General features: G+C 40.1%; 1 protein-coding gene, 1 long non-coding RNA gene, 2 other non-coding genes and 1 pseudogene across 9 annotated transcripts; 4 read left to right on the forward strand and 1 right to left on the reverse strand.

Moving 5' to 3' along the window:
* Positions 1 to 45927: 45927 nt before the first annotated feature.
* Positions 45928 to 53672, forward strand: LOC102180927 (annotated as a pseudogene).
* Positions 53673 to 73330: 19658 nt separating this feature from the next.
* ZCCHC13 (zinc finger CCHC-type containing 13) lies at positions 73331 to 74166 on the reverse strand. Its single transcript, XM_005700621.2, has one exon. It carries the CDS (start codon positions 74009 to 74011, stop codon positions 73502 to 73504), a length of 510 nt encoding a protein of 169 aa, XP_005700678.1. The 5' UTR covers positions 74012 to 74166; the 3' UTR covers positions 73331 to 73501.
* A 3273-nt stretch (positions 74167 to 77439) lies between these two features.
* LOC102191314 lies at positions 77440 to 121660 on the forward strand. Of its 6 annotated transcripts, none has more exons than XR_001917555.1 (6): positions 77440 to 77802; positions 88283 to 88422; positions 88867 to 89565; positions 101370 to 101384; positions 103719 to 103801; positions 121624 to 121660. It is a non-coding gene; the product is annotated as an uncharacterized LOC102191314 (long non-coding RNA). The 6 variants fall into 6 exon arrangements; XR_311244.3 differs by lacking the exon at positions 101370 to 101384 and having other exon boundaries at positions 77442 to 77802; positions 88867 to 89029; positions 89446 to 89565; XR_001917552.1 differs by lacking the exon at positions 101370 to 101384 and having other exon boundaries at positions 88839 to 89565.
* On the forward strand, positions 83123 to 83233 carry MIR374A (microRNA 374a). The gene has a single exon (NR_129725.1). It is a non-coding gene; the product is annotated as a microRNA 374a (primary transcript).
* Positions 83302 to 83407, forward strand: MIR545 (microRNA 545). Its single transcript, NR_129782.1, has one exon. It is a non-coding gene; the product is annotated as a microRNA 545 (primary transcript).
* Positions 121661 to 124403: the final 2743 nt, after the last annotated feature.

The following is a 124403-nucleotide window of genomic DNA, read 5'->3' on the forward strand; positions in this document are numbered from 1 at the left end:
ATGACAGTTAGAGAAGAAAAAGAAAGAAAGGGAATCCAAATTGGAAAAGAATAAGTAAAATTATCACTCTTTGCAGATGGCATGATACTATACATAGAAAATCCTAAAGATGTTACTGGAAAGCTACTAGAGCTCATCAATGAATCTAGTAAAGTTGCAGGATACAAAATTAATTCACAGAAATCTTTTGCATTTCTATACACTAACAACAAAAGATCAGAAAGAGAAATTAAGGAAACAATCTCATTTACCATCACATCAAAAAGAATAAAATACCTAGGAATAAACCTACCTCAGGAGGGAAGAGACTTGTATTTCAAAAACTATAAGATACTGATGAAAGATATCAAAGGTGGCACAAAAAGTTGGAGAGATATTCCATGTTCTTGAGTTGAAAGAATCAATATTGATAAAATGACTATACCATAAAAGGCCATCTGCAGATGCAATGCAATTTCCATCAAATTATCGTGGCATTTTTCACAGAACTAAAAAAAAGTTAATTTACATGTAAACACAAAAGACCCTGAAACGCTAAAGCAGTTCTGAGAAAGAAAATCTGAGCTGGAGCAATCAGACTCCCTGATTTCAAGCTATAGTACAAAGTGACAATCTTCAAAACAGTCTGGTACTGACATAAAAACAAAAATACAGATTAGCAGAACATGATAGAAAGCCTTCACATTGATCAATCAATCTATGACAAAGGAGGCAAAAATATACAATGGAGAAAAGACAGTCTCTTCAATGAACTGTGCTAGGAAAACTGGACAGCAGCATATACAAGAATGAAATTATAACATTCTATAACACCATACACAAAAATAAACTCAAAATTGATTAAAGACCTAAATGTGAGACCAACTACCATAAAACTCTAAGAAGAAAACATAGGCAGAACACTTTTTGACATAAATCACTGCAGTATCTTTTTGGATCTTCCTCCTAGAGTAATAAAAGTAAAAACAAAAGTAAACAAATGGGACTCAATTAAACTTAAAGGTTTTGGCACAGCAAAGGCAACCACAAACAAAGCCAAAAGTCAACCCAGAGAATGGGAGAAAATATTTGCAAATGAAGGGAGAGACAAGGGATTAATCTCCAAAATATAAAAACAGCTCATGTGGCTCAATATCGAAAAACAAACAATCCAATCAAGAAATGGGCAGAAGATGTAAACAGACATTTTCCCAAAGAAAACATATAGAATATAGTGTGGGGGAGTGGAAAGTAAAAATTAATGAGTATAAGATAGGTTACAAGGGTGTATTCTACAATACAGGAAATACAGCCAATATAGTACAATAAATAAATGGAGTGTAATCTTTCAGTTCAGTTCAGTCGCTCAGTCGTGTCCAACTCTTTGCAACCTCATGAATTGCAGCACGCCAGGCCTCCCTGTCCATCACCAACTCCCGGAGTTCAGTGAGGCCATCCAGCCATCTCATCCTCTGTCGTCCCCTTCTCCTCCTGCCCCCAACTCCTCCCAGCATCAGAGTCTTTTCCAATGAGTCAACTCTTCACATGAGGTGGCCAAAGTACTGGAGTTTCAGCTTTAGCATCATTCCTTCCAAAGAACACCCAGGGCTGATCTCCTTCAGAATGGACTGGTTGGATCTCCTTGCAGTCCAAGGGACTCTCAAGAGTCTTCTCCAACAGCAAAGTTCAAAAGCATCAATTCTTTGGCACTTAGCTTTCTTCACCGTCCAACTCTCACATCCATACATGACCACTGGAAAAACCATAACCTTGACTAGATGGACCTTTGTTGGCAAGGTAATGTCTCTGCTTTTCAATATGCTATCTAGGTTGGTCATAACTTTTCTTCCACGGAGTGAGTGTCTTTTATTTATTTATTTTGTTTTTGTTTTCTTTTTTAAATATAAATTTATTTATTTTAATTGGAGGTTAATTACTTTACAATATTGTATTGGTTTTGCCATACATCAACATGAATCCGCCATAGGTATACATGTGTTCCCCATCCTGAACCCCCCTCCCTCCTCCCTCCCCATACCATCCCTCTGGGTCATCCCAGTGCATGGCTGCAGTCACCATCTGCAGTGATTTTGGAGCCTAAAAAGAAAAAATCTGACACTGTTTCCACTGTTTCCTCATCTATTTCCCATGAAGTGATGGGACCAGATGCCATGCTCTTCGTTTTCTGAATGTTGAGCTTTAAGCCAATTTTTTCACTCTCCTTTTTCACTTTCATCAAGAGGCTTTCTAGTTCCTCTTCACTTTCTGCCATAAGGGTGGTGTTATCTGCATATCTGAGGTTATTGACATTTCTCCCGGCAATCTTGATTCCAGCTTGTGCTTCTTCCAGCCCAGCATTTCTCATGATATGCTCTGCATATAAGTGTAATCTTTAAACATTGTATAAAAATTTTAAAAATAAATTTTAAAAGTTATTGTTCAACATTCTTAGCAATACAGTGTAATGTCAGATTTTATATTTATTCAAATAAAATAAATGAGATATCTCTAAAAATATTCCAAAAAGACATACAGGTTGTCAAAAAGCACATAAACTAGATATTCAACTTTTTTAATTTTATAGAAATGCAAATCAAAACTACAGTGAGTCAGAATGGCCATCATCAAAGAGTCTACTGTTTAAGCTGGCTTCAAACTCAACATTCAAAAAACAAAGATCATGGCATCGGGTCCCATCACTCCATGGTAAATAGATGGGGAAACAATGGAAACAGTGAGAGACTTTATTTTCTTGGGCTCCAAAGTCACTGCAGATGGTGACTGCAGCCATGAAATTAAAAGATGCTTGCACCTTGGAAGAAAAGTAATGACCAACCTAGGCAGCATATTAAAAAGGAGAGATGTTACTTTGCTGACAAAGGCCCATCTAGTAAAAGCTATGGTTTTTCCAGTAGTCATGTATGGATGTGAGAATTGGACTGTAAAGAAAGCTGAGCACCAAAGAATTGAAGCTTTTGAACTGTGGTATTGGAGAAGACTCTTGAGAGTCCCTTAGACTGCAAGGAGATCCAACCAGTCAATCCTAAAGGAAATCAATCTTGAATATTGGAAGGACTGATGCTGAAGCTGAAGCTAAAATACTTTGGCCACCTTGTGCAAAGAACTGACTCATTGGAAAAAACCCTGATGCTGGGAAAACCTGAAGGCAGGAGGAGAAGGGGGGAAAAGGATGAGATGGTTGGATGGCATCACCATCTCAATGGACATGAGTTTGAGAAAGCTCTGTGAATTGGTGACAGACAGGAAAGACTGGCGTGCTGCAGTCCCTGGGGTCACAAAGAGTCAGATACGACTGAGTGACTGAACTGAACTGAAACAGTCTACAAATAATAAATGCTGGAGAGGATGTGGAGAAAAGAGAACCCTCCTACATTGTTGGCAGGAATGTAAATTGGTGCAGCCATTGTGGAGAACAGTATGGAAGTTCCTTCAAAACTGAAAGTAGAACTATCATATGATCCAGCAATTTTATTCCTGGGCAGATATCCAGAGAAATCCATACTTCAAAAAGATACATGCACCCCGATGTCCACTGCAGCATTATTTACAATTGCCAAGACATTGGAAGCAACCTAAATGTCCATCAACAGAAGAATGGATAAATATGATACAGTTCATATATACAGTGGAATATTACTCAGCCATAAAAACAAATGAAATAAATGTTATTTGCAGCAGCATGGATGGACCTAAGAGAAATAAGTCAGAGAAAGACAAATATCATATCATATAACTTACATGTGGAATCTTCAAAAATTATATAAATGAACTCATTTATATACTCATTTACAAAATAGAAACAGACTCACAGACTTAGAAAACAAACTTATAGTTACCAAAGGGAAAAGTGAGTGGGAAGAGTAAATTAAGAGTTTGGGTTTAACATATATACACTACTGTACATAAAATAATCAACTAAGGATCTACTATATAGTGCAGGGAATTGTATCAAAATTCTATAATAACCTATATGGGAAAAGAATTTCTAAAAGAATGGATATATGCATACATATAAGTGAATCAGTTTACTGCACACCTGAACCAAACACAACATTGTAAAACAACTATACTCAAATATAGAATAATAACTAAATTAAAAAAGAAAACCACAACACTCTAAACAAAATGAAATAAAAATTGGATGTGTAAAATTTGTGTTTGGTATGGCAGGCTTTTGAGCTTATGGTCCAAGACTGCTGTGAAGAAGTAAACATAGGGGCCATCTTTAGTTTATTTATGTAACAGTTGTGACAATCCTGTTTCTGTTATAAACTTTATTTCCTGGTTGATATCAATGGCATACCTCTTCAGGAGGATTCTTTCAGCATTTGGTCACATGCACTAGTGTAATGATTCCAGAGAAACAGCAAACCTTTTAAGTTTTGGATTTGATTGTGAGTTTTTTTCCATTATATCAGATAAGGAACTCTGTTTATAAATCTTCCAAAAATAAGTTAAAGGAAGAAAGAAATATCATACCTGCCAGAGGAAGTTGACCTTATTTTTAATAAATCCCAAGGAGAAGATCTGGGCCACTGTAAGTTGATTTCTTGAAATTATTTAGTCAAAGAATTCTTTAGAGTGTAGTTCATTTGTTCCTCTTGTCCAGAAGACTAAGTATGATAAAGGGAAAGGGAAAGTCACTCAGTCGTGTCTGACTCTTTGCAAACCCATGTACTACTATACAATCCATGGAATTCTCCAGGCCAGAATACTGTAGTGGGTAGCCTTTCTCTTCTCCAAGGGATCTTCCCAACCCAAGGATCAAACCTAGGTCTCTTGCATTGCAGGCGGATTCTTTACCAGCTGAGCCACTAAGGAGTATAGTAAATTACTGGCTAAGATTTTATAGAGCTCCTAAATTATGATAGAAATGAAATTACTTTCTCTATCAGATTCCAGATATTCAGGAATTCCAATGGTTAAGATGATATAATTCGTAAGTTCTTGAAACACTAAACATCTGCTTTAGCTGCTAGGAACACTTCTGGCAATACAGGCATCATACCAAACATTACTGATAAATCTCTCCTACCTTCTGAAGGTGTGAGTTCTATGCTATTGACTAAATGTTTTCTCCCAAAATTTCTATGTTGAAACTTAATTACCAATGTGATTGTATTTGGAAGTAGGGTTTTTGGGAGGTAATTATGTCATGAAGGTGAAAACAACATGAATGAGATTAGTGCCCTTATTAAAGAGACTCCATAGAGCTCTCTCACCTCATGCCACATGAGGATTCAGCAAGAAGAAAGCTGTTTATGAAGCAAGAAGTGGACCGTCACCTGACATAGCATCTGCCAGCACCTTGATCTTGGACTTCCTAGCCTTCTGACCTATGAGAAATAAGTTTCTGTTGTTTATAAGCCACCCAGTCTGCAGAATATTCTGTTATAGCAGCCCAAATGGATTAGGACACTCTATATAAAGTCTATTTGCCACCAGATCCCAGGTAACCATGTACTCAGTAGACTTCTTTGCCTTACCTTAGGTGTTTTCTGTAAATAATTTTCCTGACAAGCAGCACACCTTTGTATTATTTCTTGAATTATATGATCCTTTTTCCAAATGTGGTAGGATTCCAAGGTTTTCAGTATATTCCTTTTGTTTGTGGCATGAAAAATCCATCTAAGCATATAACAAGTGAGATACAAAAATACTGCTATAGCATGAGTCTCATATTCATATGATATTCTTCATAGCTCCCCTTGGTTTCCAATTTTCTAAATCTTACGGAGTTGTATATTTCTGAAATTGTGAATAAGAGTTCCTGGATAGAAGTAATGAGGCTTCAATCTGCCCAGTTAAAACCTAAGTAACACTTTCTAAGTCTTGGTGTGTAAATTAATTTCCTTTAGATATGTCATCTTGTTGTCTGATATGAGTTCTACAATGAATTTCAGAAATCTGCTGAAGAAGCTGGGGTGACCCTAATAAATCAGCAATTATGTTTCTAGTGTGATACTTTGCCGGGAGCCAGTGTGAGGAATCCCGCCCGTGACAAGGTCATGAGGAAGGAAGCTGACATACGCAAGGCGTGCTCAGACTTCAGGGACCCCTCTGGAAATTCCTAAGCATGTACCCCAACAAAAATCTGCCGGCTTTTGTGCTCTGCTTTTCCACTCTTCTGACATTTTCTGGAAAAAGTCAATTCAGGGCTTTAGTCTTCTGCATTTGAAAGAGTGTTTCAATCCAAAAAACCCTCTGATGGCTTTCTAGCCTGCCTGCAGGACTCGTACAGCTGCGCATGTGATTGTTTGAGGCCTCCTGACCGCAGGAGGCACAGGAAGCTTAAAACATCCTAGGAATGCAGGAGCTTCCGAGGAGTCAAAATCTTTAGAATAGGACTGATTAAAAGTTTCATTTTTTGGGTCAATGCTTGCTGCCAAATTTTCATATCCTTTATTTTTAGATATAGTTGGTATATAGAAAAACAAGTAGTAGACCTGGTATTAGCAACATTAGATCTTCGAGTTAAGTACCTTCTTTGTTATATCCCACTGCACCTTTGTTCTATAGAGATGTAACTTTAAATGCTTTAAGGAGATGCAGATTAAAGAAAAACACTTCAGGGGAAACAAAATTAACATTCATTAAGGAAGAGAGCCAAAAAGTGTTAACAAGCCTCTTGGCCAGAAGATAATGTAAATCACCTGAGACCTTTTGTATACAATATGATATGCGGAAAGAATCTGGGTTGCGAACGCTACATAATTTTGTGTTACCCATTGATCTCCGTGTTTTATAAAAAGTATAAAAGGCCTTCTGAACAATAAAGGAGGGGGGCCAGTTTCTCGGACCAGTTTCTCGAACTAGTCTCTCGGCCTGGTTTCTTGGGACTCTGGCTCCCCCCATGTCTCTCTCTCTCTCCTCTTCTCTCCCCTTCCCTCTCTCTGCTCTTTACTTTAACTTCAGGCTGAATCTCCATCTGGGGCGCGGAGGCTCGCCAGGTCTACTTACTTGCCCCGGCTGTTAAGACCCGCACGAAAGGGAGCTTAAGGCGAGGCACCCTTAGATATTCAAGTGGGCGCCGGTGGCCCAACGTAGATGGTGCAAATTCCTTGTCTGGAATTTTATTGGCCTTCCGCGTAAACCAAGCTATTCAGCCCTCTTTCTCCACTTAATCTTCTTATTACACTATAGTTTCTTAATCTAATCTCACATTAATAAACAAACAAGTCTTTCCACGCCAACGCCGTCCACCCTTCGAATTCCCTGGATCCACCGGGGCTGGACCCCGGCAATACTTCAGTCACCACAGCTGTGAGAAATTTCCTTCTATTCCTTCACATTTGTTCCATAGCATGACAGACACCAAATGCATATTTACTTTCAGTATAGATATTCACTTTAAGATTGATGGCTACTTTACAAGTTTGTATAACAGCTAAGAGTTCTACTTCTTGTGCTGATTTTAGAGGATAAGCCTCTAAAACCTCTTGAGGATTGATTACTGTATATGATGCTTTTCTATTTCTCTGTGAGTCTCTCACTCAAACTTCATCAGTGAACAATATTCAATCAAGATTAGGAAGAGGAATATTAGATAAATCAAGTAGTTTGAATATCTTTTCTAACTGTGAAGGAATCATGTTCACCTATTTGGTCAGGATTTTGCAATAGAGTAGCTGGTTTCAAAAGGTTACACCTTCCTAGAATAACATTAGGATTAGACAATAAGACTTGCTCATACCTAGTCCAGTGGCACAGTAACAATGTTGTATCTCTTTTTTAGTTTTTTTTAAATTATTTAATTTATTTTAATTGGAAGCCATTCATCAATATAAATTAGCCACTGGTATACATGTGTCCCCCCATCCTGAACCCCCCTCCCACATCCTTCCAGACAATGTTATATCTTATGAATTTATAAAATGGCAGTAACAGCATGAGGTGCATATAAGTAAATTAAATATTCCAGAGTCAAAGCCTGAGCCTTTTCAATTAGAATGCCAATGGCTGCTAAGGTTTATAAACATCCTGGCATTTCCAGAACAAAAGAATCCAACAACATATAAAAGTAAGCAATTAGCCTATGATGGAGCTTAACTTTTAAGAAAGTGCACTACTAGTAGCTCCCTTATCATTATAGAAAAGGTGGAATATTTTGTCAAAGTTAGAAACTCTAAATACCACTGGGTTACTCTAAGGGTTTAAAAGCCTTCTCTAGCTTGTTTGGACTACAGTAAAGATTCTGGTGATGCATCATGTGATATCTCAATATCTGGTTAATATTTTCAGAAAAGGTAGAGATACATTGTCTGTAATACCCAACCAACTCCCAACACTGGTGTTTTTTTTTTTTTTTTCATGGTAGATTATTTCATTTATAAATAGGCTGACTTTGGGCTGTTGTCTGTTGACTAATATCAAACGTCCCAAATATCTGACTTCAATTTGACGGTACTGAAAGGTTGTTGCTGAACCACAAAAAGATGCCAGGATTCTTGACCTCTGGAGGAGAAGAATTCAATCCAGGGCCAGAGACAAGGCTTGATTGCTCAGAGCTTTGTGTAACAAAGTTTTATTAAAGTATCAAGGAGATAGAGAAAGCTTCTGACATAGGCATCAGAAGCAGGCAGAAAGAGTACCCTCTTGCTAGTGTTAGCCATGCAGTTATATACTCTTTAATTATTTATTCAGTTCAGTCACTCAGTCCTGTCCGACTCTTTGTGACCCCAAGGAGTGCAGCATGCCAGGACTCCCTGTCCATCACCAACTCCCGGAGTTCATCCAAACTCATGTGCATAGAGTCAGTGATGCCATCCAGCCATCTCATCCTCTGTTGTCCCTTTCTCCTCCTGCCCACAATTCCTCCCAAAATCAGGGTCTTTTCTAATAAGTCAACTCTTCGCATGAGGTGGCCAAAGTACTGGAGTTTCAGCCTCAGCATCAGTCCTTCCAATGAACACCCAGGACTGGTCTCATTTAGGATGCACTGGTTGGATCTCCTTGCAGTCCAAGGGACTCTCAAGAGTCTTCTCCAACACCACAGTTCAAAAGCATCAATTCTTCAGCACTCAGCTTTCTTCACAGTCCAACTCTCACATCCACACATGACTACTGGAAAAACCAAAGCCTTGACTAGATGGACCTTTGTTGGCAAAGTAATGTCTCTGCTTTTCAATATGCTATCTAGGGTAGTCATAACTTTCCTTCCAAGGAGTAAGCGTCTTTTAATTTCATAGCTGCAATCACCAGCTGCAGTGATTTTGGAGCCCTCCAAAATAAAGTCTGACACGGTTTCCACCATTTCCCCATCTATTTCCCATGAAGTGGGGGGCCAGATGCCATGATCTTAGTATTCGGAATGTTGAGCTTTAAGCCAACTTTTTCACTCTCCTCTTTCACTTTCATCAAGAGGCTTTTTAATTCCTCTTCACTTTCTGCCATAAGGGTGGTGTCATCTGCATATCTGAGGTTATTGATATTTCTCCCAGCAATCTTGATTCCAGCTTGTGCTTCTTCCAGCCCAGCGTTTCTCATGATATACTCTGCATATAAGTTAAATGAGCAGGGTGACAGAGAATCAAAAGAATGTCTGGAGGTTGTAAAGACCTCACTAGACCTACTCCCATAATTTATACCTTAAGATAACAGGATTAGCCAGAAGATTTTTTCCAGAGACTGTCCTCAAGCAGGATACATTACTGTTATATAATCCTAAGGAATGTAAAGGGACAAAAAAGTTTGTCCTTTTCTTCCTCCTTGAGAATTCCAGATCCCTCTCTCCTTGAGGACCCCTGGACTTCCTATCAATCTGCCTAGGAATTGACTCTTTCAGTACTACAATTTAGCTAGGAAGGTTTTATGTTCTTCAGCAGCTAAAAATATTAAGAAAGCCAACCTATATTCTTTATACATATGTGAAGTCTTTGTGTGTGTGTGTGTGTGTGTGTTAGTCTCTCAGTCATGTCCAAATTTTTCCTATCCCATGGACTAGGGCCCACTAGTCTCCTCTGTCCATGGAATTCTTCAGACAAGAATACTGGAATGGGTTGCCATTTCCTTCTCCAGAAAGTCTTAACAATTATCAATAAATCATTCTCATATTAAACTAGCATGGGCCACCGCAATGAATATTTAAGTTCATTTATAAATGTCTAGAGAATATAATAAGCAAATCTGAGACATTCATTGCCACAAATATTAAAAGCCTCAATAGGTAAACACAAAGAACCATGATTCCTCAACTAAAGATGAGAAGAGAAATCTGAATACAAGTCTATTACAGAAAAATATTTAGCTGGTGCAGTACAAACGTTAAGATAGTAGCATGGATGTATATAAGAGATAACAAAGAAATGACTAACTTCTTGTACAAATCTATAAATTGAAATTTTCATGTCAAATTTTCCTTCTTCTTTAAGGTACATAGCAAATGTCCCCATTTTAAAATTATGTCCTATCTTTCTAGTTATCTAATTGCAGTTTCTATTTCTTGTATTTGAGCTAGAGAGAAAGGCTGTTGTGACCATGCCATGGTTTTCATTTGTTGTAAGCTTTAACATTAATATTAATCCCTTTTTTTATTATTGTATCATTTGTTCCTAAGATTTTAAAATCCTAATTCCTAAAGATGAATCTGTTTCCTATAATTCTGAGTACTTTTCCAGCGTTAGGCGAAACTGTCTCTCTCTCTCCTATCCTTTGTTTCAGAAGGACATATTTACCAAAGTCTCCATCCAGAGTAAAGAATATGGTAGCCCTTAGTTTACAGACCATGTCCCCTCCCATCAGATTAACAGGCACAACAGGAGACAAGAGAAAGGCCTGTTCCTCTAACAGATGACTTAGTTGCACAGGAAACGGAGGAGAAAAAGAGGAAAAAATTTGTGTGGAGACACTCGCAACTTGCATATTTGTATGGGTAAAGGAAAAATTTAAAAGATCATTAGAAAATACAGAATATGTGCCTCCAGTATCCATAAGAACAGTTAGGGAAAGATTAAAGTAGGGAAAAGAAATATACATAAGTTTCTCCCATTCTCAGCTCCAAAGTTTCCCCCAGTATGCCAATTTTGCTCATTAGTTTGCACTACTTGCCAGTTATTTCCTGTGTGATTTGTTGGGGGTAATATCTTTGAGGCAATTGTAAAGCTTCAGAGCTGGTTTCTACTCCTTACATATTCTTCAGTCTCTTCAGGCATTCATTTTTCTGATGTCCTGTCTTCTTATAACTTTATTGACCTTATAACCTTATTGACTTTACATTAGGGGACTCCCTCTTATGAATGAGCGACTTCAGATAAGAGTCTCTTCCCTTTATGAATAATTAAAACTGAAAAGCTAACACTGAGGTCTTAATTTTTTTCTTTGTCTTCTGTATCTTTCTCCATATTTTCCCAAAACTGAATGCTGCCAATATCTTAGAAACTGTCCTTGCCATCCATCTACTTTTTCTCTGACTTGTGCTTGATTGCTAGGCAAAAAGGCTGCCACAAAAGTAAAGAGGACCAAGGGCTTTTTTTAACCTTCCCCTGGATCCATCCTTGTAAATTTAGATAATGCTCAATAAATTACTGGTGAAAATCAGTGAAGATTTATCCAGTTTCTTGAGTGCAGCACTATATTTCCTTCCAGTTCACCTTCTGCAGAAAAGCTTCAAGGATTGCCAACATTAATCCCTTATATTAAGTTTCGAAGGTATGAAGAGTAGCCCAAGTTGCTGGAGGAAGCAAACAAGATTTCCTGAGGCATGGTAGTCCTTGATAACAGGAGTTATTATTTGGTCCCTGTTATGAGTTATATTATGCCCTCCAAAAAGATATGTTGAAATCCTAACCCCAAGTAACCTGTGAATGTGACCTTATTTGGAATTGGGATCTTTGCAAATGTCAACAAGCAAAAGGCAAGATCTAATGCAATGCAACCGGTGTCCTTTTAAGAAGATGAAAGCAGTGTGTGATGACAGAGACACACAGGGAGAATGCCATGTGAGGACAGGAGCAGAAATTAAAATGATGTGGCTGCAATCCAAGAGTACCAAGGATTGACAGTCACCAGCAGAAGCTAGGAAGAGACAACGAAGGATTCTCTTCAGTCTCAGAGAGAGTATGACACTGCCAACACCTTTATTTCAGATTTCTAGCCTCCAGAACTGTGAAAGAATACATTTCTATTGCTTTAGGCCACCCAATTTGTGGTACTTTGTTATGGTATTCCTAGGAAACTTAACAGGTCCATTATGCTCATTACTTTAGTTGAGCAAGTCAGTCAATATCAATAGTTTATGCAGCAGCCTGTGTACACCCCATGCATAGTGCTGTGGATTGCAAACACTCCATGGAGCACCTCAGAAAAAAATCACAGATCTTCCTGGGCCACTGGAAAAGAGCTCTTAAAATAGTAATATCATCTGGTAAAAGGACATATGGACTCATCATTTCTAGTTTTCCTAGTAGTCCTGGATAACTTATAAGAAGCATTTGAGTCTTTGGAGCTCCAAAAGAGTAGGATTTATTTTCTTCATGTTGAGGTTAAAAAATTGAGAGTAATTAGCATTCAATTGGAGAAGGCAATGGCACCCCACTCCAGTACTCTCGCCTGGAAAATCCCATGGATGGAGGAGCCTGGTGGGCTGCAGTCCATGGGGTCACTAAGAGTCGGACACAACTGAGCGACTTCACTTTGAGTTTTCACTTTCATGCATTGGAGAAGGAAATGGCAACCCACTCCAGTGTTCTTGCCTGGAGAATCCCAGGGACGGGGGAGCCTGGTGGGCTGCCATCTATGAGGTATCACAGAGTCGGACACGACTGAAGCAACTTAGCAGCAGCAGCAGCAGCATTCAATTAAAATTAATCAATTTTTTGGATTTATTTTAAGAAATAGAGAGCTTTGGAAGGCATTCTAGAGTCCATTCTCATTTTGTCACTTTAGTAGCCTTGAGTCAGGAGGTAGATGGGCTCCAAGCTGAACAGTTAAAATTTGTTCCTGTGGACAGATACTCCAAGATGAAGAGGAGGAGAAGCTAAGCCCTGCCCAGATAACAGATCACATATTTCTCATTGTCCAGGTCAAGGAGACCTCCCTGACTACACATTTGCAGAATGGCTCCTTGAAGGTCATAAAGGGAATGATGTCAATCTACACATAGGCCTCTTTACTAAAATCCATCTTGGCTAAGAGATGTGCATGCACATGTGGGAGGGCCCTGAGATAAACCAAATATTGACTCAGAACCAAGCAAAGCAAGATGATTGACCAAAGGAAACCTGGAAGAAATGCCCCATATAAATTATTCAAACTACTATAGGGGCATGACTGCCTCTCTGAACCCACCTGTGTGTCTATCCACACATATCCTTTCCCTCCTAACAAACACTTTGTTTGTTTCACTACTTTTCATCTCCAAATGGAAATTCATTTCTATACAGCTGATAGGCCAGGGCCTTGTCACTGGCTACTGGTCCATGGTGGTCTAGTGGTTAGTTCAGCATTCTCACTGCTGGGACCTAACTTCAGTCTCTGGCCAGGAACCAAAATCTTGCTTCAAGCAACTTAAGGCCAAGGCCACCTGAGTCAGCCTAACTGCTTTTTAAATTTTTTTCTTGCAAGTTACCAGGGCAACCATTTACCAATTCAACATCTTCATTCTAAAGCACAGTTTCTCATTCAAATTCTTAATGACTCCTTGTTTTTTTTCTTTAATCATTTTTGCTTCCCTAACTATGTTTTATATGTTTGGTTTTCTGAGAATCTCAGAGGTGAAATTGAGACTTAGGCAGCCCATATCAGGATATTGAATAGAGTTGGCAATTCTTCCCCTTCCAAAGAGAAGTCATCTCAGGATCTCAGAGCCGCTAGAAACCATCCATCCAAAAGGCCATTACCTATCTTCTCTCAAGTCTTGGACTGAAGTAAGGAAAAGTAAAAGGAAACAGAAGGAGCAGAAAGGGCACAAGTAGGGAAGAACTGTGAACTTGGAGATAGAATTTTCCATTTATTAATCTCTTCCTCCAATGTATTAATTAACTGTTTATGGCTACCTAACTCATTCTTGTCTTTACTTCTTGAGAAATATTCATCTCAGAGATATCAATAATCCATTTGGTTGGGTCAGGTTTTTCTAAAAATTCCTATGAAAGTGAAAGCATTAGTCGCTCAGACATGTCCGACTCTTTGTGACCCCATGGACTAACCCACTAGGCTTCACTTTCCATGGGATTCTCCAGGTAAGAATACTGGGGTGGGTTGCCATTCCCTTCTTCAGGGGATCTTCTCAATCCAGGGATCAAACCCAGGTCTCCTGCCTTGCAGGATAATTCTTTATCGTCTGAGCCACCAGGGAAGCCCAAAAATCCCTTTAAGTACACCAATTTGTCTACATCAAAAGAGTCTTCCTCTGGCCATTGAAATATAGAGTTTCAATAAGTATCCCCATCCCAGACATGACAGAGTGAAATCAATCTTTTAAGAGAAAGACTTGCCAGCAACATTTTGGGCTTCCCATATTTTTCTATCTTTGAAGCAAATAGATTCTTAGAACCTGTATTTTCTAGTTTGCTCAGCAGTAACTCAAATTTTACTGAGGGGTTTGGCATTTCCCCCAGGAACCCAAACCCATAGAACCAAAATAATTAAAGGGAGAATTAGCAGAGTCTTATGTGATCAAAAAATGGCCACAAATCCTCTGACAAATTCATCCAGAAGAATGTCTCGTTCATCGCAGCACTGTTTATAATAGCCAGGACATGGAAACAACCTAGATGTCCATCAGCAGATGAATGGATAAGAAAGCTGTGGTACATATACACAGTGGAGTATTACTCAGCCATTAAAAAGAATTCATTTGAATCAGTTCTGATGAGATGGATGAAACTGGAGCCAATTATACAGAGTGAAGTAAGCCAGAAAGAAAAACACCAATACAGTATACTAACACATATATATGGAATTTAGGAAGATGGCAATGACGACCCTGTATGCAAGACAGGAAAAAAGACACAGATGTGTATAACGGACTTTTGGACTCAGAGGGAGAGGGAGAGGGTGGGATGATTTGGGAGAATGGGAATTCTAACATGTATACTGTCATGTAAGAATTGAATCGCCAGTCCATGTCTGACGTAGGGTGCAGCATGCTTGGGGCTGGTGCATGGGGATGACCCAGAGAGATGTTGTGGGGAGGGAGGTGGGAGGGGGGTTCATGTTTGGGAACGTATGTAAGAATTAAAGATTTTTAAATTTAAAAAAAAAAAAAAAAGAAGAATGTCTCACTCAAGGCATCTTAGCCTTATTGCTAAATTATTAGCAGGAGAATAAAGAAAGCAAGATATAAATGTATCTTGCATAAATATAAATATATATCTTATATAAATATAAATAAAGAAAGCAATAACCTCAGATATGCAGATGACACCATCCTAATGGCAGAAAGTGAAGAACAACAAAAGAGCCTCTTGATAAAAGTGAAAGAGAAGAGTGAAAATATGAGCTTAAAGCTCAACATTCAGAAAATGAAGATCATGGCATCCAGTCCCATCACTTCATGGCAAATAGATGGAGAAACAGTGGAAATAGTGGCAGACTTTATTTTGGGGGGGCTCCAAAATCACTGTAGATGGTGACTGCAGCTATGAAATTAAAAGATGCTTACTCCTTGGAAGAAAAGTTATGACCAACCTAGATAGCATATTGAAAAGCAGAGACATTACTTTGCCAACAAAAGTCCATCTAGTCAAGGCTATGGTTTTTCCAGTGGTCATGTATGGATATGAGAGTTGGACTGTGAAGAAAGCTGAGCGCTGAAGAATTGATGCTTTTGAACTGTGGTGTTGGAGAAGACTCTTGAGAGTCCCTTGAACTGCAAGGAGATCCAACCAGTCCATCCTAAAGGAAATCAGTCTTGAATGTTCATTGGAAGGCTTGATGTTGAAGGTGAAACTCCAATACTTTGGCCACCTGATGCAAAGAGCTGACTCATTTGAAAAGACCCTAATGCTGGGAAAGATTGAAGGCGGGAGAAGGGGATGACTAGTTCCCATGGTTGTCCCTGACAGTATATCTTATACATATAATTCATCACATCCATCAATATTCTTCCATAAGGTTAAATTCAGTTTTTCTCCCTCCAAAAAACATGATTTTTAAAATGGTTGCATGATACTCTATCACAGGGCTATGCCATAATTTATTTTAACACTATTTTCCTCTTGTTGGAACTTCTTATGACTGCAAATATTTTTCCATTATAAACAATGTCATGACAAATATCCTTATGCATAAAACATGATACACATTTCTAATATTTCCTTTAGGCTACCCAGAAGTGGATGCTCACGAGGATGAATACTTTTAAACTTTAGTACATATTCATACAGCACTTTTGAGGAAAACAATGCTAATTTATACTCCCATGGGCAGTGAATGAGAGAACATGTCAAAGGTATACACAGCCTCGTGTTGCTGAAAAGGAAAATACTGGTAGTCTTGATAGGAGAGAATGAAAGAATGAGATCCTGACGATTAAAGCTAATGCATCTGGAAATGTTTGGCATATAATATGAAATTATCTGTTTTCAATATGACAATTGGACATGGGCAATTTATCAGTAATAATTAAATATAGAATGCCTGAAAGAAAGAGAGTTAGGCAATCACATGACATAGGCCCATATGACTAAGTCAAGTTGACAGATATCCGGTAGTAACTGAGGTTGCCAGAGGTGATTTGGTGAGTTGGCTTTTATTTTTGTGGTTTAAAAATTGTCTCTAAATTTTAAATTTTTAATAAAAACATTTAAGTAATACATGCTAAATTTTAAATTTTTAATAAAAACATTTAAGTAACACATGTTAATGGTATAAAATTCAAAAGGCACAAAAAGGTACATCATGAGAAATAAGTATTCTATGCCTTTCCTTTCAGTGAGCCAATTCTCCTTCCATGGTTACCAGTTTCTTTATCTTCTCAATGACATCCTGAGAATTTACAAAACTAAATTTCTTTTTTATATACTTTGGTCCTTCCACACAAAAAGTACCAAATGATACATATAGTTCTGTACCTTGCTTCTTTTTATTCATCAATTTAGCTTGGATATCATGACATATGAATACATAAACAGCTTGTTGATATGTGAAAGCATATATTGATTATTTAGCATACATTTGTGGAATACCTACTAGATGTCAGGTCTATTCTATACACTGAGATAGGACAATAAATGAAACACAGAGAAATCTCAACCCTAATGGATCTTATGTCATCATATGGAGAAACAGAAAAACAAAAATTATAAATAAAACATATATTATGTGATGCAAAGTGTTATAGAGAAAAAGAAAATGTTTGTTCAGCACTAACTGAATATGCCCTTGATCACTGGGAGGCACCTACATGGGGAGGTTGTCTGCTAGTCAGGTTGAACTAGCAAAACTCAGGCAGGCTCAAGCCTAGGGAGCAGCCATGCTCAGGAAGCAGGAGCTGAGGCCAGAAGACATTCTGGATCAGAGCACAGATACTGAGCAGGGAGAAAACACAGGGCTCTCTTCCTCTGACCAGAGCCAGCTCTTCCCAAAACAGAAACCCTACCAGAGGGAGGAAATGCCTGCATCCTGACTGATGAAGTCCTGGGAAAGGAGGTCTTTACAGTAAGTATAACAGTGGGAGAAGCCTGGACCCTGGGACAGGAATTGGATCCAGGACCTCCTTATAAATATGTCCATCCTAGTAGCTTCTTCTTTAAGGAGGCTAAAGACCAGGCTGAGGGTGGGGAATCAGAAAGCACCAAGTCATGGTGAGGCCCCAGCCATTCTGTCCCTTGAGTAGTGGCAAGAGTAAGAGGTAGGCCTTATGGAAGAGAGAGGCCACAGGTCCCTGCAGCAAAGCAGATTGGGATAATACCCTTGGCCCCTGCAGGAAAGAGCCACAGGAAGACAGACTTGGGCCATGTCGGGCAAAACACTTTCTAAGGGTAAGCTACAGAAAGGGACGTTGCAGGAAGAAGTAGCTCCCTGTCATTTGGGGGTTATTACCTAAGCAGAGGGCAGTGTGTTGAGGGGCCTCTGTCATTCACCAGGAGGTAGGACCCCAGGACTGTTGGGGGCCCATGGACCCTAAAATGCTCCGATACCCCATCTTTGGAAGACAAACCTTGCCCAATCCCATCTGGCCTGGTCAGGTGGCTCAGAAACACCCCAAGGACTGCAGGCCTTTTCTGGGGTTTCAAAAAGGAACAGTATTAGCATTCATTAGTGCTCTAATTGGCATTTAATTGCCAGTTTCACTCTGGTTTTTTGGTCTTTATAATGAATACCTGATGCATAGCCTGCCCCCAGCTGCCCCACCCTCGACCTTCTCCCTAGAGCTCAGCTCCCAGCTGCACCTCACCAGTCCCTTCACCTGCACTTACATCCAGCAACAAAGGTTGGAGGCAGGGATGAGCTTCCCCAGGGCATCTGCATTGCACCTTCTCTCCCTCCCTTTCCAGTGAGCTCAGAAAATTGGTTTTAATCCACCAGGCTTCAGTTGCTTAGCAACGGAAGAGCCTGCTCCTAGCAACCAGGAGCCACAAAGTTGCTGCAGAGAAAAGGGGCAGTCTGGGCCCTGCGCCTGCTCAGCTCCTGACTGCTGCCTCCCTGATGTCTTTCTCAATGAGTATAGCCAGCCTTCTCAGATGCTGGGTCTTGAAAGGCTGATCTCCCGGGCAGCTGCCTGACCTCACCCCCCATCCCACCTGCCTAGAGCTTCTCTGAATCCCACCTTCCAGGCCAGCAGGAAGTAGCTCATGATCACAGCAAGGTGGCTCTAGGAAAGGCCCTCCCTCTGTCTCTCAGAGGGCGCTGGTATGTTGGTTCTTCCAGTCTGGCCTGGTGGGTGGAAGTAAAGAGGGCCAGGCTCCTTTCGCCCCACCCTAGGTGAGAGCAATTCCTGCCCAGGAATTGGGGGTGGGGAGTGCATTGTAATCCCAGCCCATCTGAGCCTGAAGAGAGGCAGGGTTCCATACTCAGGGCTTCTAAAGATCAGGAAATTGAGGCTCAGAGATGGGCTCAGGCCCACACAGCCTTCCAGTGAGAGGTGGGTCTGAATCAACATCAGGACACAGGGCTCCCCAACACAGTCAGCGTCCATGAGACTGCCAGGCCACCGTGCAGCACCAGAGGCTTCTGCCTTCTCTCCCCAAAGGACAGAGTGGACAGATTTCTCCACCCCAAAGAGGAAGCCTCCTGCCCTCCTGCCTTCTGGAATGGCCCCAACAGAGGGTGCTCACCAGTGCAGAATTTCCATTTGACGAGCTGCTTTCCCAGGATTGTTTTTAACTCAATAAGAGTTCAGGAACATCCCCAGAGGAGGCCTGTGTGAAATTTCTGACTCTGAGTGGGTGCTAACTGGTATCTTACTTAATCATAGACCTCCCTAATCTTTGCAGGAGGTGCACATGTGCACCCACCCCACCCCCATCCTGCTTCTGTGGAGCCTCAAGCTCTGATGATAAGGCTGCCCCCAGGAATAAACCATGGAAAGTGGGAGCTGTGGGAAACCAGCATCCAACAAGAGATCCTGCCCCCATCTCTACCCCTGGGCCAGGCTGCTAGGCAGGGACAAGCTTTCCTCTGGGCAACTTCTTTCTACTTTCCCCCACTCCTTGCTTCTCTCCCTCCCTTTCCCTTTTCTCCCTCCCAAGAAAAGGGTTCCTGGCTTCCATCGCCTGGCAACCAAACTGGGCTGCCACAGGCTGAGAGGAGCAGCACAGATGCTGCCTAATGAGGGGGCTGAAGTGAGGGGGTGAAATCAGTCTCTAGTCATATGTCACTGTTGCTCGCAAAACAGATACCAGGCTTTTCTTAACTTTGTGATTATTGTTCCCTATAATGAAAACCCTTCCAATGGCAGGCAGCTAAGCCACATTTGGGTAAACATCTCCTTGATCCACCCTTTTCTATTTCATATTAAAAGCTTTTTGTGGTGGAAAATTTCAAGCCTATATACAAGTAGAATAGCATAATGAACCTCCTGTGGACATCACCCAGCATCAATAATTAGCAACCCCTGGCCAGATATCATATCATTGAATCTGCATTTCAGTATGTAGCTTTGAAACATGAGAACTCTCTTTTAACAGAACTACAATGTCATTACAACACCTAAAGTAATTAATAATTCCATAATGTCATCAAATATCCAGGCAGTGTTCAAAGTTCAAACACCTCATCAATGTCATGAGGTGTTGACTGTTGGTTTTTTTTCACAGTTTACTTGAGTCAAGGTCTAAAAAAGGACACATAGAAATCTAGAGGTTCCTCTTTGTGAATATTTTGGGGGAGGAAAACCTTTTCTTCTACTCTCTTAGGTTTAGCACCTAAGCCCTGTGAATGAAAACTGGTAAAAGACAGTCTGACAGGAGGAAAAAGAAAACCCAGAGTTTATTTACATGTGCAACTTCCATATACACAGAAGAACTCAGAGATGACAACTCAAAGGTATGGTTGGAATTTGGGGTTTACATGCCAACTTACTAGATGAAATGGGGGAGAAAGGTCCTTGCCAGGAATATAAATGGATTTTTGGAAACATACGTGGATATTCAGGAAAACAAACACTTGATAGGAGAGGCTATAATGTTTGTTTATATAGGTGTGAGTGATCTTTCTTTTTCAGGGCCGCAAAGTTACTCAGAGAAAATATTTGGGGTAGACTTTATTCTACCTTCCAGAAGTGGATCACGAGAAGAAATTTTTGGCAGCTTCATTTCCTAGAAGTTGCTGCTTTTAGTCAGATAAAGGAAGCTCCAAAAAGGCTTTTTACCCTGTTGTTTATCAAATCACAAATATCTTCAGCTAAAATAATCTTTATACCAACTCTGGGTCCCAAGTGTGTCCGAACAGTATGCTGAAATCACAAGGAAGTGAAATTACCCTGCAAACCACTAACTCCGGGCTCTTCCCAGGAGGCCTCCTGTGAGCTCTGCCTTGAGTTATGTGAGGCATTATTAATTCCCAAATCTTGAGATTCAAAGTGATGAAATGAAGAGCTCAAGGTCACCCAGCTACTGAGGCACTAGGCCAGCCTGGTAACTCACATCAGGAGCCTAAACTCCTAACAACCACGCCCTGCCACTCCACCTGTCCTGCCTCCAGACGTAGGGAAGGCCTCCACACTGCGCCCACCTCCTAGTCTCGGTCCTACCCAGAATGTGTCAAAGACTGACACATTCCCAACTCCTCTGACCACCCTGGCCTATTTCTCTCTGTTCCCAGGTATCTGCCCTTGGGTGCATGTACCTCAGTTTCTCCCTCAACCAGAAGCACGCCAAGTACATGGATGTAGGTTCTGGATATATGTGACCTGCCCCAGCTGAGCCTCACCCACAGTCATTTGGAAGGTGCTCCCCAAAGAGCAGCTGACTGACTGACTGCCTGCCTGAGTGAAGGGCCTTCTGGAGGGTGAATGGGCTGGATGTACAGGCGAGGCTTTGAGGAGAAATCCTGGATCCCAGACTGGAGCAGCCATCAGATACACTCCACAGTGACAGGGGGTCTCTTTTGCCTGCAGAGAAGGAAAGGGATTGTCTAGGGAGCAGCCTGGACTTGGGCATCATGAAGACAGAAGCCTCCGGCCTCACTCCTCCCTCTCATAGGTCATTTACCCTCGAGACCTCAGGAAGTCTTCATGTGTGCAGAGAATACACTCCAGAGAATCGCCTGGGCTGCCCTGCAGTTGAAGGAAGACTCTCAGTCTGGAGTCATGAAATTGACTCTTGCCAGAGAGCCCTGGTCACAGGTCTGGGTCTCTGCTCTGTCGCTACGCTGCTTCATGACCCTGGGCGGGCTCCTTCCTCCCTGGGGCTCTCAGCTTCCTCATCTATACAATGAGGGGGCTGTACCCGTCCATCTCCAGGGGCCCATTAGCTTCCATGTTTCTGTGATCTCCAGGAAAGGGAGACCCACAACATTCCTCAGTAAGTGATTGCTGGTTTTAATTATGTTTACAGTCAAGAGGGTCTTCCTGCCTGTGTCCTACTGTCTCTGAACCTCATTTGTCTGGCCGAGGCCTGGATCGAGCTAAGCTTCTTGATTGACCCAGAAGCACCTGGGCAGTGACAGCCATTTCCATCACAACTCAGTCTCAATGGTAGGAGAGTGAGCTCTAGAACCCTCAAGGCCCTGCTTCAATCCCCAAGGTATTCAGGAAGCAGCAGTGTTCAGACATCATGGAGATGAGTAATTGTGGCACCAAGTGGCTCCTTGCCCTTAATGTAGCTCAACATCCTCACTTTCCACATAAGGAAACAGGGACTTGTCCAAGGCCACACAGAGCAGGGACAGGGAGGAGCTTGGGGTCAGAAGGAGCTGGGGACCTCCTCAGGAGGGATTTTTCCTGGGCAGGGTGGCTGATGGTGAAGTGGAGAGCCAGACCCCTAAGGAGCAGAGTTGTGGCATGAACTAAAACCAGTTTATGAAACCAGTGGGAATCCAGCAGAGCCCACCTCAGGGGTTCAGGGACCACCCGGTGCTGCAGGCCCTTTCCTGGCTGTCTGTGCCCATTTCTGGAACAGTCAATTCTGGTTGATTGGGAAGGTAGCCTTGGGGAGGCTTGGTCGCCTCTCTTCAGGCCAGGCAGACATGGTCAAGGCTGCAGATGACCCTCTGGAACATTTTGTCATGTCAGTGATAACCGGGCAACTTCTGGGGCTTGGAGAAGAGGTGAGGCTCCCCTTCAGCAGACCAGGGGTTCTCAAAGTAGTGGGCTGGGACCCCCAAGCTCACTGTTGAGTCTTCAGTGTCTCTTCTGAGCAGAAGTTGCATATTAGCGGGGTGCCCTTCCCCTTGCTGGCTTTTGTGATGCCAAGTGTGGGTTGCAAGGCCTCCAAGAATGGCAATAGTTCAACTGTTGTGAAAAAAGTTTCCTTCCCACTCCCCCACCCCTTACCCCTTGCAGAGGGCTGAGATATTTCCTTCTTCAAACCTGTGTTTGTGATTTAGCTTCCATCGACCTTGACAATTGACATAATGGGTAGGAAACAAGGCTGCCCCTTTTCTCCATCCCTGCTGCTCTTCTCCTATGTATGTGGGAGTGTGTGTGTGTGTGGGGTTGGGGGGGAAGTGACACAGGAAGGAAGAAGGGGTAAGTATGGGAAAATGTCCTGTGGATTCTTTACTGGACACACAGAGATGATTAACTTTCAGGGAAAAAAAAAATAAGAAAACAATTAATTTTACCTGCCTAGTCATCCCTGCTGTTTGATTTCCGAGTCTTCTGGTTTCCAGGCTGTTTCATAAGTACTGAGGTATTGAGAAGCTGTATGTGTTCTGGAAACAAGAGGAAGGGCGCTCTGGTCCCTGGGGCCCCCTCCCACAGACTCTGTCCGTATGATCTGTCTTTGCTACTGACCCTGGTGTGGGGCCTGTGTCCATGAAAAACAGTGATCCCTGTGGGCCTTCAGTCCTTTGGGGGGCCACACCTCCCCTTTGGCCCCCATGCCATGCCCCATCCCTGTCAGACTTTGGAATAAGAGGAAGCATAGGTGTGGTGGCATCTAGCCCTTTATTTCTCAGAGCTGCGACTGAGACCCAGGGAACACAGGGCAGTTGCTGTTTGTATAGTGATCAGAAAGCTGAAAGTCTCTATTTTACTTAGTTATTAGTAATTTAAACCAGTGCTTTAAATTTTAAATATTCTGAAGTAAAATGCACAATCCTGATGATTCTGAAAAGAACAATTATAAACATCAGTATATCAATATAAACATCAAAACATCGATATAATTCTGAGCCTGTACTTTATTTATTCTATTTCACAGATAGACAAATTTTAGAGTCATTTGCTCAGTGTCCCCCAGTGATCATCTGCACAATGAAACTCTTTTCTTAGTAATACCTAACCTTTGTAAATAGAATAACTGGATGTCATAATTTATATATATTGTCCCATTCTTCTTATTGAAATTAAAATTTCATATGAAAATTGGCATGGTATGGATGAGATCTGAGATCCAGAGAACACAGGTAGCTCCTAATGAATTTAATGATAAGCTTAGATGTTTTTGAATAAGACAACATAATGCCAATTTTCCATCTATATACGTATATAGATGTACATATATATATGCATTTATCTTTTTTTAAGGCCCTAAAAGAGGCCTCTTTGAAGAAACGATCTTTGAGAAATCACTTAAAGCATGTGCAGGAATATGCTGTGTGATTATCTAGGGGAAAATATTCAGGTAGGAGGAATAATAAGTCTCTGAGATATATTTGAAAAATAGCAAGAAGACTGGTGTGCTTGTAATGAGGATGAGGTTGTTCGAATGTTGGGAGAATGATAGCAAAGAGTTGGAGTGAGAGAGTCAGGTTATATACAGCCTTGCCAGCTGTGATAAAAAACTTTGGCTTTTATTCAGTGAGGCTTTTGGCTTTTTTATCATTACATGATCAGGATACAAGCAAAATTACATTTAGTCATTAAGTGAATCACTGTGGTAATTGTGCCAAGAATGGGTTGTTTGCAGGCAAGATCAAAGTAATAAGACCACTCAGAATGTTATTATCATGAGAGTCTTATTGACATTCCCCTGCCATTAAACTTGGTGACTTAAATTGCCTGATAATTTAACCCTCTTCATTTGTATTGCCATCAAAGGCAGTATTGGAACTTGGATTAGGCTCCAAGCTATGTGGTCTTGCCCTACATAGCCTTTCACTGACATTGCCAATAAGGTGAGAAAAAATGATGGAATAGGCAACATTGAAGACTGGCTCTGGTGGTTTACAAATAACACGCACACCCAAAAAAAGAAGATAAATTTCAACAAAATACGTATAAAAAATAATGATGATTTCTATTACTGTTTGCTGAGAGATATTGGACTTGCTGATCAGTAACCATTTCTGGAGAACTACAATGGATAAATGATAATGTTAAAGGCTTTAAGAATTCATCTTTAGGAATTTGGACATCCTGGTCAAGAACAAAAAGGATTCTTTGACACCTCACTTCTCACAATTTAAATTTGGAAATGGGAAAGAGAAAAGAATAAAAGTTATACATAGATTTTGACTAATGTTGGGATTAGTGTATATTTTTTGCTTATAGAAAGAAAGAAGAATTTCTCTGTTGATAGTGACCAAGACTCTCTGATCAAATTTTAGTCAGGCTCTTCTGAGCATTCTTCACAACTAGGCCTTGAACTTTTCAAAGATGGACTTTTGTGTCCATCTTTGCATTACTGATTTTTAGCAAAAATCCTGCTAAGATGGATTAGCAAGGATTTCACCTCGGATTTCACACCAAGGATTTCACACCAAAGGAAACATTCAATATCTGATCACCCTCAATATCAGATTAAATTCTTCATCCCTCACTCTTGGCATCTGTTCACCCTGGCCTGCCTTCAGCAAGAATCCTATCAAGTCAGAATCCCCCCTCACCTCCGATGTTTCCTCTCAGTAATTTTCTACCCACTGACCCCTACCTTGGTCCTTGGCTATAAATCTCTACTTGTCCTTGCTTTATTCAGACTTAAGCCCAATCTCTCCCTCCTGGTACAAACCCCAGTGCAGTAGTCCCTTGAAAAAATCGTCATTACTATTCCTTAGTAAAGTGTCAGAACAATTTTTCTTTAATTGCAATAGGGAGAATGTTCATTTCTGTGGAAGAATGTTTCAAAGAAATGGAAGAGGGCCTAAATTTATGGAGACAGATAAAGAAGGGTGCTATGGAGGAAACGTGAATAGCAAATTTTATTTAACTTGTGAAGAAAAATGGAGGAGAATATATGAGGAAAGGTTGGCCCTTTATGGTTAGCCATTTCTCAGAACACAAAATGGTGAGGGGATTTCTAAATTGTCTATGATTCCAGAGCACAAATCTCAAATATAGTTAAACATTGTTACTAGCTTTCTCCTATCATCTTGATTTAAGAAAATTATTTTCAGGCTGCATTATTGTCCAGAGTTTCTGAGATGATACTATGGAGTACACACATGCTAACATATGCACAAACATGTTTCTGGAAGAATAAACAAGAAACTATTATTAGTTCCTTTACCTTTGAGGAGGAAACTGGGGAGCATGATGATGAAGGGAAACATTTCTTTCTTTATATCCTTATATTTTGCGTGAATTTTCTGGCCATATGTATGTATTCATTGTATTATTAAAAATACTATCATTGGAAAAACATAAATATAGATCAGTGGAACAGGATAGAAAGCACAGAGATAAACCTACACACCTATGGACACCTAATCTTTGACAAAAGAGGCAAGAATGGGGGAAAGACAGACAATGGGGGGAAAAGACCAAAAAGGGACAATAGGGAAAAGACAGTATCTTCACTAAGTGGTGCTGGGAAAACTGGAAAGCTACGTGTAAAATAATGAAAGTAGAACACTTCCTAATACTGTTGCAGGAATGGGGACCCCTTCCAGGGCCCAAAATTGGGCTCTTGTCTGACACTCGGAAGTGAATTGTCCGAGGAGACACATGTGCTGACAAAGCAAGAGATTTTATTGGGAAAGGGCACCTGGTTGGAGAGCAATAGGGTAAGGGAACCCAGGAGAACAGCTCTGCCACATGGCTCAAAGTCTCAGGTTTTATGGTGATGGGGTTAGTTTCTGGGTTGTCTTTAGCCAATCATTCTGACTAAGAGTCCTTCCTGGTGGGGCAGGCCTTGTTCAGCTAAGATGGATGCCAAAGTAGGATTCTGGGAGGTGGTCAGACATGTGGTGTCTCCTTTTGACCTTTCCTGAACTTCTGGTTGGTGGTGGCTTATTAGTTCCATGTTTCTTACCAGGACCTCCTGTCATAAAACAACTCATGCAAATGGTTACTATGGTGCCTGGCCTGGGTGGTTTCAGTTAGTGTGCTTCCCCTAACAATGCCATGCACAAAATTAAGCTCAAAATGAATTAAAGACCTAAGTGTAAAACCAGACACTACACAACTCTTAGAGGAAAACATAGGCAGAACACTCTTTGACATAAACTGCAGCAAGATCCTTTTTTTTTTTTTTTTTGATCCACTTCCCAGAGTAATGAAAATAAAAACAAGAATAAACAAATGGGACCTAATTAAACTTAAAAGCTTTTCCACACCAAAGGAAACCATAAACAAGATGAAAAGACAACCCTCAGAATGGCGAAAATATTTGCAAATGAAGCAACTGACAAAAGATTAATCTGCACAATATATAAGCAGCTAATGCAGCTCAATATCAAAAAACACAAACAACCCAATCAAAAAATGGGCAGAAGACCTGAATAGATATTTCTCCAAAGAAGACATACAGATGGTCAACAAACACATGAAAAGATGTTCAATATCACTCATTATTAGATAAATGCAATCAAAACTACAGTGAGGTATCACCTCTCACCAGTCAGAATGGCCATCATCAAGAAAACTACAAGCAGTAAATGCTGGAGAGTGTGTGGAGAAAAGGGAACCCTCTTACACTGTTGGTAGAAATGTAAGTTGATACAACCACTATGGAGAAGAGTATGGAGGTTCCTTAGAAAAACTAAAAATAAAATTACCATATGACCCAGCAATCCCACTACTGGGCATAGACCCTATTGTTGATGTTCAGTCACCCAATCATGTCTGACTCTTTGAGACCCCATGGATTGCAGCACACCAGGCCTCCCTGTCCCTCACCATCTCCCAAAGTTTGCCCAAATTCATGTCCATAGCATTGGTGATGCCATCTAGCCATCTCATCCTCTGATGCCTTCTTCTTCTGCCCTCAATCTTTCAGGGACTTTTCCAATGAGCTGGCTGTTCACATCAGACGACCAGGATACTGCAGTTTCAGCTTCAGCATTAGTCCTTCTGTTGCAGGAAGGAGGACCCGTTCCAGGGCCCGAAACTGGGCTCTTGTCTAACACTAGGAAATGAATGGTCCAAGGAGATACATGTGCTGACAAAGCAAGAGATTTTATTGGGAAAGAGCACCCGGGTGGAGAGCAGCAGGGTAAGGGAACCCAGGAGAACAGTTCTGGCACATGGCTCAAAGTCTCAGGTTTTATGGTGATGGGGTTAGTCTCCAGATTGTCTTTAGCCAATCATTCTAACTCAAGAGTCCTTCCTGGTGGTGCACGCCTTGTTCAGCCAAGATATATGCCAGGGAGAAGGATTATGGGAGGTGGTCAGACATGTGGTGTCTCATTTTGACCTTTCCTGAACTCTTCCGGTTGGTGGAGGCTTATTAGTTCCATGTTCCTTACCAGGACCTCCTGTCGTAAAACAACTCATGCAAATGGTTACTATGGTGCCTGGCCAGAGTGGGCAGTTTCAATCAGTGTGCTTCCCCTAACACTTCCAATGAGTATTCAGGGTTGATTTCCCAGATTGACTGGTTTGATCTCCTTGCTGTCCAAGGAACTCTCAGGAGTCTTCTCCAGCACCAAAGTTTAAAGGCATCAGTTCTTTGGTGCTCTGCCTTCTTTACAGTCCAGCTCTCACAACCGTACATGACCCATGGGAAGACCATAGCCTTGACTATACAGACCTTTGTCAGCAGAATATGTCTCTGCTTTTCAACACTGTGTTGAATTGAGAGTAACACTGACATACATGCACTACCATATGTAAAATAGATAGCTAATGGGAAGCTACTGAATAGCACAGGGAGCTCAGCTCAGTGCTCTGTGATGGCCTAGAAGGTTGGGATGGGGAGTTGGTTGTATGTATACATGTAGCTGATTCACTTTGTTGTACAACAGAAACTAACACATTGTACACTAATTTTAAAAAGTACTCTCATTAGACGTTTATCTGGCCAGTGAATTTTAGGTCTTTTATTTCTTCTTTATATTTTTCTGCTTTTCAAACCTAATAATCTTTTAAAGAGTGATATGGAAAAAATTTTACTGCAAGTTTGGTCTAATAAAAGCAGCCTCAAGGGGGAAAGAGATGCCAGGAGGAATTATATGGATTGTCCTAGGGGTTGGTCCCTGGATGCATTTTTCTCCTATTGCCTAGGTGAAAGGGCAAAAAGTTAATTAATAAAGCATCAAGGTTCTCAATCTCTTCTCTTCTGTCCTTCAAGGAAGTAAAGAGATGTAGTCTTTCCAGTTTAGCAGCCCCCACCAGGAGACCAATTCAGTACCTGGTGAGTTCGGGAGTTTTTGTGATACAGAAATAGATGATGAACTGAGGAAGACAGTATCTCAAAGGTGGGCCAAGAAGAGGAAGCATGTAAAGAGAAGAAGCTAAACTAATCTACATAATAAAGAAAGGAAAGATATTCAGCAGAGAGGGGAAAGAGTATTTGAAGGCATTTTTGCAAATGAGAGGCTCCAGAGATACTAAGGTGGGAGGTGTAAGAAAATTGAAAGATAAAATATGATATAAACAAGTATTGTTGGTATAAACTGGATTCCATTCTATATTCCAAAAGGAACATAAGATAAAAATCGAAATATTTTAAAATTATTTAAGCTGTTCTGAACATACGTCTTTGAATATAACTCCTTGTAGCAATTGGACCACATGGGTCCAGTATTCATATTGATTACCCCCTGGAGGCTTTTCCATGATAATAGAACAATGAAGTTAACTTCAACTCTATCCAAATCTAAATATGCCTTAGGTCTGAGCCAAGAAATGTCCGTTTCTGGCATCCATATTGTTAGAAAAATCATGCAAAAAAATTCAGATAAACTCAGCATAAGTAGTAAGGGTGTTTGAAATATTCTCCCCAGTGGAAAGGGATATGAGAAAGAGTTGAATTCTTTCCCTTAGAGTCACTGGGTGAAGTGACCTTCAAGAAGGAGGGCTTCAAATACCAAGTTGAAACTGTTGCTGAGCAACATCTAAATAAGATCCCAAGGAAAGGTGGCCCACATAAGGCTGTGTGTACACGTTTTGTCTAACACAATATATCTTTACCTTTTGTCTTTAAAAAATGTAAAATTTCTAAGTTTTCTTGTAAATGTTAATGTAATATAAATATGAAACTTAAGTTTTCTGTAGAAAAAAAATGCAATAATAAAACAAGGAATTCCTATATAACTTATCCTATTATTACTGTTGTAGTTATTATTATTAATAAATCATTTGAGGATAAATGATAGATGTCAGGGTCTTTGTTTCTTAAATATTTAGTTATGATGCAAATGTTTAAAAGAAAATTAAATTGCTTCTAGAGAGTGTGATCACTCATCTAGAGCAAGACATCCTGGAATGTGAAGTCAAGCAGGCCTTAGCATCACTACAAACAAAGCTAATGGAGGTGATGGAATTGCAGCTGAGCTAATTCAAATCCTGAAAGGTGATGCTATGAAAGTGCTATACTCAATATGCCACCAAATTTGGAAAACTCAGCAGTGGCCACAAGACTGGAAAAGGTCAGTTTTCATTCCAATCCCAAAGAAAGGCAATGCAAAAGAATGCTCAAACTACCATACAATTGCAGTCATCTCACACGCTAGTAAAGTAATGCTTAAAATTCTCCAAGCCAGAGTTCAGCAATATGTGAACAGTGAACTTCCAGATGTTCAAGCTGGTTTTAGAAAAGGCAGAGGAACCAGAGATCAAATTGCCAACATCTGCTGGATCCTCGAAAAAGCAAGAGTGTTCCAGAAAAACATCTACTTCTGCTTTATTGACTATGCCAAAGCCTTTGACTGTGTGGATCACAAGAAACTGTGGAAAATTCTGAAAGAGATGGGAATACCAGACCACCTGACCTGCCTCTTGAGAAATCTATATGCAGGTCAGGAAGCAACAGTTAGAACTGGACATGGAATGACAGACTGGTTCCAAATAGGAAAAGGAGTATGTCAAGGCTATATATTGTCACCCTGCTTATTTGACTTATATGCAGAGTACATCATGAAAAATGCTGGGCTGGAAGAACACAAGCTGGAATCAAGATTGCCGGCAGAAATATCAATAAGCTCAGATATGCAGATGACACCACCTTTATGGCAGAAAGTGAAGAACTAAAGAGCCTCTTTATGAAAGTGAAAGTGGAGAGTGAAAAAGTTGGCTTAAAGAAAGCTCAACATTCAGAAAACGAAGATTATGGCATCCGGTCCCATCACTTCATGGGAAATAGAAGGGGAAACAGTGGGTGACTTTATTTTTCTGGGCTCCAAAATCACTGCAGATGGTGATTGAAAGTGAAAGTAAAGTCGCTCAGTTGTGTCCGACTCTTTGCAACCCCATAGACTGTAGCCTACCAGGCTCCTCTGTCCATGGGGTATTCCAGGCAATAGTACTGGAGTGGATTGCCATTTCCTTTGCAGCCATGAAATTAAAAGACGCTTCCTCCTCGGAAGAAAAGTTATGACCAATCTAGATAGCATATTAAAAAGCAGAGACATTACTTTGTTAACAAAGGTCTGTCTAGTCAAGACTATGGTTTTTCCACGGTCATGTATGGATGTGAGAGTTGGACTATAAAGAAAGCTGAGCGCCGAAGAATTGATGCTTTTGAATTGTGATGTTGGAGAAGACTCTTGAGAGTCCTTTGGACTGCAAGGAGATCCAACCAGTCCATTCTAAAAGAGATCAGTCCTGGGTGTTCATTGGAAGGACTGATGTTGAAGCTGAAACTCCAATACTTTGGCCACCTGATGTGAAGAGCTGAGTCATTTGGAAAGACCCTGATGCTGGGAAAGATTGAGGGCAGGAGGAGAAGGGGATGACAGAGGATGAGATGGTTGGATGGCATCACTGACTCAATGGACATGGGTTTGGGTGGGCTCCAGGTGTTGGTGTTGGGCAGGGAGATCTGGCGTGCTGTGGTTTATGGGGTCACAAAGAGTCGGACATGACTGAGCAACTGAACTGAACTGAGAGAGTTAAGGCACACACAGAAGCATTTTAGTAGAGGTAGGAAGACCCTAGTGTTGGAGGAAGGGGGACCTTTTTCAGGGCCCAAAACTGGGCTCTTGTCTAACACTCAGAAATCAATTGTCTGAGGAGACTCATGTGCTGACAAAGCAAGAGATTTTACTGGGAAAGGCACCCGGGTGGAGAGCAATAGGGTAAGGGAACCCAGGAGAACAGCTCTGCCACATGGCTTCCAGTCCCAGGTTTTATGGTAATGGGGTTAGTTTCCGGGTTTTCTTTAGCCAATCATTCTGACTCAGAGTCCTCCCTGTTGGTGCACGCCTTGTTCAGCCAAGATATATGCCAGAGAGAAGGATTCTGGGAGGTGGTCGGACATGTGGTGTCTCCTTTTGACCTTTCCTGAACTCTTCTGGTTGGTGGTAGCTTATTAATTCCATGTTCCTTATCAGGACCTCCTGTCATAAAACAACTCATGCAAATGGTTACTATGGTGCCTGGCCAGGGTGGATGATTTCAGTCAGTGTGCTTCCCCTAACAACTCCCCCCTGAGAGACTTTATACTCAAGATACCTCTTGGGAATTGGGATGGAGGTCTCTTTCTTCTGTAACTTCTTCCTGCTGTGCATGGTCGTAGGCCTGCCTAGAAGAGCAGAAGTCTCTCTCTACCTGATCTAAGCCAAGGTTTTTTGTTTTGTTTTCCTGAAACCAGCATTCACCCTTGTAATAACGGCAATTTAGTTTGAAACTGTTGGATCCTCTCAGAGATGAAATAGACAGGGACCAAACAGGAAACCTAACAGGATGGTCATCACTGTTCCCCAGAAACAGAAGGCAACATTTGGGGTGAGGGCTGCAGGGTTTGTGACTTTTTTTGATTGGTTGGTGGTGAGACAACAGAGCTGTGCTCCAGGAATCTTGTGTTCAGTCTGAAGTTACCATCCTCCACCTGGGTGGGGGCCCCAGTTCTATAGAAGAACTCAAAGACGTTGTTATGCCTTTTTTTTTTTTTTTTTTTGAGTAGGAACCAGGACCCTGTCTCAAGGCTGTACCACCATTTGATTGTTTCTCCTGTTTCTGTATCCCCTCCCTTCCCCGATTAGCAATTATTTGAATCCACCTTTTGGAACTCAGGGAAGGTCAAGAAGGCTGAATGAGGCCTATATCCTACAGACAAGAAATGGAGAACACAGAGCAGATTTGTACTCCAGAGCCCCACAGAGTCCTGCTCAGTTTTAATTTAGGGAACTGGGCAACTATGACTGTGATAACTTCCTGTCAAAATGTGGCATAGGACTGCCTCAGCTTAGAGAATAGACACTGAATTGGAAGTATTCCTGAGTTCCAAGTCCTAGATCTGAGTCTTGTATGATTAAAATCTCAATCCCTTGGTCTGCCATGTTGGTGTAACAGACCCAGTTAGAAGTAGCTGGAGGAGTGATAACTGGAATTTTAATAGACAAAATAAATATCATTTTTTTTTAGAAGAATAGGCCTGAAACCCAGTCTGGACCTGGCACTTTGGGGAGACTTGTAGCCAGGTAGCCAGTTGCCTAGTTTTATAAAAACCAAACTATCATGTAAGAATTGAATCGCCAGTCTATGTCTGATGCAGGATACAGCATGCTTGGGGCTGGTGCATGGGGATGACCCAGAGGGATGTTATGGGGAGGGAGGTGGGAGGGGGGTTCATGTTTGGGAACGCATGTAAGAATTAAAGATTTTAAAATTAAAAAAAATAAAAGAAATAAAAATAAAATAATAATAATTGTTGAACTAAAAAAAAAAAATGTAAGGTTGCAGTTAGTAGCTTCTAACAGACATTGTTTTGAGAATGGTGGCATCCAAGCCTGACACGACTCAGAAAACTCAAGTCTTTAGCAACACAAGGTCTAGTCTGAAATTACACCCATAGTATCATCTAGTTATTTCTCAGGATGTCTTAACCATAGCTACTCTATTTTGACTGTAAAATTTTCTGTAAATTAACTGTAAAATTTTCCTTAATAGCCAAAGCAGATGTCACCATTAATGATGTCAGTGTTTCTCTAGGTATGAGAAGATGCAAGAATTGGGACTCATAAAATCTTTTCCTGAAAAGATCTAACTATCTGAAGGCCTGTTCTGCCAGTTTTTATCAGAGTACAGAGTGCCTCATTCCTGATTTTCACCCTGAATTCCTTTCAGGAGAGTTGAAGGCCAGCAGTTGCAGTGGCCATGATTTAATCTTTGTAGATGTAGATGGCAAGTATCAGTTTTCAGTTGGTAGAGCCCCTTTTTGCTCATAAACTTAACCATGATTTTGAGGGAGGCATTTCATGACCATTTTATCCCATGGTGCTGAGAATGTCCATTCTCAGGTTTGGCAAAGATTTTGTTGACCAGCCACTCAATGTACTGTTACTGGACTAGGCCATAAACAGTAACCAAAATTATCTGGACCACCTGTCTTACTAGCCTCTTGGTCCAGGAAAACATTCCCTCTTGTTGCTTCCTCCCATATATAGAATTACACTATTACCATCATCGATCTCATATGGGAATACATATTATTTTATCAGAGGCCTCAGTCACACATTTGGCAATGTAAGAAACAGCAATATTATAGAACAGGTGAAATACGAATAACATAGCCAGCAGTATTAGTAAAGTCATAAGTAAGACTTAAGAACTTCCATTGGATGTAGCCCAGTATATCCCTGGTCATCTGACTTAGTCTACTCTGTACGAATGTTTATCTTCCAGGGAGATTATATATTGGCACTGTCTATAAGGCACATAGCCCGGTATCCTTAATATGATTTAATTGTTTCCAACATAGAGGAGACTTTAAACTTAAATTACCATAGCCTGGTGTTATCTATATAAATCTATCCCATAATTTTGGGAGATTTTTTTCCTTTGCTGAAACTTTGCTCGTTGCTCTGATTGAGCTTGAGTAATAGAAGAAAACTCAAATTTATGGCCAGAGTCAGAGCAGGCATTATTAATTGGCCCGGTGATGGAATCCCATCTAGTAATATCAATAGTGACCTGAATATGACTATAATTTTTTTTTTAAGTACATTTTCTCAGGGCCAACCAGTTAGAACCTTGTAGTAGAGAACTTTACCAAGGTAACCCAGAACTAGACACAGGTAATTGTCACAAATTCAACGATTGGATTGATTTCTAAAGTTAGCATACAATCAGGCCTATGATAGAAAAGCATGTGATTTATATGCAAAGGTCTAAGAAGCCAAAAAAACATTATAAATGGTCATACGAATCAGGTTCAGGATCTTGGGCAAGCTGTCTACCTCTGATGTCGTCATCTTCTCATCCTAGTGTAGTGTAGTTTCTCCTGATAAAAAGGTCCTTCCATCCAGGTTGGAGACGGTACCTTAAATTATGTCTTTTTCCAGTCCTAGTTGCAGGTCATGAGGCATCTGATCTTCATTCAAAGAAAGATTACTGAGATAAGCTTCAGAAAGAAACTTAGGGTGTTCTTTAAGAATTCAATTAAATTTTATATTAATATCAAATAGCAAAGAGCTATTCAAGAAATGAGTCTTACTAGATGCAGACCTCCATTAACAAACTGGGATTTAACACTTATTGAAACATCTTTTTCCTCCCTAAAATTATCCTCATTTTTATCAAATACAACCAAATTAAGACTAGCTTGTTTGCAAAATAGGCCTGCTTTCACTAATTTTGGCTTGATGATTTATATAATCAGAACTGATCATAAACTTTTTGATTCGCTGACACATTTATAGAGTCTCAGACTGAATTTTTAAAATAAAACAGGCCTGGGAAACTCACACCAAAGGCTTATCACAGGTTTCACCTAACAAATCTAGGTGAATTCTCCCCTTTTTAAGGTCTCAAAAATTCCTTGAGATTTTTGTACCTGTTAGTGAGATAATCTTCCTAACTCTAATAAACTTACTGGAAACCTAAGAGGTTCCAATTCCTGGAGGAGTCAGATAGAGAGAAAACATAATTGTTTTGTTTATGAAGTGAAGTGAAGTCACTCAGTCGTGTCCGACTCTTTGTGACCCTGTGGACTGTAGCCTACCAAGCTCCTCTGTCCATGGGATTCTCCAGGCAAGAATACTGGAGTGGGTTGCCATTTCATTCTCCAGGGGATCTTCCCTACCCAGGGATCGAACCCGGGTTTCCTGCTTGGAGGCAGACGCTTTAACCTCTGAGCCACCAGGGAAGTCCAATTTTACCAAATTACTGTCATAATTAGAGAGGAAGATTTTCCCTACTCCCAGAAAACACAACATTCAAACCCATAAGTTTTCAGATAGAAACCATAAAAGTTATAGGGATAATCGCTGGTTCATTCAGTCCTTTTGTTAACTTTTGTGAAGTCATCAGGTTTTCCATTAGAATACCAGGATGCATCAGAATGCTAAGAACTCCATATAATTTCTAGGATGTCTATATTAGTACCTTTACCATACATTATAACATGAGAGGATTTATTATTTTATTATATTTTTCATGTAATTTAACCAACCAAATAAACACAATTAGTTTAATATCTCTCCTTGGGATGTTTCAGGGGCACTCTGAAGCACCCCAAAGTTAGCTAGAGGTCAAAGGAACTTCAAAAGAATTCGATTTAGGAAGTTTTGTCAAAAAAATTAATTAAAAGGATTTAGAACATTTGGTCAGATTTAGTCAATGTTGATGGGTATATCATTTAGCTTGTTGATATGTCACAATGGGTGTAAATACAGCTCAAGGTCTAGTGAAAGTCAACTCTGCCATCTTGGACCTAGTTGGCTCTAACCAATTTTCCTATGGCTGTGTCATTCCTAACAAAATCCATTTATCTAACTAATTGTAATCCAATTTTAGAAAATCCTGATCATGCATAACTCTTTTTAGTATTTTTTCATACTTTTTTTTTAACTGAAAACACACTTCCTACTTTCCTTTAGCAACCAAGAACAACTTTTATATCAGCATTTTATAGATTGGTGAGCATAAATATCAGTGATAATTTCTAAAACCCTTGCTTTCTTAGAATATTTTAGGATGGCACCAAACATTATTCATTTATAGTCCCAAATCTCTTTAGTTTCTCTGTAAAAGGAAATTAGTGATTAGTGGTAAATGTTTCAAAATCTTATTTGGAAATGACCTAACTATTCAATAGACTTTCAACACTTCATTTAGCACAACCCTTAGAAATTCAAGTTATCCCAATCTTGAGAGTCTATTTTAGACAGATATTCCTAAAGCATGCTGCTGCTGCTGCTGCTGCTGCTGCTGCTGCTGCTGCTGCTGCTAAGCTGCTTCAGTCGTATCTGACTCTGTGTGACCCCATAGACGGCAGCCCACCAGGCTCCCCCAGCCCTGGGATTCTCCAGGCAAGAACACTGGAGTGGGTTGCCATTTCCTTCTCCAATGCATGAACGTGAAAGTGAAGTCACTCAGTAGTGTCCGACTCTTCACGACCCCATGGATGGCAGCCTACCAGGCTCCTCCATCCATGGGATTTTCCAGGCAAGAGTACTGGAGTGGGTTGCTATTGCCTTCTCCATCCTAAAGCATAATTACTTTTAATAGAGTTTATCTAAAAGCTCATATCTCATTTAAATTTTTTTAGAAGTTTCTTCACTCAAGGTAATTTCCTTGTTGACAAATTTGTAACAGATATGATAATATTTGACTTATATATTAAACCTAGGTACGATGAAAAGTTTCTACTTAATGTTGATTACTCTAAGACATGTCTGTATTAGATAGGTCAACAAACAAACATTAATATCAGGTATTTAATACTGAATATTTCCCAGTTCACATGAACCTGGAATTTATTGTTTAATTTAGAATTATTTGATTTGTAAGTGCTTACTTTTCTTTAAGCCAATTAAATAGAGCTCATTTACAAATTAACCTCAAAAATATTACCCAGAGACAAAGACATACCAAAACATACTTAGGCAGACACAAGGCAAGATCTAGCTTCATTTTCTAAGCTTAGTCATAAATTAGATATTAAAATATAAAATTTACTAGGGTATAAAAAAGTTGGAATAAATAAAAATTTTAAAGGCTTTTTCCAATTTTTCCTCAGTTTTAGTAGTTAGAGATGGTCTAGATAAGTGTTTCTGAGAACAGAGCCAGAGCCCTGGTCTCAAGGCACAGGGAAAGGAAATCAACTTCTAAAAAAATGGTGGCAGGTATAAACCAAATGGTGGCCAGACAAAGCAAAATGGCCGTCAAAAGTCACAACACAGAACACAGAGTTAAAACACACACATAGACCTGGCAGTCCTCATCAGACACTCCCTTAAATACAAGAATGCCGTCTCTCAGAAAACCTCCCATAGAGACACAGAACTTCAGATCCAAGTACTAACAGAGTCAATGAAAATATCTCAAGTCTTCAAAGATTTCAAAGGGAGGAAAGGAAGCCAGGTTGAAAGAAGAAGAGGGAGGAGGCAGGAGAGGGGGGCAAAAAGGGTGGACTTACACACGTCTCCTGCCACCTGCAAATACTCAGACATTATGGGATTTTACCCTGGGCCTCCAGAGAAGGGAGGACTGGAATTTGGCCCTACCAGAAACCAGAACAGCACAGAACCAGAATTCAAGTTCTCTGCCAAGAGGAGGTGATCAGTCTCCAATCCTCAGCTCAGGCTGAGGGCCCTTTGACCAGATTCCTGCGTCCAGGACCGGGGGACTAGAAAAAAGGGGAAGGATAGAAAAGGTTAAGGAGAGGAAAGAGAGAGGGAAGGGAAGAGAGGTCAATAAAGTCTCTTGTTCCTTACTGGTTGGGGCACTCTGGCCAGTTGTCCATGACAGGAGGAGACCAGGAACAAAAGGGTCCCAGTTGTGGCTGCTGGGTCTGGTCCATCAGTGGGGAAGCTGGTCCCTGAGTACCCCAAGTGGTCAGGATGTCAGTCGCAGCAAAGAAGAGTCCCCGCCAGAGTCACCATTTGTTGCAGGAAGGGAGACCCCTTCTAGGGCCCAAAACTGGGCTCTTGTCTAACACTCGGAAATGAATTGTCCAAGGAGACACATGTGCTGACAAAGCAAGAGATTTTATTGGGAAAGGGCACCTGGGTGGAGAGCAGGAGGGTAAGGGAACCCAGGAGAACAGCTCTGCCACATATCTCGAAGTCGCAGGTTTTATGGTGATGGGGTTAGTTTCCGGGTTGTCTTTAGCTAATCATTCTGACTCAGAGTTCTTCTTGGTGGTGCATGCCTTGTTCAGCCAAGATGGATGCCAGAGAGGATTCTGGGAGGTGGTTGGACATGTGGTGTCTCCTTTTGACCTTTCCTGAACTCTTCTGGTTGGTGGTGGCTTATTAGTTCCGTGTTCCTTACCAGGACCTCCTGTCGTAAAACAACTCATGCAAATGGTTACTATGGTGCCTGGCCAGTGTGGGCAGTTTCAGTCAGTGTGCTTCCCTTAACACTAGCACACACCAGATCTGGAGGCAGCTCAGGATTTTGCTAACATGATCAAGTGGATTCCAGAGGAGAAAGACTGAACTATGAAATAAATATGCTAAGGAAATGTTAGAGAAATGGAATGCTTGGGTTTAAGTTTCCATTTCCATGAATGGACTCTGTTTCCTCCAAATTACTTCCTCTGCTTTTTTATTTTGGTCTCTGTCTTTCATATCATTCATATTTTTATTTTCTTAAGTGAATGATGATTCTTGGTTGTCTATTTGTATTTAAGATTTGAGTACTAGAAAGCTGAAAGCTCTGTGCATGTAGATGGGACTTGAAGACTAGTTTACACTGTAGAGTGTTCTGATTGCTCCATTTCTTTGGGTAAGTCTGCATGTTTCTTTGGGTAACTCTGCATCTTTTAGTCTTTTCTGTTGAGGTATTCAGATTCCTTGCAAGTCTTCCAAACTTTCCCCTGTAGTAAGTCTAAATGGAAGTAGTCTCAGAGAGTAGGATGAAGTGGCTGTTATTATTGAGTATGTAAACTTTCATATAAATTAATTATATTATTTTAAATATAGTACTCCTCACTTCAACTGTGTCTGGGTTCCCTGATCCAAAAATTGTATTAGTCTCTCCAGGGAATAAATCACTGATCTTTAGGCCAGGAAAAAGAAAGGTAGTTGACTGGCTGTGCTCTGTGGCATGGGGTCCAGGAATCTAACTGACTTCAGATAAAATTTAGACAACCAACCCTTCATTGTTATCACTATATTTATTCCCACTTTTAGAAGTACTCAGTGTTACCAAATTCCTGACCTTTTCAGGGGTTTATCAGGGTGAATGGGATTTCAGTTTTCTCCATGCTTGTGATTCAGCTTTTTCATATGTGCAAAGTCAGCTTCACTGTTTCCTTCTTCCTCTAGGTTCTAGTAGATTTATGCTTTCATAATAGCCCATTAATGTAATTTTTGTGAGTTTTCTAGGATATTTAGTCTACCATCTTTAACTGAAATCCTCAGATACTATCTAACATTTTTCAATCATTCTATGAATGGCATCTGTTCCCTTCCAAAACATACTAGAATTGGGAGTTTGTGGCATAAGGGCAGATAACAAGGTTAAGGAGTAGAAGGGGTTATTTAGGGGAGACCAGGTGTGAACAATTCTCTATTGGACAACTCTGTTTCTACAGGCTGAACAGGATGTGCTACATTCACTGGGAACACTTTCAACTCATTAGTATTTTGGCTCATTGTTGACAAGTGCACCTCCGTATATTTAGTTGTATTCTATATTCTCCATGAACTGACTAGCGCATACCCTGCTCAGCATGAGGCAGTTTCTAATATGCCCAGTCAGAAGGCTCTTGGGCTTCCCTGGTGGCTCAGCGGTAAAGAATCTGTCTGCAATGCAGGAGATGCAGGAGACATGGGTTCAATCCCTGGGTTGGAAAGATCCCCTGGAGGAAGGCATGGTAACCCACTCCGGCATTCTTTCCTGGAGAATTCCATGGACAGAGGAGCCTACTGGGCTACAGTCCATGGGGTCGCAAAGAGTCAGACACAGCTGAAGTAATGTAGCAAAGGAGACTCTTGGAGAAGAGTGGGGAAAGGTTTACAAAGAACTGAGTTTAGAACATGTTAGTGATTACTCACTAAATTTATGGAAACACAGAGAGAGCATCAGATGAATCCCATCACCTACTTTAACAATTTTCAAGTCACAGCCAATCTTAGTTCTTCCATATCTCTATTTATCCTTCTCATTCCCTCTGCCCTACTCCAACCTTTGGGTTATTTTGAGGCAAATTCAAGAAATTTTATTATTTCATCTGTAAACATTTTGGGAATGTATCCATATGTACAAAAAGCAAATATTCCCCTTTTATTTATTTATTTTTAAAGTCTCCCCTTTTAAAACATAATCAGAATACTATCATCACACATACACATGACTCAAAATCAACAATAAGTAAAGTAATTTTAAAAGGCAAACTATGAGCTTTTTCTATAGTTCAATATGGCAGAGTAGAAGGACATGCACTCATCTCCTGCTAGAGCACCAAAACTGTAATTAACTGTTGAATACCCATTGACAGGAGGACACTGGAACCCACCAAAAAAAGATACCCCACATCCAAAGACAAAGAGGAAGCCACAATGAGATGATAGGAGGGGCCCAAACACGATAAAATCAAATCCCATACCTCGGTGGGCCACTTGTGAACTGGACAACAGTAATACCAAAAAAGTTCTCCCACTGTTGTGAAGGTTCTGCGCCTCACATCAGGCTTCTCAGCCTGGGCAATTGGCAAATGAACTGGGAATCCCCAGGGAATCTGACTTTGTAGGCCAGTGGGATTTGATTATAGGACTTCCATAGCATGGGGAAGAGACTACTCTTGGAGGGCACAAACAAAATCTTGTATGCACCAAGACAGCCTGACACTTCTGGGACAATATTAAATGCACCAGCATTCATATTATAGGGGTCCCAGAAGGAGAAGAGAGAAAGGAAACTTCTAATCCAGTTTTGGGAATATAAAGAAATACTATGCTGTTAAAAACAAAAACAAGAAATTAACAAGTGATAAATTCTTGGGCTTCCCTGGTGGCTCAGTCAGTAAAGAATCCACCTGCAATATAGGAGACCTGGGTTCAATCCCTGGGTTGGGAAGACCCCTTGGAGGAGGGCATAGCAACCCACTGCAGTATTCTTGCTTTAAGAATCCCCATGGACAGAGGAGCCTGGCGGGCTGCAGTCCCTGGGGTCACAAAGAATCAGACACGACTGAGAAACTAAGCACAGCACAAGCACAGCAGCACAGTATTACTAACTACAGATTTTGTTCAAATTGTACAAAATTTTATACTAGTGTCCATTATTTGTTTTTATACCTTATTTAAAACTCCACAGTATATTTAATTGCATTGAGCAGCTTCAGCTACATGCAATATATTCTGGTTAATTCTCTTTTCATTTTCATTCTATTACAAGTATTTTTAAATTTTCCTTGTTACAGCTTCTTAGATACACCCATCATTTAAAAGTGGGCATTTAATTTCCAAATACATAGGATTTTGTTTAAAATATCCTTAACATTAATTTCTCATTTTTGATATTAACTTCTCATTTAAATGCTTTCTTCTCTGTAATCACCCTCTGTGCTTTTTTCAGTCTAACTTTACTGAGGCTTTTGACAGCTAAGTCAAAGATCTCTCTTGGTAAATGTAACATTGTACTTGAAAATATGTGGGTTATTTTCAAATATATTTTGATATTGATTTCTAACATAATTTCACAGTGATAAGAGAACAGACTCTATAATTTCAACACCTTTAGACCACGAAATTTTGCACCTTAATTTATGCCCCTATGTTCCAGTGTCTCCTAGTTTATAGTCTATGGGAACTTGAATAGAATTTGTATCCTACTGTTGTGTGAAAATTCTATGTCTTACTTATGTTGAATTAGTTCACAGAGCTTTTGGGGTCTACTATATCCCTCTACTTCTCTGTATATTCATTCTATTATTTTTTGAAAGTTTGATATTGAAACTCCAACTAAAAATCTTAATTTATCTATTTAAAAATAATAATTGTAATATATAGTGGACCTATGTCTTCCCAGGTGGCTCAGATGGTAAAGAATCTGCCTGCAATGTGGAAGACCCGGGTTCAATCCCTGAGTTGGGAAGATTCCCTGGAAAAGGGAATGGCAATCCACTTCAGTATGCTTCCCTGTAGAATTCCATGGAGCCTGATGGACTACAGTCCATGCGGTTGCAAAGAGTCAGACACAACTGAGTGACTAACACACACACACACCCCCCCCACACACACACAGTGGAACTATATGTAACTGTGTTCTGTATTTTCCAAGTCTCCTGTAAATGTGTTATCACATTTCCATAATTCAAAACAATAGTTGTTTTTTTTCTTTTTAAAGGTAAGCTATGAGCTAGAGGTTAAGTTTACTCCATCCATGAATAGAATTTAGAACAGTACAAATAGTATGATATGGTCCTTATCTTTTTAGGAACATTCAAGAATCACTTCAGTTCAGTTCAGTTGCACAGTTGTGTCTGACTCTTTGCGACCCCAAGAATCACAGCATGCCAGGCCTCCCGTCCATCACCAACTCCCAGAGTTCACTCAAATTCATGTCCATTGAGTCAGTGATGCCATCCAGCCATCTCATCCTCTGTCAACCCCTTCTCCTCCTGCCCCCAATACCTCCCAGCATCAGGGTCTTTTCCAATGAGTCAACTCTTCACATGAGGTGGCCAAAGTATTGGAGTTTCAGCTTTAGCATCAGTCCTTCCAATGAACACCCAGGACTGATCTCCTTTAGGATGGACTGGTTGGATCTCCTTGAAGTCCAAGGGACTCTCAAGAGTCTTCTCCAACACCACAGTTCAAAAGCATCAATTCTTCAGTGCTCCGCTTTCTTTATAGTCCAACTCTCACATCCATACATGACTACTGGAAAAACCATAGCTTTGACTAGATGGACCTTTGTTTACGAAGTAATGTCTCTGCTTTTTTAATATGCTGTCTAAGTTGGTCATAACTTTCCTTCCAAGGAGTAAGCATCTTTTAATTTCATGGCTGCAATCACCATCTGCAGTGATTTTGGAGCTCAAAAAAGTAAAATCTGACACTGTTTCCACTGTTTCCCCATCTATTTGCCATGAAGTGATGGGACCAGATGCCATGATCTTAGTTTTATGAATGCTGAGCTTTAAGCCAACTTTTTCATTCTCCTCTTTCACTTTTATCAAGAGGCTCTTTAGTTCTTCTTCACTTTCTGCCATAAGGGTGGTGTCATCTGCATATCTGAGGTTATTGATATTTCTCCTGGCAAACTTGATTCCAGCTTGTGCTTCACCCAGCCCAGGGTTTCTCATGATGTACTCTGCATATAAGTTAAATAGGCAGGGTGACAATATACACCCTGTTACTATACCTGTTACTACTCAGGACAGGTTTAATTGTTCTATTGTAACAAGTTGCTAAACCCCAAATTTAAGTATCTTAGTATGCTGCTGCTGTTGCTGCTGCTAAGTCGCTTCAGCCATGTCTGACTCTGTGCGACCCCATAGACGGCAGCCCACCAGGCTCCCCCGTCCCTGGGATTCTCCAGGCAAGAACACTGGAGTGGGTTGCCATGTCCTTCTCCTATGCATGAAAGTGAAAAGTGAAAGTGAAGTCGCTCAATCGTGCCCGACTCTTAGTGACCCCATGGACTGCAGCCTACCAGGCTCCTCCATCCATGGGATTTTCCAGGCAAGAGTACTGGAGTGGGTTGCCATTGCCTTCTCCGGTATCTTAGTATAACAAAAGTTTATTTCTTGCTCATGCTCAACAAAAGGAAATGCTCACCAGAGGATTTTGTTCATTGTAAAAATAGAAAGCCTGGAGATAAATCCACGTACCCTTGGACACCTTATCTTTGACAAAGGAGGCAAGAATATACAATGGAGAAAAGAATCTCTTTAACAAGTGGGTGCTGGGGAAACTGGTCAACCACTTGTAAAAGAATAAAAGTAGAACACTTTCTAACACCATACACAAAAACAAACTCAAAATGGATTAAAGATCTAAATGTAAGAGCAGAAACTATAAAACTCCTAGAGGAAAACATAGGCAAAACACTCTCTGACATAAATTACAGCAGGATCCTCTATGACCCACCTCCCAAAGTAATGGAAATAAAAGCATAAATAAACAAATGGGACCTAATTAAAATTAAAAGCTTTTGCACAATGAAGGAAACTATAAACAAGGTGAAAAGACAGCCTTCTGAATGGGAGAAAATAATAACAAATGAAGCAACTGACAAAGAATTAATCTCAAAAATATACAAGCAGCTCCTGCAGCTGAATTCCAGAAAAATAAATGATTCAATAAAAAATGGGCCAAAGAACTAAACAGACATTTCTCCAAAGAAGACATACAGATGGCAAACAAACACAGAAAAAGATGCTCAACATCACTTATTATCAGAGAAATGCAAATCAAAACCACAATGAGGTACCATCTCATGCCTGTCAGAATGGCTGCTATTAAAAAGTCTACAAACAATAAATGCTGAAGAGGGTGTGAAGAAAAGGGAACCCTCTTACACTGTTTGTGGGAATGCAAACTAGTACAGCCCCTATGGAGAACAGTGTGTATTCCTTAAGAAACTGGAATAAATTTTGCTTAGTCTAAACTAATCATGGTAACTTCATTTCCTTGGTCAGTGATTGGTTTAGGAAAGTGTTTTCTGGGTACAATTTCTCTGGGCTTACCAAGATTGAGGAGAAAAACCTTTTTCTATTTTGGGATATTGCCATCTACATGCTATGCGTATGTTGGTCACAGTTATTATGGGGTCATGATGAAAGTCAGTTTTAGAAGACAAATCAACTGAGCAAGAATAACATAGCAGAAATACAGAAAGAATTTGGGTCTTTCATAATGTCATGAATCACTCAGTTGACCAGTGCTGAAACCATCCTATCTCTGAAGACTTTGGTATATGAGATACTAAATTTCCTCATCATGTAGGGCCTTTGAGTTGGTTTTCTCCTATTTTCAGCTGAAAGTATCTTAATTGATACAAAGTGGAGTAGAAATTAATCTATCTCATGCTATAATTTGTTGCTGGTGATGGTGGTGGTAGTCACTGGTTGTGACTAAGATAATGAAAAGGCTGGAGACACTCAAAGAAAAATTTGAGCCTTTGAATATTTTGGGGAGAAGGAGGGAAGAAAGCGTGGTATGGAGTTAGATGAACAATCAGGAGGGTAAGATTTTGTTTTATTTGAAGTGTCTAGGATTATCAATTACATAAAAGAATTCACTGGGAAGTTGCTGAAGACAGAGGCCTATGAAAGCTGATCTATAAAGTCATATCATAGTGTTAAATTAAAAATCCTCATTCCTTGAGGGGATATTCAGGATCCTAGTTGGAGTAAGCAAATTCAGTTGAGGGTTTTTAGTTTCAGAAGATACGTTAAAAATTCCCAAAATTTGTCTTGGACATAAGAATAAATATTGTTGACATTATCCACACTATTACTGAGGGCATTCATTGTCATAGTTGTGATGATTCTCAGTTGAGTACTAATCTAGTACCAGGGAAAGATGCCTGCATGGACTTACTTATAAGAATGCTCTATAGTGACAAGTATAAGAGGCAGAAAAATTGTTAAAATGGTTAGAAGTTTTTAGGGGCAAACCTAACCTGCAGGGCCCAGTACAAAAGGAAAGTGGGTGAGTCATAGTTCAAATATTATTAAGAATTTCAGGTGTTACTGAGGAAACCAGAATTGAAAGAGACACATGTAACCCCAGTGTTTTTTGCAGCACTGTTTAGAAGAGCTAGGGCATGGAAGCAACCTAGATGTCCATCAGCAGACAAATGGATAAGGAAGTAGTGGTACATATACACGATGGAATATTACTCAGCTATAAAATAGAACACATTTGAGTCCTTTCTAATGAGGTGGATGAAACTGGAGCCTATACAGAGTGAAATAAGAACGAGAATACCAATACAATATACTAATGCATATATATGGAATTTAGAAAGACGGTAATGACGATCCTATATGCAAGGCAGCAAAAGAGACACAGATGTAAAGAACAGACTTTTGGACTATGTGGGAGAGGTAAAGGTGATATGATTTGAGAGAATAGCACTGAAACATGTATATTACCATATGTAAAATAGATGACCAGTGCAAGTTCTATGCATGAAGCAGGGCACCCAAAGCCAGTGCTCTGCGACAACCCAGAGGGATAGGGTGGGAAGGGAGGGGGGAGGCAGGCTCAGGATGGGGGGACACATGTGTACCAGTGGCTGATTCATGTTGATGTATGGCAAAAATCACAATATTGCAAAGTAATTATCCTCCAATTTAAATAAACTAAATAATTAAAGAAAAAAGATTTTCAGATGTTAGTGAAAATGGAAAAGTAGGAGGCTTCAAGCACCTATTACTTCTTGGAAACACCAAAAGAAAACTAAGCAAAGTTGTCTGAATCAATTTCGTCAGAACTCTGGAAAGTAGTCAAAGGATTGCAGCAACCAAGTGAATGATGAATCGGGAAAAAGTCCATTTTAACATGGTAGGAGAACTTTTTAGTTTTACCTTAGCCTTCCTTCAAACTCCTCCCAGGTGCAGTGACTGTCTTGATGACAGCCTGTGTTCCTCTTGTGGGTATCTGGTTCTGGAAGGAACAGAGCAGGCATTGCCTTTATTTTTCTTAACTCAGAACAATCTCAGTTTGGAAAAGTAGCTAAATAGAGGTCCTTCCTGGAAAATACTGAAAGGTAAATGAACAAATTGTTATCTGTGGCAAAAGAGTACAATTTCATCAGAAAATACGCATGCTAAAAGTCTGGGAGGAAAAGCTGAGGGAGGGAACAACTTTGGGAAATAGGGCCTCCAAAAGCATCCACTTAAAAAAAGGAGGTGAAAAGCCATGCCATGCCCTTCTGCTTCTGTTACATCATTACCATTTCTGAATACACAGAAGAACTGTAAAAAGGAAAAAAAAAAAAAAGGTCTTAATACCTGGATAACCATGATGGAGTGATCACCTCACCTAAAGCCAGACATCCTGGAGTGTGAAAGTGTGAAGTGAAGTGGGTCTTAGGAAGCATCACTACAAACAAAGCTATTGGAGGTGATGGAATTCTGTGGGGCCCTACATGGGAAACCTTAAAAAAAAAGGGGGGCTAGCTTTTGCAGTTGGAAGCCAAGATGGCGTCCGGCGGAAGAGATAGGGGCGTGGTCTACGTTAAAGTTTTTGATTGGCTTTGTTGACTTCCCTACACATGGACAGTGCATGATTACCATAGACTCCTGTTAAGCTCATGACGACTTGACCTTATATGCATATTATAATTTGACCTTTAAAGTGATTGGTGTAACTATGGCATATTATAATTTGACCTTTAACATGATTGGTGCAACTATGGGAGGTCCCTCACCGAACCCCCTTGCTTGCCTTATAAACCAAGAATTTGTGGCAATAAAGCAGAACTGCTCAGACGGAACCCCTGTCGCGTCTGATTGTCTCTCGCTCGCTGAGGGGCTGGGTTGGCGGACAGCAGGCTCACCTCTCTTCGGGACCCCTCGGCTTTGCTGAGGGAAGTTCCACTGCCTCTCTCTTTCTGCGGGGCGCCCCCCACAGAATTCTAGTTGAGCTATTTCAAATCCTAAAAGATGATGCTGTGAAAGTGCTGCCCTTAATATGCCAGCAAATTTGGAAAACTCAGTAGTGGCCACAGAACTGGAAAAGGTCAGTTTTCATTCCAATCCCAAAGAAAGGTAATGCCAAAGAATGTTCAAACTGCTGTGCAATTGTGCTCATTTCACATGCTGGTAAGGTAATTTTGAAAGTCCTTCAAGCTAGGCTTCAACAGTTGGAGAAGGCAATGGCACCCCACTCCAGTACTCTTGCCTGGAAAATGCCACAGATGGAGGAGCCTGATAGGCTGCAGTCCATGGGGTCGCATAGAGTTGGACACGATTGAGCGACTTCACTTTCACTTTTCACTTTCATGCATTGGAGAAGGAAATGGCAACCCACTCCAGGGTTCTTGCCTGAAGAATCTCAGGGACGGAGGAACCTGGTGGGCTGCCATCTGTGGGGTCGCACACAGTCGGACACAACTGAAGCGACTTAGCAGTAGCAGCAGCAGGCTTCAACAGTATGTGAACCGAGAACTTCCAGATGCACAAGCTAGATTGAGAAAAGGCAGAGGAACTAGAGATCAAATTGCAAACATCCATTGGATCATAGAAAAAGCAAGCGAATTCCAGAAAAAACATCTGCTTCATTGATAAGGCTAGAGTCTTTGACTGTGTGAATCACAACAACCTGTAGAAAATTTTTTAAGAGATGGGAATATCAGACCACCTTACCTGCCCCCTGACAAACCTGTATGCAGGTCAAGAATCAACAGTTAGAACTGGACATGGAACAACAGACTGGTTCAAACGTGGGAAAGGAGTACGTCAAGGCTGTATATTGTCGCCCTGCTTATTCAACTTATATGCAGAGTATATCATGCAAATGCCAGGCTGGATGGATGAAGCTCAAGCTGGAATCAAGATTGCTGGGAGAAATATTGATACCTTCAGATGACACCAGCCTTATGGCAGAAAGCGAAGAAGAACTAAAGAGCCTCTTGATGAAAGTGAAAGAGGAGAATGAAAAAGCTGGCTTAAAACTCAACATTCAAAAAATTAAGATCATAGCATCCCTTCATCCCATCACTTCATGGCAAACAGAATGGGGGAGAAATAGAAACAATGACAGACTTTATCTGCTTGGGCTCCAAAATCACTGTGGATGGTGACTGCAGCCACAAATTTAAAAGATTCTTGCTCCTTGGAAGAAAACCTATAACAGACCTAGACAGCATATTAAAAAGCAGAGACATCACTGCTAACAGAGGTCTGACTAGTAACAGCTATTGTTTTTCCAGTAGCCATGTACAGATGTGAGAGTTGGACCATAAAGAAGGCTGAGTGAAGAAGAACTGATGCTTTGAACTGTGGTGTTGGAGAAGATTTGAGAGTCCCTTGGACTGCAAGGAGATCAAACCAGTCAATCCTCAATAAGGGAAATCAACCCTTAATATTCATTAGAACTGATGCTGAAGCTGAAGCTCCAATACTTTGGCCATCTGATGCAGACAGCCCACACATTGGAAAAGAGCCTGATGCTGGGAAAGATTGAGGGCAGGAGGAGAAGGGGGAAACAGAGGATCAGATGGTTGAATGGCATCACCAACTCAATGGACATGAGTTTGAGCAAACTCACGAGATAGTGAAGGACAGGGAAGCCTAGCATGCTGCAGTCCATGGGGTCGCAAAGAGTCGGACACAACTTAGCAACTGAACAACAACAACCCATGCCCACGGCTGGTCATATCTCAGAAAACACCTGAGAAAGCCCTGAATGTTTACTTCCCACTGATCTTTAGGCTCATAGCAAGGGGAGAGTAAAGACTAAACCAGAGTTGTAAATGGACTGGCTAAGAATTAAAGGCTATAGTTTTTCCAGTGGTCATGTATGGATGTGAGAGTTGGACGGTGAAGAAAGCTGAGCATCAAAGAATTGATGCTTTTGAACTGTGGTGTTGGAGAAGACTCTTGAGAGTCCCTTGGACTGCAAGGAGATCCAACCAGTCCATTCTGAAGGAGATCAGTCCTGGGTGTTCACTGGAAGGACTGATGCTAAAGCTGAAACTCCAGTACTTTGGCCACCTCATGCAAAGAGTTGACTCATTGGAAAAGACCCTGATGCTGGGAGGGATTGGGGGCAGGAGGAGAAGGGGTTGACAGAGGATGAGATGGCTGGATGGCATCACCAACTCAATGGACATGAGTTTGAGTGAACTCTGGGAGTTGGTGATGCATAGGGAGGCCTGGCGTGCTGCAATTCATGGGGTTGCAAACAGCGACTGAACTGAGCGACTGAACTGAAGAATTAAAGGAGTGTCCTGACACAGAACTAATCTATAAAGACCAGAGTAGATTTTTCCTTTTCTCCTTTTACTATCCTTCTTTCAACTCTGAGAGTTTAAGGACATCTCTGTTAAATCACTAGCTGACCACAGGCTAATAGAACAGAGACTTCAGAGGACACATTCAACAAAACATATACAGGAAGCAGGAAATAAATCCTGAGGAGAGAAATACTTTCATTTCTAGAGTCACCACATTATAATATTCAAAATTCAGTATTCAACAACAAAAATGACAAGTTATGGAAAGAAACAATGAAGTAGGTCACATTTATGAAAGTGAAAGTCTTAGATGCTCAGTTGTGTCTGACCCTTTGCAACCCCATGGACTGTAGCCTGCCAGGGTCTTCTGTCCATGGAATTCTCCAGGCAAGAATACTGGAGTGGGCAGCCATTTCCTTCTCCAGGGGATCTTCCAGATCCAGAGATCGACCTGGGCTTCCTGCATTGCAGGCAGTTTCTTTACCATCTGAGCCACCAGGGAAGCCTGCATTCATAGGGAGAAAAGTCACATTCATAGGGAGAAAAAAAAAAAAGGAAATTAATAGCACTGAGAAAGCACATGCATTGGACTTACTAGACGAAGATTTTTAAGTTAATTGTTTTATATGTGCTCAAAGAGCTAGAGGAAACCATAGACAAAGAACTAGAGAAACCCAGGAGAATGATGTGTCACCAAATTGCTAAGTCACTTCAGTCGTGTCTGACTCTGTATGACCCCATATATGGCAGCCCACCAGGCTCCCCTGTCCCTGGGATTCTCCAGGCAAGAGCACTGGAGTGGGTTGCCATGTCCTTCTCCGATGCATGAAAGTGAAAAGTGAAAGGGAAGTCGCTCAATTGTGTCTGACTCTTAACGACCCCATGGACTGCAGCCCACCAGGCTCCTCCATCCATGGGATTTTCTAGGCAAGAGTACTGGAGTGAGGTGCCATCGCCTTCTCCAATCACCAAATAGAGAATATCAAAATTATAAACATAAACCAAATAGAGACCTTGAGCCTGACTCAAGGACTGGCCTCCATTGTGGGTCCAGTCTGCCCAGGGTAGGGGCCAAGGGGGCTCCCCAGGTCAACTTGAAGCTGGTCAGCAGGTGGTCCCTGGTGTTTCAGCCTCCTCTGCTACTGCCCATCCCATTGGGGAATGTCCCTGCCCAGGAGTGTGTGCCTGGATGGCAGCAGCCCCTGCAGCACCGAGTGGCCCCTGCCTAATGCTTCTCAAGCCCCAGGAGGGGCTTCATTAAGCCTGTGGAGGTGGAGGACAGCAGGGAGTTGGAGGCTGAAGTGGCACCTGCGGAAATGATCCAGGAGGAGGTGATAGCCCATGCAGCCCTGGAGAATGGCTGTGCCTTGGAAACTACTGCCAGCCCCTGCCAGAGGGGCAGAAGGCTCAGGCAACCCCCGAGGAGGAGGTGGTGACCCTGGTGGTTTCTGAGAGAGGGTTAGGTGATGGCTGAGCCAGGACATGATCCCCAAAGAGGTACGAGGCCAAGAAGGAGGACTTGGTGGACGTGAGTGGCTACAGTGGGACTGGGGAGGACTCCTGGGGGCAATACCCTGGAGGAGGACAATGAAGAAGACGAGGAGGTAGTGAAGCCCCTCTATGAGCCAAATCAAGGTGCATGGAGATCCCAGGACTCTCAGAGGGAAAGGACCCAGCCCTGAACCAGAAGACCCATTTTAGCATGGAGCCCATTCAAGTGTTCAACACCTACTCCAATGAGGATGATCATCATTGCAACAAGGACATGGATCCCATGGTGGCCTCTGCTGAGTACATCTGGAGAAGCAGGTGGAGAGGTTGGAGCTGTATCCTGTGGAATGGGAGGACGCCAAGGGCCTGGGTCCCAGCATTGTTGGCATGGGGCATGGACAGGCATGGGGCATGGACAGGCATGGGCCTGGAGAAGGTGGGCATGTACATCAAGACCGTGACTGGTGGCAATGTGGTCCATCAGGACAGCAGGATCCAGGTGAACAATCTCTTGATGGAGATGGATGGAATGAATCTGGTGGGAGTGACCCAGAGCTTTGTAGCCTCCATGCTCTGGAACACCAAGTGCTGCATGCAGTTTATGATTGGCCAGTAGTGGCTAGGTGAGGTGGCCCAGCTAACTTAGCAGACCCTGGAAACAGGTGCAATGGCAGCAGAAAATGATGGAGCAGAGATACGCCCAGCATGGGGAGGGGAAGGATAACAAGGAGATGGGAGAGTGTGCCACTAATGAGGTTGAGGAGCTGAGCCTCATGTTCCCAGGTGGCAACATGGCCATTAAGGTGTTCAGCTGGCAGAGAACCAGGATGCCTTGTCCCCTGTGGAGCCTGAGAAGCTGTGCACAAGTTCAAGGAGTTCCAGATCTAGCATGCTGTGACTGAGATACAGATCCAGCAGCTGAAAAGAAAACTGCAGAGCCTGGAGCAGAAGGGGCACTGGTGGGTGAAGAAGGCCCAGCTGGAACAGAGTGTGAAGGAGAAAAAGGATCACATGGAAAAGTTGGAGGGCTACGGGGTCACGGCCCAGGGCCCATGCAAGGCTGTGAGTGAGCACCTGCAGGAGGCCCAGGCCCAGTACCAGGCCCTAGAGCACAAGTACAGCAAGGCTGAGTGCCTCATCAAGGACTACCAGCAGGAGACCAATTTCCTGAAAAAGAAGACAGCATAGCACTGGGTTCTGGAGGAGTCAGAGCTGCTAAGGAAGGAGGAGATGGACAAGCTCCTGGACGAAGTAGGCCCAGGAGTGCCCTAGGGGCAGGAGGCACCTGCAAGTCAGCCCCTCTCTAGCACCCATCCTGTGGATTCTGGAGGGAGAAAGAGAAGTCATCCTGCTGTCTGGCAGCTCAAGGTCATGTCCCCTCCAGGAGGGTAGGAGGGGCAGGGCCCATGTCCATACCTAAGCCTGACTCCTTCTTTCCCTTATTTTTCAGATCTTGGAACTGGAAGGAAACTTGCAAACACTGAGTAATTCCAATTCTACTTAACAGGAATCATCCCTTCACTGGACAATAATTAATCCCCTCCGATTGTCCTCCCTCCCCTGTCATCAATACTTCACCCTGCCCTCTACCACCCTAGAGACAGATTTCCTGCCCTACCAGGGCCACACCTTGGAAGCCTTGCACTGACATCCCAGAGATTCAGCCTCACCCCACTCACACACACAGTATTCCAAAGTTTTGACTGAAGGGCAAAATTTTACTATTTTTTATCTTTTGGAGACCAGAGCTATGCTCCTGGAAGCCTGAATTCTAAGTGATATCAACTCCATTTCCCCACTTTAACCCCAAAGTTAAAGGGGCTTCGACCAAGGGAAGTGAGACCCCTCTCAGGTCCCCTTCCCTTTCAGAATCCATCTCTCATTTTACTTTTTCCTCACTTCCTTGCCTCAGCCTGGGTTTTTGTTCTATAAAAAAAAAAAAAAAAAAAAAAAAAAAAAAAAAAAAAAAACCTTGTTCCATTTTGGCTTTTCCTCATCCCCTGTAAATAGATCATGCCATTGATCAGCATTTCTCAGCACCTTCTTCCTTCCCTCAGATGTGAGTGTACCCACTGAAAGAGCTGACCGACTCAGTGCCTAACTCCTCAGCCTCAGCATATGGAGGGGGCAGGGCCCGACTTTACAGAAATGCTTCTCTGTGTATAATATATATTTATGTATTGTTCCTAGTTTTCTACAGCCCGTGCCCTCTGTTAGTTTGTCCCCATAAAAGCAGGCTCAAGAGGGAAACAACAACAACAAAAAAGAAAATAGACATTCTTTGACAAAAGCTAAGACAATTGTCACTAGCACACCTTCACCCAGTCTGACAAAAAAGATAGTAACCTAAGACTACAAAGAGATAAAGAACACTGGTAAAGGTATGATATAAATAGAAATAAGAGTCAGTATTGTATTTTAGGTTTGAACCTTGACTTTTTCCGACATAATTTAAAAGACAAATGCACAGGGCAAATTACCTGATTAGACATTTCTCTAAAGACGATACACTAATGGCCAATAAACATACGGAAATACACTCAACATCACTAAATTATTAGATTAGTACAAATCAAGAGCACAATTAGATACCACTTCATAACAATTAGGATGAATACTGTTTTAAAATAATAAAATAAATAAAAACAGAAAATAACAAGTGTTAGTGAGGCTGTAGAGAAATTGGAATCCTTGTGTGTAGTGCAGATGTAAAGTGCTGCAGGAAAACAGTATGGCAATTCCTAGGAAAATCATATATAGAATGATCATATGATTCAACAAATTCACTTCTAGGTATATATCCAAAAGGACTGAAAGCAAAGATTCAGACATTAGCACACCAATGTTCATACCAGCATTATTCACAATGGCCAAAAAGTAGGAACAGCCCAAATTTCCACTGACAAATCAATGGATAAACAAAACGTGGTGTATCAGTTTGGTTCAGTTCAGTAGCTCAGCCATGTCTGACTCTTTGCTACCCCATGGACTGCAGCACGCCCAGCTTCCCTGTCCATCACCACATCCTGGAGCTTGCCCAAACTCATGTCCGTCAAGTCAGTGATGCCATCCAACCATCTCATTCTCTGTAGTCCCCTTCTCCTTCTGCCTTCATACTTTCCCAGTATCAGGGTCTTTTCCAGTGAGTCAGTTCTTCACATCAGGTGGCCAAAGTATTGAAGTTTCAGTTTCAGCATCAGTCTTTTCAATGAATATTCAGGGTTGATTTCCTTTAGGATTGACTGGTTTGGTCTCCTTTAACTCCAAGGGACTCTCAAGAGTCTTCTCCAACACCACTTCAAAAGCATTAATTCTTCGCCACTCAGCTTTCTTTATAGTCCAACTCTCACATCCATCAGTCACTTCAGTTCAGTTGCTCAGTCGTGTACGACTCTTTGTGACCCCATGGAGTGCAGCACACCAGGATTCCCTGTCCATCGCCACTTTCCAGAGCTTGATCAAACTCATGTCCATTGAGTCAGTGATGCCATCCAATCATCTTATCCTCTTCTCCTGCCCCTTCAACCCCCACTTCTCCTCCTGCCTTCAGTTTTTCCCAGCATCAGGGTCTTTTCTGATGAGTCAGTTCTTCACATCAGGTATCCAAATTATTGGAGTTTCAGCTTCAGCATCAGGCCTTCCAATGAATATTCAGGACTGATTTCCTTTAGGATAGACTGGTTTGATCTCCTTTCAGTCCAAGGGACTCTCAAGAGTTTTCTGCAACACCACAGTTCAAAAGCATCAATTCTTCACCAATCAGCTTTCTTTATGGTCCAACTCTCACATCCATACATAACTGCTGGAAAAACCATAGCTTTGACTAGACAGACTTTTGTTGGCAGAGTAATGTCTCTGCTTTTATTATGCTGTCTAGGTTGGTCATAGCTTTTCTTCCGAGGAGCAAGCATCTTTTAATTTCATGGCTGCAGTCACCATCTGCAGTGATTTTGGAGGCCCCCAAAATAAAGCCTGTCACTGTTTCCATTGCTTCCCCATCTATTTGCCATGAAGTGATGGGACCAGATGCTGTGATCTTAGTTTTCTGAATGTTGAGTTTTAAGCCTACTTTTTCACTCTCCTTTTTCATTTTCATCAAAAGGCTCTTAGTCCCTCTTTACTTTCTGCCATCTGCATATCTGAGGTTATCAATATTCCTCCCAGCAATCTTGATTCCAGCTTGAGCTACATCCTGTTCAGCATTTCGTACGATCTACTCTGCATACAAATTAAATAAGCAGGGTGACAATATACAGCCTTAATCTACTCTTCTCCCAACTTGGAACCAGTCTGTTGTTCCATGTACAGTTCTAACTGTTGTTTCTTGACCTGCATGAAGATTTTTCAGGAGGCGGGTAAGGTGGTCTGGTATTCCCATCTCTTTATGAATTTTCTAGTTTGTCGTGATCCTCACAGTCAAAGGCTTTAGTGTAATCAATGAAGCATAAGTAGATGTTTTTCTGGAATCCTCTTGCTTTTTCTATGATCCAATGCATGTTGGTAATTTGATCTTTGGTTCCTCTGCCTTTTCTAAAACCAGCTTGAACATCTGGAAGTTCACGGTTCAAGTACTGTTGAAGTCTAGCTTGGATAATTTTGAGGATTAGCTTGGTGGCATGTGAAATTCGTACAATTATGCAGTAGTTTGAATGTTCTTTGACATTGCCTTTTTTGGGGATTGGAGTGAAAACTGACCTTTTCCAGTCCTATGGCCACTGCTGAGTTTTCCAAATTTGCTAGCATATTGAGTGCAGCACTTTCACAGCATCATCCTTTAGGATTTGAAATAGCTCACCTGGAATTCCATCACCTCAACTAGGTTTATTCCTAGTTCCTAAGTCCCACTTGACTTCACATTCCAGGATGTCTGGCTCTAGGTGAGTGATCACACCATCGTGGTTATCTGGGTCATGAAGATCTTTTTTGTATAGTTCTTCTGTGCAGTCTTGCCACCTCTTCTTAATATCTTCTGCTTCTGAAAAAAAAAAAAATCTTCTGCTTCTGTTAGGTCCATACCATTTCTGTGGTATGTACATATGTGGTATATACATATGATGAGTTATATACATATGATGAAATATTAGTCAGCCTTAAAAGTGAATGAAATTCTGATGCATGCTGCATCATGGATAAACCTTGACTGTATTATGCTAAGTGAAATAATCCAGACTTAAAAGGACAAAAAATATATGATTTCACTTATGTACCAAGAAGAATTAAATTCATAAATTTGGAAAGTACAATAATTGTTACCAGGACCTGAGGTAAGGGGAAATGGAGAGTTATTCTTTAATTGGTACAGAGTTTCAGTTTGGGAATATAAAACAAAGTAGGCTTTAACAATAAAAATTTATGAGAGTCTAAAAAGCCATTATATATTGATAAAATGGTCAATTTATTGAGAAGATTTAACAATGATAAACATATATATATACCAAATAACAAAGTCCAAAAAACACATAGCAAACACTTACAGACTTAAATGAAGAAATAGACTCTTCTACAAAAGTAGTTGAAGAATACAATAACTCACTCAATAATGAATAGGACAGCTGATAAATTATAAAGATAGAGTTTTTTAACAACACTATAAACCAACTAGACCTAAAAATGTATACAGAACATTCTTCCCGACAACACCAGAATATGTTCTTTCCAAGTGTAGATGAAACATTCCCCAGGATAGACATGTTAGACCACAAAACAAGTCTTATACACTGAAAAAGCTTGAAATCATTCAAAATATCTCCTCTATCCACAATAGCATGAAATTAGAAATCAATAACAAATAAAATTTGAAATTCACAACTCTGTGGAAATTAAGATCACATTCTTAAATAATCAAGGGTTCAAAGAAGAAATTAGAAAATACTTTCATGAATGCAAAAATAGAAAAATTTATGAGATTTAGTTAAAGTAATGATCAGGGGAAATTTTATAGCTATGAATGCCTATGTTAACCAATACAATATTGTAAAGTAATTAACCTCCAATTAAAATAAATAAATTTATATTAAAGAAAAGAAAAAACAACAAAAATTTTTTAAAAAGAAGTCAAAAAAAATGAAGAAAGTTCTCAAATTCATTGCTTGATTTTAAGGAACTAGAAAAAGAAGAGAAAAGTAAATCCAAAGATAGCAGAAGCTAGGTAATAATAAAGGTTAGAGATAAATGAAAGAGAGAATGGAGAAAATCAATAGACATTAAAGTTTTTTTTTTTCAAAAACTCAATAAAATTGACAAAATATTAGCTAGACTGATTATGAAAAATGAAAGCATACTCAAATTACTAAAAAATCAGAAATGAAAGTGAGGTCATTAGTACTGACATTACAAAAACTGAAAGATTTATAAGGAAATACTATGAACAATTATACACCAACAAAATAGATAACTTAGATGAAATAGATTCCTAGAAACACAGACTATACACCCTGACTCAAGAAGACATAGAATATCTGAACAGTCCTATAATAATAAAGAGATAGAATTTGTAATAAAAACCTCCAAACAAAGAAAAGTCCAGGACTTTTCCAGATGACTTCACTAGTGAATTCTACCGAACATTTAAAGCAGAATAACACCAATCCTTTTCAAATCCTTCCAAAAAGAGAAGAGGAAGGAACATTTTGGAAATCATCCTATGAGGCTAGCATTATTCTGATACCAAAGCCAGATAAAAGTGTTATAAGAAACAAAAATGACAGATCAATATCCCATATGATTATAGTTTCAAAAATCCTCAGTAAAATAATCCAGTATGGTATTAAAATGATTATATCTATGACCAAGTAGGAAATATTCCAGAAACGCAAGAGTGGTTCAACACACACAAAAAAGCTAACATAATTTATATTAAGATAATTAAAGGGAAAAGCACATGATTATCTCAATTGATGCAGAAAAGCTATTTGTCAAAGTACAACACCCTTTAACACTAAAAGCACTGAGTAAAAATTTCCTCCTAGTTGCTTTTCTTTTTCAGATATTTTCTGCGTCTTTTTACATGTATATATTTCCCTAAGAAATCAGATTGTCTACTTAAAAATTAACAATCAAATAAAAAACCATGTAGGTCTGTTGGGATTCTGTTAAATTTATAAATTAGGTGAAATTAACATCTTTATAAACTACTAGCTTTCAAAAAAATATCATTAAGTATTTCATACATATAGCATATTTTTAGCATGTATAGGCAATGGCACCCCACTCCAGTACTCTTGCCTGGGAAATCCCATGGACGGAGGAGCCTCATGGGCTACAGTCCATGGGGTCACTGGGAGTCAGACATGACTGAGCGACTTCACTTTCACTTTTCACTTTCATGCATTGGAGAAGGAAATGGCAACCCACTCCAGTGTTCTTGCCTGGAGAATCCCAGGGACAGAGGAGCCTGGTGGGCTTCTGTCTATGGGGTCGCACAGAGTCAGACACGACTGACGTGACGTAGCAGCAGCAGCTTAAGTAATAATGACAAATCAATATTTACTCACTACTAGAGACACAATTAGAGATATTACTTTTTCTATTATTTATTTTTAATTGTGGTTAGAATACATATAACATAATATTTACTATCTTAACCACTTTCCCCAGCTATATTGAGGTTGCTGTTTAGTTGTTAAGTCATGTCTGACACTTTTGCAACCCCATAAACTACAGCTGGCAGGCTCCTCTGTCCCAGGCAAGAATACTGGAGTGTGTTGCCATTCATTTCTCCATTTATTGAGGTATAATAGACAAATAAAATTATATATATTCAAAATGTACAAATTGATAATTTATACACATTGTAAAACAGTCACCACAATCAAGCTAATCATCTCACAGTTACCTTTGTGTGTGTGTAAGAATGCTTAAGATCTACTCTCTCAACAAATTTAAAGTATACAATACAGTAGTATTAAGCTATGGTTACCATTCTGTACATTAGATCCTCAGGACTTAGCCATCTTATAACTGAATATTTGTACCCTTTGTTCAACATCTTTCCATATCCCCTACCCCCAAGTCCTTGGTAACAGCTATTCTACTCTCTATTTCTATTAGCTCAGCTTTTCTTATCTTTTTTTAGATTTTGCATATAGGTGATACCATTCAGTATTTGTCTTTCCCTATCTAGCTTTTTTCACTTAGCATAATGCCTTCCAGGTTCATCTTTGTTGATGTAAACAGCAGGATTCCCTTCATGACTGAATAATATTCCATTATACCACTAATATACCATTTTGTGGTATATAGATACTGTAACCTTTAGGTTGTTTCCATAAATTGGCTATTGTGAATAATGCTGCAATGGACAGGGGGCTGCAGGAAGCTCTTTGAGATCCTGCTTTTATTTTCCTTGGATGTATATCCAGAATTGGGGTTGCTGGATCATATAGTAGTTCTACTTTTAATTTTTTAAGAAACTCCACAGTGTGTCTATAAAGGCTGTACCAATTTACATTTCCACCATTGTACAAGGGTTCCATTCTCTCAGCAATACTTGTTATCTTTTGTCTTTTCCATATTAGACTCTCTAACAGATGTGAGGTGATATATCATTGTGGTATTTGCATCTCCCTGATAACCTCAGATATGCAGATGACACCATCCTTACGGCAGAAAGCAAAGAGGAACTGAACAGCCTCTTGATGAAACTGAAACAGGAAAGTGAAAAGGCTGGCTTAAAACTCAACATTCAAAAAAATAAGATCATGGCATCTGGTCCCATTGAGTTGAGTTCACTCACTCAGTCATGTCCTACTCTTCGTGATCCCATGAACTGCAGCACGCCAGGCCTCCCTGTCCATCACCAACTCCCGAAGTCCATCTAAACCCATGTCCACTGAGTCGGTGATGCCATCCAACCATCTCATTCTCTGTCGTCCCCTTCTCCTCCTGTCCTCAATCTTTCCCAGCATCAGGGTGCTTTCAAATGAGTCAGCTCGTCGCATCAGGTGGCCAAAGTATTGGAGTTTCAGCTTCAACATCAGTCTTCCAATGAACACCCAGGACTGATCTCCTTTAGGATGGACTGGTTGGATCACCTTGCAGTCCAAGGGACTCTCAAGAGTCTTCTCCAGCACCACGGTTCAAAAGCATTAATTCTTCAGTGCTCTGGTCCCATTATGTCATGGCAAATAGATGGGGAAACAGTGACAGACTTTATTTTGGGGGGCTCCAAAAATCACTGCAGATGCTGACTGCAGCCATGAAATGAAAAGATGGTTGGTCCTTGGAAGAAAAGCTATGACCAACTTAGCATATTAAAAAGCAGAGACATTACTTTGCTGACAAAGGTCTGTCTAGTCAAAACTATGGTTTTTCCAGTAGTCATATATGGATGTGAGAATTGGACCATAAAGAAAGCTGATTGACGAAGAACTGATGCTTTTGAACTGTGGTGTTGGAGAACACTCTTGAGAGTCCCTTGGACTGCAAGATCAAACCAGTCAGTCCTAAAGGAAATCAGTCCTGAATATTCATTGGAAGGACTGATGCTGAAGCTGAAACTCCAATACTTTGGCCATCTGATGCAAAGAGCTGATTCATTTGAAAAGACCCTGATGCTGGGAAAGATTGAAGGTGGGAGAAGGGGATGACAGAGAATGAGATGGTTGGATGGCATCACTGACTTGTTGGACATGAGTTTGAGAAAGTTCCGGGAGTTGGTGATGGACAGGGAAGCCTGGCAAGGTGCAGTCCATGGGGTTGCAAAGAACTGAACACGACTGAGCCACTGAACTGAACTGACTGATGATTAGTGATGTTGAACACCTTTTCATATACTTGTTAGCCATTTGAATGTCTTCTTTGGAAAAATGTCTATTCAAGTCCTTTGCCCATTTTTAATCAGGTTATTCTTTTTGCTACTGAATTAATTCTGTAAGTTCCCTGTATATTTTTTATTAACCCTTTATCAGACATACAGTTTACAAATATTGTCTCCCATTTTGTAGATTGGCTTTTCATACTGTGGAGTCACACAATATTTGCTCCTACATGTCTGGCTTATTTACTGAGCATAATGTCTTTAAGGTTCATTAATATTATAGTATGTATCAGAATTTCTGTCCTTTTTATGGCTGAATAACCATTCATAGCATGTTTATAACAATTTTGATTATCCATTCATCTGTCAATGGACACTATGGTTGCTTCTGTCTCTTGGCTGACGTGAATAACTCTGCTATGAATTATATATGCTATATACCAATGTGTCTTCAGGATTATCAGTTCAGTCAGTTCAATCGCTCAGTTGCGTCTGACTCTTTGCAATCCCATGAACCGCAGCATGCCAGGCCTCCCTGCCCATCACCAACTCCCAGAGTTTACTCAGACTTATGTCCATTGAGTTGGTGATGCCATCCAACCATCTTATCCTCTGTCATCCCCTTCACCTCTTGCCCTCAATCTTTCCTAGCATCAGGGTCTTTTCCAATGAGTAAGCTCTTCATATCAGGTGGCCAAAGTATTGGAGTTTCAGCTTCAACATCAGTCCTCCCAATGAACACCCAGGACTGATCTCCTTTAGGATGGACTGGTTGGATCTCCTTGCAGTCCAAGGGACTCTCAAGTGTCTTCTCCAACACCACAGTTCAAAAGCATCAATTCTTCGATGCTCAGCTTTCTTTATAGTCCAACTCTCACATCCATACATGACCACTGGAAAAACCATAGCCTTGACTAGAAGGACCTTAGTTGGCAAAGTAATGTCTCTGCTTTTGAATATGCTATCTAGGTTGGTCATAACTTTCCTTCCAAGGAGTAAGCGTCTTTTAATTTTATGGCTGCAGTCACCAGCTGCAGTGATTTTGGAGCCCCCCCAAAATAAAGTCTGACACTGTTTCCACTGTTTCCCCATCTGTTTGCCATGAAGTGATAGGACCAGATGCCATGATCTTCGTTTTCTGAATGTTGAGCTTTAAGCCAACTTTTTCACTCTCCTCTTTCACTTTCATCAAGAGGCTCTTTAATTCTTCCTCACTTTCTGCCATAAGGGTGGTGTTATCTGCATATTTGAGGTTATTGATATTTCTCCCGGCAATCTTGATTCCAGCCTGTGCTTCTTCCAGCCCAGAGTTTCTCATGATGTACTCTGCATATAAACAGGGTGACAATATGCAGACTTGACATACTCCTTTTACTGTTTGGTACCAGTCTGTTGTTCCATGTCCAGTTCTAACTGTCGCTTCCTTACCTGCATACAGGTTTTTCAAGAGGCAGGTCAGGTTGGCTGGTATCCCCATCTCTCAGAATTTTCCAGAGTTTATTGTGATCCACACAGTTAAAGGCTTTTGCATAGTCAATAAAGCAGAAATAGATGTTTTTCTGGAACTCTCTTGCTTTTTCCATGATCCAGCAGATGTTGCCTATTTGATCTCTAGTTCCTCTGCCTTTTCTAAAACCAGCTTGAACATCTAGAATTTTACACTTCACTTATGTTGAAGCCTGGCTTGGAGAATTTTGAGCGTTACTTTACTAGCGTGTAAGATGAGTGCAATTGTGTGGTAGTTTGAGCTTTCTTTGGCATTGCCTTTCTTTGGGATTGGAATGAAAACTGACCTTTTCCAGTCCTGTGGCCACTGCTGAGTTTTCCAAATTTGCTGGCATATTGAATGGAGCACTTTCACAGCATCATCTTTCAGGGTTTGAAATAGCTCAACTGGAATTCCATCACCTCCACTAGTTTTGTTCATAGTGATGCTTTCTAAGGCCCACTTGACTTCACATTCCAGGATGTCTGGCTCTAGGTGAGTGATTACAACATCGTTATTATCTGGGTCATGAAGATCTTTTTTGTACAGTTCTTCTGTGTATTCTTGCTACCTCTTCTTAATATCGTCTGCTTCTGTTAGGTCCATACCATTTCTGTTCTTTATCAAGCCCATCTTTGCATGAAATATTCCCTTGGTATCGCTAATTTTCTTGAAGAGATCTCTAGTCTTTCCCATTCTGTTGTTTTCCTCTATTTCTTTGCACTGATCTCTGAGGAAGGCTTTCTTATCTCTCTTTGCTATTCTTTGAAACTGTGCATTTAAATGGGTATATCTTTCTTTTTCTCTTTTGCTTTTCACTTCTCTTCTTTTCACAGGTGTTTGTAAGGCCTCTTCAGACAATCGTTTTGCTTTTTTGCCTTTCTTTTTCTTGGGGATGGTCTTGATCCTTGTCTCCTGTACAATGTCACGAACTTCCGTCCATAGTTCATCAGGCACTCCGTCTATCAGATCTAGTCCCTTAAATCTATTTCTCACTTCCAGTGTGTAGTCATCAGGGATTTGATTTAGGTCATACCTGAATGGTCTAGTGGTTTTTTCCACTTTCTTCTATTTAAGTCCAAATTTGGCAATAAGGAGTTTATGATCTGAACCACAGTCAGCTCCTGGTCTTGTTTTTGCTGACTGTTTAGAGCTTCTCCATCTTTGGCTGCAAAGAATATAATCAATCTGATTTCAGTGTTGTACTTTCAGTTATTTTAGTTATGTACCCAAAAGTGGAATTTCTGAATCATATGGTAATATTTTTAATTTTTTGAGGAGCTGCCATGCTTATACTTTTATTTTTCATTTTAGTATTCAAAAGTGTTCATCTTCATCTTGAAAGCCCAGACAATTATTGCCTCTAGAACACAAAGGTTTTTCATTAACAGTAGAGGTAGAGAACTTTCTTAATCTTAGACATTTATTGAATTAAAAACTGAATCATTTCTTCCCTCAGATAATACGTTTTGCTCATCTCTAGTGACAATGACATTATTTCCACAGCAGCACCCACCATTTTCACTGCTCTCCATTTCTTCCTGTATAGTTGACCTATTATTTGGTATCATTTTCCCTCTTCCACAACAAAAAATCTGTTAGTTTTTGTTTGCCTGAAAAATGTCCATTTTTGTTTGGTATTTCTGTTTTGCCTAATCATTTACTTTTCATCTTTTTTATTACGAAAAAAATTCACACAGGAAAGTTGAAAAAATAGTTCAATGCACTCTATATATACACCATGTGCATTCAACAAATATTAACAAATATTAAGTCTATGGAGAATTCATAGAAACAGAAAGTAAAATGGTGGTTACTGGGGACTTAGGGAAGGAGGGAAATGGGAAGTTCTTGTTGAAGGGAATGGAATTTCTGTTTTGTAAGATGGAAAATGTCTCGAGATTTGTTGCACAGCAATGTAAATATACTTAGCATTACTGAACTATACAGTTTAAATTATTATGATGGTAAATTTTATGTTGTGTATTTTTTTAATCACAACTTTAAAAACTCCTGGGAAATTTTTTCAGTAGTTATCTAAGGTGTAACATGGTAAACACATGACTATGAATATATATTTAAGAGCAAAGTTGGGAAAAATGTATGATAGTGGGTCAGTCATCTTAATAATCATAAAATTAGGTCTTCTAACTAGTACCAGATGTTCTAACTAGTATTCTGCTATCAATAACGTGGCCTGATGCCTCGAGTTATCTGCGTTTAAAGTGGAACAGTAGTCTAATAAGCTACAATGGAAGAGGATGCTTTAGTTCTGGTTCATTCTCATCCTTGGAGTGCAGCTTTTGGGGGTCTGTGTTCTGCTGATTGTGTTTCTTCTCAAACTATTCTCCTACCTTCCCTGACTCCCAGCTTGTTGGAGAAAAGCCTCCATGGTTGAGAGGAAGAAAGAGGTCAGAGCATTTCTTTCTACTTTGGGCATCTTCTCTGGTAATGGCTCCATTTTCTCTGAGGCTCCAATTGGACAGGCCTGCTACAGTTCTAGCTTCCACTAGGTGACCCCGGAGCCCCAGTGACACTGTCTCTTACTTCTGTATCTCCAACCCAAGAGTGATTGTGGCATCTTGTTCTTATTAATCCATCCTATCCCATTTGGATTTCAGATCCTCCATCACCTGTGTGCCAGTTCCCTGCAGTATGTTCCCTTTGTTGTAAATATGTGAAGAGGTTTCCACTTTCCTGCCAAAACAAATGAGCTATAGTTCACCAGAGTTATCATCCTCAGTGTGCCCTGAACGCCTGAATATTTGTCCCCCTAATTTCAAGAGGCACAATCAAAGTCTCTTAGGTACATCTTTGCTTTGGCAAATGTAAGCAGAAGTAAACCTAGGTCCCTCTCCACTTTTTGATTGATAGGTCCCTCTCCACTTTTCAGGATTCCTTTTTCTTCCCAGAATTTTATTCCAGCCATTCCTCACTATCTTGTTAGCTCTGTGATACTTGTATAGAAATGGTGCTTAATATTTTGACCAGTTTTTTAAAGTTGTCTATAATAAGCAACTTGATTTGAACTACTTATTCTGCTTTTACTCAATGCAGAAGTAAATCTGAGAGATGGAGAAACAGAAAAACTGACCCTGATAACAGTATGAATTTCTGTTTTTAGTCATGCCTGAAACCTCACCTACCCCTAATTTATTACATGTCACCCTGAATCCACTTTCTGCTTCAGCCAGGTTTTAGTAGTAAATCTGTAGTAAGTATTAAGTAGCAGTAAGTCTGCCTTTTATAACTAAGAAATTTCTAACTTGTACTCCAGTAATTTTACTTAAGATTTTTGCACTAGTATTCATAAATAAAATTAGTTTGCATGGTTTAAAAATTTTTCTACTAGCATTCGCTAAAATTTTCCATGGTAGCTTTACAGATATGTTAGCTTTATAGAAAATTGGTGTATTGTCTCTCTTATGCTTTGGAATAGTCAATAATTTACTGGGAATTATTTTTTCTTGGGAAATAATGCCCCCCCAAACCATCTGAGTTATACTATTTTAATAGTGGCAATAATCAACTTAGTAATAGTCACATTATTTGCCTAATTTGCCATTTTAATAATGTGTATTCATTGATATTGAAGTATATTAAGTGTAAAATTATAATCACTGCTCTCATAATTTTAAAAGCAGTCTGGTACACATAATAGCAGCTATTGTGTATTGACTTTTTACCATGTACTAGACATTGTGCATCACTGCTTCAGTGAACATGAGTTTGAGCAAATTCTGAGAGATAGTGAAGGAAAGGGAAGCCTGGCATGCTGCAGTCCATGGGATTGCAAAGAGTTGTACACTACTTAGTGACTGAACAAACAACAAGACATTGTGCCAAGCATGTGACATGTAAAAATCTCAAGAATTCTTAAAATGACCCTTTGAGGTATTATTATTTATTTTACAGATAAGAATATAGTCTCACAGGGATTAAAATTTACCTAAGGTCACACAAACCTTGTGCACACCAGGATCCAAAGCACCCATAGAGTATGAACCAGAACTGTGTTTGAGTGTCTCCTGTGGAGGTATGGGTTAGCAGTGGCCTGCCACAGGGGCAGGGGCTCTGGGTGCTGCATATCTGGGTATAGCATAAACCCTCTTGGAGGAGGTTGCCATTAACTCCACCTTAGAGCCATCAGAACTTACCCCAGACTGGAGAAACAGACTCTTGGAGGGCACAAACAAAACCTTGTGTGGACCAGGACCCAGGAGAAAGGAGTAGTGACCCCACAAGAGACTGACTCAGACTTGTCCATGAGTGTGCAGTAGTGTCCAGCAGAGGCTTGGGTCAGCAGTGGCCTGCTGCAGGCTCAGGGGCACTCAGTGCAGCAGTGCATGCAAGGGACCTGTTGAAGGAAGTCGTCATTATCTTCATTACCTCCATCATAGTGTGGCCCCAGGTCAAACACCAGAGAGGGAACACAGCCCCGCCCATCAACAGAAAATTAGATTAAAGATTTACTGAGCATGGCCTTTTCATACTGTTCATGGAATTCCCAAGACAGGAATACTGAAGTGGTTTGCCATACCCTTCTCCAGTGGACCACATTTTGCAGAACTCTCCACCATGACCCATTCATCTTGGGTGGCCCTACACAGCATGGCTCACAGTTTCATTGAGTTAGACAAGGCTGTGGTCCATGTGATTAGATTGGTTAGTTTTCTGTGATTGTGGTTTTCAGTCTGTCTGCCCTCTGATGGAAAAGGATAAGAGTTTCCTGATGGGATAGACTGACTAAAGGGGATACTGGGTCTTGTTCTGATGGGTGGTGCCATGCTTAGTAAATCTTTAATCCAATTTTCTATTGATAGGTGGAGTTGTGTTCCCTTCCTGATATTTACCTGGGGCCAAACTATGGTGGAGGTAAGGAAGGTAATGGTGACCTCCCTCAAAAGATCCCATGCATGTACTGCTACACCCAGCACCCTCAACCCTGTAGCAGGCCACCACCAACCAATGCCTTCACTGGAGACTCCTGGACACTCACAGGCAAGGCTCTTGTGGGGTCACTGTTCATTTCTCCTGGGTCCTGGTGAACAAGGTTCTGTTGTGCCCTCCAAGAGTCTATTTCCCAGTCTTATGTAAGTTCTGGCATCTCTGTGGTGGGGTTAATGGGCACCTCCTCCAAGAGGACTTATGCCATACCCACACCCAGAGCCCCTGTCCCTGTGGCAGACCACCGCTGACCCGTACCTCCACAGCAGATGCTCAAACACAGTTCTATCTCAGTCTCTGTGGAGTCCCTGGGTCCTGGTACACACAAGGTTTGTTTCAGCCATCTGAGTGTCTCTGGCGGGAATGGAGTTTGATTCTAAATGCAACTTTGCCCCTCCTACCATCTTTCTGGGGCTTCTCCTTTGCCCTTGGATGTGGGGTATCTCCTCACAGCCCCATGAACAGTATGAAAAGGCAAAAAGACAGGACACTGAAAGAGGAACTCTCCAGGTCAGTAGGTGCCCAATATGCTAGTGGAGATCAGTGGAGAAATAACTCAAGAAAGAATGAAGAGACAGAGACAAAGCAAAAGCAACACCCAGTTGTGGATTTGACTGGTGATGGAAGCAAGGTCCAATGCTGTAAAGAAAAATATTGCATAGAAACCTGGAATGTTAGGTCCATGAATCAGGGCAAATTGGAAGTGGTCAAACAGGAGATGGCAAGAGTGAACGTTGACATTTTAGAAATCAGCGAACTAAAATGGACTAGAATGGATGAATTTAACTCAGATAACCATTGTATCTACTATTGTGGGCAAGAATCCCTTAGAAGAAATGAGGTAGCCATCAGAGTCAACAAAAGAGTCTGAAATGTAGTACTTGAATGCAATCTCAAAAATGACAGAATGATCTCTGTTCATTTCCAAGGCAAATCATTCAATATCACGGTAATGCAAGTCTATGCTCCGACCAGTAATGCTAAAGAAGCTGAAGTTGAATGGTTCTATGAAGATCTCCAAGACCTTCTAGAACTAACATTCAAAAAAGATGTCTTTTTCATTATAGGGGACTGAAATGCAAAAGTAGGAAGTCAAGAGACACCTGGAGTAACAGGCAAATTTGGCCTTAGAGTACAAAATGAAGCAGGGCAAAGGCTAACAGAATTTTGCCAAGAGAATGCACTGGTCATAGCAAACACCCTCTTCCAACAATGCAAGAGAAGACTCTACATAGGGACATCACCAGATGGTCAATACTGAAATCAGATTGATTATATTCTTTGCAGCCAAAGATGGAGAAGCTCTACAGTCAGTGAAAAAGGGACCAGGAGCTGACTGTGGCTCAGATCATAAACTCCTTATTGCCAAATTCAGACTGAAATTGAAGAAGGTAGGGAAAACCACTAGACCATTCAGTGGTTGGACATGAGTTTGAGCAAACTCTGGGAGATAGTGAAGGACAGGGAACCTTGGTGTGCTGCAGTCCATGGGGTTGCAAACAGTTGGATATCACTGAGAAACTGAACAACAATCTCTCTGGCTCTGGCCTTTTTTCCAGATACGTTTTCATATTCCTAATTTCTATATTTATGCATTCCTTCCATTTTAAAAAGTACATGTGTCTTCTTCAGGTTTTTCTATTTTAAATGTATTTATTTTGTTCAAAGAAACTGATTCTTTATCTATTCTAAACTATTTGTTTTTAATTTTTTTGGTTTTAATCTTTTTTCATTTTTCTAATTTCTGCAGTTTTATCTAAGTTTTTTAAAGAAAATCTTTCTGAATTATAATGTAATAAAATATTTTGCTTTGATATACTATTTTTGGCTGGAGTCCATAAGCTTTATTTCCATCTTCTAAATTGCTGGCCATTTTCATTGTGATTACCTTTTTGAACCTACACTTATTTAGTAAGTGATTTATGCATTTTAAAATACCTAGGGAGTTTAAATTTTTAAATTTATTTATTTTTAGCATTTAATCTTGTTTTAGAAAGTAGAATCAATCAGAGCTTTTATAACAGGGAAAATATCTATGTTACAGTGTATGTACTATTTATTTGATAGCCTGATCATTTCTCTGTGTCAATAAACATTCTGGTATAACATGATTTTTAGTAGCAGCAATGTATTTTATCTTATACATGTGTCACATTTTAGATTCCATACCCTTTAAAGATAAATGTTTCTTGTGTATCAGTTCAATAAATAATGTTGAGGTGAACACTATTTTTAATGTATGTTTTGAGTATATATCTATGATCACTCTCTTAAATTTCTAGAAGTGCTATGTTTACTTCAAAGGATAAAGACTTTTTAAAGGTTTTTGACCTATGATGCCAAATTGACTCCCAGAAATGTTATATGAATTTTCTGCCCCCAGTGGTAATGTTTGAGGTCCTCATCCCTCCATACTCTGGCCAATAAGATATAACTATATCAAACCTTTTATTAATGTTGTGTGAGTCACTCAGTCGTGTCTGACTCTTTGCGACCTCATGGACTGTAGTCCACCAGGTTCCTCTGTCAATGGGATTCACCAAGCAAGAATATTGCAGTGAGTTGCCATTCTGTTCTCCAAGGGAATCTTCCTGACCCAGGGCTCAAACCCAGGTCTCCTGCATTGCAGGCAGATTCTTTACCTTCTGAACCACCAGGGAAGCCCTGGTAATAAGCCTTTTATTAATACATAATGTCTTTGTAAACTTTTTTGGTTTAAAGTCTATTTTGGCTGATATTAGTCTAGCCATCTCTGCTCTCTTGGTTACAATTTACGTAGATTTCCCCCCACCCCATCCTTTCACTTTCAATGTCTTTGTGTCTGTGGATATAAAATGAGTCTCTTCTAGACCATATGTAGTTGGATCGTGTGTTTTTATCCATTCTTTCAATACCAGTCTTTTCATTGGAGAGTCTATTGATTGACAATTTAAGTAATTACTGATTTAAAAAAAAGGACTTTTGTCATTTTGATATTTGTTTTCTGTATGCTTTATAGCTTTGTCCCTCATTTCTCTGCATTACTGTCTTCGTGTTTAGCCGATTTTTTTGTAGTAAAGTGCTTAAATTCCTTCTCCATTTTCTCTGAAGTTAAAAGAGGGAACTTGTGACTTGGCTAGAGGAAGAGAGCACTGCTTACCTCCAGCTAAAAGTTTCCACACAGAAATGGGTGCCTATTGCTTCTTGATCTTTGGTTTTGTTCCAAAAAGAAGTAAAAGAATTTCCATGGGAAATATTCCAATTTTTAGATGTTGGCATCTAAATGTTGATAACGTGTAGGTCAAACATATTGTGGACCTGATTCAGTAAGAGGGCTACCATTTTGTAACTTCTGGCACAGGGTACTGGTGAGTCAAAATAAGCCTTCCTTCCTCTGAGATTAGAAAAGATGCCTAAAGGGAATTTAAAGAGGCCTTCGTTGATGTGTGTGTCCTTAATAAAGGGACATTGCCTCTTTTCCTCCTCCAGCTCTGGGACAAGATTCTGAGGGCATGGGAAATGAAGCACCAGATGGTTGTGGGGGAAGGGGTACAGAATTCAAAAGCAGATTCCTGTGTTCCTCCCCTAAATAGAGCTCAGCACCATGATGAGACTCAAGAATTTGTTTGGCTCAGTGTGATATAGGAGTTTTCAGCTGTGTTTTGACAGACAGGACTGAGATTGCCCCAATTGCTCCATTGAGAGGCTAGTAGTGTGATTGAGTTTATCTTGTTGAGACAGCACAGAGAGCGACAGAATCAATTTCTAGGAACGCAAGAGGGTCACAAAAGGTCAAACTCAGCTGAATTGAAAGAGTCTTTCAGATGGGGATGAAAAGTCACACATCAAGTCTTATGGACGTTCAAAACAGAATGTGTCTTCAGTTATAAAACCAGATACATTTCTTTGACCATTTGAGTTTATGGATCATGAACTGTATCCTCTACACTACCTTTTCTGATATAAATTCTATCACATTCTGTTTGATACGTAGTATTGTCATCATTGTTATTTTGTAAGTCATTTTTCATCATCACTTCAATTTTCTCTTGACACCAACAGTTACCACTCCTCATCCCAGGTTTTATTTAAAAATCTAAAATTGCCTTTTCTATTTTATAGAACTTCAGTTTTTCATATCTGATTTCTAAAAAATGGATCATAGCATATGTAATTGAACATATTCATATCTGTGAAAAATGTATTTTTCAGAAATTCCTAAAAATAATATTCATACCTGCGAAAATGTGTGTTTTTGAAAGTACCAAAGCCCCAATCTATGTTGAATCTTAATGTTTACACCTGTTTTCTTAGATTTTTAAAAATATTTATGTCTAAATAATCACCAGTATCTTTATGTTCACAATTTGCTACTATGGTTTTCTTTGTTTGGTTGCTTTCTCACTGCTCTCTCTCAAAGCTACTTATACACATTATACATATTTTTCTGGGTTATTTTCATTAAACTATACACTTATGTACAATCAGATAGAGATGTATTTCATTGTCATTTAAAAGCTAATGAGTTCAAATAAATCAAAGCAATCAATACATAACTAAAGTTAAAGCTACTTGGCAAGGTCATAGACATTTCTAGGATCAGCTTTATTTGTGCAACGAGTCTCTGAGGAAATGTCACCTCCTCAGGGTGCCTTGTGTATCTAAGACAGAAATATATGTCCCCCCACACACATTCTCTATCCTTTTACCTGTTTTTTTTTTTTTCTCTATGGCAATTTATCTTCATCTGACACACTCTTTTACTTGTTAATAGATTCTAGGTCTGTGTTTGCAAACTTGGTCTGATTTATTCACTGATATGTATCCAATTCCTCAAACGGTGGTTGGCACACAGTGGCTCTTGATTAAATGTTAAATCAAAATGCATTCAGAGAATCTAGAAGTTGCCTAACGCTCAGGATGTTCAATAATCCGAGTCATCAGTGATGCAGAAACACATTAATTATAAGAGATCTACCAGTTGGAGTAACGTTTTTGAGATTTTTTTATTTTTAATCAGCCCTTTCCTCTTTTAACATGGTGATTAAAATTCACTGACCCAGAAGTAGCCTCAATCTATCAATCTTTGGTCAGAGAAGAGGTTTCAGAGACAATAATACAATTATCAGTCAGCAAAAGGAGGTGGGAGGAACAAAGGGAAAAATTAAGCGGTAGCCTCAATTGGGCATTCCCGGGCTAGATGTCCGGATTCGCCACAGCGGTAGCAGTTGACTTCACTCATCTTTCTACAATTGATGGCCACGTGGCCAATCTCGCCACAACGGTAGCACTTGACTTGGGTGCAGTCTTTTTGAATGTGGCCTCTTTTGCCGCAAGAGTAGCACTTCTGCTCTTCCTGATGGTCACAATCACGAGCCAGATGGCCTGGTCTGCCACAGGTGTAACAGCAACGCTCTCCCTCTCGCTTAGGCTCAGCACAGTCTCTGGCAATGTGGCCACTTTTCCCACAGTTGTAGCAGATGTCATCGAGAAGGTCACAGTCCTTAGCATGATGACCAGACTCACCGCAGCGGTAACAGATGACGGGTAGGGTGGAACTGCACTGAGCTCCACGGCCACGGCCTCTAGCTCCACGCCCCCGAGCTCCTCCTCTAGAGCATCCCCGCGCCCAGTGGCCAATGCGTCCACACTTGAAGCACTCCTTACTGTTCATGGCTGTGGTGGGATCTGCAAGTGAGCGGGTCCACTGCTGCCCCGGAGGCCCTGACACAACTCCGCTTATGGCGCCTTAGACAGAACTGGCAGTTTTTCTCTAGGGGCCTCAGTGACGTCACACAAGGCTTGCGCACAGTCCCGTTCTTGTGTCACAGGCTTTCCAGCAGCCCCTCCCACCTGACTTTCCTCCTCTAGTTGAAGCCCAAAGCATGGCTGAGTGGTGTTTTCCGTTTTTGTTTAGTTTTCAACTAAATAAAAGTTTCTTGGGTCTTGAAGTTTGAGTTTGAATCCCTTCTTGTTCAGAAAATGTGCCCTGTAGGATTTCATATAATTAAGTCTTAGGTCTGCTTTGTGGTCTAGTAGATGACCAGTTTTTATACATGTGCTATAGACATAGGAAAAATATGTGTGAGATATATCTAATCCAGAAACAAATTTTGACAAATTAGAGTACTTCATTTGGGGGGGTTAAAAATGAAATACAAATGTCTATAAAGATATGATAAACATAAAATGGAAAAAAAATCTGTAAAATGCCACAGGAAGATTTACTCACAATTTAGCCTATTGCAAGAATCTTAGTTTTCAAGATCATCATAACCATTTAAGGTACAAAACATAAATGATTGAATTACTTAGTATGAAGAACATGATATTCCTTGGAAAATAAATTATAAAACCTTAATTTAAATACTGAACAGCATTCCTCTCTATTTCTTAAGTTGTTTATATAATATATAAAACTCATAAGGATTTATGGACTTGTCCATTTATATAGATATAGAAACAAGTATAGAAAGCTAGACACTGAAATATAAGCTCTAGCTATTTTGGAGCTATATGATTCAATAAGACTTTTTCCTCTTTATTTTCCTTCTCTAAATTTTACAACTTTTGAAACAAGGTTTAGGTTGTGTAATTTTAAAAATCCACAATAAATATTTTTCTTTAAGTTACTAGTTAGCTATATGTTTTGCATGTGAATTTTTTTCAGGAAGCCAGTACAAATATATTTGGTAAAACATAAACATAAAAAAAATAAAATAGTGAATGTAGCAATTGCCCTTTAATTTCAATATGACTTGATCAGAATGTACAACTGGTTTCATAAATGCAAAAGAAAAATGTTTTCAAAAATTAATAAAAGCTATAAAGAGCATGTGCACATGCCAAATATAGAGTAATGTAATGAACTTTATTCTTAAATAATTAAATGGTGCTTCATAAATTGTTTCAAATGGCAAAAATTCTGTTTTAAAATTTGATATATGTTCATTAAATAAACCATATTATCATATTTAAATTCCTTTATAGGTTTATGTTTTTATTAAAGTAATGCATGCCCATTGTTTAAAGTATAGATTTTCAAACAGGTTTAATTGAGACATGAAGGAATGAAGGAAGAAATGTATTTTACATCACAACAGAGGGTATGTGTGTATGTGAGTGTGTGCTATAACTCAAGTAAGTTTAAGAAAAAAATAATTACCCTTAATGTCTACAATGCACCTTTAAAATTATGTTGGCCATAATAGCCATATGTAGGCATTGGAAACCCACTCCAGTGTTCTTGCCTGGAGAATCTCAGGGACGGGGGAGCCTGGTGTGCTGCCGTCTACGGGGTCGCACAGAGTTGGACACGACTGAAGCGACTTAGCAGCAGCAGCAGCAGCAGGCTTATGAATATACAAACCCATGTAGGGCTTCCCTGGTGGCTCTGTGGTAAAGAATCTGCCAGCTAACGGAGGAGATGCAGATTCAGTTCCTGCGTTGGCAAGATCCCCTGGAGAAGAAAACAGCACCCCACTCCAGTATTCTTGCCTGGGAAATTCCATGGACAAAGGAGCCTGGCAGGCTATAGCCCATGGTGTCACAAAAGTCAGACACGACTTAGTGACTGAACAACAACAACATATATATATGTTGCCGTGCCACACAGCTTGTAAAACCTTAGTTTCCTAACCAAGGCTTAAACTTGGGCCCTCCACAGTGAGAGCATGCAGTTCTGACCACTGGACTACCAATTCCTGGCAATGCATTTTTTTTCCTTTCTGGCTGCACTGTGTAGCATGTGGGATTTTAGTTCCCTGATCAGAGATCTAACATGAGTCCTTTACACTGGAAGCATAAAATCTTAACCATTGTACTGCCAGGGAAGTCCTCTTGCAGTGCACTTTGATGTTTTCTGTCATGTTGTAAAAAATGTTGGTGGTGACCCATTAATCTTTCAATTCATTAAATGATTTTAACTCATAGTTTGGTTCATAGCTATAAATAATGCTTATATTATGACTTCTTGATGTTTCCATTTTAGACATTATCTATGATTTTCCATTTCAGAGAATAAACATTTAGCCCTCTTTTACCTACATCATCTTTTGGTACACTTTATGCTCTAGCACTCCACTTGCCCTCCCCCACTTTCATCTTTCTCCTAATATTGATTTGGTCAATATCCAACATTTACATAATGATAACTATGTAAATGCAACTAGTAGCTCAGCCATATTGAATATTGTCAAATGCTTTTTCTACATCTCTTGAGTTTGCCTTGACTTCTTACATTTGCTAGAACCACCATTACATTGCCAAACATAAGTTGTGAAAGTGCACATCTTATCTTGTTCCTGATCTTAAAGGGAAAGCTTTGGTCTCAACATTCTTAACAATTAGAGAGAATGATGATGTACACGATTTATAGGTCTCAGAATTTATGGAATTGGGGGGGGGGGCTTAAATATTGGTATTTCCAAACTGGCTTTCTTAGAAAGCAAGAAGAATCAGCCACGAAAGCAAAACATCATAATGGGAAACAAAACATTATTTTGTATTCTCTGCTTCTCAAATTCAAGGAGGAGTCTATTTCAGAGTCTATTCAACACACTTCTCTCAAAATTACTATGTGAACTTCTCACAGAAGACAAGCCTTGCATTTAACATTGAAGGACACTGAACAGTATTTTTAATGGCCAGACAATACCAGGGTTATAAAGAGAAAGAAAAAGGTGCTGCATACTCCTTCTTACCCCCAAACTAATTGAACACCCTTTCCCTTTATGCTCTGTGCATAAGGTCTTTTGGTTCCCTGCCTGAGTCTCCTCCGTTGGTTCTTCATCAACCAGGCATTGTTTGCCCAACACTAGCTAGTTGAGAGCTCTTTTGGAGCAGTTTGAGAGCTGCTTTAGAGAAGATTGTGAGGGTATATTCTTTGCCTTTTTTTTTTTTTAAACAGTTTGCAATATCAGACACTCAAGGGGAGGAGTAAGAGGACCAATAGGGCTGCAGATCAGGCAAGGCCAAGAATACAAGGATAGGCCACTAACGATAACCGAACAAAGGCAGCCAAGGGGGAGAATGGCATTGAAGTGGTGGGCTAAGAACAAGAGGAGGATAGACGAGGAAAGGGGCTGAGGGAAAGGTGGCGGAGGCCGGTGTGACCAAGGGGAGAAAATGTTGAAGAAGCAGGATGAGCCACGGACCTGCGTAAGGGTGAAAGGGTGAAGACCGCCGGAAAGTTTGCCTTGGAGAGAGCTAGGCTTGAGTAGGGGCGGGGGTGGGGAGAAGAGGGCGTGCTCGGCGCATGCGCCTGAAGCACAGTGCAGCTATCCTGGAGGCGGCCCTCTCCCGATATCAGCGTTGCGGCTGGAGGCAGGGCTGGTCCTCAGCCTGCTGTCCACTGCCACCTTGGCCTGCTCTTGCGCCGCGAACTCTGTGCCGCCGTTCCCTTCACCATATTTTGGGACGGCCGGCGCTAAGAATTTATCCTATGACCTTCGATTCAGCCAGGAGGTAAAGGAACGACATAGGGGAAGAACATGGAGGGTGGAGGAGGGAACTCGGGCCAGCGGGATCCTTAATTTGCGTGTTCTCCCCTTTCACAAGAGGAAAAAATGGGGGACAGTACGGGCCTCAGACCTACAAAAGGATGTTGACCATTTAGTTCCCATTGTGAAAGTAATACAGACTTCTTTCCTTTAATCAAGGTTGAGCACCCGAGCGTCGGCATTTTCCATAATGTTCCCTGCGTTAAAATTTTTTTGATTTCCTCATATGCAGTAGAAGATGTATTTAAAGGTCGGGGCTGTAGTACTAGGCGATTATGAGAGCTTTCTTTGCCTTTGTTCAGTGTGGTAGGTCTTTTTATGGAAACCGAGGGTACTCTAAGCCCCTCCCTGGGAGTCAGGGCGGATTCTATCTAGAGCTGGCATCTGCTCTGAGCACCTGCAAGCTTTGACGTCTTTCCCGTATTCCACTTTCCTAGTTTATCACACCTACCCCTATTAAGGAAGGCTGGTAATGGCTCTCCTTTATTGAGCACTGGGGCACAATTGTAGGGAGAAGCACATCTAGATATCATCAGGCACTTATATATAAAAAACGGAGGTCGGGGGACAGACGCGGTGCGCAAATATACTTGAGAGTGTGAGGATGCACGACGCGGTAGCATGCAGGTATACAGTCGTGTTTTGGTAACCGTGGGGGATTGGTTCCAGGACCCCCGCGAAGACTAAATTCCGCGGATGCTCAAGTCTCCTATATAGAATGGCTTAGTACAGTTACCCCTTCTTATCCGCGGAGAGTCCACTGTATTTGTGGTCTGATGTGAGGGGGGGGGCGGGGCGGGGACGCTCCGCTGGGGACAGCCGGAGATACGCATGCGCAAGGCTTGGGGCGCGGAGTGGGTATCGAATGCGTATATTTAAGAAAGGAAAGTTGTTGGTAGTTGGTACCCGCGGGAGTGAAGCTGCGCGTGCGCATTTGAGACGACATTGTGAAGGTCGGATTTAACCCGAGGGGGAGAGGCGCGCATGCGTATTTCAAGCGAAATGACGAGAGGAGGCGCGCAGCGTACGCGTAATTAAGATTGCAAAATGGCGAGGGGGGAGGTAAGTGGTCTTTTTGCTTGGCCATCTTGGTCTAGGAGGGCCTGCAGAGGAGCAGATCGACCTTTCTAGTTGGGTGAGAGGATCAGCCTGAGTCGGAGCTGTCCTAGGCTGTGGCTAGATCCACTAGATACTGACTCAGAATCTTAGCCCCTCTCTGGCCTATGAATAGTGCGGGTTTAAAAATGCCGAGGCGATGATGATTTTACAAAAGGTTGCAGCAGCTGGCTGTGTGTAAGAAATGCGTAAAACGCGAGTACTTCGTGACAAGGCCACGTTCGGGCAGTACGCCTCTGGAGGGCTCTCTGTTGGACTTGGGGATCGTGGGTCGGTGTCCTTGGCTCTGGACACCTCTCATTCCATCAGAGTAGCAGAACTCAGTGGTTGCAATACTGTGAGAATCTACAGTTGGTCAGAAGCCCTTGATTTTCTCCCCTTAGGTTGTAGGGATGAGGATTTGGCTGTTTCCAAGTCCTTATTCCATTTTGCTTTAAACCTGGGATCTAGGCGAATGGTGACGGTAGTATGTAGGTGACCTGGGTTTCACACCCTGTCTTCTTCTTTTTTTTTTTTTTTTTCTGTAGAACTTTGAGTACGGTTTCATCTAGGGGGACGATTTTATTTTATTTTTAGGCAGCAGCACTGTCATGGCTCTCAGAGGGCTGTCAGTAAAGATCTATTGTTAATCATCGCTAAAACTAGTAATTTAGCAGTTAAATACGTAGAAGAAAAGGCACAGGATTCAAAATTGAAACAGGCCTTTTCAGTAGTCCTAGCTGTGATCTGATACTGGTCTTTCTCCTTCTCGGGGCCTGTTGGCCTAACTATAATAATAATTAAGCTTAAACGTATTTGGAGCTCAAACTATGTGTCAGGTACTGGGTCTACATGCTTTTACACATGCCTTAACTAATTTAGTACTCTCCACAGTCTGATGAAATAGCAGTACCATTATTCATCTTTTACAAATGAGAAATCTGAGGGATACAGATAAAGTAAATCCAAGGCTTTATATCCTTTTGAGTGACTGAGATTGGATTTTTATCCAGGTAGTATGGCTTCAGAATTCTGTGTTCTTAAACATTATATTTATCCACCAAAATGATGGGGCAAATTTAAAGGACTCTCCACTTACGATTTCAAATTTTACTAATAACTTAACCTATGCTATTTAAGAAAGGAGACCTATTTGCTAATTTTTACTCAGTGCATTGTATAAGGTTACATATATGGAAGACAAAAAGTAAAGTATTGATCTGGAGCCTAGTGGGGTGGTCATCTTTACCTACCCTTGTCTTCTATGCTTTTTGTTCTGCAGAGGGTTTAAAATGGCCGACTGCGGCAGGCTGGACACACCCTTCTTGTTTTGCCAGATTTGAGATCTGGTCTGATGCTTTGAGACAACCAGTCATTTGCTGCAGTAGAGATTTTTTCCTTACCCATTATTAATATTTTGGTGTTTGATAGCAATGTTAATTGTAAAGGAAAGAAAATTGTAATTTTCTTTATTATAATAAAAGATAGAAAATACATGGATTTCATTTATTATTAGGTTGGGATAGAGTCATTTGAAATGAAATGACTATGTCAAAGGGTATGAACATTTTTAACACAATATGTATTGCCAAGTTTCTTTCTGAAAAGATTGTACCAATTTACACAAGCATTGGGTAGTCAAAAACGTTATTTTAATGGATTAAAAAACAGTATTACTTTAATTTTGCATTTCTTTGGTTGTAAGTTTGGATTCTTTTTTCCTCCATATGTTTCTTAGTAGCTTGATTTTTCTTTCATATGAAAGTTTTATTATTATTATCTATTTGAATGTGTTCTATAAATAAAGGCTATTACTCAAATTTCTTTAATTTATAAATATGTACTCCAGGTTATTGTTTGCCTCTTAATTTTTGTATTTAAATTTTTGGTTAGTAGAAATTTGAAATCATGTGGTCAAATCAGTCAACTGTTTTGTGGTTTTTCTTCCATTAAGTTTGAATAGTTCCGTCAGTCTAGAAATGTGGTAAATATTCATTGTAGCTTTGTCCGAGGGGAAAATATGAGGGAAAAAGGTCCATAATTTCACCACACAGAGATAACCAGTGTTAATAAATGTATTCGCTTCTTTTCATTCTTTCTGAATTTTACTACAGGGATCATATATTTATACAATTTTCTGTCATGTTTTGTGTTTATAATGTGCATTTTTCCATGTTAAATATTTTTGTGATTGTCATGGAATAGTTTCATGATATTTTATTGTGTGGAAGTACTTAAGATTTTCAGTATTTTAAGTTAATGATTAATGTCTTTTCATTTAGTTTTTATTGTTTCTCTCTTTTGAGTTATTCTTTATATTATAGAGTTAAGAATTAGAATTACTCATCAAAAACTTTGAACATTTTAAAGACCTGCCATAATAGCATTCCAAAACATTATGTCAATTTTTGTACCCATTTAGTTACATTAAGAAATGGCAACCCACTCCCATTATTCTTGCCTGGAGAATCCTATGGACAGAGCAGCCTGGCAGGAGTTGGACATGACTGAAGTGACTTAGCAGCAGCTACATAAATTTTTTTTTTTGTAATTTTACACGTGTAAGAATGGTATCTTTGATTTATGATACATTTCTCTGTGTTATTGAAGAAGCTGGATTCTCAAATGCTAATTATTAGCTACTATTTCCTTTTGTGAACTATTCAACTTGGGTCTGAATGTTGTATATTTGTAAGAGCTCTATATTATGTGCTCTGTATAAAGAATCTTACCCCTTGTCATTTGTTGCACATACACACCTGGTATATGTTTGTTGCCATTGAGTATCAAGAAATAAGACAACTACTGCATGGAATACATGTGAAATTCTTGGTAGCCATTTTGAGATAACATTTATCTGTTCTTTAAATAGATAGCTATTTCTTTTTATCTGAAAGGAAAGCACTGATTGCTGCACAGCAGTGATGCTTCCTGGTTATGGGTGTGGCGAGAAGACATGGCAATGTTTGCCTCTAATAAGACATGGCAACCAACGTAGATAAGAGACAAAATGGTAGCCTAGCCACCCTTCCCGCATCCATTGGGGGGCTGATGTTATTATGAGTGATCTGGGGGAAGATATGTACAATGTGTAATGTTCACATTTATAGATGGTGTGGAACTCTTTGGAGATGTAACATGGTAAGAGGAACAAACTGCAACACCTGAGAAGACATTGTGCATGTGGGCTGACAGTTGGCAGAATGACACAGGGAAGAAAAGAGCAATGTAGTGACTTTAGGGGAAAGTGGTATGTTAAATGTAGAAAATAGTGGCCTCAGAGACACTGGGTCCCAAGACAGGGATCTCAGTGTAAATGGAGACAATTTATTGATGTCATCAGTACAGTTAGCTGGTGCAGAGACAAAAGAGCCATTAAAAACCTAGGCCTTATTAAGAACTGTGTGACACACAAAAATTTCATCCTATCTTTGTATAAAACCATGTGAACCAAATGACTAGTTAACACTAGTAATCTCTCCTCAAGGAGTCTCTTACTACCTCTCACTGAATTTTGAGAAGGTGTTGGGAAGAGTGTGTTACCTCTTTTTCATTTTTCTTATTTCTGATACGGAAGTGGTTTAGATTATATATTCTCAAAGATCTTGGAGAGTGGTAAGGTATTTTATTTTGGTTTCCTGAAACTGTCTGTTATTTATGGTTCAGAATCTGTTTAATTATATTTACTAATTAGACCATTCTAAATTATTATTCCCCCTCCATGAGCTATATACTATCTCCTTTATATTTAGTCACATTCTAATTTTTATTTTTTCAGTTAAGGGGGATTATTAGATATAGAGGTGTCAAGTGAGCCGTTACTGCTTTTTGTTACCTAGTTGTATGGAATTAATCTAGTTAGCTGTAAATTCCCATTTTTCAGCATTTTTTCAGCTAGTTGCAGAATAGGCTTATGTGTATGGTGGGAAGGTTGGAGTATAATAAGCAAAATGAAACAAAGTAACAGCAACAAAGCTTGTTTTGTAGAGGTGATTGAGGAGGTCCTTTACTGGAGGTCTGTACCTACCTTAAGAGTGGGAGTCCCATTTTATGTCATGCCAGTATTTAGTTCCCAAATTCATGATCAGGAGTTAGGGAGAGCCTGCATATTTGAAATAGCCCAAAAGCACTTAACCTTTGATTTCTTCAGTTTGTTCCTCCCCTCTCTTGATGTTACAGCCCGCAGCAGCCTGGAGCAGCGCCCCCTGGAAGTGAATTTTACATCGGCCATTATAATACAACCTGATAAGTGTTACAGCACTTATCAGGTTGTATTGTAATTGTCTGTGTATATGCCTGTCTCCCTTCCTGTGTTATCAGTTAGACTGTGAGCTCCTTGAGGGCAGGGACAGTGTCTTCATCTCCAGAGCCCAGCCTGGCACATTCGTAGGCCTCAGTAAATGTTTATTGGATGAATAAATGAATGGCTCATCAACAAACATTTATTGTGTGCCTGCAAACGTGATCTCCACAGGCTCTGAACTGTCAACTGTTTCTTCAAAATGTGTGTAGTCAGAAACTTGCTGTTTCTTTCTAGTTATGGATATATCTTCTCAAGAATTTCTCATGAGATAATGCTATTTTTGTGTTTGGATTTCAGTCCTTGGTATTTACAGATGTTGCTACTATTGCTGCTGCTGACAGTCTCTTCCTTGGTGGAACCTGGGTGAAAGCTATCAGATAAGGAGCCTCATCCTTACCGTCTGGTGTCTGCTAAATGGTTCCTATATGTAGACTCATCCTCTTTTCACTCCTCCTCAGGTCCTCCAGATGGTATTCCTATGTAGGCTTCACATTCTAGATCAGAGGTGGACAGATACAGCTCATGGTCTGCCTAGTTGTGCAAATAAAGTTCTGTTGGAACACAGCAGAGACATGGTGACCCTCAAAGCCTAGCCTGGGAAAAAGATTGCCTATCCTATCTTGGATCGTTACTCAACAGTCTTGGCGTCATTCCCCTCCCCATTCACTAGAGATACTTTTAGCATCTCAGAAACTCATTTATTTACCTCATTGATCATTATGATGAGCCTTCTTCCTGTTTTACAGATGGGCCAATCAGGACACACTTCAAACTAGGAGATTGATTATAAGGCTTTCCCCAGAGTCCTGCAGTCTGTCAGTTGTACCGTGTCCTTCAACATCAAGTTTTGAGCTTCAACCCTAGAGATTAAAATTCCTTTTGTTATATCTTAACTTCGAGCATATGGACATATCATGCTTTGGTTCCTTATCCCTTGCCCCCCTCCTTCCTACACAGGTCTTTGCAATGAGAATGTGGAAGATAAGGAATTCATATGAGATAAAGCAGAAAAGTAGGCTGAGGCAAATGTTTAGAGGGTCTGAATGTTAATTTTTAACAGAGAAATGGGATTTCTGAAATATTCACTTATTCAGACATAACAGGTGGTGAGCCTGCACTTCCAGGAGGTTAGGGCCCTCCTCTCTCAACCTTCCCTAACCTACCACATGTTGTGTTGGTAACCTGCCTGAGTATATTGTCATTCATTTCACTTCATTAAAAAGTTGGAGAGTTCCAAGTCTGATGCAAGAAATCTAGATCTAAAAAAGCAAAATGAAGAGAATGAGAGTCTCATTCTAGCAGCAAAATGGAGGGAAAGACCTTACAGTGTTATTTCCAAGCTGCTTGCTGGACTTTTAGCAGCATTTTATTATGAAAACTTTCATACAGAAAAATTGGAAGAATTGACAGTGAAAACTTGTATACTCACCACCTAGATGGTACAATAAACATTTTGCTATATTTGCTTTATTGCCTATCCCTCCATCTTTGTTGGGTGGGTTTTTAAAAGTACTTGTGTTGTTATCTATTTTGATTTCATCTGTATCTGACCCATCATGGTGCTGAAAAATAATTTCTTTTGGTTCTTATCGGTTATTTTCCAAATTGGCGTGGATATTATGTATAAACATATCTGCCTGGGAATAAGAGTCTCAAGAAGAGAAGACATTTTGTTTGCTAAAGAAAATGGCTGCAGCTCATCACTGTTTACTGGAAATAGGAGAACGAAAAATGGAAGTTCAGATCCAGCATCACTAAATGCTTCCAGTAATATACTGCCCTACACTTCATTCACTTCACTGGCTTGGGGGGAGAGGGAGCAGGTTGTTCCCTGAGCAGCTTCCACTTGGTTCTTTCCTTTAAGAACTGAGGAAGGAGAAACAACAAAATGATAGCAAGTGCCACTGATGTGATAGCATTAGCCCAACTCCTTGGAATTTTAGTAAATAGATTTTTAAAATTGGGGCTGCTGTTTAATAATATTCTCTTGGACCTTCTCTATTGGCAATAGCTGCAGACTCAAAGGAGGCACCATGAACTGAAACCTTTCTTATGAATATGATAATAGTAAATGTTACCTGTTTGTGTCTGTCTCCTTTCATTTACGTTCAAAGGCAGAGGCTGTATCTTGCGGATCTTTGTAATTCTCTTAAGTAAAAAATATCTGTATTCATAAAAAAAATGCAATATTACCCTTAACATCTATCACATGGGCAAAGGTTTTAAAATGTTACACTAGCGTTGGTGGGATGGAGAAGGCAATGGCACCCCACTCCAGTACTGTTGCCTGGAAAATCTCATGGGCAGAGGAGCCTGGTAGGCTGCAGTCCATGGGGTCACTAAGAGTTGGACACAACTGAGTGACTTCACTTTCACTTTTCACTTTCATGCATTGGAGAAGGAAATGGCAACCCACGCCAGTGTTCTTGCCTGGAGAATCCCAGGGATGGGGGAGCCTGGTGGGCTGCCGTCTATGGGGTCGCACAGAGTTGGACACGACTGAAGCGACTTAGCAGCAGCAGCAGCAGCGTTGGTGCGATAGAACCAATTTCCATGTAATCCTTTGTAGGAGCAATTTGGCAATATATATTAGTGGCCGCAATAAATGTTGTATATCCTTTGACCTAGCAGTTTCATTTCTAGGGCTATACCCTAAATCTTCTAAATAAATTTTAAATGTCTTCAAAAATATTCTAAGGATATTTTAAAAGATTTAGGTATGGGAATGTTCATAGCAATAAAAAATGGAAAAAATTTACCCATTCTTTAATAGGAATTTGAATAAATTTTTTGGTGTATTCATGTAATAATACAACATAGGCATTAAAAATTGTCTTGTAGATGAATTTTTGACTTGGAAAGATGTACCCAGTATATTAATTGAAAGAAAGGCTATGGTTTCATCCAGTTTGTTAAATAAAATGCATGCATATGGAATGTAGAAAGATGGTACTGATGATCCTATTCACAGGGCTGCAGTAGACAGAGACATGAACAGACTTGCGAACACAGTGGGTGAAGGAGTGGGTGGGACAAATGGAGAGAGTAGCATTGAAACAAGCATTACCATATGTAAAATAGATAGCAAGTGGGATTATGCTGTGTGACACAGGGAGCTCTGACAATCTAGAGGGATGGGAGGGGGATTCAGGAGGAAAGGGACATATGTATACCTGTGGCTGATTCATGTTGATGTATGGCAGAAACAAACACAATAGTTTAAAGCAATTATCCTCCAATAAAAAGAAAAAAAATTCCTGTTTGTCCATGTACATAAAAGTTATAAAGAAGAATATATCCCAAGTGTTAAACTTTCTGGGATTCTATGACTTTTGCTTTCTATTCTTAATGTATTTCTGGAATTTTTTTTCTCACAATGTGTTTATGACCAGCAAAGTTAAGACAAACATTGAAATGGTTTCCGTTTTGAAATTTGCTGACCTGAACAGAAGTGGAATAAATGGGTTGGTGAGGAAGCTGCAAACTGGAGCAGTTTAGTTTGGAAAAGAGCTGGGCCAGGAATAGGGTATGGTGGAAATAAGACCTCTATCTTTAGAGAAAGGCACTAACTACTAACTATTCTTGGTTCCTTAGTGCAGGCATTTCATGAGTCAGGCTTTACACTTAATGTGTATTTCCCAATTAGGACCTATACACATTCCTTTCCCACCCTTGCCCCTTTGGACTTAATAAGCTAAAAAATTGCTGATGGGAACAGCTGCTTATGGGTGTGCAGCAATGGCTGCTTTACTTTATCCAATAAAGAAAAGGCTCAAACCCATCAAAGCTGCCTCACCCTCACCCCGCAACACTTACACTATCCAGTATGAATCTTACTAACTTATGGTGGGAGAGCTTTCTCTTGGGCTTCATTATCACTAGTAAATTATAGGACGCTGTATTCTGTTTAACTGAAGGTAAAACAGTTAATAATAAACCCTGAGAAACTGCTCCTTGGGTCTTCTGGGATTTGAAAGTTGCCTGCACCTCCCTGCAGTAAGAGGAAGTCTAGTTATAGTAGTTGGTGTTGCCAGCATCTAGTGATAATTAATATCCTGACCTTTGGGTCATCACTGAATTGCTAGATTTCTGGGTTTGCTTTTCATGCAGAGCAGCTAGGGACTGGGAAACTTAGAGGCAGTAGGCTGCTCCCTTAGAAAGAACACTTTGGGGACTTTGGTTTATCCTGTGTGGGTCTCAGAGCTCCATTCCTCCTCGTGGTTGGGTCTTGGAGGTAGAGGACTAGCCACGGGCCTACCTAGCTCCTCGTGATCCTTTTGGTAATGCACACAATTGATAAGGGAAAAGATATTTCTATTCCTTTTCATTAATGGGTAAGGTGAGTCCTGGTGGGAGTTGAGATTGTAAATGACAGGCCTTGGTCCAGAGCCAAGGGTTTTGTTACCTTTCCTTATCAGTGTGAACCAAGTGCCATATGATTAGATGGAGGTTTAGTTCACTTTTAGTCAGGAATATGGAAAATAAAATGGCAGCCCACTCCAGTGTTCTTCCCTGGAGAATCCCAGGGACAGAGGAGCCTGGTGGGCTGCTGTCTGTGGGGTCGCACAGAGTCGGACACAACTGAAGCGACTTAGCAGCAGCAGCAGCATGGAATAAAGAGTCATAATTGCCAGACAGAAGGGCCCCTAAGATACCAAGTTTACCTCCATTCAAAGATAGAATATTGATTGAGCTCTAAAGAGGGTAGGCAGCTAAGAGGATCAGCATTATTTCAGATCTGAATTCTAATGCTTTGATATATTTACTTGGTGCCTCTGTACCCAAGATGTCTCATTAAAAAAAAAAAAAAATTAACCCATAAAAAGAATAGAGGCAAGGATCCTTATTAAATGTGGGTGTTGTAAGAGTCTTTGCCAGGTAAAGAAGATAATTGTAATGCTAATAGTAGTGCTTGACAAGAGTGAATTCTGAAGTCCATGGTGTGGACTAGATGACTTGTCTAAGGTGGTAAAAGTAAAATTAAAGCTAGATGTCATACTTTGACTGTTCTTATCTTTGTTTCTTCTTCCTTCTCCCTATCCTACAGGTGACACCAAACTTGATCAGAAACCATGCCACAGGTGAAGAGGTATATTGAGCCCTGCCTGGCCAGTGAGGTTACTAGAGAATTGGAAGAGGCTCAAGTCAGCATCCTGCACATGGTTATCAAACCATTGTGAAGTCTTAGTAAGTGGTCAGTGGCTCTGGTGGGCTTGCCCAGTTAGTGGGATGGGCCAGGAAAGGTAGTCTTACTAGGCCTAGGCAGTTACTTCATATCTTCCCATTATGACATGAAAAAAGGTCTTAAAATATTCAGACTATGCTAGAGACTACTGAGCCTAACCTCTTGTTTTCCCATTCTTGCATTTTTGCAGATGATCTCTTACAAGATCATAGCTAGTTATGGAAAATAGATTTGAATCCTAGCCCAGTACTGTGTCTTCCACCTAGTGCTTTCTCTAGATTCCATCCAAGTCCATGGAGGCCATGTGAGACAAACATTTTCATTCCACACTGTGAAAGGTTTTTTTTAATAGCCTCTGAGATTGTGCTCCTCTAGTAAAGGAAATGTCCATGATGTAAATTTTTTATTATTCATATAGTCACCTGGGATACTTGTTAAAAATGCAGATTCTTGGGCAGCTAGAAATGTTGTCACTGGTCAAGAGCAACAAGTAACAAGTAAGACCTACTTGTCACTTATCCTGAGGCATCATGCCCAGTGGGTTTATCAGCAAACCAGAATGAAGCCTCATTGCCCTGGATGTCCTTGTGAGATGGTTGGGAAGTCTTGGTAAGTTGCTGGTGGTTTGGTGGGGTTCCCCATTGGTAGAAAAGAGATGGTTCTGATGTGGCACTTTCCCTCTTCCTTCAACATATATTTATTAGGTGCTCACTGAGTGCTGGAGACTGTTCTAGATATTAACAAAGTCCTGCCATCATGGGACTTTCATTCCTGTGAGAGTAGACAAAAGAATAAATAACCAATAAATAGTGTATCATAAATGTTAAATCAGAAGTTTTTCCATTTTAGTGTAAAAGTGGCATTAAAAATTGTTGAGTTGAACCTGAAAATACTGTTTTTCTCCCCCCTTCCCATTTTCCTGTACCTTCCACCCTCTCTCAGTGCAATGGAGGCTGACCAAACTGAGTATAGGAGGGTCACAGATGATGAAAGCAGTCTTTTTCCTTTTTGTAACCCCTCACTAGGCTGAACTGTGGAGAATATCTTTGAAAAGTGTTTTATAGAGTCTACCAGATTTTCCATGTGAGTGCCTATGCAGCAGAAGAGTGGGTCTTCTCAGTGGTTAAGGTAACACAGTGATTAAGGTAAGTGAAGGAGGAAAGACTGACATTGTCTTGACTCCTATCAGGGAGGCTTGTAGGAATGTCATTTCTAGGGGCCAGTAATTTTAAAGCCTGCAGTTTAGTCTACGATATATCCTTCTCAAAACGGTTGGGGTAGGTTATATGCTTACCCAGTCTGAGATCACCCTGCAGAGGATCAGAAGAATTGAAATGGTTCCTAAGTAAACTAGGTGGCATAAGCTGCATGTCATAAATAATGTCAGCATGCACTGATTACAGTCCCTTTGGTGAGAGTCTATTCTTTCAAACCAGACTTACTGAGAGTTTTTCTTTATCAGCCTTTGGAGCTGCATACATCTTATCAAAAGCCAGCTCATTAGCAGAAGCTTATTATTTAGGCAGCAGACAAGAATATAGCACTTTGGATTAGTAATTTCAGAGGTAACAGCATCTTTTAGTGTAATCCATTTAAATTGGACTAGCAATGGCATCCCACTCCAGTACTCTTGCCAGGAAAATCCCATGGACGGAGGAGCCTGGTAGGCTGCAGTCAATGGAGCCGCTAGGAGTCGGACGTGACTGAGCGACTTCACTTTTCACTTTCATGCATTGGAGAAGGAAATGACAACCCACTCCAGTGTTCTTGCCTGAAGAATCCCAGGGATTGGGGAGCCTGGTGGGCTGCCATCTCTGGGGTCACATAGAGTCGGACATGACTGAAGCGACTTAGCAGCAGCAGCAGCAGCTTTCATTTTTGGCTCCTTAGGGATTGACCCCCTGATAGGCTTCAAGGAGTACTGAAATGGTTCATAAACGAGGCAGCATCTATAAAATGGCCATTCTTGGGAGATTTCTGCAAAAGCCACCCCTATCTTAAGTTCCTCTATCCAAAGTTAATACCCAAGGGTCAGATCACTTCTTGGTATCTGCCATATTTCATGGAAGCAATAAAAGTCACCTTTTCTCATAGGGATGGTTTGAGATGGTGCCTTCATAACATAATGTTCTTGGTTTTTCTCTTTGGTGTTTGGATAATTCTGTTGGCATAATTAGCCTGCACAGGTAGCCTGAATGATAGAAAAGTGGTCTTTTCCCTACAGGAAAGTCGGAAATATTGATACAAAGAGAGTCCCTGAGTTCTGTGTCATTTACCACAACGTATTTTGAAATGACATTGTTTACATATAAGGATATGAATGTTAGCATGCAATTTAAAAATTCCTGTCACTTTCTCTATATGGGCCCAAATGAGTTGTATAAATTTGGCTTTTCCTGTCTGAATGCCCTTTCTTTTCCTAGTACTTCTCTAGCCATGTTATCCATCCTCTCTTGCTTTTGTGACAGCAGGTCTGTTGTTTTTTCTTTTTCTTTAGGCTAGTCATCTAGCACCTACACACAGCTTTTGGAAATTTCTGAAATCATATATTAATAGTAGTGCTTTTCAGTTATAGGTGCCTTTTATGTTCTAGGCAAGTGCTTTACACGTATTTGTTATCTAATTTTAAATTAACTCTGGGAAGTAGGATTTTTTTTTCCTACTTTATAGATAATGAAACTGAGGATTGGAGAGGTGTTGCCACCCAGTAAAACAGCCAGCCAGTGGTAGAGTTGGGTGTCACACTCTCTAGCATGAAAACAGTCATAGACAATATGGAAAGAAGTGGGCAGGACTGTGCTCCAATATAACTTCATTAACAAAACAAGGTAGCAGCCCAGATTCAGCCCATGGACTATAGCATGCCATCCTTGCTCTACAATATGTATACATAAAGTCTTTAAGACAGGAAGACTTTTCTTTCTGGCTTACTTCACTCATATGGAATTTAGAAAGATGGTAACGATAACCCTGTATGAGAGACAGCAAAAGAGACACAGATGTATAGAACAGATTTTTGGACTCTGTGAGAGAGGGAGAGGGCAGGATGATTTGGGAGAATGGCATTGAAACATGTATAATATCATGTAAGAAACGAATCACCAGTCTAGGTTTGATGCAGGATACAGGATGCTTAGGGCTGGTGCACTGGGATGACCCAGAGAGATGATATGGGGAGGGAGGTGGGAGGGGGGGTCAGGGTTGGGAATTCATGTACACCCATGGTGGATTCATGTTCATGTATGGCAAAACTAATACAGTATTGTAAAGTAAAATAAAGTAAAAATAAAATAAAAAGACAGGAAGACTTGAGGTGATAAAGCAAACATTCAAGGTGATTTTTATTCAAAATACTTGTAATAACAGTAAAACAGCTATACTTAAGTTAGCACTGGAAAGTGTCTCATGATCTGTGCACTATGTGCATGACTTAATAGTCATCTAGATATTGGCTTGAGTTCTTGGTAGAGTAGTAGAATCTTCATGGACCATGTTGTTAATATTATCATCCCTTAAAGGATCCTTTTCCTTGCCACATGTCTTTCTTTGTATGACTTAGAAATGACTGTCTTTATGTTTGTTATTTCTTCTTATTCTTACATTATCATTTCCCATGTTTGCCTTCTTCAGAATGTCTTCTACCCTACGTAGGCCCAAAAGTGAATCTGATACATAGGTTACTTGGGATATAATCACTCTCCTAGCAGTCAATGTAGGGGGCAATGTAGGGGGCTGTGGCTTTGGTAATTTGCTATATCAAACCCTAAATGGCTTTCAGGATTAGGAGGAATTAATCCTCCCATTGAATTCTCAAAGTGTGATCTGGACGTAATAACAGGGATCTCAGTCAAGTAAGTGTTAAACATGGAAGTAAATCTTCTTCTTTGTCTTTTTTGTTGTATTTGTTATATTTAATACCTTTCCTTGAAATGAAATGACCTTGTATTTCCAGAATAAAATTTCCTAGTTTTCAATAATATTGAATTAGGTCTGCTACCTTTGCTATTTTTTTAAAATATAAATTTATTTATTTTAATTGGAGGTTAATTGCTTTACAATATTGTATTGGTTTTGCCATACATCAACATGAATCCACCACAGGTATACATGTGTTCCCCATCCTGAACCCCCCTCCCCCTTCCCTCCCCATACCATCCCTCTGGGTCGTCTCAGTGCACCAGCCCCAAGCATCCAGTATCATGTATACCTTTACTATTTTTAAATTTTACTTTCTGTTTGATTTTTTACAACTTTCTTTCTATGTTCAAAGTGAGGTTTTGGTTGGAGTGACAGTCTTTGTCAGTTGTTGATGTTAGGGTCATTAATGAAACCTTGTCGCCTAAGCTTTTAAATTTAGCAGATCTCAAGCATGTCCCATGCCATCTTAAACATCTGTTTAATAAAAAAATTAATAATAAACTGAACTTCCCTCGTGGCTCAGTCAGTAAAGAATCTGCCTGCAATGTGGGAGACCTGGTTCGATCCCTGGATTGGGAAGATCCTCTGGAGGAGGGCATGGCAATCCACTCCAGTACTCTTGCCTGGAGAACCCCCATGGACAGAGGAGCCTGGCAGGCTGTAGTCCAAGGGGTCGCAAAGAGTCGAACACAACTGAACGACCAAGCACAGCACAGCACAAACATATTTTAATTGGCATTATAATGTAAAAAATAATTTGTATCTGGTATTTGGGTGTTTGTTCAATTGCTGCCCTTCTAAGTTTGTGTGAATAATGCTTAATGTGAACATCCCTGTAAATAAGTTTTTGCACATATCCATGTTTGTTTCCTATGGCTGGATTAAAAGTATAATTCCTCTAATGTATGCAAATACCTATTTTTTTCCCACATCCTTACTAATATACTATATTATTAAAAATCTGCCAGTTGCAAAGTGAGAAGTGGTCTCCCTTGATATTTTAATTTATTTGATTCCTAATGAGATGGAACAGTTAATATCTTTCTTGGGTCTTATTTTTTAGTTTATTTTTTGCACTGATTTTTAATCTGCTATATATGTCACGGATATATTTTCCTTGATTTGACATAGAAGTTGTTTATGTATCTCAAGTATCTTTTTTGTTTATGGTTTATTTTCCCTTTGTATTTCATAGTAAAGATAAATATAGTTTATCTTTGTAGTTTCATATAGTTCATGCTTTATTTACTTTTAAATACAAATCTTTTCCCCCTGAGGATCTTCTCTTTGGTCTGTGTTATTTAATTTGTCTAAATGTCCAGCAAATTCAGGGTTCAGGGGGTAATAGTAAGAGTACTAGTGGGGATCTCAGCAGAAAAAATTTCAGAATCTTTAGTGTTCTGCTTTTTAACATGACAAATATTCTTTCTGCCCCTGTTTCTCTTTTGTGACTTCTCAGTTTTGCTACCACTGGCCTATTTGTCCTCTGTGGCAAAAGTTGGCAAACTTTTTCTATAAAGGGCCTGACAGTAAATATTTTAGGCTTTGTAGACCATGTGGTTTTTGCCACTGTAGTGAAAGCAGCCAGAAACAGTACATAAACAGACAAATGTGGCTGTGTTCCAGTAAAACCATATTTATATAAAAAAGAGGGATGGTGTTGGATTTGGCCTGTAGGCTGTTTGCCAGTATCAGCTCTGTGAAGTTCTGCTTTAATAACTTTTGCTCTCAAAGTCATAGTGGATTTCCTCATGTTCATGACTCATCTCCCATCATAACCTCTTAAAGCAGTTTTTCACCTGTAGCCTCCACTACTGATCACCTGTTTCTGTGCATATTTCACAATTTTAAGTTTCTGAGCACAGGTGATAGCCAGACTAGATTCTTTGTGTGTCATTAGTATTACGTTCTGGGATGTGAAAGTGATTTGCTTGACTGTCTACACTGGTGGCTCAGTGGTAAAGAATCCGCCTGCCAGTGCAGGAGACACGGTTCAATCCCTGGTCCAGGAAGGTCCCCTGGAGAAGGAAATGGCAACCTGCTCCAGTATTCTTGCCTGGAGAACCCCATGGACAGAGAAACCTGGCGGGCTGCAGTCCATGGCGTTGCAGAGTTTACATGACTTAGCTACCGAACAGCAACAACCACAAACAACTACCTTATTGCTTCAAAATAACCAACTCCACAGTATATTCCTTTTCAGGGTTTATTCTTTGCAATCCAAAATTTTTTGTAAGAAATGGGCTCATTTGGATAAGTTTAAGAAGTTTACAGAACTTGACTCCATTGTGGTATTATTAATGTGATTCAGTTTATTTCTCTGGTTTTCTGCATGTCATCTTACTTCTACTTCCATCTCATTTCTTCATACTCTGTCTTCCCCTGCCTCCTAGTTCAGTTCAGTTGCTCAGTCATGTCCAGCTCTTTGCAACACCATGGACTGCAGCATGCCAGGCTTACCTGTCTGTCATCAACTCCCAGAGTTTGCTCAGACTTATGCCCATTGAGTCAGTGATGCCATCCGACCATCTCATCTTCTGTCATCCCCTTCTCCTCCTGCCTTCAATCTTTCCCGCATCAGGGTCTTTTCCAATGAGTCAGCTCTTCACATCAGGTGGCCAAAGTATTGGAGTTTCAGCTTCAACATAGGTCCTTCCAATGAATATTCAGGACTGATCTCCTTTAGGATGGACTGGTTGGATCTCTTTGCAGTCCAAGGGACTCTCAAGAGTCTTCTCTAACACCATAGTTCAAAAGTATCAATTCTTCAACACTCAGCTTTCTTTCTAGACCAACTCTCACATTCATAAATGACTACTGGAAAAGTCATAGTTTTGACTAGATGGACCTTTGTTGGCAAAGTAATGTCTCTGCTTACTAAGCTACTGAATACTTAGGTTTTTTTTTTTTCTTTTTCTCATTCATAACTTGAGTTTGTGCAGTCTCTGTAGATGTGGCCTCCATTCTGTATCATCTTTCTCTCTGCAAACTATCTGTTTGTATTCTTGTTCTCTCTGCTGCCCAGTTGTCATTAAATTGTGAATCTGATTGTCTGTGGGTTAAGTTTCCTGAGACTGTAGAGGTAGCAGTTGTTATTTGGCAGGTCTAGGACATTCCCCGTATTGATTTCTATGTGGAAATGTTTTTCTTTCCCTTTTTATAACCCTGAAGTGCTTTAGACTATCACAACTCATCTGTTGTAGGTATATCCAGAGTCGTCTAATTGCTCTAAAATTAGAAGACAACCCAGTCATGGGACATCCAAAAGTGCCATACCTAACCATCTTTGGAAGCAGTAGTTTCACGAATGACTACATGACCCTACTTTCTCTATATCCTTGAGTCTCTTCCTGCTGCTATCTGGTTTCCTTATCCTCTGTTCTTTTATTTTTCTTTCTTTCTATTTTAGTTGTGCTGGGTGTTCATTGCTGCACACTGGCTTTTCTTTAATTGCAGTGAGTGGGGCCTACTCTTTGTTATGGTGGATGGGTCTTCTCATTGTAGTAGCTTCTCTTTTTCTCAGAGCATGCGCCCTAGGGCACTGGGCTTCAGTAGTTGCAGCATGCAGGCTCAGTGGTTGTGACTCACAGGCTCTAGAGCACAGGCTCAGTAGTTGTGGTGCATGGGCTTGCTCCGTGGCATGTGGAATCTTCCCAGACCAGGGGTTGAACCCCTGTCCCCTGCACTGGCACATGATTTACTATCCACTGTACCACAAGGAAGTCTTCATCCTCTGTTCTTTATTCGATTGTTGATGGATAGTTTCTGCTTAATTTTAGCTTCTGTTTTCTGTGCTTACCAGTTCATCTTACTTAAATCCTTCATGAGTCTTACATAGGCTGTGGTATGTTCTTTCACTGCGTATCCATTCACTTCAGCTGCATAGTTTTTGTCCCTCTGTTTTTCCTCAGTTGTAAGTTGAATCTAATTTTCTCACCTCATCCTTGTTTAGGGATAGCTTTCATGTCACGACTGGTCATACGCTATCGACTGGCTTATGGATGTCTGTCCTCAGGTCTGATCTTTACTTAGCTTTGATCTGAAGAGCTATGGATTCACACAAGGAATAGTTGGTCACAAGAATGCTTTCTTAAGGTAGACTTGTTCCAGTACAGTTTCTTTCAGAAGAATTTTAGGCATGAGTGACACTATGACATGTCTACTTTATTCTATCTGGTTTAGCTCCCTAACGCTGCTTGCTGCTTATTTGCTGCATCTAGCAAGTCCCTCAAAATCTCACCTTCTGAAGTTGGTATAAAATATAAATTCCATATCACAAGCTGGTTTGCACAGCATCTTTAAAACAAGGGATTTTCTGCAAGATCATAGCCAATTCCCTCAATTGCATTCCTCTTGAGGGGCTATTTTGCTTCTTACAATTGGTTAAGCACTTCTGATTGTTAGAGACAAATTCTCCAGTGAGCTAATGACAGGTTATTGGCTGGTGACTTATGGGGAGATAATGATGACTGGGATCACATGAAATTCCAATTATTGGGAGACCTTTTTATGGTTATGCCCATTTAGGGATGGGACCTGGGGCCAGAGAAGCTCTGGGAAACTCAGCAGCAGGAGCTTGTGGAACTTCATGTTAGGATTGTACTATTTATGTAACTTAGCTATTCTTCTTAACTTTCGTGTCTTACTTCTGTTGCCTATCGACTTGCCAATTCACTTTGTTTTACTTTTTTTTGTACCTCATATTTTTAGCTTATTCATAGATTCTGCTTACTTAGAGCTTCATCTCCCCCCCCCGCAATGAATTGTATACTGTGTTTATTTTTGTTAGCTTATAGTTGATTTCTAAAGTTGTGAGGGCTTTACCTTGTCATAAGCTTTGCTTGCTTTTGGCCCTTGTGACCTCACCTGTCTTCATTGTGTTGGCTTGCTATCTATCCTTTCAGCTTCAGTTCACATAGCTAACTATGATTAGTACTTTTGATAGCCCAGTTATAATTCCTAAGAATACAAATATGTATTCCTAAGAATACAAATGTGTGTGTTAACTCACTTAGCCATGTCCAACTCTTTGCCACCCCATGGACTGTACCCACCAAGCTCCTCTGTCCATGGGATTCTCTAGGCAAGAATACTGGAGTGGGTTGCCATTTCCTTCTCCAAGGGATCTTTCTGACCCAGGGATGGAACCCAGGTCTCCCGTATTGCAGGCAGATTCTTTACCAGCTGAGCCACAATGGAAGCCCTCATAAGTGTACCAGGCCTGACTTATCCCAGTTTAGTTAGATATTTATGTACCAGAAGCAGAAGTTTTTGGGTCTTTACTTCTGTGTTCTGCAGTTGCAGTTAGTATAATTAATGCACTTAGTCTCTGTTTCTTTTACTTTACTTCATTTCTTTTAGTTTCCATCCTTTATTTCAGGGGTTGCAATTGCAAATGCATGCAAGGTCCAGGTGGAATAAATGTATAAGATGGTTTTGGTATTTAATATCTTGAAACTTTGCTTTTTGTTTTGGTTTGGTTTTTGTTCTGTTGATCTGCTTTTGATAGACAATGGAACAGAGAATTCTCTTAAAAGAAGAAAAGAGTTCAGATTCAATGGTAAAGAGCAGTTGATGCTTCTAAGAGGGTATGTTTGGGTTTGTGGTCCACTGGAACATGAACCTTTCATGCCAAAGGATGAAAGTCATTTAATTGCTCTAAAATTAGAAGGCAACCCAGTCATGGGTTGGCTCCTTGGCTCCTGTTGATTTTTGCCCAGTAAAAATGCAGCCCAATATTGACATAATTTCCACAAGGAGCCTGAGTTTGAGCCATTAGTTTAAATTTGTTTAAATGCTGCAGGCCAACACAGTGTTTCTAAATAAATGTTCTTGTAACCTCACAGCTTCTGCTTCTTTATAATTTTGACTTGTTTGTAGTGTTACCTTTTTCCCATATGGTGTAAAATATGAGTGTGTTAGTTTGGCTTGTGGTTAACAGTTTTCCTTGGGTACTATTAAAACTAGGCCATAGTTTTAAACGGAATTGTATAGATTAGAATAGATTAGGAAAGAATAGATGGAGATAGAATTTAAAAATGAAAAAAAATATTATCCTCCATCTGGCAAAGGGTAAGTACTTTGTGAAATTTACGTTCCAGCTATATGTTCGTATGCATGTGTATCTTTGATCCAATGTAATTGTGTTTCTTAGTGTAGATTAGACAACTTTATAAGGCACTGCATGGAATAGTGTGAGCAAGCTGGCATCTTCTGACCTAAATCCCTTCTGTAGACAGATCTCCTCTGGCACAGTGTTTCTTAAAAATCTGATGGTTGCCAGGAGCTGAGGGGAGGAGGGAAAAGAGTTGTTTCTCAGGTATAGAGTTTGAATTTTGCAAGATGAAAAAGATACAGAGATTTGTTGCTCAACAGTATGAATATACTTAATGCTATTGAACTATACACTTAAAAATGGTTAAGATAGTTTAAAAAAAGAACAGGAGTAGTCCATTAAACAGAAAGTTTGCTGTCATTAGAGTATCCTTGAGTATGTTAAATATAATCTTTCAGGTTAAAAAATATCTGCATGACCATCTTTGTTACAACCTTCCATTTCTATATACCAAGAGTCAGCAAAACTATGGCCTATGCGCCCACTACTTGTTTTGTTTTTTCTTTTACAGCCTATGAGTGACAAATGATGTTCACATTTTTTTAACAGTTGAAAAAATTCAAAAGGAGAATAATAGGTTATAATGTATGAAAATTATACACAATTCAGATTTTAGTTTTATTGGAAAATGGCCACAGATTCATTTATGTATTGTCTCTGGCTGCTTTTATGCTACAGTGGCAAAGTAGTTGTGGCATAGACCATATGGCTTGCAAAACCTAAAATATTTACCACCTGGCCATGAAAGAGAAACTTGGAAGTTACTCTATTGGAACAGTTAGCAGTTCCCATATCCCTCACAGCCTCATCGTTGATGGTTTTAAATGCCTAATTAGCAGCTTTATCATGTAGAGTTTCCACTCGTAGAGTTCTGGAGATGAACTCCAGAGTGGCTATTATCATTCTATTCTAATATATGGCGGGGGGTGGGGTGGGGGGCTGCGGAATTCTCACTTCCTTATCTCCTACTGTGACACTAACCAGTTCCAGCAGACTCACATTTTTGGGGAGCTTCAGTTGTGGCTGGAATCCTGTTAGCAATTTCTGGTATTGTAGCCTCTTTCATTTTCAAGAAACAGACCTCTCTCGGGTCAGTGAGGCAATTTGGACCACCCACGACTATGCGTGGCCAAGTTCTAAGGTAGACAGAAGTTTCATAGAAGTCCAAATAAAGAAAATCTTGTGTTTGAATAAGACAATTAAAAACTAAAGAAAATGAAATAATTCCTCCTTTTCTCTGCTTTTTTGCCTTCATTATCACTTGAGCTGTAGTTTACTTCCTAGATTTATTTATATTCTGCTTCCTCATAAATTTTCAGTTATTTGTTACTAAACTTTGCTTATTGCACCAGTGTCCTTGGCTGTACCTCAAGTTTCCCAGCACTGTCATTTAATATTTAGCTCCCTCTGCTTCACTCTTTTTGCATTTCACAAAGTTTATTCCTCAGTGCAAGGATTTAAGTGACTTAACTCACCCCTGCTTAGGTAGTCAGTTTTTGAGTCAAGTAATGACACAGTACTTAGGTAGTGTGTCTCACACCTGGTACATTCTGCTCTGGATGACAGGATAGGTCATATACTAAGTAAGATTCATTGCTCTCTGAGACTGCCTCATCTCCGGAGCTCTATGAGTGGAACAGGTTGCCTTGGATGAGACTGAGTGTAGCCACCACTTGATTCAGGTGTGTTTGTATTGCATTTCTATATCTTGGACCACTAAGCACATGTGACCCTCATCTCATTTTCTCGTTTCTAAAGATACTTCGGTTTATACTTTTCCAGCTCTTACTTAAGTGGAAATGTTGGAGAGTAAGTCCAGCCATATGCTACAGTCTAAAGTGATATCATGAGGCCACTTTAGAAATTTCCCTGCCAATTTTAGAAGTATCCACCTATCTGTGATCTTTTTGACCTCTTTAGTTTTCTCTGTTGTGATTGTGCCAAAACCTAACTTCATTGGATGTGTGGTTCTGTGGCAATAACTTTGTCACAGTTCCTGTAGGCCCTTAACATTCTAGCCTGAGTTGTGGTGGGTCTGTCTATTCTCTGCCCCACCACCAAGTAATAACCAGGTCTAAATATTTTACTTCCTGCCAAAGTTCTGGTTATGTATCCCAACTCTACGTTATTTTCTAAATTGCATAGGATTTCTGGTTTCAAGAAATAAGACCTAGCACCTTCGAGTGCCACCTCCCCTTTATTCATAAACACATACACTGACAGATTTCCAGTGCCCCCAAAGCTTTCTTTTAATCATATACTCAAATGATATACTATTTTATGTATTTCAAGCAATTGTATTTTAGGTGAGTGTGTATTACAGGGTGCAGAAGGTGGTCAGTTTTTCAATTATTTAACTCTATGGACTTTTGACTAGTTTTCACACTGATAAAGGTAACAACTAACATAGAGTTCTTAGCAAGTTCCGGGTACCATTCTAAATTGTATATAAACGTGGCAGACACATTATAATATGGGAAGAAAAATGTTTGCATACATGATGAAGATAGATTAAAGAATATGTAGTCAAAATAATAAGAGCTTAATAAGAATAAGAACTTAAATCCATTTTTCATTTTATAACATCATTAAAAACTTCACATTGAAAATAGTTCTTAAGAAAGACACAGGATTAGCTCAAGATATAGACATTTAACATATAGATACACAGTAAGATATCCACAGTAAGGAAGATAGAGATTTCATAGGAATCTTATAATAATGTGGCATCAAATTATATCTGTGGTGGCTCTAGGCACTTAAGCACGTTGAGTTTGTAGACCTTTTCCATTGTGTTGTTGACTTGAATTAAATCAGCTATTTGATCTGCTATTCTACATTTTATTCTCCTCTCTACTATTTTTTTTCTTCCTCCTGACTGACTTTGCCACTACCCTACTTTGATGAGGCCTTCAGCTTCAGCTTGCACTGGTAGTGACCTAGTTTTCATTGTTTCTACTTAAATTCCAAAGAGTGAGAATGTAATTGGCCTAGTCTGTTTTTATTTGTGCAGTGCCTTTTCATGCTTATACGTGTCATAAGCTGCTGGCAGTATATGAATTGGTACCATCAACTGTGCTCAGTGGAGAGAATGTAACACTAGATAATGTGAAACAACAGCTGGTCATTAGGGCTATGCTACAGCTGTGATGATAGATAGGGTGGTGGTGTTTAGAAGGATGTGAGAGTATATTTGTAAGAGCCTGAACACTGGACACATTTAGTCCAGTGGTTCTCAAACTTAGTAACCTATGATCTAATCCATGTTATTCCATGCATATTAGAATGGTAACTGAGCACCATGTCTAGCTATGACAGAGATATAGTCATGCTTTCCAGGGTCAGCACCTCATGGTTATATTGGAATTTGCACATCATTGTCAGAAGAGAAATAACTGTCAAACCCTACTTTCCTTATTTTTTGTAGTTGCTATAATACAGCCACTACCAGTTGCCTCAGTGCTTCACCCTAAGTGGGTATATGTATGAGTCACAAAGGCAGTTGTCTAATTAGTGGCTTTGGCACAACATAACCTGGACTTCTAAAAGACATTGAATCCTGGTATCTGGAGGGAATCGTATATGATTTTTCGCCTTATTATCATATTCTAACAATTTCAAATGTTTTATATTTCTGCTGGGGGTCTGTTTCATGTGACTGTATTTCTGATACATATTTCTGAACTAAATTGGCTCTTTTTATCTCAAGAAATGAAAAATCACTTAGCCTATCTCATTAACAGGGGTTTATTGTATATAAATATGTTGAACAATGTGGAATATGGGGCTTTAATGGAAATTTAAATATAGGAACAACATTGGTTATGGAAACTGGATTCGAACATCTCTGGGCACCTTAACAGCAGGTTAAGGTTCATTCATTAAGGTTTGGTTCATTACTCTTGTGCTACATCATTGACATCACTCAGCTACTCTGCATTTGCTATTCTTCCTAGGTCAGTGCTTCTCTATCAGAGCTGTACATTAGAATCATCTGAGGAACTTTAAAAATAAACCAGGGTAGAATACTGTGATTTAGTTGCCTTGGGCATCAGTATTTTTAAAAAGTCCCTTACTATTGTTCATACTTCTTTTGCTATTCACTGACTTCTCAACCTTTATTTTTATACCTTCCAGCTTCTGTACTTGTGGTATTCATGTATTGTATTTACCTTGTAAATTAGCCTTCTCTTGGCCTTTATGGACTCCCTTAGAAGCTCTTAGAGAAGAGTCTATGGACATGACAGCAAAGTTAAAGTACCTATTGCAAGAGTAAAATTTTCTATAAAATTACAAATAGCAAATATATGAGGCTTGTGGGCCACAGTCTGTTGTAGCTATTCACTCAGGGAATCAACCAGAGACAGCAAATGCAAAATTTGTCTGCAGCCAGGTTTGACCCATTGGCTATAGTTTGCTGACCCCTGTTCTGTTCCTTCCTTGTTCATAGCAAATCTTGTTTTATTCTTTCACAGTGTCTACTTAGCTGCTGATCTCCAATTCATCATTAACTTGAATTTAAGAATTACTTTGTAAAATTCTGCTTCATCTAAAAAAAAATAAACTCACTTAATAGTTATTGTAAATAGCATCTGGTTTATAAATTCATTTGGTAAGAATTAACATACTTGTAACAGTTCTTCTAGAGACATTTAGTCAAGTTTTTTTATGTCCTAATAATCATAATTTTCATCACATACATTCCCCCCAATATTTGTTATGTTATTCCTTAGGAATTTTATGCCATATGTAGCCTCAATTTTTTATTAATTTTAATAGCTGGTTATTTTTCCTAGCTTATTTCAAAATGGAAGTACTTTTTTTCCTGGTTATCAAATAGAGAGGTACTATTATTTTATAACCAATTCAGATAATACAAGGATATAAAGAATGCAGTTAAGATAAGCTGTAATCTCATCATTCAACTAAAATCACTGTTAAATTTTTGGAGTATAGACATGAATGTCTTTGATGTTATTGAGCACATATTTTCTCTAATTATGCCTCCTGTTCAGATTCTGTCCTGATTAAACAATTTCATGATTGTAATTTGGCTACAAACAAAGAATATGCTCCTTGTGTGGAAACAAATATTCTGGTTAGATAGATGGGTATGTTTCTTGTAGTAAATTGGCATGTTGATTATTTACCTCATTATGTGTTAGCTATGATGATTATCCTTGTAATTTATCTTTGTACAGTTGACTCATCGTTTCCTTACGAAGCATAATTTTTAGTCACAGAAGTTGTAATGGATTCTTTCAGGGCCCTTAAGCCTGGTTTGTTTCCATGGAAAAGAGCATGACAAAAGATTGAGTGTCGACATGTCCCTGGCAGCAGGCATGAACGTAAGTATGCATTTGGAGAAGTATTGGAGAATATGGTAAAAATCAGTGGTTATAGTTTGTTAGGAGAAACTCCCTCATTTTCTAATTGTACCTAGAGAATTACTTTAGTCAGTTCAGATACAGCAGCATGTATATGCTTTGTCTTGTTCCTGAGGCACGATTGCTGGAGGTTGGCTACAGTGGGCCACCAAAGGATTTTTACCCTTGTTGAAGTCATTCAGCTGATAGCTTACAGTGAACAGTGCTGAAGTTCGTGGTCTCCAAAGGAGAGGAATTCACTCTGGGACCAAAGATGGGGTCTCAGTCACTCAGAGCTTGGTGCAAAAGTTTTATTAAAGTAACAGCAATAGAGAAAGCCTCTAGCAAAAGGCACCAGAAGCGGGTAGGAGAGTACCCACCCTCACTAGTTTAAGCAGGGCATTATATAAAAAGAATACCTCAAGGTTGTAAGAGTTCCACCAGACCCTTTCCCAAGGCATACATCCTGAGATAACTTCCATACAAGATTAGCCAGGGGGGATGGTTCCAGGAAAGATACACTGTTGATGTGTAATCAGGGGTACAAGTCTTAAGAAACAGATTCCCAAGCAAGATTTTTTACAATTACAGTCACCAACATAGAGTCTAAGAAAAGCATAGCCATGAGTAAGCTGTATTATTGTGCTGTGTAATCATTAGTTCCAGACCTAAAGAAAGGCCAGGTCTCAAGCGAGATGTATTGTTGCAATACCTGTTGGGGTTGGGGGCGGGGAGCTTAAAAGAAGCATCTCCTACATGACTAAGGAAAAAGATTGTGAAAAAGAAAAAATGTTCACCTCCTCCTTAAAGGGGCCTTGACTCCCTATCAACCAGCCTCAGTTAACTCTCTCACAACTAGAGAGAATTACATGAAATATTTGTAATTGAAAAGTATGCATACCTGCTTTAGTAGCCTGAAACTTGATAGTAATGTCATTAACTGAAAGTGGGATATAAGATATTTTAACTGCAAATAACAATTTAATATCTAAAAAGAACTATCACTAAGAAGAGTGTCTCACTGGGAACAAGTTTAGGAAACAAATAAACTTTTTTTTTCTTTTGGGGGGAGAAATGTGCCCTCTCAAAAACAAAACAAGACAAACCTGCCTAGCTGGGAAAGTGCATTATTTTACTTAAACACCAGCTTGACATTTTGTTCTAAGTCAGAAATAGTTACTGAATTGTAAGTTATATGATAGATGTAGCCTCATTTATTGATAGTTCTAATCCAGTGATTTAATTATAACCAAAACCATCTAATTGTTAAAATGTAAATATATTTAATCTTGGTTGTAAAATGCATTTTGAAACGTCAAGGAAAACACAGGTGGCCTGTATGATTTGGCTGCTGCTGCTGCTAAGTCACTTCAGTCATGTCTGACTCTGTGCAACCCCATAGACGGCAGCCCACCAGGCTCCCCCGTCCCTGGGATTCTCCAGGCAAGAATACAGGAGTGGGTTGCCATTTCCTTCTCCAGTGCATGAAAGTGGAAAGTGAAAGTGAAGTCACTCAGTCATGTCTGACTCTTAGCGACCCCATGGACTGCAGCCCACCAGGCCCCTCCATCCATGTGATTTTCCAGGCAAGAGTACTGGAGTGGGATGCCATTGCCTTCTCCGATGATTTGGCTACTTAATATCAAAAAATGAATGGTGTGTTGGGAGTCACTAGATCACAGGATTCAGCATAAGGTTATGGCTAAGATAGTAAGGATATGTAGCCTTTCTAAAATTAGTATAAGGAATTTTATGGAGAAGTCCTATGCAGGCTTCCTTCTGCTTTCTTCCTCCCCTGAGCAGTCACACAGAGCATCCCCAGCAGTAGAAACACAGTAATGTACACAGCGTTTCTGCCAGGGAAGCCTGTTAAGCAACTCAGCAACCAAGGCTTTTATTGTGTGCTGGTCATGTAGGTACTTTCTGATTAGCATGTACCAAAATTCCAGGCTTCCAGAAGGAAAGTAGATATTCACTGTGATCCATATTATTTTTATAAGCAATTTAGGCATAGTGAGCCACCCTTATCAGTTAGGGAAAGTTTTCTATCAGTGTAGGGAACTGTTTACCAGTAAGTTTCCTGGTGCCACCCAAGGGCCAGCCATGTAAGCAGGCCAGTCTGAGTAGTTTCCTGAAGACTGCCTTCCCTTTAGTAGTTTTAGGCCTGCTATGTTAACTCTTTTCTGTGTACTTGGGCTGAATCTATAATAATAGATCAAAATTAGAGCATTTGATAATTGATCACATTCAGCTTAAGGGAAGAAAGAGGTGGGCCCTTTGATAAGAGTGAGTTTAAATATATGATTTCTATTCTCTTTGGGACATGTAAAATTCTTTGATGAGCGTTTTAGGTTATGTCAAAGGGTGACTTAAGCTTACTTGTAAAGTATTTTATTTATTTATTTTTTATTTTAATTGGAGGCTAACTACTTTACAATATTATGGTGGTTTTTGCCACACATTCACAGGAATCAGATGTGGGTGTATGTGTGTTCCCCATTCCGACCCTCCCTTCCTCCCACCTCCCTCCCCATCCTATCCCTTAGGGTCATCCCAGTGCACCAGCTCTGAGCACCCCACCTCATGTATCGAACTTGGACTGGCGATCTATTTCACATATGATAATATACGTGCTTCAGTGCTATTCTCAAATCATCCCACTCTTACCTTCTCCCACAGAGTCCAAGAGCCTGTTTTTAACATCTGTGTCTCTTTTGCTGTCTCACATTATAGGGTCATCATTACCATCTTTCTAAATTCCATATATATGCATTAATATACTATATTGGTGTTTTTCTTTCTGACTTACTTCAATCTGTATAATAGGCTCTAGTTTCATCCACCTCATTAGACGGATTCAAATGCATTCTTTTTAATGGCTGAGTAATATTCCATTGTGTATATGTACCACAACTTTCTTATCCATTCGTCTGCTGATGGACATCTAAGTTGCTTCCATGTCCTGGCTATTGTAAACAGTGCTGTGATGAACACTGGGATACACGTGTCTCTTTCAATTCTGGTTTCCTTGGTGTGTATGCCCAGGTAATTCCTTGCTCCACCTTATACTTCTCAAGGTCTATAGGTCCCTTCCAGTGTAGCCAGTGCTAACTACAGGGTTTTAATCTGTTGCACCTGTTAGTTCCAAAGCAGTTCCCACTTCTTTGTTTATTTTGGCTTCCTCTGTTTGCAAGTCTCTTCAGTATCTAACTTCTGCCCTGAAGGTGGTCATTTATTTGGGCTCACTTGTTCAATTGTGCTGCTGGGAGGGATGAACATTACAAACAAATATCACTGGTGTGTTTGGGGAGTGCTCACAGTGTCTTGGCCACACTGGGTTTGCCCCTACTCACGGCGTGTGTGCTTTCTTGGTCTACACTGCTCAGGCTCCAAGTTGCTCTGCGGGGGAACTGTCTAAGGTGTGCCCAGGGTTGCAAGCACTTCCCAGGTCTAAGCCACTCAGGTTCAAGTTCCTGGGTACTCCACAAAGGCACAGACTCAGTTTGGCCTGCATTTTGTGCCCTTCCCAGGTCTGAGCAGCTCAGGCGACCAGGTGCTTGGCGAGCACACTCTCCCCAGGTACAGTGTGTCTTTTATCACCTTCCCGGTCCTAGCTGCTTGGTTTCCTGGGTGCGCTGTCTCAGGTGTGCCGCGTGTCTCCTCTGGAGAGTTGATCTCTGGCTGTGAGCCTCCTGGCTGATGTCAACTGTCCAGGATCCCAGGAAGACTTGGTTAGCAACTGGAAGCCTGCTCGTAGTTTGGTAGGGAATGCCGTCTCTGGGGCCAAGTTTGCCCCTTTCTGGCTCTGGCTGCCGCCCCCCACCCCACTCCTGGCTGCCCTGCCGCCCTGCCTGTGGCGGGGGATGGGGGATGGGCCAGTCTGCAGTGGACTAGCTCTCCTCTGGTATTTGCTCAGTCCTTTCTTCTGTGAGCACAGGGCAGTGCCTTAGGTTAGAGCTTTTCACAGGAATGTTCTCTCTCTTTCCTCTTTTTTTTTTTCCTCTCTGGCTCTCCCTTGGTTTGGGTTGCTGTCTCAGGTTAGCTCCCTCAGATTGCCTTCAGGGCATTCAGGCCTGGTCCTTACCCTAAGCAGTGCAGCCGCTCCTCCCTGTTCAGTCCCCGCTTGCTGGTGGCAGACGCAAGCATCTGGGCTACTTCTCCACTGGGAGTTGCCATTAGGCGCATAATCTGTGGGTTTCATTTATTTATTTTTTCCTCCCGGTTATGTTGTCCTCTGAGATTCCAAGACGCCCCACAGGCCCACGGGTGAGAGGGTTTCCTGGTGTTTGGAAACTTCTCCTCTTTTAAGACTCACTCCCCAGGATGGTTATCCGTCCCTAACTCTTTTGTCTCTCTTTTTATCTTTTATATTTTGTCCTACCTCCTTTTGAAGACAATAGGCTGCCTTTCTGGTTGCCTGGTGTCCTCTGCCAGCGTTCAGAAGTTGTTTTGTGGTATTTGCTCAGTGTTCAAATGATCTTTCGATGAATTTGTGGGGGAGAAAGTGGTCTCCCCATCCTATTCCTCTACCATCTTAGGACAGCCCCCAGTATTTTAAACAAAATCTTTGATATATTGACTATTTTTTTCCTTCCCTTTTTCCTCATCATACTGTTGCAAATAGTTAACTGAGAGAAGTATGTTAATTTAAAAAATTGGGTGTCATTCCTTCCCCACACATTAATTTGGAAATTGATCTTCAAGGAACCACTCTTTATGAAAGAAATCCAAGGGAATAGTAAAGTTTTGTTCTATGGTTTCACATGAATTTAATTAGAAAACTGAGCATTACAATAGGCCTCTCCATTTCAGAAGATTTAAAAACGGATTGTGCTATTTGGGCATAATTCAAGCAATACTATTTTTCTCCCTTATCAGAAATTGAAGAACTTGCTATAATCCCTTTGATGCATTTTTCTGCATCAAAATTTAAAATGTTGAAGTTTGTTTAGACACAGAATGTTCACATTGATTATCTTAAAAAAATTTTTTTTAATTTATTTTTCAATTGGAGAATAATTGCTTTACAATATTGTGTATATTAGTTATCTTTTGAGACAGGTGTACATAAGTAATTATTATTTCTTCTGGGGTGTTTGGTTTCTTTGTTTTGTTTTGTTTTTTTTCTTAATGAAAATATACTATGTTGGGAAAAAGTCAATAATTTAGTTAGTTGGTAGGTTGACAGTGAGAGATTGATACTGTTCTGACACTAGCTTGCTGACCCCTCTGACACCACCTGGCTTTAATTAAATTCTGATGCTAACTACCTCAAATTAACACCTGATCCGAAAAGTGTTCCTGAACATTCCCTTTATTAAATCCTAGGGCAACCTAAGCTTCTGACTAGTGAGCTAAATCTAGGGATTCCTGTGACCATCTTGGGTTTGTTAATTTGCAAGAATAATTTCCAGAACTCCCTGAAAGTACTATACTTACATTTACAGTCTTATTATAAAGGATACAACTCAGGAGCAACCAAGTGAAAAAGATACATAGGACAGAGTCTTGGAGTTTCCATGCCCTTGCCCTTGGGCTCAGGATATGTCACCTTCTTGGCACCAACCAGGGAGCTCCTTGAGCTCTGGGTTTCTAGAGTTTTATTTCGGTCTTATTGGCCACTTAGTTCAGTCTCCAACCCCTTTCCTCTCTCTGCAGGTCTTAGAGGATAGGGCTGAAAGTTCCAACAATCTACTAGTACGCTTGATTTTCCTGGCATGGCACTTCCCTCTCTGGAAACCACGAGCCCACTTTGAGTCACTTTGTTAGCATAAATTCAGGTGTGCTCAAAAGGGACTTCTTGTGAATAACAAAAGAACACTACATCACTCAGGCTTTTTGAAAGATCTGTGCTTCAAACAGGGTTTAAAGACCACATTTATTATACGTTTTTATATTTTATCTCTATTTTTGTAAAGTTTTTGTTACAAGGAGCACAAATGATAGCTCCAATGAGGGGATCATAATTTGCAAGGCTGCAGAGGATTGTAAGCAGTAAGGCAGTAAGGGAGGTTAAGAATTTTACTGGAAACCAGCCAAAGGAACTGGTGAATGGCTGAGCCTCTGGCATGGTAACTAGGAGGCCACCAGGAAATGGAGGAATCTGGAGAAATCTTTTATTTATTTTTTAAATGGGGCATATTTGTTCTGCATTTTTTTTATGCTTTGGCCACTCAGAATGGCTTGTAGGATATTAATGCCCCAAGTGAAAGTGAACTCACTTAGTCATGTCCGACTCTTTGTGACCCCATGGACTGTGGCCTACCAGGCTCCTCCGTCCATGGGATTTCCCAAACAAGAATACTGGAATGGTTTGCCATTTCCTTCTCCAGGAGATCTTCCCGGCCAAGGGGTTGAACCTGAGTCTCCTGCATTGCAGGCACATGCTTTACCATCTGAGCCACCAGGGAAGTCCATTTTAATGCCCCACCCAGGGATCAAACTCAGGTCCTTTGGCAGTGAAAGCACAGAGTCCTAACCACTGGACTTCCAATTCTTGTTGTCATTCAGTCATGTCCGACTCTTTGCAACCCCATGGACTGCAGCATGCCAGGCTTCCCTGTCCTTGACCGTCTTTTGGAGCTTGCTCAAACTCAGGTCCATTGAGTCGGTGATGCCATCCAACCATCTTGTCCTCTGTGGTCCCCTTCTCCTCCGGCCTTCCATCTTTCCCAGCATCAGGGTCTTTTCTAATGAGTTGGCTCTTTGCATCAGGTGGCCAAAGTATTGGAATTTCTGCTTCAGCATCAGGCCTTCCAATGAATAGTCAGCATTGATTTCCTTCAGGATTGACCAGTTTGATCTCCTTGCTGTCCCAGGGACTCTCAGGAGTCTTCTCTAACACCACAGTTCAAAAGCATCAAGTCTTCAGTGCTCAGCCTTCTTTATGGTCCAACTCTCACATCCATACATGACTACTGGAAAAACCATAGCTTTGACTATGTGGACCTTTGTTGGCGAATTGATGTCTCTGCTTTTTAATACACTGTCTAGGTTTGTCTTTGCTTTTCTTCCAAGGAGCAAGCATCTTTTAATTTCATGGCTGCAGTCACCATTCACAGTGATTTTGGAGCCCAAGAAGATAAAGTCTGTCAGTGTTTCTACTGTTTACCCATCTATTTGCCATGAAGTGATACGATTGGATCTTAGTTTTTTGAATGTTGAGTTTTAAGCCAGCTTTTTCACTATCCTCTTTAACCTTCATGAAGAGGCTCTTTAGTTCCTCTTCACTTTCTGCTATAAGGGTGGTGTCATCTGCGTATCATGGTTATTGGTATTTCTCCCAGCAATCTTGATTGCAGTTTGTGCTTCATCCAGCCCAGGATTTTGCATGATGTACTCTGCATATAAGTTAAATAAACAGGGTGACAGTACCTTGAAGTACTCCTTTCCCAATTTGGAACTAATCTGTTGTTCCATGTCCAATTCTAACTGTTCCTTCCTTACCTGCATACAGATTTCTCAGGAGGAGGTAAGGTGGTCTGGTATTCCCATCTCTTTAAGAATTTTCCATAATTTGTTGTGATCCACATGGTCAGAGGCTTTGGTGTAGTCAATAAAGCAGAAGTAGATGTTTCTCTGGAATTCTGTTGCTTTTTCTATGATCCAGTGGATGTTGGCAATTTGATCTCTGGTTCCTCTGTCTTTTCTAAATCCATCTTGAATATCTGGAAGTTCTCGGTTCATGTACTGTTGAAGCCTGGCTTGGAGAATTTTGAGCATTACTTTGCTAGCGTGTGAGATGAGTGCAATTGTGTGGCAGTTTGAACATTCTTTGGCATTGCCTTTCTTTGGGATTGGAATGAAACTGACCTTTTCCAGTCTTGTGGCCACTGCTGAGTTTTCCAAATTTGCTGGCATATTGACTGCAGCACTTTCACAGCATCATCTTGTAGGATTTGCAATAGCTCAACGGGAATTCCATCACCTCCACTAGCTTTGTTCATAGTGATGCTTCTTTTACACAGTGGTCTTTAATGTTCTAATAAGAGGTTTTCTTTTTAAAGCTACCTTCACTCATTTACTCTTTTTGATTGGCTTTTTATTCAACTTGTATGCATTAAATGCCTCTTATACCATGGATATAGTTCATAATTTATACATGCAGTAGGTTCTAGGTTTTCTCCAAGAGATCAGAAGCTAGGGGATGTTTAATAAAGTACATGGTACATAGGAAAGAAGGTTACCTAACAGTATAGAAGATATGAAGCCAAGATAAGAAGGGAGAGGAGGATGTTGCAACATTGAACTTCAGGGGAATTTTATCACCAAGTTTGTATCCTAAGGCAGAATCCATATTTGGGGCCAAGTAACCAAGCTAACATTGGTAGCTTGTGTTCTCTAAAGGACTTTTGGTATTGTCACAATGGACCTCCTGCCATATACATTGCGACCTAGAGGCTTAAATTCCAATTATTAGAAGTTCCAAGGAACATACTTCTGTCCATTAGATGTTCTTGCTAAAATTATTTTAAGTCTGGGTCAGGAATCATGTCGGTCATAAACACAGCCTTTTTCACGATATCTCTAGATGAATTTTGTCCTTTTTTACTTCATGTTGTTGATCATCATCCATTCCTTTCTCTTGGAATCATGATACCATGGCAGCCTGGCATCATTTCCAGTTTATTTCACTTTGTAGAAGCTTAAAAATCTGTTGAAGTAATGTTAAGTGTCTGGCTTAAATTCTGCTTGAGGGGTTCCATTGAACCAGAATGTTCCCTCTGATGTTAGACTAAATCTAGTGATCCAAGCCCAAGGGATCAGTATGCTGCTAAGTCACTTCAGTCATGTCCGACTCTGTGCGACCCCATAGACGGCAGCTCACCAGGCTCCCCTGTCCCTGGGATTCTCTAGGCAAGAACACTGGAGTGGGTTGCCATTTCCTTCTCCAATGCGTGAAAGTGAAAAGTGAAAGGGAAGTCGCTCAGTCGTGTCTGATCCTTAGCATGGACTGCAGCCTACCAGGCTCCTCCATCCATGGGATTTTCCAGGCAAGAGTACTGGAGTGGGGTGCCATTGCCTTCTTCAGGGATCAGTATATCTTGTAGTAATTTTAGTGACTGATCTTTAATTGGTAATTAGATACTTTTGGCTCTATTATTTTCTAATTAAGAGATTACATGATATGTCTGTCAGTACCCAGGATTGAACAGTTGGCATATCATGTAAGCTTTGCAACTTGGGTCTGAAATTGCATTGTAATTTAGGGTATAGACTTACCTACTTTCAACATCTTTAAAACCAATGAATTTCTGTCAGAGTCATGGAACTCAAAGGTATATATGGAGGCATCTGTTAAGAATTAACACCTGAGACTCAGATTAGATTGGAATAACATAAGGTGGGCTGCCATCTTGCATATTTCCTTATAACCTCTGATTAATTGGCAGCCTAGTGGCCATTTGGTTGTTGGTGCTGCTGCTAGGTAAACTCCTTGCTGATATATACAATGGTTTGTGTCTTTGTAGACCAAGCATCTTTGTCCTTTCAGAATGGTGTGATTCCATCTTTTAAAACTGCCTGTTACTTAGTAGCTGCTCATTAAATGTTGAGTAAACATTGGTATGAATATAATACCAATATGGATACAATACCATATGTGTCATCCCCTCATGCAAACAGTGTGTTACATGTTCATTTATATTTTTATGTATCTTATACACTTGTTGAGGGATACTTGCACTAGTAATTCTGTATGATAATTTATGAGTAAAGACAGTATGCACATTTATTATTTTTTTGGCTGTCCTGGGTCTTTGTTGCTCCAAGTGGGCTTTTTGTAGTTGTGGCATGAGAGCTTATTTGCCCTGTGGCATGTGGGATCTTCCTGGACCAAGGATTGAACCTGTGTCCCTTGCATTGACAAGCATATTGTTAACCACTGGACCTCCAGGGAAGTCCCAGTATGCACATCTAATAAATCTGATTCATTAGGTTGCTAGATTACTCTTTGAAAATATTCCAGTTTAATTGTCACTCACAGATAATAGTTTTTTTTAAAAAAAAAAAACAGTGATACATGCAAATAGTAAATAATTCAATTTGTGCTAAAATGGATACAGTTAAAAGTTGCTTTTCCACCCCTTGTTTACTAGTCCTCAATCTTCCTTGTTCCCAGACAGTACAAGTACTGTCGCTAATCTCATGTGTAACTTTTCAAAGAATCTCTGCATAGATAGTCTTGTCATAAAGTCAGCATATTATAGAAACAGTCTGATAAAAACAAAAATAGACCTGTGGACCAGTCTGTGATGATGATATATAGTTGATCCTTGAACAACAGAAGTTTAAACTGCCAGGGTGCTCTTATACAAGAATATTTAGTTTTTCAGTAAATATGTCCTATACTATATGATTCCCAGTTGCTTAAATCCACGAATGCAGAACCCCAGGTATGGAGGGCTGACTGTAAAGTTGTGTGTGGATATTTGACTGTGTGGAAGTGGGGAGTGTTAGTGCCACTAACCATACCAGGGTTCAAGGATCAACTGTATAACAACTGTGTAAGCAAATAACCTAAATATGAACTTGATGAGAAGAATGCAGGAACAAATTCATGACTAGTACACACAAGCAAATAGTGTTCATGCCAGCCATCAAAGATGATTCGATTTTAGGAAATCTCTGAATATAATTAGCACATGATTAGGTCAAGGGGAAAAACACAATCAAATGAGCAACTCTGTAAATTGAACTTCTTTTTAATATTTTTTATAATTTAATCAAAATCATTGCTCCTTTTGAATCATATTTTGATGTCAACAGTCATATGATGATTTCACATTCTATTTTAAAGGGCTAGCCAGTTGACTAATACTATTTATTAGAAATTCATCAATACTAAATTTCATAATTTATTTGGGTCTGCTTCTGGACTCACTGATATGTGAGTCCGTTAACTGTCTTTTCTGTGACAATATGGAATTATTTTGGTTGTGTAAATATTTTGTTACTATTTTCTGTGCTCACTTGCTGCCTATTCATGTTTAGATTCATTTATGTGACACCATTCCATATACTCTAAATTTCTTGGTTCTGTATAATACTTTGGCCACTTGATACTAAGAGGCGACTCATTGGAAAAGACAGTGATGCTGGGAAAGATTGAGGGCAGGAGGAGAAGGGGGCGACAGAGGATGAGTTGGCTGGATGGCATCACCGACTGAATGGACATGAGTTTGAGCAAACTCCAGGAGATAGTGAAGGACAGGGAAGCCTGGCGTGCTGCAGTCCATGGGGTCACCAAGAGTTGGACACAAGTTAGTGACTGAACAACAATAATAATATTTGTGTCAATGACTGTTTATCTAGAGTTGTCTCCATCTGAGTTTTTTTCATTATTCTATTTTGTGTCAATTCTACCCAGTTTTTGGTTTTCCCAGCTGCTATTATATATATTTTTTCTCGTCAGTTGTACCATAAAGACGTCATATGATATGGATACATGGACTTTATAACAGGAAAATTTATCTGTTAAAATTAATATGCAAGGTGATTTTAATCAGAATATGCATAACAGAAGAGCTAGAGCAGAAACAGTGCTATATTTCATGATCTGTGCTTTCTTGCATGCCTGTTGCTGCATAGTTTTATCAAAGTAATATTCATGAGATGTTTCACGACTATCATATTCATAGTCCTCTGTCTTGCCATGTGTTTTTGCATACCTTAAATAGGACCCCTTGTCATACACAAGTCATTCAGTTCCAGGTTCTAAAAATTATCAGTATTGGCATTTAACATGTGACTCTGGACTATACAACAGAATACTTGGCTCTTAGTTTGAAATTAAAATTCATGCCTAGTATAATTTAACAGTTTAAAGCATTTTGTTCCTTTCACAAATAACGATGTAATGAGGATCCATCTTTCCTTCTGTGAGTGTTTCTATATGGTTTTCCTATGTTAGTATCTTTGCAAAAGTTGGTAAAAATATGAACAATTTTTATTAAAGGTCATCTTCATTGCCCATCCAGAAACGTTTTAGTGTATATACTACAGTGTTCTTATTTAACCATTTTATAGTTGCTTAAGTAATTTTCTTCAAAATATACAAAACTGTGGATTGTTTAACCTGTATTTTAGCACAATATCACAAAACAGTTATCCCCAAGTTTTCCTTGCACATCAGGGGTCTCAATAAGGATATTGTAAACTTGATTCAGTTTCCCTTATTGAATTTATAATAAGTCTGATTTTTAGCACATGGAAAAATCAAAGTGTGTGGTAACCTATTTATAGAGTAAAATTTAAGGGAAGGTGGATATCATCATTCTGATCATTGTTTTTAAAATAAACTTTTTGATTTTAGAACAGTTTTCAATTTGCATAGAAGTTGCAAAGAGTTTTCATATATCCCCTACTCAGGTTCCCCTATATCAGTTACTATGGTACATTTGTCATACTCCCTCTCTCCCTAGTGCCTGGTAACTTCTAATCTACTTTCAGTCTCTGAAAATTTGCCTGTCCTGGGTACCTCACATAATTGGAACAATATAATATTTGTCCTTTGGTGTGCAGCTTATTTTACTTACCACATCTTCAAGGTTTATCAGTGTTGCATGTGCCAGAACTCTATTGCTTTTTTTTTAAATAGCAAAATGATATTTCATTGTGTGTATATGTAATACATATGTCACACTTTATTTATGCATTCAGTTTGTTTATATGACACATTTTGTGTTTATATATCATATATTAGTACATATTTGTTTACATACACACTTTCTTTATAAACCACATTTTGTTTACTATCTAATGGATAGTCCTACTTTACAACATACATGTCATGTGTTTGGTTTCCACATTTTATTAAGCTCATCAAATTGCTAATAGTAAACTTTAATAGAGAATTATTTAACTCTTGCAATAAAAATCTTGAAATTGGCCCTGCAGTACTAAGATAAAACTTTGGGTCTACTGGAATTATGAGGCATCCGTATTGATATTAGCACAAGCTCTCCAAAAATTAACAAAAATGTATTCTTATTTTAGTTGAGAGACCTTTGGCATCAGTGTCTATTTTTTTTTTATTAAAATTACACAATACCACTAATTGGATAAATAGTTTTATGTGATTTTAAATATATTTTTCTTTTAGCAGTAATTTTTAATAGAGATCAGTATTGTTGTGTAGAATTGTCCATTTCCTGAATATTTCCCCTTTACATTCCTCTTTTCCTTCTTATTTTCATATTTTTTGGGGACCTTTAGGGAGGAATAAGTTCAAGTTTATATCTGTTACTCAGAATAATTTCCCCCCATTATACAATGTATTAAACATTATGAAAGGCATAAGTATTCATTGTAAAAATTTGAAATAAAATATCATAGCACAATTAAAAGAATATCCAAAACCACTCAGATTTTTGGTACATTTCTTTTTAGTATGTGTATGTATGCTGGTAACATTTTAAAATAGCTCTTAAGTTAACAAAATATTTTCCTGTCTTTAAATGTGAGTGCATACTAATCTCAACTGAGCCATGATTTTTTGTATAACATACCTCTTTTTTAGACATTTGAATTATTTTAAGTTTTTTAAAAACTAAAATCTGAACATATCAATGCAGTTAACATACTTACGGAAATATCTTGTGTAAATATCTCCCTGATAATTTCTTTTATTATAAACTGGTTAGAAACTTGATTATTTTCTGTTTGTTTTGTACCTCTTGATTAGCTGAAGTGTAAAGTCAAGAGGTCAAGTGTAAAGTGTAAAGTCAAGAGGTCAAGTGTAAAGTAATTAGACCCTTATTCAAGAAACAGATGTTGTCCATATAACCCTACATCCTTTCACAATTTAGTCTCACCTCTAACAAAGGTAATTATTCTGTGTCCTGCTGTCATCTACCATTCTTGGCCTTCCTCTTTCAGTCCTATGTTATGAGATGCCTCTGTTCCTTTGACTTTCACTGGTTGATAACACTTTTAATTATTTTAACATTTTAATGTTTTCCTAGCACTTTCTGCCAAATATGACTAATCCTTCTCAAATACTGCTTTATCATATCTTACCTATTTGTTCTATTCCAGACAGCAGTCCATTTCTTTTGTAACAGTCTTTGGATAGCAGTAGTTTACATTAGCAGAGCACATGGTGCTATACACTTTCTGTGTGTGCTTTGACTTAGTTTTAATGGTGAGGAAATAAAGCTAATATCCCTTTTTTTTCCAGCTTCAATAATTGAGGTCAGTTAAACTCAGTAACATTGCTCCCCAGTTGTCACAGAGTGACTCAAGCAGTTCATCCCCAGAGTCTTGGCTCTGTAGACTCCCTCTCATTATCAGTGATGGTTTCATTTCAGTTCAGTCGCTCAGTCATGTCCGATTCCTTGCAACCCCATGAATCGCAGCATGCCAGGCATCCCTGTCCATCACCAACTCCCGGAGTTCACTCAAACTCATGTCCATCGAGTCAGTGATGCCGTCCAGCCATCTCATCCTCTGTCGTCCCCTTCTCCTCCTGCCCCCAATCCCTCCCAGCATCAGGGTCTTTTAAAATGAGTCAACTCTTTGCATGAGGTGTCCAAAGTACTGGAGCTTCAGCTTTAGCATCAGTCCTTCCAATGAATACCCAGGACTGGTCTCCTTTAGGATGGACTGGTTGGATCTCCTTGCAGTCCAAGGGACTCTCAAGAGTCTTCTCCAACACCACAGTTCAAAAGCATCAATTCTTTGGCTCTCAGCTTTCTTCACAGTCTAACTCTCACATCCATATATGACCACAGGAAAAACTATAGCCTTGACTATAGCCTTTGTTGGCAAAGTAATGTCTCTGCTTTTGAATATGCTATCTAGGTTGGTCATAAATTTCCTTCCAAGTAGTAAGCGTCTTTTAATTACATGGCTGCAATCGCCATCTGCAGTGATTTTGGAGCCCCCCAAAATAGTCGGACACAGTTTCCACTGTTTCCCTATTTCCCATGAAGTGATGGGACTGGATGCCATGATCTTAGTTTTCTGAATGTTGAGCTTTAAGGCAACTTTTTCACTCTCCTCTTTCATCAAGAGGCTCTTTAGTTCCTCTTCACTTTCTGCCATAAGGGTGGTGTCATGTGCATATCTGAGGTTATTGATATTTCTGCCGGCAATCTTGATTCCAGCTTGTGCTTCTTCCAGCCCAGCATTTCTCATGATGTACTCTGCATATAAGTTAAATAAGCAGGGTGACAATATACAGCCTTGACATACTCCTTTTTCTATTTGGAACCAGTCTGTTGTTCCATGTGCGATTCTAACTGTTGCTTCCTGACCTGCATATAGGTTTCTCAGGAGGCAGGTCAGGTGGTCTGGTATTCCCATCTCTTTCAGAATTTTCCAGTTTCTTGTAATCCACACAGTCAAAGGCTTTAGCATAGTCCATAAAGCAGAAATAGATGTTTTTCTGGAACTCTCTTACTTTTTCAATGATCCAGCATATGTTGGCAATTTGATCTCTGGTTCCTCTGCCTTTTCTAAAACCAGCTTGAACATCTGGAAGTTCATGGTTCATGTACTGTTGAAGCCTGGCTTGGAGAATTTTGAGCATTACTTTACCAGCGTGTGAGATGAGTGCAATTGTGCAGTAGTTTGAGCCTTCTTTGGCATTGCCTTTCTTTGGGAGTGGAATGAAAACTGACCTGTTCCAGTCCTGTGGCCACTGCTGAGTTTTCCAAATTTGGTGGCATATTGAGTATAGCACTTTCACAGCATCATCTTTTAGGATTTGAAATAACTCAACTGGAATTCCATCACCTCCACTAGCTTTGTTTGTAGTGATGCTTTCTAAGGCCCACTTGACTTCACATTCTAGGATGTCTGGCTCTAGGCGAGTGATCACACTATCATGATTATCTGGGTTGTGAAGATCTTTTTTGTACAGTTCTTCTGTGTATTCTTGCTACCTCCTCTTAATATCATCTGCTTCTGTTAGGTCCATACCATTTCTGACCTTTATTGAGCCCATCTTTGCATGAAATGTTCCCTTGGTATCTCTAATTTTCAGTTCAGTTCAGTCACTCAGTTGTGTCTGACTCTTTGCGACCCCATGAATCGCAGCACACCAGGCCTCCCTGTCCATCACCAACTCCCGGAGTTCACTCAGACTCACGTCCATCGAGTCAGTGATGCCATCCAGCCATCTCATCCTCTGTTGTCCCCTTCTCCTCCTGCCCCCAATCCCTCCCAGCATCAGAGTGTTTTCCAATGAGTCAACTCTTTGCATGAGGTGTCCAAAGTACTGGAGTTTCAGCTTTAGCATCATTCCTTCCAAAGAAATCCCAGGGCTGATCTCCTTCAGAATGGACTGGTTGGATCTCCTTGCAGTCCAAGGGACTCTCAAGAGTCTTCTCCAACACCACAGTTCAAAAGCATCAATTCTTTGATGCTCAGACTTCTTCACAGTCCAACTCTCACATCCATACATGACCACAGGAAAAACCATAGCCTTGTCTCTAATTTTAGTTGGAGGTAAATTGAGGTCATTTTCAATGTCCAGGGATAATAGTGCTCCTAGAAAGATCAGGAACTCTTTTAAGATTTCCCCATTTTTTTAGGTTTAAATGCTGCACTAGCAAAGTAGATGCACTCAGAAGGTTAACTGAGGTGCCCTTCTAATAGAACACCTGGATATGACATTTATCTTCCCATCTGTTTTTTAACATGGCAGACAGTGAACCATATAGAAAAGACCTTTAATAAAGGCCATTTCCTCCCAGGTTGGTTCATTTTAGAGATAACCAAGCCTAAAATTGTTCTAATTGCTTTTACTTGATGTAGTAACCTCATCAATTCTGGAGCTAGTTTCATTTTTATTACATTTCAAAGACAGGTTATCAAACTAAGTGAAGTTCAAAACTAAACCAAGAATGTCCAGCCAGTAAACTGTAGACTCCCTTTTTGAACCTGTGTCTTCTGATGGAAGAGCTTAAGCTTTTAGTTGCCCCAAGATACTACAGCATCATCTTTGGACTTTCTTAATTACCCTTTAAATCTCTGGTATTTTCTCTTGTGGTATCTCTATCCTAACAACCTTATTATACACATGTTTTTGCAACTTAACTACACTCTATAGAAGAAGCACTTTATTTTATTGGCATAGTTGATATACAATGTTGTATTAGTTTCCAGTGTATAGCAAAGGGAATCAGTTATGTGAAAGTGGAGTCGCTCAGTCGTGTCCAACTCTTTGCGACCCGTGGACTGTAACCCACCAAGCTCCTCCATCCATGGGATTCTCCAGGCAAGAATACTAGAGTGGGTTGCCATTTCCTTCTACAAGGGATCTTCCTGACCCAGGGATCGAACCCAGGTCTCCCACATTGCAGGCAGACACTTTAACCTCTGCACCACCAGGGAAGCCCTTAAATACAAGAATACAGTCTCTCAGAAAACCTCCTATAGAGACACAGAACTTCAGATCCAAGTACTAACATCAAAGATTTCAAGGGAGGAAAGAAAACCAAGTTGAAAGAAGAAGGGGGAGGAGGCGGGAGAGGGGAGGTGAAAGGGGTGGCCTTACAGATGTCTCCTGCCACCTGCAGATGCCCAGGCGTTATGGGACTTTTCCCTGGGCCTCCAAAGAAGAGAGGACTGGAACTCACCCCTACCAGAAATCAGTCCAGACCAGAACCAGAATTCGAGTTCTCTGCCAAGAGGAGGTGATCAGTCTCCAATCCTCAGCTCAGGCTGAGGGCTCTTTGACCAGATTCCTGCGTCCAGAACCGAGGGACTAGAAAAACAGGGAAGGACAGGAAGGGTTAAGGAGAGGAAAGAGAAAGGGAAGGGGAGAGAGGTCAATAAAGTCTCTTGTTCCTTAGCAGTTGGGGCACTCTGGCCAGTTGTCCACGTCAGGAGGAGACCAGGGACAAAAGGATCCCAGTTGCGGCCCCTGGGTCTGGTCCATTGGCAGGTAAGCTGGCCCCTGAGTACCCTGAGTGGTCAGGATGTCAGTCTCAGGAAAGAAGAGTCCCACCAGAGTCGCCATTTGTTGCAGGAAGGCAGACCCCTTCCAGGGCCCGAAACTGGGCTCTTGTCTAATACTCGGAAATGAATTGTCCAAGGAGACACATGTGTTAGTTTCCAGTGTATAGCAAAGGGAATCAGTTATACATACACATAAATACACTCTCTTTTAGATTCTTTTCCCATATAGACCATTACAGACTATGAGTAGAGTTCCCTGTGCTACACAGTAGATCCTTACTAGTTATCTATTTTTTATATTATATATATGTGTGTGTGTCAGTCCCACTCTTCCAGTTTATTCCTTTTCCCCAAAGTACTTTAGAATGAGACTTGTTCCAGAGTATTCAGTTGACTTCCCAAGTAGAGAACTGCCTTTTGCTTCCTTTATCTGGCTACCGAGACAGAGATTCCTGGGAGTCAACCTGCCATCAAGTCAACTGTTTTGCCTCAGATGTTTCAGCCCAGGTTCAACTTTGGAAATTCAGATTCTTATGTCTTCAGGTCCTGAGCCTCCATTTGACTTTCCGTCTCTTCCACTGAGGATTGTAGAGTTAAGTCAGGTGAGCAATCATTCAACCCCGTTGTCTTTCATGTTGCTGGGAAGAGAGCTGTGCTGTCTTTCTATCAGGGAAAGTTTTATTCCTTTAAACTACAGAGTAATTTATAAACTACAATGCACAGTCCAGTTGGTTAAAGAAAATAAAACCAGAGCTTTACTGTGCCCAAACTGAATATCTCTGTCTGTATTCCTGTTGAATATTACCTCTCCATAGGCCTTGGAGATACTATCTTTCCCACATCCTCTGATAAATAAGTTATCGTTGGTGTTAATATCACATACATTGTACAGATAATCAAAGTGAATTGGAAAGAAAATAATTTTAACAAGACCAGAATGCTTTTTAAGTTATACTTTGAAGGCTCACTTCATGGTATTTTACATTGCAAGGAATGCTTCGAATTGTTTGAGATTCAGTTAACTCACAGTTAACAAAGGAAGAGAAGCCTGGCTAACCTTCAATGGTATGAAAATGTCCCAATATTTGCTTGGCATCATATGACCCATATGCACTTAGATATTTGTTCAAGAAATACCCGTGGTTTCTCAGCAGTTAAACCTTTGATTCAGCTAAAGGGCAGTTAGCCTTCCACAACAGGACAGTTTTTTCTAAATGAGTTCTTTTATTTTTTTTAATAGGAAAGAAAATGGCTGTGCACAGAGGGAGAATTGATCACTGTCTGTTCTTCAAAGACACTTCTGTGGCAGTGGTTGGGGCTGTTAGTGCTCACTGCCCTGACAGAGACCTGCTTCAACAGGGTACGAAGGTAGGCTTTGGGTATCAGACCTGTATCTCCAGTTTTGGCTGCAGTCTTTTTGAAAGGCTTTACTCCTTTTCCAGGGACTCATTTGGGATTGAGAAGCTTTCTATTTATTGGCCCTCAGCTTTGACATGGCCTTGAAGTTTCTGAATTTCTAGATCTCAAGTTTTTTCATGTTGACATTTAAATATACTTAATTCATGTACATGTGAGTTACTTCCGTTGTAATGTGCACAAGCCCTTAGACCTGGCACAGTTTCTTTCCTGGTCACATGGCCCTAGTGAGAATAGCATCACTGTGTCAGGACTGAAACAGCAAAGAAAGAGTGACTGATAGACCAAGATTGCTGAAGCCTAGATTTAGAAGCAACTAACATTAATTAGGTAGTTCCTGTGTTTTAGACACTGTTCATTATTATGTTATTATTAAAGCATTTAATACTGACTTAAAGCATTTAATTTAGGTGCTATGAGTAGTCTTACCCACATTTTACAGATGGGAAAACTGTACCTTACATAGTCTTGTCAAAGGTCTTTGATGACTTTTCAAAGGTCAGACAGCAAGTCATTTGCAAAACAGGGATTTACACCCAAGTGATCATACTGCAGTGTCCACACTCTTAGCCCTTATTCAAGGCCCCTTGTAGATTCATGTTTCACTCTCCTTCCCCTGGCACATACAGTTATTCCTTCTTGCCCCTTTCATTTATCTGAGTCTAATGCTTTTTGTTTTTTTAATCTTCCTTCTCACCTCCACTTTCTCCAGCCCTTCATATTCAGAGTTTAGCCACCTGCCTGGGAAAGCTGGCAGGTTTATACAATAAAGAAGTCCTCAAAAAATTCTCAGCAAAGCAGATGGGAGTATGGGGGGGTCATTTATCCTTATTTTGGAATATAAGTGTGGTAGGGATAGGGATCACCATCTCTCGGTCTTATTATCTCCTGGGAGCTTGGGAGTATCAGTGATTCAGCTATAGTTTGTGGCGTGCTGGCTTTTGGGAGTTCATGTCTGGAGCCAGACAACTGAGGTGTTTTATGGAGTCATTAAAGAGTGAATTATGTGCCTCTTGGTGCCTCATTTGTATAATTTTAAGACTTCTCCTTTTACCTTTAAAATGGTGGTTGTGTGGTTACCTTTAAAATGGCTTACTTGTTGAAGGCTTCTGTTTTTAGACTGTGGCTTATTCTCTGTGCCTTACCTTCCTGCTTTTGCCTATGAGGCATTAACTCCAGGTAACTGAACTAGTTTAGTAGCAGCTTGGCTGTTAAGTAAATAAGTGTTCATGACAGCAGGAATTTTGAGATGACAACTGAC

The sequence above is a fragment of the Capra hircus genome (assembly GCF_001704415.2).
Source record: "Capra hircus breed San Clemente chromosome X unlocalized genomic scaffold, ASM170441v1, whole genome shotgun sequence".
NCBI classification, from domain to species: Eukaryota; Metazoa; Chordata; class Mammalia; order Artiodactyla; family Bovidae; genus Capra; species Capra hircus.

What these genes read in the sequence shown, in the direction of transcription:
- ZCCHC13 (XM_005700621.2), bottom strand. Translation starts at nt 74,011, where the DNA reads ATGAACAGTAAGGAGTGCTTCAAGTGTGGACGCATTGGCCACTGGGCG.